The sequence below is a fragment of the Pelobates fuscus genome, chromosome 7, assembly GCF_036172605.1.
Source record: "Pelobates fuscus isolate aPelFus1 chromosome 7, aPelFus1.pri, whole genome shotgun sequence".
In the NCBI taxonomy this organism is placed as follows: Eukaryota; Metazoa; Chordata; class Amphibia; order Anura; family Pelobatidae; genus Pelobates; species Pelobates fuscus.
This window is the reverse complement of record NC_086323.1, coordinates 158,928,736-159,072,914: the sequence shown is the minus strand read 5'-3', so window position 1 is coordinate 159,072,914 and position 144,179 is coordinate 158,928,736.

Below are 144,179 nucleotides of genomic sequence, written 5' to 3'. Positions count from 1 at the left end.
CGTAGGACTGCCTTGTGGGCTTGCCAAATAGTTTCTATACTGATTTCTCCAGTGTCATTTAAACTAAAGTAAGTGTCTATTTCTTTGGTGATTTGTGTCACCAGTTTATGGTCGGTCAGGAGGGTATCATTCAGACGCCAGGTGCGGTTCCCACTAGTAGGGTGTTGTGTTGCAAATTTCAGTATGATAGGGGCATGATCTGTCCAGGTGATGGTGCCTATGTCTGCTGTAGCTATTTGTGGTGCGAGTGTGGGAGGAATGAGGAATCGGTCAATTCTGGAGTACGAGCTGTGAACTAAGGAGTGAAATGTATAGTCCCTAAGTAGAGGGTGTAGAATTCTCCAAATATCAATAAACCCGTGTGTTTGTAGAGTATTTTCCAGAAGGGAAATGGAGCGTGTCCTTTGTTTTGTGGTATTGCCTGAAATCTTGGAGGAGGAAGTCGTGTCTAGGTTTTGATCTAGGATGAAGTTTGTGTCGCCTCCAATTATGACATTTCCGAATTTATGGGCGTTTGCTAACGACAAAATTTGGTCTAGGAAGATGTGATGGTTGTCAGGCGGGCCATACATGTTAACCAGTGTGTATTGAACATTATTTATTATGCATTGCAATAGGAGATAACGACCTTTTCTATCGCTTATTTTCTTTATCAACTGAAATGCTATGTCCCTGCTGAGCAAAATAGAAACACCTCTTTTTTTTTTCTTGTATGTGCAGTGGTATCCTATTGGGAAATATCTGGAGGAGAATTTAGGGGATTTATAAGTTTGGAAGTGAGTCTCTTGGTAAAATGCTATGTGCGTTTTCTGTTTCTGTGCTTCCAACAGTGCCATACGGCGTTTGTGAGGTGAATTGAGCCCTTTGGCATTTATTGAGAGTAGGTTAAGTGTCATTTAGAATCGAATGGTGGGGTGATAGATTAATGCGACTGTCTGTGATAAGATAAGCTGGCTGGTGTACGTTAGTGTTATACACAGTTACAGGTGTAAAGTGATATACAATTGCCTTGGCGAGGGTAGGGGAGTCGGGGGGGGAGAATAACAAAAGGGAATTTAACCAACTATGTACATAACAAGGGTCCCTAGTGTAGGACCCGGTTTTCGAGATATTCATGGGCACTGAAGCCCTCACGTGGGGGTTGAGAAAGCCCGCTAGCCGGGGAGAGAGAGGATGCCCCTAATAGGCCGAGAGGTTACCATTGTCTCCCATCTTGGTTAAGGGTTCGTAATTTAGAGAGCAATTCGTTCATTTCCCCTAGGGGAGTACGACATTACAATAATGTTTGTGATGGCCGGCTACTCATAGGAAGCCCCATTTGTAGGAACTCCCATGCCCAGGCGGCCATCTTGGTAATACATGGGAAACTTCTGTTGCCCCCTCGGTAGGTAGTTTTATGGCTTGGTACATGAAATAATGAATTGTCTTGGTATGCAGTCGTTCATGAGTAAGCTAATAGCCTGGGGGTCAAATATACACCATGTGTAAAAGAAAAAGCGTAAAAATTAGGAGTAAAAGGGAACGTATAACATAAACAACTTAAAAAACAGTCTCCCAGAGTATTGTAACTGGTAGGTCCGTTAGGACTCTAGAAATGCAGCCGGAGCGGTGGGTGCCCGGTGCCTCTGTGACAGTATTGTCACCAGTTTGAGGTACGCCACAGCCCCTATACATTTACACATAAAACCCCTCTGATATTCTGGGGTGTATTGGAGAACTAGGTGCGGAGTCGCCATGTGCTAATGGCGGCTCCACATCCCCAACACCACACATCCCAGCGCCCCAGCGTAGAAGGGTCACATATAACAGGGGGAGGCATCAGTGTTTACATTAGAGTAGATAAAACATAGAAATTAGATGAAGTAAAGATAAGGATAAGCAGTAGGATATGCACCAGAAAGTAAGGCAAGTAACAAGGTACTTATCCACCGAGCCTGACTTTCTCGTTTCGCGGCTCTTTGCCGCCAAGACCGGCTTATACTGTCCCAGATTGCAAATGTGGCAAAAGTCATTTGATTTTCGTGCTTGTGGCCCAGTCGTGAGTGATTTTCATCGGCGAGGTTGTCACTGTGGTAGCGTGTTGTGGGGTAGATGATGGTGGCGTGGATTCCCCATTTTCAGTCATCGGTATGTTCCATTCAGCCAGAGCTTGTTTCCCCTCTTCTAAGTTGATAATGTGTCTCTCAACGCCATTCCGTTTGACGATAATTCTTGCAGGGAAACCCCATTTGTAAGGAATACTCGCCGTTCTTAATGCGCTGGTTACGGGAGCAAAGCTCCTCCGAGCATTCAACGTATGTGCAGATAGATCCGTGTATAACTGGATTTTGCTGTATTCCTCAGGGAGTGTGGGTCTTTTCCTGGCAGCCGCCATTATAATTTCTTTGGTAGTGTAATAATGTACACGGGTTATAGTGTCTCTCTGGACGGACTGAGGGAGATGTTTGGGTCGGGGTAGCCTATGCGTTCTGTCCAGTAGCAGTGCGGTGATCGGCAGGTCTGGCGCCAAGAGGTGAAAGATGCAGCATACATAATTGCCCAGTTCGCTGGGGCCTACACTGTCTGGAATACCTCGGATGCGTACGTTGTTCCGCCTGTCCCTGTCTTCATGGTCGGCTATTTTAGCATATATAGAAGTCAATTTAGCTTCCATGGTATCATATGCGGTTACCACGTTATTATGTGCGGTTATGATCTCTTCCGTCTTGGTTTCGATATAGTCCATTCTCTCCCCCAGCGCCCTGACATCATCTCTAATTTCTTTTGCGATTAGAGTGAAATCCGCCCTCAAGGATGTCTGGAGGCTATCCAGCATTCTCTGTATAGCGGATTCTGTGGCTGGTATCTCCCGGTGGGATATAGATGTGACATCGCTCCGTCCTGAACTCGAGGCCGGGGAGTTAGGCCTGTCTACGCCATCTTGTGTTCGGCGTGGCGGCGAGGCCCTGGTCGCACTTTGCAGCGATGGTGTCTCTCTGGGTTTAGTTTTTTTGGTCACACGTTGTGCCATAACGTCTAGGCTATGCAAGGCAGGTTCTGTTGGGTCTTTTTCTCAATAAACGTTAGTATAATTGCTGTATTGCGGGTATTTCTCACGGAGCCGATCGCTCACACGTCCATTCCCTTGAACGGTCCGGCCACGCCCCTCTTGTGCCAGCATATTTAACCATTCATTACCAAAAACTTGTATACACATGACCACTTACGTTTTTCTTTTCTTACATTCATTTATACTCCAAGAATGATTTTAACTTGGAAAAAAACATGTTTGCATTATGCAAGTTCTTGCATATGTTTTCCATACATCAATATTTGCATGACTTTATAAAATAATAGAAGGTGGAGGTCCTCCTACTTGGGTTTCACTATACAGGAGCTGCACATGTCTACTTCCTATATAGGGATCAATGAGTAGGATTGTATTCTTTAGAACCTATTTAATAAAACTCTTTGGGTATGATTATTATTAAAGAGGTTCTACAGATTGATATCCTAGTCATGGGTTCTTTATACAGGAAATAAACATACCAAGTCTCATAGTTGGGTGATTTAAATGAGAAGCAGAAATGTTGAAGCTGCAGTGGAGACATACTGGTATTTATCCTGGCTCTCAGTCATGTTTCAGTGGTGTAAAATGTTTATCATGGCTCCCTCGTGCAACATGTGTATTGCAGCTCCTTACTCACCATCCCAGAGAGAATGTATTAATTATGGCTCATCACTCATTCTCCCTGCGGCAATGTATATATTTTGCCTCATCACGTATCCCCTCCTCCCTTGTGAAAAAGTATTTATCATGGCACCTCAACCTCCAGCACTACGGCAGTGCACTATCCAAGCTCTATATTCATACTCTTTGCTGCAGCTCCTCACTCACCCTTTCTCTTGTAACATGTTTATCTCAAGCAAGACAATAACAAAGCAATTGCATTAGGGTTAAAAAAAAAAAAACATTCTGCTTTCGAATGATGGGGATATTTTAATGGGTCAGAGGCTAATGGACAAGTACAAGAGATCTTGGAGAGCAGTGGTCCTTCTACTTGTGCTTGTATTTGAATACAAAGGAATTACATACCTCCCAACTCTGGCATCCCACTTTGGTGGGAGGGGTGAAAAGAGGGTGGGTTAGTAATTTGCATCACTGACTCCACCTATAGTGGCAGACATATCTGAAAAGGGAGCGGGTCCACCTGTAGAATTGAGGAGCCAGCCTGGTGTGAATTCACACAGGATGCCTGCCAATCATGCAGGCTGGACCACTGTGGGCATGCTCTGTAAGGAACAATGTTTCAGTGCTGACTGCAGGGACTAAGTACTTAGAACATATGGGAAGCACCTCTAATGATGTACTCATACTATGCTTGTTTGGGATAGTTTACTGGTGTCCCTAAAAGTAACAACAGAGCAGGAATAATGCTACTGGTCCTGCTTAATTGGAATGGGATTGGAGGCCTGCTATAACATATCAGAGATTGTTTTGCCTATTCTGTACAAGAACTGCAGGAAGAAATCACTGTTGGAGTTTACTCTACAGGAAGTGCAGGAATAGAGTCTGACAATTTGTATTAAATATACCAGAAAAGCTGATGTTTGATTTGGTGTTTGTATTCCTCAATATTGGATGAACATATCTGGCAAGGGTATAGAGACCAGGGTAGGGGAGGCCGAGCTGGCGTGGTACTTGTATCATCACTGGTGACATTCCTGCCCATAGAGAAGAGTTTCTAATCGCAGAGCACATCTGGTCCACAATGACAGGATGGCCTGGGGAGATGATAAAGAAGTGCTGTGAAAATGCAGAAAACTATTGGAAGGTAAATATAATAATATATTTGAAATACAGCACACTCATTCACAAAGCAGGGATTTTAAATCTAAAATTCTCATTTTATTTTTAAACACCTAAACTAGGTTAAAATAATGGGGCTTTAGTTTATATTATACCAACACCAATATACTCCACTTTTAGAAGGTCCTAATGCCTGCTGTTATGAGATTAATCCACTTACTTAGGAAATCTTTCCTTGTGTCACTGCTTGCCTTTCTTCCATCTCTGACTGGATGTCCTCCCGCTTTCTGAAACTCAATCTCTCAAAAACTGAGCTCCTTGTCTTTCCTCCTCCTAATACTGATCCTCCTCTTTCGCTCTCCCTCCAAGTTTGTGGTACCAACATCAGTCCATCCTTGCAAGCGCGCTGTCTTGGCGTCATACTTGACTCTGGTCTCACCTTTGAGCCTCACATCCAGCATGTTGCCAAATCCTGTAGATTCCATCTTAAAAACATAGCCCGCATCCGCCCCTTTCTCGCACCAGATACTACCAAGGAGCTTGTCCATGCTCTAGTAATTTCCCGCATGGATTATTGTAACCCTCTCCTGATTGGTCTCCCCAATAGCCGTACTGCACCCTTACAGTCCGTAATGAATGCTGCTGCTAGATTGATTTTCCTCTCTAGTCGTTTCTCTCACACCTCACCCCTCTGCCAGTCCTTACATTGGCTTCCTGTATGCTATAGGAGTCAATTCAAGGTACTAACTCACACCTATAAAGCACTGAACAACTCTAGCCCCTCTTATATCTCCTCACAGATCCATAGGTATGTCCCTTCTCGGTCTCTCCGTTCTGCCCGTGACCACCTCCTGTCCGTTGTCCGCACTCGTACGGCCAACTCGCGCTTGCAGGACTTCTCACGGGCGGCTCCCTTCCTATGGAATAGCCTGCCCACCGCCATCAGACTCTCCCCTAGTCTTGCATCTTTTAAGAAGTGCCTTAAAACCCATCTCTTTAGGAAAGCTTATGGCCTCCAAGACTAACCCTTACCTCACATACCTGTCTCTTGCCCTCTCCTAAAGGGCAGCCCACCTTATTTGATTGTAAATTCCTGTCCTAATGTGTTTTACACCCCACCTCCTATAGAATGTAAGCTCGTTTGAGCAGGGTCCTCTTCAACCTATTGTTCCTGTAAGTTTATTTGTAATTGTCCTATTTATAGTTAAATCCCCCTCTCATAATATTGTAAAGCGCTACGGAATCTGTTGGCGCTATATAAATGGCAATAATAAATAAATAAATAAATAATTGTGGGGCTCTCTGCAGATCAAGGTTAAATGGGGGAATGAAGTACCTGTGACAGAAATGCGTGCAAAACTGGGGAGTTGGCCTATTTAAACAAACAATACTATCAGCCCAAATTTTTCAGTAATCTGATACATTTATATTTGAACATAAATCTATCAAGATTTTAGCATGTGTTGGGTCTGCGTTTAAAGCATTTCAAATCTCAGTACCCTATTTTGCAATATAAAAGCTAATTGTCAATAGTAGAGGTGACCAAGCAGTGAAACAATATGTGTAGCCATCTCTACTACTGACTACTACTGTACTGCTGCATATACAAGTTACTCAATCAACACACAGATCACAGGTGGTGATGATGGTAATGAGCATACAGTAAAGGCAGGTTGATGGGCAGCTCAGTAGAGCAGCCAACCCCAGTTGCCCCTGACCAAAGCACTGCAGAAGACCATGTGTGGAGCATTTACTGGGAAAAGCCTAGTGCAGCACTGTGCACCCTGGAGAAGAAAAAAAGGAATAAGGTCCAAAAGAAAATTGGGACTGTCCTAATATACTCAGGACTATTACTAACTATGCTTAATATGTAATTCCTTTTCAGTTGTCCATGGCTCATAGACAAGTATTTCCAACTAAAGAGAGGTTAATATAATACTGAAAAAAACAACCAGAATTTGTTAAATCATCATCATCATTGTTACTATAATTTATTCCCTAAACAGTCACTAAACAGTAATTTCAAGGACATATATTGATTGTATTTAAATGCTATTCAGTAAACAACCATGAAAGCAGCTTTTCAAAGTTAAATTAGAATCACTGTGTACATTATTACAGTAAACATGAAAAGGCAACTGGAGAGTTTATTGTGTCATTTCTATCATCACATAGCACAACTTATTATCATTAAAGTCAACAATGGCTTAGCATTATAATATCCACGTCTTTTAAAAAAAAAAAAAAAAAACTCTTTATTTTCTCCCAGGTTTTCAGTATATTTAGTTGAAAGTAGAAAATATTATAGCAACTGCGTTTTAAGCCCTGGCATTTGTATCTGTATTTCTGTTCTACACTTTACAGAATATTAACTGATCGACATCAGCATAGTTTCCAACAACTCAATAGCCTCTACGTTTGGTCTTACTCAATGTACGAACAATACATTTGACTTGTTTTTTTTCCAAGTTGTCTAAGATAAGATAGTTTTCCCTCTGTCTGATCACCATCTTTTAACTTGTACTGTCAATGTGCTCTTCACCATCTAAAATTTAGCATCATTTTGACCATCAGGAATCAAAGTATTCTTGATCATTCCTCTTTACAGAACTGTTTCAGTTCAAAAAATATTTTTAAATTTCTTTCCCCATCTCTAAAATTCTGCTATAATATAGACCCACTATTTACCCTCTTGATCCCATCTCTAACACATCCTTATTATTACCATTATTGATTACCCTCCTTGACCCTCCTCAGTCTGGCTCCTCTCCCTCCACTCTACTGAAGCTACAATTACTAAATTAACTGATGACTTAACCTATGCCACATTCAAAGGTTGTTACTCTCTCAAGTCTACTTGACCTCTATGCTACTTTTGAGATTGATGACCACTCTCTTCTACTTCATACCCTCTAAAATCTAGGCTGTCACTGTGATACCAATATTCTCGTTTTCAACCTATCTTTCCAAACTCTCATTTTGTGTCTCCTTCTCTGGTTCCACTACCCATCTCAGTTGGTTCTCTCCAAGGCTCAGTTTATGGTCCCCTTGTATTCTTTATTTGCACTGCTTCTCTTAGTAACCTTATTAATTATTTTGAATTTAAATAACACCACTGTGCTCACTATATTCACTTTTACCTCTCCTGCCCTAACCTATCTCCTGACTTCCTAGAATGTGTTACAAATTGTATCCCTTCTATCTCTATCTGGATATGTTCCTACTTTCTAAAACAAAATCTGAAATAATCTTTTCTGCTCAAATACTCCACCTCCAGACAAACCTACAGAATATTTTTTACTAATGCTGAACACCTTGGTAACTGACTATTGTATTCAATGCTATGCAAATAAATACATCTCTTTTATCTGGTTATACACTCATACCATAGCGCTCTACAAAATATAGATGAGGAAAGGGAATTTGGTTATACATGCTTTGTTTTTTTATATTTAAAGGGAAATCGTGACTTCTTTAGAAATTATACAATTGAATACAAAATCACCTATAAATTGTGTTAACCTTTTATACATGTGATGCTCTGTTTTCGTTTAATGTATATTAAACCCATCACATCCCTATTAAACCCATACGTAGCCTGAGCATTAATTGTAGGAAGAGTTACAGAAACATTGATTCTTTTCTCCATCTTCACATACTAAGTTCGATGACAGAAGATGGATGAATTTATAAATATGATTGACAGGTAGCCCAGATGAAGATGCTTAGATCCAGAATAGAGATGTATGGATTTCTGCATTTAATTTTATTTTTCAAGCTTCACATACACATATTTGTTATATGTCGGGGATAATCGAATGCAATGTTAAAAATCCTGGGATATAACAGTTCCCCTTTAGAGACCTTTTGGTAAGCTGTATCTTCTGTTTACTTGTGTAAAAGATGGTTTTGGATACTAACAATACAGAGAAACACTTAATTCTCACATTACTATTCTATGCTTGTAATTTCTTTTATCGAATGACCTGCTGCCCCTTTGCTGCTAATGGTTACAATAAATAAGAACACTTTATGCTTCTCGTCTCCAAGTTAAAATGGTAATATTTGTGGACCAAGGTTGGACTAGTTAGCTATATTATGCATTTGAAATATTTTTATATAATGAAGACTGTATTCATTAACAATAATACATTTAAAAAAACATAAATACATAAATATATAAATAATAGTAACCTCAAATGCAATGTAATTAATATAGCTTTACTAACATTGAGTACTAGATATGCTATCTACAGTTGCAAGAAAAAGTATGTGAACCCTTTGGAATGATATGGATTTCTGCACAAATTGGTCATAAAATGTGATCTGATCATCATCTAAGTCACAACAATAGACAATCACAGTCTGCTTAACCCCTTAATGACACATGACATGTGTGACATGTCATAATTCCCTTTTATTCCAGAAGTTTGGTCCTTAAGGGGTTAAACTAATAACACACAAATAATGAAATGTTGACATGTTTTTGTTGAACACAACATGTAAACATTCACAGTGCAGGTGGAAAACGTATGTGAACCCTTGGATGTAATAACTGGTTGAACCTCCTTTGGCAGCAATAACTTCAACCAAACATTTCCTGTAGTTGCAGATCAGACGTGCACAATAGTCAGGAGTAATTCTTGACCATTCCTCTTTACAGAACTGTTCAGCAAAATTCTTGGGATGTCTGGTGTGAATCGCTTTCTTGAAGTCATGCCACAGCATCTCAATCGGGTTGAGGTCAGGACTCTGACTGGGACACTTCAGAAGGCGTATTTTCTTCTGTTTGAGCCATTCTGTTGTTGATTTACTTCTATGCTTTGGGTCATAGTCCTGTTGCAACACCCATCTTCTGTTGAGCTTCAGCTGGTAGTCGTAGACAGATGGCCTTAAGTTCTCCTGCAAAATGTCTTGATAAACTTGGGAATTAATTTTTCCTTCGTTGATAGCAATCCGTCCAGGCCCTGACGCCGCAAAGCAGCCCCAAACTATGATGCCCCCACCACCATACTTCACAGTTGGGATGAGGTTTTGATGTTGGTGTGCTGTGCCTCTTTTTCACCACACATAGTGTTGTGTGTTTCTTCCAAAAAACTCAACTTTGGTTTCATCTGTCCACAGAATATTTTGCCAGTACTGCTGTGGAACATCCAGGTGCTCTTGTGCAAACTGTAAACGTGCAGCAATGTTTTGTTTGGACAGCAGTGGCTTCCTCTGTGGTATGCTCCCATGAAATCCATTCTTTTTTAGTGTTTTACTTATTGTAGATTCGCTAACAGGGATGTTAGCATTTACCAGTGACTTTTGTAAGTCTTTAGCTGACGCTCTAGGATTCTTCTTCACCTCATTGAGCAGTATGCACTGTGCTCTTGCAGTCATCTTTACAGGATGGCCCCTCCTATGGAGAGTAGCAGCAGTGCTGAACTGTCTCCATTTATAGACAATTTGTCTTACCGTGGACTGATGAACAGTAAGGCTTTTATAACTCTTTCCAGCTTTATGCAAGTCAACAATTCTTAATCGTAGGTCTTCTGAGAGCTCTTTTGTGCGAGGCATCATTCACATCAGGCAATGCTTCTTGTGAAAAGCAAACCCAGAACTGGTGTGTGTGTTTTTATAGGGCAGGGCAGCTGTAACCAACACCTCCAATCTCATCTCATTGATTGGACTCCAATTGGCTGACATCTCACTCCAATTAGCTCTTGGAGATGTCATTAGTCTAGGGATTCACATACTTTTTCCACCTGCACTGTGAATGTTTACATGGTGTGTTCAATAAAAACATGGCAACATTTCATTCTTTGTGTGTTATTAGTTTAAGCAGACTGTGATTGTCTATTGTTGTGACTTAGATGATGATCAGATCACATTTTATGATCAATTTGTGCAGAAATACATATCATTCCAAAGGGTTCACATACTTTTTATTGCAACTGTATATTATAGTCAGGATAATTTATAATGGTGTTGCTGTTTTTGCCTGTATTTCTTTTTTGGGGGTCATTTGGGAGTTATTTGTAATTTAAAATTTAAAATACATTTAAAAAAAAAAAAACTTTGACATTCACACTTGTCAACTCTATACAAATAATTATTGTCATTCTTTATTTATTAATATTATTATTATTATTTATTTATTTATTTATTTTGTTCTATGTTTAATATGGTATATACTTTCTTCTTCAGCTATACTGGCTCTTTTCTCAGCTTTTATTTTAGAATATTTTACACAGTAAGTATGCACAGATGCTAAATGTGTCCAACTTCCATCAATTTTGAAGCTTCGCCAAGTTTAATCATTTTCTAACTGATGAGTTACAGCTCTCTGCATTCTCATTTTCCTACCACCACCAATCCCATTCAATAAGCACCCGTTCCAAATCCCACTGCATTTCAAAGACTTTCTTTATCCTTTGGGAATTATTTATCATTGCTAAAATTGAATCATCATTATTATCACAATTTTTTTATGTAAAAGCAGCACAAAACATATGACAAGCCAATACAAATCAATTCATAGCAAGATGAGGATAGATGACACTAGGTAAATCTCTTTTATTACTATATAGATCCCCATGTAATTCTCACACATATGGATCATGTTATTAATGTTTGCTTCCTTATAAAGAGGATTTCTGTACGTAGATCATAACAGGATACATTTAACATACAGAAATGCTCCAGAATAGAATAATCAACCCTTTACTATTAAGCTATTTTTTTGTTATAAATATGATCGCAATCATTTATTTGAAACACTGGATGCGTAACACGTATAACAGAAATGTTGTTTGTAGATCGTTGAAACAAATTAAAATTATGTAAATTTGCACAATTTTATTTTTTAATGTATGCATTCATCTTCTACAGAATTACTTGGTGGTTACATGTTAGAGAGTTTATAGAATCTATTTAAAAACAAAAAACAACAAAATTTCAGTCTGAAATATTACCTCAATAGCAAAAAATACAGTTTCTGTAGATAAGACAATTTATATAAAGTCGTGTTTAAGGGTAATAGCATTAGCAGCAAAGAAGCTTTATATAAATGCCAAAAGAATGCTATAAATACTTGGGTTTCTGTATATAAAGTAAAAAAAAACAGAAAAGAGACATAAAGTGGAATACCCTTATTTCCCCGATCAATTAACAATATTAGAAGATATGGTATAAAATATACACCAACTAGTGGAGTGCTTATACAAATATAAAGTGATAAAAGGGGTCCACTTATCCCGTCAATTTAATGTGGTCTCACACTTTAAATTATGCTTGAGAACATATATAAAAGGGAAAAAAAGAGATATATAGTGTAGATGATCTTTAGCGGTGATGAGTGATATAGATAAATAACTAGAACCACACACATGGTGTGGCGCCTATATGGTATTGGCTCCGTAAAATGAACTTTTTTGCTCTTTGGCCAGCAACACAACACTTCCTCTATGATGTATCTCCAAAAGAATATGGAAAAGAGGAGAAACAAACCGAATGGGTAGTACTGTGCAAACTGGCGGTAAATGTGCTGGTAGTAAATTATTATGCTCACTTTTTTGAGAGCCTTAAATTCCTGGCTCTGAGGGTGTTCAGCAGTGTGTCAATATATAGCTGACTGAAGCTCACAGACGAGTGAAACGCGTATTGGCTGATTTGGACTTTTATTTGGACTTTTAACTATATTTTATTTTACTATATTCTTGGTTTTACTTATAACTTTCAGTTTGGAACCAATAAAATGTATTTTTATATCCATCCAGTCCTTGAAGCCTTCAGGAATTTCTGTTGGGATGTGCCATTCCTATATATTGGCACACTGCTGAACACCCTCAGAGCCAGGAATTTAAGGCGCTCAAAAAGGTGAGCATATTAATTAAATGGCTATGTCACCAAAAATACAACAATGGGAAAGCATATTATTTAATTGGGGATTTAGAATTAAGTTCCTGACACCCAGAAAAGGGGATGTAATAGAGAATACGCTTTGTTTTTTTTCGGGGGGAGGGCAAACAAGGAGCTTAGTTTACCATGATAGACATGAGGTCTGTTTAACTATGTTGGCTGTATCTTCTGTCTAATCAAGAGGTGGAAGAAATCTACTATATTTTCATGCAGGGCACTTTAACTTCAGCTATGAAAGGAGACAGAACAACAGACTGGAATTACATGGTTTTGCCCTTGATTTGTCAGGTTGTGACTAGGAACCTGTGTCATTGAGTGTGAGATTGGTTTGGTTCTGTTGTGTCTAGACACTGCCAGTGCACTTACACCAACTTTGAGGAAAAGCTATAGATGATGTGTTTAATCAAACCTAGTGTGAGACAGGTTAGGTTACTGTTGTGGCAAGCTACTTCCAGTGCCACTTGCACCAAATTTGATTTACTGATTTACAGTGTACCTGTTTGTATAAAGAAAATCCATTTTTAGTGAGATAAAAAAAAAATGCTACTCTTACCTTGCCACATCCAGGTGCATCCAGGAAAATTATCCTAGAGTGAGATTGCTTAGGCACTACTGTGCCTAGCCAAAGCCAGTGCTATGCATTCCAATGTATAGCCTGTTTAACCCCCTAAGGACCAAACTTCTAGACTAAAAGGGAATCATGACATGTCACACATGTAATGTGTCCTTAAGGGGTTAAGTAAACCTAGTATTACTTGTGAGAAACAGGTTATTTGATTTCCAGTGTTCTTCAGTGCCACTGCCTGTGTATTGCAAATTGCAATACAGATTGTGGCAGTTTACTTCACAAGTAAACACTGCACTGATTGTGGTATGTCTTTTTTAACTCTTTTTTAGAAAGAAAATTGGTGTTGTTTCAGAGAGTGTTGAGTCTAGTGTATGCTGTGCAAGTGTGTGAGCATTGTACAGTGCACTGTATCCTGTGTGAAGTGTAGTGTTTATTAAAACCAAACACAATAACCTTACAGTAGCAGAAAATCCACCAAGCATCAACGTATTTGTCAAGACAAACATATATTTCTGCTTAATACAGTTGTGTTCATTTACACAATACACATTCATATCCAATCTATTTAATAATAAAAGCAAACCCACATCATCAATAGTATTTCCTTCTATTCCAAAAAGGAAATTGAGGAATTGTATCCACTATTAGCAGTAGTGTAATGGCGTCTCAGTGTCTTAACACATTTTCCCTGGCCATGAAGACTTCTGACATCTTCGCCATCACCAGAAGCACCTCCACTATAAGTAGCCTCAGGATAGTAGGACTAGCATGTCTCTTCTCTCCAATTCACCACCCATGTTGCAAGTGCTTGCACTGGTACTGCAGCTCCTTCTATCACAGCTAGTTTGTGTTATACCATCTATTTTTTGGTTAAAGCAAGTGATCATTTAAACAAATTGCCTGGTTGCCATTCCCAATGTTACCCCCTAGACCTTTTACTCCTCCCTCACCTTTACCCCCTCCCCAGCAAAAAGCAACAATGGGAGAGCACAGCAGATTCGAGTTCATCGGTGCTATCAGAGACAAACTTTACTGAAGAAGTACATGAGAGTGCCAAAGTAGTGTCTGAGCTAGGTGGAAGTGATGAATCCAGTGATATTGCACTTTCTCCACCAGTCCAGTTGTAGTTTCATTATCGTTGTCCCAGAAGGAACCTGACTATGAGCCAGAGGAAGTTATTTTCTTCAGATAGTGTTTTCCTGGTTCTTCCGTTTCCTGGTTCTCCCGTTTTCTTGGTTCTCCCGTTTTCCTCATTCTTCTCCACTGTGACCAAGTACATCTATATCTGCTATCAAATTACCTTATGCAATATTGACAGTTATCATGTGCTACCAGTGCCATAAGTAACTCACCCGCTGTCATTGCTGTTACCATCAAATACCACCACCACAATTTCAAAACAGTTTATATTAGTATTAGTCAACCAAATGCTTGTGTAGAGGATAGTTTTACAGCTTTCTATGCAACTGATGCAAATCCACCAACACCTTTATTTGTCACAGGGGGAATGCTTGAGCCTAATGTATTACACTAATTCAAAGCTTGGGTTCACTTTGAGTGCCTCCAAGAAGGGAGATTTGCAAATTGTGCAGCAAGTAAGTGAGTACTAGGAATGAGAATGATTAGTCATCTCACTGGCACCTGTATAAACCTACATCTGCAAAGATACCACAAGTCTGCATTAGTGAGAGAAGAAGCAGAAAAAGAAAGTACTAATGCAGTCAGCATGTCCATTAAAACTGTATCTGGCTCTGCACAATCATCTATAACCATCCTTAGGAAGAGCATGGAGTATGTTGAGGATAGTGCCAGATTGTTAGACTTATCATCCCAGGGATGTGTCCACCAGCCCACTCTAAAACATGTTGTTGTGTTTCATTCCAGGGGCATGTAAAGAGAGCAGGCCAACAAAATCATTCACCTGGTTGCCCAGCTGATTGTTGTAGGGGGAGCTATTTTTCGATGATAGAAGAAGAGTCCTTTAAGCAGTTCATACTCAACAATATCCTATTCCTTAGCAACCTGCTTTCAGTATGACATCTATCACTATACCATCCCTGTATGGTAGTATTTAAGAAGCATTTAGCTCCTGGTAGCCTGCATGCCTTCCTCTCCTTGATGGCTCACTGGTGGCAGCCCACCGTTTGTGAAAATCATCTTGGTAGTGGAAAAGGTACAGTAGAATGGAAGGCTAGAAGTGGTACTGTAGGGCAATAGGGCTAGGAATATCTCCTGCACATGCTGAAATGATGGACAACAAAAAATATCAGATAAAGAGTTGCAAAATAGGGAGAGCATCTAATGTGCACATTGGTTTTGTGGTCAGAGCTCTACTAACAATGCTTACTCTGTGGGATGTGGAAAGAGTGGCCTGACATTAATTTCCCCTTATAGTTGTGTGTAGGCACATAATGAAGGAAGGCAAGTAAAGCTTTATATGATACATTTCATTTTACATTTTGCACCCTTTTTTATTGTAGTATTATATCTCAGAAACTTCTAAAGCATTTATTTTTCATCCACAGTGGAAGAAACTTTATTTATCTCTAAAGTGGCTCTTTTCCATCAACATTTCGGTAAAGTATAAATGAATAAATGAAACATTAAATCTGTGCAACCTGTCATCCCTAAACAACAATCTGTATGGTTTTGTGTATAAAAATGCTTTTTTGCCAAAAAAGAGCTGAATAGTATGGATGTTACTATTTTATTCTAATATTTGTATATAATTTGTGTTGCATATGTATAAGTAATACTTAATGTATTGCTTATATAATTAGTTAAATGTGATTAATGTTATCCAGGGGTGTATTTTTAACAAGAGATATCAAATTCAAATTTCACAATATAAATTCTATTACATTTTACACTTAGCAACAATCCCTCCTGTCTGCAATTTAATATTAATGAAATGCTTGTGTTAAAGAAATGTTTGTTTTTTTTTTTTTTTACTCAAAGTAATTCTTATGCATTATTCCTCTCATAATCTATAATTCAAGGCATTATTTTAAGAAACTGCTTGTTACATTGTAATGGAGATAAAGTGGTATTCTGCAAATAAGTACATTAACTGGTATTTATCCTGAAAAAGGACTAGAGCAGCATTTTTAAATTTTTTATTGCAATTATACAAAAGTCAAAGTCACTGTACAAGTAAGGGATTTAACTTTCTTATAACACTGTACATATTTTCACAGATACACTTTGTTCTACAATTCTACAAAAATAAGGCAGGATATTGAGAACAATGATTTTAGGTAAAAGAAAGCTAGAACAGCCTTTAAATGTATGCTTTTTGAGTAAACTGTTATGTAGGACTCTGTTAGGCAAGCTTTATCTGTCGGAAAGATGACCTTACATTTGACTCGGGAATACTTTGGTATACAGAGGAGTTCAAGGTCGACTCAATAACTGAAAGGTTTTTAGGTCCCGTGGCTGCAAAACAAGCCCAAATCATTATGCCTCCACAACCATGCTTGACAGTTGGTGAGGTGTTTGTGCCGATATGCTGTTTTTGCTTTAATGCCAAACGTGCCGCTGTGTATTATGGCCAAACACCCCACTTTGGTCTTGTCTGTCCAAAGGACATTTTTGTTTTAGAAGCAACTTTGCAAGCCTAAGCCTTGCTGCCATGCTCTTTTTAGAGAGAAGAGGCTTTCTCCAGGCAACCCTTTCAAACAATCCTTACTTGTTCGGTATTTTTCTAATTGTACTGTCATGAACTTTTAACATGCAAAGATAATTATTGCAGTTATTAATTAACCGCAATAATCACCTTTATGGGTTAACCCCACCTTTAGTGGCTGTCTACCAGACTTTTGGTCACGCTATGCATGAGGACATCCGGCATCATCCAAAACCCCACAGGGGAGCATTGTATAAAGCTTTCCTATAGGGGTAGTTCTAATGCGAGTGCAGCCATTGCCACGAATGTGCATTTGATCTCCCCAGCCAGCTGACATCTTCAAGGGAGGGGCGAAGGCAAAGTCGGATCCAGCTCCAAGGTACATCAGTGCTGGACTAGGGCAAGTGACAGAAAAGGTTTTTAACATGCGTTAGCGCCAGGAAAACAACTTTTCTTTCCTGGAAATATAGTTTCAGTTTAGATGTGTTTTATGTCATTTCACTGCATTGAACAACAAACTGAAGACTAATATATTTATTGATGTAATTCAGAAAGAATTGTCTCTTACATATAATATGACATGTCTTATGGAAAAGAAGCAGACCCAAAGAATGTTTGCCCTTTAACCTTTAAAAGAAGTAATTACTTAGCATATTTTTACAAAAAGTACATTTGTAGTAAATATATTTTTTAACTGTACTAAATCTAAATTATATGTGCTAGTTATTAGACGCTTTATATTTTAAACCATTACTTTTAATCCACTGATTTCTGTCTGCCAAAATGTGGGTAAAAATAAGTGAAAACATTTTACTCAGTTATCAATGTTGGGTGTCAAAGCAATTTACTTTTTAGAAAAAAACATTTGACATGTTTTTAGATACATTTTCATTGAGTGCAAAGATTATTCTCTGATTCCTCTAAAATATTAGCCAGTTGATAAGTGTATTTTAAAGTTTAAAAGGAACTCCATTCAGTTGGTGTACATTAAACATGACAGCCATTCAAAACAGTTGTGGTTTGCCTTTGAAAGGTATTTGCTTGATAGTGAAATTTCATGGCTACAGATTTTCACTTCTTTTGAATACATTACCATTTATATAACTCTTTCCATTTAACTTTTAAGAGATGCATAAAAGTGGCATTATTTCTAACACTAAACATTGGACCACAGGCTTATGATCATATGGTTTGCAGTTTCAATAAATATTACTGAAAAGGCCTTATGAATTTTTACAAAAAAGGCATGACTTATTATTCTGCCATAGTGAATGTCATTCACATTCTATCTATTCTGTTTCTATGTCTTTCTGTTTATAGCAGGATTTTACTGTAAAATATTACATTTGCTAACAGAGACGTTTTAAAATGTATTTTTAATGCAATGCTATGCTCAGTGTGACGAGTGAGTATTTAATGTGCTCTATATCAGGATCATTTCAGGATTTGTTATGACTGTATATATACACAGCTCGCAAGTTGTCACTCTTATTTTGACCCCTATCTTGCAATCCTGTTTTTTTTTTTCCCTGTGGTGTTCCAGAAGCAATACTCAATACTTTACTAGGAGAGCATTCCAAATATAGGCTTTAGTACTTAGGGCGTGCTATGCCATCCTACAAAATTACAAATGGTATGCCATGATAGGAGTAATTTTTATTCCTGGGATGTAGCATAGTCTCAAAGGCAAAATGGGCCCTGCAAACCAATCTGGTTTCAATGTGTAAAAACTGAAATGGTGCATGGGTGACATTGTTGTACTCGAGGGTATACCATAACATAATAACAGTATTATGAAATTCACAGTTAGAGTGCTATGCAGAACTTGGCAAAAAAAAAAACAGCATTTCTTGATTTCTCACACTTTTTTAGATTGTATTCAATTAAATTATGTTTCATATATAAATATTTTATGTGAACAAAATGTTACATAATAAGAGTGAAATAGGTAAATTAGGATTGAACAGGCACATAGCTCAAATTCTAGGCTTTGTTTTGGTTCAGAACTTGGACAATTTTTTCCATCCTTAAAGTGATCCTATAGTGCCAGGAAAACAAAGCAGTTTTCCTGGCACTATAACAAAGTAGTTTTCCTGGCACTATAGGGTTAATAGGACCCCCTCTCTCGCACCCCCTTCCCGCAGGGCTGAAGGGGTTAGGACTCCTTCAGCCACTTACCTGAATCCACCGCCGGTGTCCCTCAGCACTGGGTCAGGCTCTGCCCACGCTCCTCTAATGGCCGCGCGTGCGCATTGGACTTCCCCAAAGGAAAGCATTATTCAATAGTAGACAGCCACTGGAAGCAGACTTAGTGCTGCAATTTAAACATTGCAGTTCTCTGGAACTGCAATACTTTACATTGCAGCACTAAGTGCAATAGGGACTGTGACAAACACTCTTTCCCACATACATTTGCCACGGACTCCTGGAGGAGTGTGAAAGTAGGCCTCCTGCCCACTGAATATGGTCCAAGTCTGGGACACATTCGGGATATTACCCTGCCCAGCCGCCATTACCAGCTTTCCCTGGGTGCCCGTGGTTTGGCACTTTCCCTTCATGCGAATAGAACTGAATGCTGGCTCTCTGGGGGCCGTTCGCATGAACCAAACCCACGAATAGTCCCAGTGGTACTTAGCCTTGACTGCCATGGAACAAAATTTGGCATGATGACTTTGTGGGTTCCCGGAACTTAGCCGCAAATGTTATGGAACTGTTTTCGGCATGAGGTGACTGTGCGGTTCCCGGACAACTTGGCCTGCAATTTTGAACCTCTTTGAAATCCGCCAGGAGAGAGCTTTTTGGAGGGAAGGTGTCTGAGACTAAGGGGAACAAATGCTACCTAATAGCTAGGAGGAGCTCCCCGTATTGCGGCTGCAGGAGCTCCCGGAAGTTGACAGGCAAAGCACCAAATGTCCTGGAACTGTTTTTGGCATATGACCACGTGCGCGGTCAAAACTTTAACACGGTGGCGTTTCCCCTACACTGCATTAATCTAAGTGCTATTTGGAGAACTTGGGCGCTCCAATCAGGGCTATTAAAGATGTATTATTTTGTGGCTATTTTATGTTTTTATTATATTTTGGGTACTTTTTTGTTTGTCTCTCTGTTCCTTGGAGATAATTAGCTTACCGGTCTTTAACACAATTATCTCCCAGGCCCAGAGATTCCTTGGAGGGGCTTGTGCTGAATACAGTAGGGACCCCCTGCTGGGGTCTGTGCAAAAAAGACTGAGTTTAGCCCATTCAAATAAGTTGTACTCCCACAACTATGTGTAGTATTATTACTGGGAAGGGTTATAATCACTGCTTAGCACCTTGTTCCAGCTTGTGAAGGATTTGGCAGAGAAAGTCCTTGTAAGGACTAGAGCTCCCAGGACTGCAGGTCATCCAGTCCCTGGGAGGGAATACAGCTAGTCTCCTATCCTGTTCCAGGATGTAGAGGCTCCAGGAGGACCCCAGTTAAGCCACAGCGACTGGGGCAGAAGCGGTGAGATTTTACCCAGTTCCAGCTAGGAAGCGGTCCTTGACGGAGGTACCCAGCCAGGGTTCAAGGAGCTCCTCTACAGGGACACAGCACCCAGACCACTTCAATGAGCTGAAGTGGTATGGGTGCTTACAGTGTCCCTTTAAGGGGTTAACAAAACCATTTATGAGCAAGAGCCCATGGCATGAACTATATCACTGGCATGCCCTCTTATTGGTAGGTATAAGTTCACCATGCTCCTCATAAATAACAATAAATATGAATATTACTTTTACTGTGTGTAAATAGTATTTTACTGTAGCTTTATTACCCTGAATAGTAGTTCTGTAATAAATAACTTTACCACAAATGCATTATAGATAAGACAGTGGAAATGCTACCAATTCTTTGTTGGCACTATACATTGTGACCATTAATTAGAAACATCTATAAAAAAGTGGATCTTACAGTGATTTCTATTTCAGTTTTGCCATACATATAGTAGATGTACACGGGATAACTTAAAACCTCACAGCTGTATTTCTCGCAATCCAGATTTTTACATTAAGGTATGTAGATTGTAAAACAAAAGGTGTCAGGATTGAATGCTTAAAGCTTAACTTAAGTTTAGATTTAATTCAAATATGTAAAAATATTACTTAAAATAATAGAGAACTAATTTTTATACCACTAATTAAAGAGGGCAAAGTCACAATATGATTATGATCTTAAAAGAACCCTTACCTTTTTAATTACAAAATCAAAATAGGATGATATAATTAAATTCACATCAAATTTAAGAATACACTATTACTCTTTTCTCATCATTCCTAAATCTAGTACCACAAAAACTACTACGGGGTATGTCCACTAACCAAAAAATTTAGGCTAAAATAACCAAGCTCTGACTGTAGCTTACTTGGGGAATTTGACCAAATCAGACAATTTTACTCTCAAATTTGTAATTTAGATTTAATTTGCTAAAATTATGAGTCTAGTGAATAAACCCTTAAACTCTTAAAATGTTTTTCTTCAGAGAGACGCAAACATATTGCAGGGGTAAACAGAGGTAGCACTTAAATTAAAAAGGTTTAGGTAATAGGGCATTAAAGCTATAATGTGTACGTGAATGTTGTGAATTACAAGAAGAGAATTAAACTCTGGTTATAGCATTATTAGATCAATAGCAGGATGAACTATCATGGCAAGTGTTATGGTGCAAATCAAGAAACCTGCTGGAAATTTGTTATTACAGATGATAATAGATCAAATGCCTTAAAGAACTAGTGATAAGAAATTAAAGGATTACTCCAACCCTTTTTTAGCCTTAATGTTTTTCTTTATAGTGCCCTATTTAGCACTAGTCAATAGGTCCACCCACTTACTTCTTTTGAAAAGTAAAGTAAAACTTACATTAAATCCAACGTCGGACAATTATCTTCCATAATTCTTCTGTCATCACACCGCGTCACTCACTTCCTCGTCGTGATCCAATCTAATGCTTCTCATTTCTTTGGACCTTCTTACTGGCTCAGAGCACACGAGCCCCCTCTGAGCCAGGGATTGGATGCAGCGAGGGAATGTAAAACTCCAGGCTGCATCCAGGTTTATCTGTAACTTTATATATATATATATCATATCCCTTTATGAAAGAACTTAACGATTCATTCAATTGTGTTATGGACAATATTTTGAATAGGATAATGTCAGTTAAAGCAAACTGATCCAATTGGACTTTGTAATATCACATACACAGAGAAATACAAATATTACAAAATTTGCTATTTTTATAGGTGCTGCTTTCAAAGGCACTTTTCTGATGTCATTTTCTGCACAGTTTTATATAATACTCACTTTAGTTTGAAGCATGTAACGTGATATATTGCTTTCTAATTCAATCCCAAGATTTCAACTTTTCGAACCAGATCAAGTGTAAAGTGCATTTCCCTTGCAATGTTTCGATTCTTCATCTTTGAAGAACGTTCTATCCCTATAACTTTATCTTCTGATTTAATTTCAGAAACTTCAGAAAGCATATCTGACGATTCTATCAGAGAACAGGCAGGAACATCAAATTCTTAGCTCAGAGCACTACCATTTTTGCAGATAAATTTGAACATCTCTACTCAAAATAAAAAAAATCAGCCATAAAAATGGTAAAAAAAAAAAAAATGCTTTGAAAGCACCTTGAAACTGTTTAATATGTGGTGCATAGAGAGTCTTCTAAAATAAAAACCCCAAAATTGCCATTATCTAATTTTCTGCATTCATTCGTAAATATATTTTAGTATTTGCAGAACTTTTTAATCACTCTTGAGAACTTGATCAAACATCAGAATGTATTCTTCCCATAATGAAGTAATAGTAACTAAACAAGATATAATGCAGAGTGATTTGCATTGTTGTTTTATGTAAACATAATGAAATAAAGATTTAGTTTACAAATTAAGCATTTAAACATATCACAAAAATTGGTTTAAACAATTATGAATATTATTATTTTTATTATTAGCATTCAAATAGCACAGTCTTAACCTCCAGCGCTTTGAATTTCTACAGTGGGGACATACACTAGCAAATAATTGATACATAAAGTAAATGTTCACATACGAGTTGAGGAAGCCCTACTCAAATGATAGAAATAAAATAAATAAAAAACTGTGTGTACTCACAAGGTGCTTATTTTGTATTGTAGAACTTAGCAAGTGAATATATCAGCTGTAACACTTAGTGGGCACTCCTGATAACCCACAAAACCAAAATAAAAAGTAACCAAAATACAAATTTAAATGTTTAGGTTTCAAACCCCCACCTAATAAAACATTCAAGTGTATAAAGTGCAGTGCTTAGTATAAAATAACATGCAGATAGAATAGGCGCTTTATAAAATGGCATGCAGATAAAATAGGGGCTGCTCAAATGAGCTTGTAATCCAGGAGAAAGTGGGGTAACAGAAAACAAGAGAAAGACGAATGTGTTGGAGGGAGAAGAGCTTGATGGATATAACTCATGTGCCTAGTTCAGCTAGTAGAATTGTTGTGTGGAGGAATCGTGGATTGGAATATAAAAGAGTAAAGTAGACTGTGAGAACAAGAGCTCTATGTGAAGACGAGCAGAAGTAGCGTTGAAATGTTATCTAGAAATATGACAAACGTTTCTTAGACCTAGATTTAATGGAATTCTTAAAGTAATCCGGCTAAAAGAATGGCCTAAAGTATATTTGATCATTAGCCTTGTTGTGATCAATGGAATGGGAAAGTAGTCTAGTCCTGAACATATTGTTTTCATTAGTGTTGTCTCAATATGATAATGTAGGAAACTGTGCACTGTAGTTTTAAAATGAGTGCCAATTCTGTACCTCATCCAAAAGGAGCAATCAATACAATTAACTGTAGCAGTAGAAACAAAAAAGACTATGCTAGTCATGATGAAAAGAAACTGCTTCAGGAATTGTACCAGTTGATTGGAGGAAGGCAGAGGTCGTTTCTATATTTAAAAAGGGTTTAAAATCCTTGCTTGGATATTATAGACCTATGAGATTAACTTCTGTGACTGGGAAAGCATTTGAAGGGCTATACAGGGATAATATTCAGGAATTCATTGGGAAGAAATTTGTTATTAGCAATAATCTGCATGGTTTTATGAAACACAGGTCATGTCAAACTAACCTAATTGAATTCTACGAAGTAGTAAGTAGAAGTATAGATCAGGGTGTTGCAGTGGATGTGACCTACTTGGATTTTGCCAAGGCATTTGATACGGTTCCAATAGGTTAGTTTTTAAACTAAAAGAAATTGGTCTTGATGATTATTCTTCTTCTTGGGTAGAACATTGGCTTAAGGATAGAGTACAACCAGTTGTCATTAATGGAAATTTTTCAGGCTGGACAAAAGTGGTAAGTGGTGTCCCTCAGAGTTCTGTTTTGGGACCGCTTCTTTTTTTTTTTCATAATTGAAGTTTATTGATTCCAATAAAATACATACATCCACAATATGTCATATCATAAACATTTGTCGTATTTGATACATAACCATTCTATTGTTTAGTTGAACATTCAAGGTACAAAAGTTTTCATATCATAAACATTTGTCATATGTGATACATAACCATTCTATTATTTATTTTAACATTCAAGATACAAAAGTTTTCAGTTTTCCTACTCCCCTCTTCCTTTCATCCCTAGCACTCGGGTTCAGGTTCTGTTGCCTGCGTCTACAAATATGTTTTGGTGCGAGGTACCCCTGAAGAGGTTATTATACAACTCAGTCTAACTCATATGCGTTAGCCGCCTACTTCAAACTGGAGTTGGCTCTAGGGAGAGTCGGAAGTGTTGCATTCGACATAACTAGTGGTTACCCTAGCGGTAACAGTATTCCCTTGGTAAGCTAGTGTTGTAGTATTTCTGTTACCTTGTGGAAGTTAATCAACTTAAACAGAGAAAACAAAAGGAAAAAAATAAAAAGATAAAAAGAAAACAAAAGAATATACAATAAAGTAGCAAGCAATCAGTGAGTAGTAGGTTATTTTGGACTTGGCCGGCAAGGACATGTCATGATAGGGGAATTCCCTTAGTTGCTTGTTATTAGGGTCGCTGCCCCCTATATTTGAGGGGAAGACAGTTTCCCATGGATCCCATATCTTGGAAGTGGTACAATTAGCACTCTCAGAGAGGATCGCCATGCGTTCATATGCATAGTGGAGATTTATCCTGTCTATTAGTGCCTGTTTTGTCGGGCAGATGCTGGATTTCCAGTTAAGCGCTATCAGTGCCCTGGCTGCAAGAGCTATATGTGACACCAAGGCTCTCTGATGAAAAGTCACCCAAGGAGGGAACTGCAGCCAAAGATATATTTCTGGTTCTGTAGGCAACTCAAACAGCAGTGTCTCCACCATCTCCGCTACCACTTTCCAAAACAACTGAACTGCTCGGCAGGTCCACCATATATGGGTCATGGTGCCCCTCTCTAGGCCGCATCGCCAGCATATCGCCGACGCTCCTTCATACATCCGGCTCAGTCTATCAGGGGTAAGGTACCAGCGATAAATAAGTTTACTATGAGCCTCTATTAGTGAGTAGCACCTGGTGACCCCCCTCAGTGCATTTAGACGTTTTATCCACCGTTCCTGGGAAACTATTTTACCAGATTCTTTCTCCTATTTCGACTCTAGTGACATGGGATTTCTGGAGCCTGGGGTGGCAAGGGTTCTATAGCAGCAAGATAGGAGTTTGGGCTTCAGTGGTGCTGCCCAGCATGAAGTGAGCAATAGCCGTGCATCACTGTCAATGGGGTTGGTATCTTTTCTCCCATAATCAACATGTTCTAGTATTACCCCTTTAAGTTGCAAGTATGCGAATGTAAATTTTGTTGGCAGTTGATATGTTTCCTGTAAGGTTACGAATGGGAGCAGCCCCCCCCCTAGAAGTAGTTGTGATAGTTTTGTGATCCCGTTAATTTCCCACTGTCTAATTGAAAGCCATGGAGATATGGCCTTTAGGGCAGCCAAAGGTGCCAATTTGTGAAACTTAGAATGTGATTGTTTTTTGTAGAAGGTGGACCACACATCTAACAATGCTCTTGTAGTCGGATATAAGTGAGGGTGTGAGGGTCTCAGGTTGGAGGGTGTCCACATATGTGCTAACAATGCGTCTGCTACCATTTGTTTTCGTTCCATGTCTACCCAGCTTAGCAGGTCATTTGGTGCGTGGAGATTGATTGCCTGGGCCAATAAAGCCACTCTGCTATACTCCCATATCTGAGGCACCCCTATTCCCCCCTCCCGGAATGATCTCTGCAACACCTCCTTTGCTACTCGTGCCCTGCCTCTGGACCAGATAAAATCCATAAACATTTTTTGGGCCTTTGCACAATAGCTTTTCGGGATCTTTATGGGAAGCATCCTAAAAATATACAGCAATCATTTTAAGTGCATTTATGCGGCCCAGCCATGAGACTCGGACGTCTCTCCACCCCCCTAACTCCTGTCGTAGAGCTGCCAACATTGGAATATGGTTGTACTGCATCAATGTTTTGATGGACTTGGTTATTTTCACCCCTAGATAGGTTACATAGTCATCTCTCCAATCAAATTTGAAGAGTTTGGCCAGGGTCTCCTGTTTGCCTTTGGGTATATTAATGGGCAGCGCCTGTGTTTTGCCCGCATTGAGCTTATAATAGGACACTTGTCCAAATGCTTTTAATAGGTCTATTAGTTTGGGGAGGGATGTCTCTGGGCATGAAAGTGTAAGTATGATGTCATCCGCAAAGAGCGAAAGTTTATGTGTTTGATCCCCAATCGAGATGCCTCTAATGTTTTGTGAGTCCCTAATGATTTGGGCTAGTGGCTCTAGACATAAAATAAACAAAAGGGGGGACATGGGGCATCCCTGCCTAGTCCCATTGGTAATGGCAAATGGGGAGGAGATGAAGCCCGCATTGGAGACGCTCGCTGTAGGGTTTGTATATAGTGCCATTATGGCAGTGATAAGCGGAGGGGGGAGTCCAAATCGTCTCATCACCCCCTTCATGTATAGCCAGTTTAGCCTGTCGAAGGCCTTCTCCGCGTCCAGCGCTAAGAGAAGGCCCTCACTAGACGTCTCTCCAATGTGATGTATCACATTCAGTATATGTCTAGAGTTGTCTGAACCCTGTCTCCCTTTGGTGAAGCCCGATTGATTGTAATGTATGAGTTTGGGTAGAATTAAACTAAGTCTACTTGCTATAATTTTAGCATATAATTTAGTATCTATGTTAAGGAGTGATATTGGCCTGAAATTCGGGCATGCACTCGGTTTTTTACCCGGCTTTGGCAGCGTAGCTATGTGGGCCAGGAGCATTTCTTTAGGAAGGGTGCCTTTTTGGAAGCTATTATTCAGTAGGGCCAATAGGGAGGGACTTAGTTGGTCAAGGAATGTCTTATAATATATGGCCGGGAGGCCATCTGGGCCAGGGCTTTTCGCTACAGGTAGGGCTCTTATATGGGTTTGTAGTTCCTCTAGCGCAATAGGCGTTATAAGAGTCTGTGTGTCTTCTTCCTGTAATCTGGGCAGGCGAGCCTTATCTAACAACATATTGACCTCATCTAGGGTAGGGACATGGGTCGAGGGGTCCTCTTTGAGATTGTACAGTGAACTGTAATACTTGGCAAATTCCTGTACTATTGTATCTGGATTTAACAATGTGTCTCCCTGCGCTGTATGTATATATGCAATCTTAGTGGCTAATGCTTTTTTTTTCAGTTGTGAGGCTAAGAGGGCTCCCGCTCTGTTCCCCTGCTCAAAGAAACGCTGTTTAAACCTGCGAAGTATGAAGTTGGTTTTAGCCAGTTCTAATTCTTCTAGTTGGCACTGTATTTGTTTAAGATCCTTCGCCTGTTTGGGGGATGGGTCTCCTTTGTTTAGTGCGGACAATTCCGTCAATTGTTTAGTGAGTGACAAGTATGCTTGCAGTCTTTTGGCTTTGGCATAGCTAGCGTGTTTAATTAAAACCCCTCTGATATAGGCTTTGTGGGCCAGCCAGAGCAGATCTGGTTCCGTGCCCGGCATTTGGTTCGTATGGAAGTACAGATTCAACTCCTCTCGGATATCTGCAAGTGTATTTGGATTGGTAAGTAGGTGTTCATTCATGCGCCAGGAACCCCTACCTCTGTTGGGAAACTGTTCTCCCAATGTGAGCGTTACCGGCGCATGATCAGACCAAGAAATCAAACCCACCCCTGTCTCCTGAACTCGTAATATCATCGAGTTGTGGAGTAGAAATCGGTCGATCCTTGAATAGGAATTATGTGCAAGCGAGTGAAACGAGTAATCCCGTTCCAACGGATGCGTCACTCTCCACGAGTCAATATATCCATGAGTTAAGAGGATTTTATTCAGCTTCCTCGTTGTGGGGGCTCTATGTGTCGTGTTGGTTTGAACTGCAGTCCCTGAGGATCTAGCGTCTAAGTGGTCATCCAAAATAAAATTTGTGTCCCCACCCATGATCACCTCCCCTAGCTTTTTTCCCTCTATTTTTTGGAAAAGCATGTCTAAGAAAGCCGGTTGACCACTGTGTGGACCATAAATGTTCACTAGTGTGAAATGTGCGTTGTTAATTGTGCATTGAATTATCAGATATCTGCCATGCTTGTCCGTATGTTTTGCCACCAATGTGAAAGCAACATCCTTGCTAATAAGGATGGAGACTCCCCTTTTCTTTTTAGCATAACAGGAGTGGAAGTTAATCGGGAATTGTGGGGAACTGAATTGAGGTCTGTGACCCCATTTGAAATGCGTTTCCTGATAAAAAGCTATATGGGCTCGTGCCTTTTTCGCTTCCTGTAGTGCCAGGCGCCTCTTGTGTGGGGAGTTTAGCCCCTTCGTGTTAAGTGACAAAATAGTAAGCACCATCGTGGTGAAAGGTTCTAACAGCTAACATTAGGGCCCTAGGCTCCCTTACAGGATAGATCAGCATCCTTTTCCCACATTGCCATAACCTTCTAACCCTCTCATAAGACATATAAGCATACAGGTCATACCAGCCATCAATATACATTGTTCTCACTGAAAGGCAGATTAGTAATAGATGGAAACAAAAATAAAAAACAGTAAACCAAAAATTAACTATATACAGGTGTCCCCCAACTTTAGATAACCTCATCCGAGGCATCTGAGTGCCGATCAGGGACAAAACATATTGACAGTGTGGTCGCACCACACCGCATCGGCTCTCTAACGAGCCTGGTGGGGACGTGGGTAGGAGAATAACAAAGGTGTGCGTGCCAAAGCCTTGCACAAAGTTCTGCTCAGCTCGGCCTGCTAAAGAGTAGCAACAGCCTCGCGGTTATAAGGGCACTACTGCGTTTTCTCTTTTCCTCTTTTTTTCTTTTTTTTTTGGGGGGGGTTTTGTGATTTCCTTTTTTTTATATTCTTTTTTATTTTTTTTTTTTAATGCAGCGATAATGAGAAAAAAAAAGAAGACAAGAGTATCAGTTTGTCAGTATGTAATACTACACCCTTTCCGTGGATCTCGGCATAGCTTGGAATCGTCACTTGACAGCTCCAAAGTGATGGTTCACTTAGCGGGTGCCACCTTCTGCCAGTCCCCTGTGATTCTGGTAGTCGCCGGCTCCGGGTTCCTTGGCCGCTGGTACCTCTGCTTGAAGAGGAATATTCCACTGAGACAGTAGTTTTCTTCCTTCTTCTGGCGATGTAACAATCTTGTCTGAGCCGTTCTTGTGAATGATGAGACGAGTTGGGAAACCCCATTTATAAGGGACCTGCGCTTCTCTTAGTGCTTTAGTGATGGTGCCAAAGGATCTCCTTTTCGCGAGCGTAGCTGGCGATAGGTCTGCAAAGAGTTGAAGGCCTGCATATTTCCCTGTCAGGCGCGCTGGATCTCTGGCCACTTGCATCAGCCTCTCCTTAGTAGCGAAGAAGTGGACTCGGACTATAGCGTCCCTGGGTACCGCCGCAGGTATATTTCGTGGCTTCATGAGCCTATGAGCTCTGTCTAGCTCCAATTATTGATGGGAAGCCTCTGGCAGCAGGGTTTGAAATAGCTGTATCAAATATGGCTTTAAATCCTGGGCCCTGATCTCCTCTGGGATACCACGCAGGCGGATGTTATTCCTGCGGGCTCTGTCTTCCATATCTGTGATCTTAGTGTCCAGTGCATGTAATTTTGCAGAGAAGTTATCATAGGCATCAGCCAGATTATTGTGAGCCTCTATAATCTCCTCTGTCTTATCTTCTAAATGGGCTGTTCTTTCCCCAATAGCTTGGACATCTTTCCTTATGTCTGCAGCTAATTTCTGAAAATCTGACCTGATGGTGGTTTTTAGGTCTTCCAGCAGCTTAGGGATATTTGTTTCTTCAGCTTGCAGTGCCGTGGTCCGCGATATGGAGGTGATATCACTCCGGCCAGACTCACTGCGTTCCGATTCAGAGTGTGGGGAGCGCTCTCCTCCGGCGCCATCTTGGAAGCGCTTGTTTGGTGGGGAGAAGGCCGCGATCTGCAGAGAGGGCGTTTTGCCCTTAGATTTGCGAGCGGTTTTGCTCGCCATGTGGGCTCGAGGGTGCAGGCAGTCGGTAAGTGCTTTTTGGTGTTTTGTAGCCATTGCTACCTATTTGGAATAAGGCTGAGTTGCCGTTTGGCTAGCGGAGCTCTGCACTTATGCGTCCGTTTTCATCCCGGTCGTGGCCACGCCCCCCCGGGACCGCTTCTTTTTAACATATTTATAAATGATCTTGAAATAGGTATTGAAAGCCATGTTTTAGTGTTTGCAAATGACAGAAAACTTTGTAAAGTAATATAATGTGAACAGGATATTGCTTTGCTGCAGAGTGATTTAGATAGATTGGGGGACTGGGCACTAAAATGGCAGATTAAATTTAATGTAGAAAAATGCAAAGTTATGTACTTAGGGGTCAAGAATGCAAAAGCAACTTACACCCTATGGTAGTGAATTAGGAATTACAACACACGAGAAGGATTTGGATAATTGTTATAGACAACAAATTAGGCAACAAAATGCAATGTCAATCTGCAGTTGCGAAGGCCAGTAAGGTTTTGTCATGTATAAATAGGGGCATAAATTCTTGGAATGAAAATATAATTTTGCCTCTTTATAAATCAGTTGAATATGCTGTGCAATTTTCGGCACCTGTTCTAAAGAAGGATATCATGGCACTAGAAAAAGTGCAGAGACGAGCTACAAAATTCATCAAAGGAATGTAGCATTTTAGGTTAAAACATTTAAATTTCTTTAGTTTGGAAAAACGGTGCCTCAGAGGGGATATGATAACATTATACAAATATATTTTGGGCCAGAACAAACCATTATCTGGAAATCTGGAAATCTATTAATGAACAGGGCTATACATAGGACACAAGGTCACACATTTAGGCTGGAAGAAAGGAGATTTAGTCTAAGGCAAAGAAAAGAAAACTTTAAGGATGTGGGATTCTCTGCCTACAGATGTTTAATCAGCAATTGGAAAAATATGTGCAAAAACATTATACAGGGATATAATTTCTAATTAGTGGGGTAATAGCTGCTTGATCCAAGGAGATATCTGACTGCCATTTTGGGGTCAAGAAGGAATTTTTTCTTAGTTTGTTGCAAAATTTAAAGCACTTCAGACTGGGTTTTTTGCCTTCTTTTGGATCAACAGCAAAAACATATGTCAGGAAGGCTGAACTTGATGGACGCAAGTCTCTTTTTAATGTAATGCATGAGTAATATTGTGTAAGTCATTGACAAGTAAAAATTTAGCCCCGGCAAGTAGAAATTCACCCCTGCAGGGGCATGTACTCACAAATCATTTTAAAGGAGTAGCTAGAACGTCACTACTGAGAAGCATGTGTAGTATGTGTAGAATGATACAAATCTTTTTTTAAGACACACATCTATCTATCTACCTAAGATACAACATAAGTGGGAAAATCAGTCAGTTATTCATTCGTCAACAAGTCCCTGTTCATCCTTATGGACCAGTGGCTGCTGGTGAAGTTTTTATATGGCGGGGTCTTAGGCTTAACCCTTTGTCACGATCTCTTACCTCTTTCTAGCGTGCCCACATTGTGCAGCACCCGACATCAACTCCTCTTAAAGGCAGATCAGCATGTCCCACGCCAGACACTGGAATCACACACCTTCTTATGACAACGCATTTGCGCTGATGTCATTAAGACGATGACACGGGACCGGTTCATTTTTACCAGCCCAGAATGTTTTGGAGGCATAGCCCTAAATCAGGGATAGGCAACCTTCGGCACAGCAGATGTTTTGGACTACATCTCCCATGATGCTTTGCCAGCATTATGACTGTAAGAGCATTGTGGGAAATGTAGTCCACAACATCTGGAGTGCCGAAGGTTGCCTATACCTGCTCTGTGATTAATTGGCATATTTTGATTCAGTTTGGTTTTTGACTCTTCTGTTCTCTGGTTTCCTGACTTGGCTTGTATCTTGACTTCTCTCCTTTCTGGTACCCTGACCAGACTATTCCTGCATTGCTCCCCAGTTTTCTGGTATCCTGACCTTTTTGCTAGTCCCTGACCACTCTTTTCTAACCTACATTAAACCTGACCATTCTAAGGTTCGGTGATATGTTATTGGGTTTTCTGTGGGTTTACATACTGCTTGTTGGAGTTTTTATGCAATGGTTATACTCCTGGAATTTAAATGTACCCATTTGCCACTAACCTGTCAGATTTCCCCCACTTAATAACAACCCATGGTTTATACCATTCAATACTCTATTAAGGTTCTTACTTACAGTGTCACCTAGAGGCCATTTTAAAAAAAAATTATGTTTCATAAAAAAAAAAAAAAAAAAATTATGCTTCATGACTCTTATGCCTTACCAGTAACACTCAACACTTAGCAAGCTAAATAGCTCACTGAGTCTCATGGGAAAATATAGTAAGCAAGAACTGCAGTGTTAAAGGTAAGGCATTACTTATTCACTACTGAACAGTTTAGTTAAAATTCTATATGCAGAGTATCTACCTGACTGGAGGATAGTGCTTTTGGTTCCTGCCTGGATTAGACTGCAGTGAAGAGCTTTTGGCAGCATAGATAGTGAGGAGCAATAGACTCAAGGCATGGAGCTAGAGGAGGGCTATGAAAGTTTGCAGGGAAGAAAGTTCAGGGATGTCTTCAAAGCATCTGGGAGGAGCTGTCATACACGTTTCACTCGGTGGAGCAGAAGCACCAGGCTTAAACAATGCAGCAGGCGTGAATTTAAAATAGAGGCTGTATCAGGAGAAGCTGCCATCTCCACCCCTGGTGCAACAGCCTATGCCAGCTCAATAGACAGGCATGTATTTTAGGGCAGCATGTTTGCTGCCTGCAAAGGAGACATTGAGAGCTGCAGGTGGCTGTCAGACAACCAATAAGGATGATTCACACAACTTCACGTATGATTTGATCAGATTTTTGGTCAAATTATAATAAATCTGGTCATACTTTTTTAACTCTCCCTGGCAGCAATAAATGGACATAACAAGGGAGGTAGAAGTGCAATACTAATACGTGAAAGGACACAAACAACATGCTTGATCAACCAGACATATCTCCTAGTTGAACATGTAAAAAATAAAACAAATAGAAAACATGAACATAAAAAAATATGGTAAAAGTTTTTTTTTATTGCAACAAGAACTGGTGGGGCATTGCCCCAGCTTCCGCTGCAGACAAATCTCTGCTGACATGGACCATAGTATGATAATAGTAATAAGTATTACTATCTAAATATATAATTTTTTTTGTAAATTATTCCCTTGCTAGCTGGTCCTCAATGATATCCATACCTCCCTTAAGCATAAGGACTGCAGATGCTATAACCACCCTAAAAATGTATATGTCAAGTGTTCTCTGAGAAAACGTGCAGGTACCTTGATTTTATTTTATTTTATCACTGGAGAAAGAAAACATTTACAATCCTAAGAGCTTTATAGATCTTTATAAAGAATATATAGAGATACAGCCTGCTTAATTTATAGAGTGGTTGCATGAGATGAATAAATGTTATAGGTGCTGTATTTGTAGTCAAAGATGAAACATATTAAGTGCTGTAAATGCATACAAGACAATTGTTAAAAAGTAAAAAATAGACCTGATAAAAACTAAATAGTACACACATAGCCTGCAGCTCATGTTGTTTAGTACTGTCCTTCATCATATATAGATGAACAAATAAAAGGGAAGAATATATAATATATACAACAGTGCAATGTTCTGAGCAATCGTACACTATTAAAACTATTGATTATTGCCTGTAGGGCTTTATCACCTAAAGCTGAGGTTGTGTTCTTGTTTCATAATCCTCTGAAGGTGTGTGCCTCATTTGAAATATCAGGTGTTGTGTTCCATTAAATAATCTTCATCTCGTTCTTCTAAGTGATTTTCCTGCATTTATATGCCAAGGACATTCTAATTGCTTCTAAATGATGCTCATTACTAATGGTTTATGTTCTTATTGATATCCTCCCATTGCCCATTGAGTGTGTTGGAAAATCAGTTTGCTTTGACTAAGAAACAAAGATGCATCTTCTGTTAGGAGTCATTTTGTAATTGAAATAAATAAATAAAAGCAAACATAAATGTAAGTAAATTAAACCATGAGCGCATTGTATTACAAGCAATCCTGGAGAAAAAAAACCTCTAAAAATGCAGCAATAACTATGGACATGTTAGTATTTTCTATGGAAATTGCTCCACTCATGTAAATTGCTCTCTATCAATATTATTTTTATTACTTATCCCTACTATAAATAATAGTAAATAGAATTTGTATATATGTTGTGACGGACCGCCTGACACTCCGACCGAGTACCTCCATCAATCGCTGTTGGGGTTGGGGTCTCGCCGTCCTCCACCCACCTTGGACCCAAGACCAGGATCCAGCTTCCAGTGGGTAGGCCTCTCTTAGTCCTGAGAGCCCAGCAGTAACAGCTCTTACAAGAGCTTATACTAAGGGGAGTATAGTGATTATAGCAATTTCGCCACATATTTTTCGCCAACCTTGAAAAAGACCTGCAGAGGTCGAAACGTCGGTTTTTGGTTTGTACCTGGATTAAATAAAATTACAGATTTTTTCACAAAGTCCTGAGTGTGCATCCTACATTCTCTATTTTGCTATATATGGAACGCAACGTGGATTGTACCCAGGCAGGTATCCTATTAGATTATTAAGGAGAGTGCCAAGCTATTCTTATATTTTATATATATATATATATATATATATATATATATATATATATATATATATATATATATATAGAGAGAGAGAGAGAGAGAGAGAGAACGTATATATATATAAACAGATATTGTATATCTAAGAAAAAAAGTAACCTAAAGACAGAAATAAAGCATTTCCAATTATTTTCTTGCTTTATCTATTGTCGTATTTTCTATGGTCTTGTAGATAAACATGGTCACATTTTCTGTAGTTTTTTTACAATTTCTCAACATGTAATGAAGATCAGTGGTTCCAAAAATAACTATAAAAATAGAGCAGTAACGACTAGAAATCATGTTTGTAATGCCCTAAATACAGTTTATTTGATATACTGAGTTAATGGAAGACAACATTTCTCCAAGCTAATGTGAATGTGCTGGGATAAAGTACTTCTAAATCAAAGCTTACTATTGTATTGCAAACCGAGATATTCCTGAAATCAGATGTGCTGGATCTGTATGAGAACTAATTTAACATTACGCACATCCAGACTTTTAAAATAACAAGTAACAAATAAAATAAATAAATGTGTTCAAAAGTATAAGCAACATTTACATTACATACAATGAACAGAAAATACAAAAGAGTATCATAACATATGGGTTGAATGGTATGACACTGGCATTTATATAATTTTCTTTACAAATCAAGTTCAGAGGTCACTCAGTAGGCAGAACGCATTACGGGAAAGCAAAACAAAAATCTCAATGCATTACATATTCCAATCAAACATCTGTATGGTATGTGAAATCCAAAAGAGAAGGTTACTTAAAGGACCACTATACTGCCAGGAAAACAAACTTGTTTTCCTGGCACTGTAGTATTAATAGGTGCCCCCTACCCTCATGGCCCCCCTCCTGCTGGGCTCTAGGGGGAGGAAGGGGTTAAAGGCTTACCTTTCTCCAGCGCTGGGCTCCCTCAGCGCTGGGGACTCTCCTTCCTCTTCCGACGAATGTGCATGCTACAAATTCTCACCAGGTGTACAACCTTTTTGCTATTTTTTTGTAGCCTACTGCTATCAAGAGCTGCCACTCAACATATTAACCAGTAGCATATTAGGGTCTTGCTGGTGAAGCACAGAAGCACACATGTTGTGCATACACACTTCACCATGTGTGGCAAGTAGAAATAGACAAGTAGGGGCTGGTCAGTACAAAGTAGCAACAGGATTGGAACAAATATAAATTTCAATAGGCCTTATAATGGTATAGGGATTTAACTGTCATTAACTTCTTTCCAAAGATCAGGTTATGTTTTCATTCCAAATTCTGCTTTCATTTCATTATCTGATGTAACATTTACCACAACTCTGCCTGCAACAGATATTAAATAAAATCAATGTTTTGAAATAAAAAAGCTTAATCCCTTGTTCTATGAAAAAGTGCTAATGTATGAGCATCTGTAATATATTTTAGTTAACTGGTTACTTTAGAGAAAATAACCACCATAACTACCACTGCTGCTGTAGTGGTTATGATTCCTGGAGTGGTCCTTTAATCTGTCTCCTTCTGTAATACCAGTTAAATTCTATACCAAAGCTTAACAAAAAGAGTAATAATAATAATAATAATAATAATAATAATAATAATAATAATAATAAGAAGAAGAAGAAGAAGAAGAAGAAGAAGTAAAACAATAATTGTTGAAGAATAATGCAATGAGTAAAAAATTGCAGATACTTTCAACCCTGCATTGCAAGGACCAATAAAAAAACAAAACATAATGAAATACGTAATTGAAGATTAGAGGGTATATAAACATTATTCAACTTGCTTTAGGGATTGGTACATATGTTTTAGCAATGTATTATCGTTTTTGAAATTCTACCACCTACTGCCCTCGTGGAATTCACATTTTCATAGACACAGATGTTACGAACAGCTAATTCAAGAAGCTACCAAAGAATGAGAATGTGGCCGCTGTCTCACTGTGGGATACAATTAACAATAACGTGTGTGCTCTTGTTATTCAAATCAATGCTATCACACTCTCACCCTCACAGTTTCTCTTCCAACAAAATGACAATGAATATGTACTCTAATCATGTTCTGCATCAATTTAAATGTCTCCCAGTAGATAAAGTTTAGTTTTCCCTAAAAGTTTCTAGCCACTACTATCATGTCTTTTTAATTTACTTGAAAAATTGTTAATTATTAAGAAATGCACTTAACAAAACAGCATTATTCATGTTTGCATATATTGTATCTGTAAGTCTATGTATATGTATATATATATATATATATATATATATATGTACAAAAAAATTATAATTTAGGCACTCACCCCTGAAAGGTTCCAATGAATCTTGCCTGTGGTGCATCCAACGTCCCAAATATACAACAAGCGATAAATAGGAGCACTCAAAAAGGACTTCTCTGTAGTATATTTATTGTGCAAAATTTTTTACAACAAAGTGTAAAACATCTCAATCGACGTTTCGACCCCTCAGGGTCTTTTTCAAGATCTTGAAAAAGACCCTGAGGGGTCGAAACGTCGATTGAGATGTTTTACACTTTGTTGTAAAAAATTTTGCACAATAAATGCTACTGCGGTATGGGGATGTAGTGGGGGGATGGGCCCTCTAATAGGGGATAGGGACAGTTGTATGTGTGTGGGTTGTGCAATTTTTGTGTAAGGGGTGCAGTGTAGGTGTGTGAAGGGAGCTATGTGTGTTTGTGAGGGGAGATTGTATGTATGAGGAGTGCAATGTATCTGTGGGAGGGGTACAGTGTGTTTGAGGGGTACAAGGTGTGTGTCTGGGGTGTGTGTGAGGGGTGCAGTGTGTGTGTCTGGGGTGTGTGTGAGAGTACAATGTGTGTGTGTCTAATTGGTGCAGAGTGTGTACGTGTGAGGGATCCAGTGTGTGTTTGAGTGGTGCAGTGTGTGTGAGGGGTGCAGTGTGTGTGAAGTGTGTGTGTGTGAAGGGTGCTGTGTGTGAGGGGTGCCATTGCATAAAACCCAAGATAGCATGATGCAGACACAATAATCTTAATTAAACATCAATTTAGCTGGAGCTGACGTATTTACATTCCAGGATGTTCCCCACTTAATACCAAGTTCTTTTCCACATTCTTCTCCATACCAGACAAGGCGTTCATTGTACAAGATGATATATTTGCAGGCACGATAGTATATTTTCTGGTGATAATGTAAAGCCACAATATTTTGTTCTTCCTCATGTGTGGCCCAATTTACATACCTAAAATTATATCTCACATTAAGATACTTATAACTATAAATTAATTATACTATGTGGTTATCTTAGTTCAATAGTTAGTTCACCCACACAGTCTGTGTTGCATTAATAGAGAAACTTTGAGATCCAACTCCTAAATAAAATATGGATTCTCTAATTTATTATAAGAATTGTAAGTATCTAAAAAGTGGGAAAACCTGGTAAAACAATAAAATTGCAGATCGTTGCAGATCGTTCTCATATACTGTCTGTAACCATTTTACTATGTCTGTCATAAAACTGGAATAGCTCAGAAATCCCTGCCACTAGTGATGTCGCGAACATGAAATTTGCCATTCGCGAATGGCGAACGCGAACTTCCGCAAATGTTCGCGAACGGGCAAACCTGGCGAACCGCCATAGACTTCAATAGGCAGGCGAATTTTAAAACCCACCGGGACTCTTTATGGCCACAATAGTGATGGGCCCCCACCCACCTGAGCGGTGGGTGGGGGCCTGTGACAAAATGCCTTTTGTCACTGGGTTTATCGGTGACAAGATGCCCTTTACCCCTGGCTGTTGGAGGAGCCTGATTGCCAGCCTCTGACCTGTTGACTATGGTCCCTGGGAGATTTGGCCCTTCAGGTGCAACATTTGGGCATATTGGATTTGTAATAAAAACTAGACTGGGTGTGCCAGCACCTCAGATCATCTTGTACCTTCATGAAGTTTTGGCTCATGTTTGGGGGATTGGAGAACTACACTCTGGGGATTGCTATAATCACTATACTCCCCAGGAAATAATCACTGAGCTCTGCTAAGAGCTTGTTCCTGTTCCTGCTCTCTGGAATTAGGAGAGGTCCACCTACTGGAAGCTGGACCCTGGTCTTGGGTCCAGAGTGGGTGGAGTCGGCGAGACCCCAACCAAGCTGCAGCGGTTCGTGGGGTCTGCAGTGGTTATGGTGTCAGGCAGAGTGCTTGGAGACCTCGGAAAGCACTAGGAGCATCCGTCAGCGGAGGGTACCCGCCGCTCAGGGGTGGGGGGCCGGGGGGAGGACAATAGGTCCCCCCATATTGGTATTTAGGGCCCCCACCCGCCGCTCAGGGGTAGGGGCCGGGGGGGGAGGAAAATAGGTCCCCCTATTGGTATTTAGGGCCCCCACCCGCCGCTCAGGGGTGGGGGCCGGGGGGGAGGACAATAGGTCCCCCCATTTGTATTTAGGGCCCCCACCCGCCGCTCAGGGTTTGGGGCCGGGGGGGAGGACAATAGGTCCCCCCTATTGGTATTTAGGGCCCCCACCCGCCGCTCAGGGGTGGGGGCCAGGGGGGAGGACAATAGGTCCCCCCCTATTGGTATTTAGGGCCCCCACCCACTGCTCAGGATTTTTTTTTACTTAGTATTAGTAAATCTGGCTGAAAGACCACAAAAAAAAAATAGGCGGCGGACCGAACATTGCATATGTTCGCCATCCATGGCAAACGCGAACACGCTATGCTCGCCAGGAACTATTCACAAGCGAACCGTCACCCGTGACCACCCGTGACTGCTTTACAGTGAATAAAGTAATGAGTACCCGGATATGAGGGGCAGTGGTGTATCCTGGTTTTGTGCTGCCCTAGTCCGCCACCCGCACCCAACCCTTCCCCCCTGCCCAGCATTCTAAATACACACACACATTCACTGACAGAAACACATACTCACTAACAGACACTCACTCACTAACAGGCAAACGCACTCACACTCACTAACAGACACACACACACTAACAGACAGGCACTAAGAGACAGACACACACACTAACAGACAGACACTAACAGACATACATTAACATACACACTCACACACTTACAGACAGACACTAACAGACAGACACACACACTAACAGACAGACACACACACTAACCGACAGACACTAACCAACAGACACTAAGAAACAGACACTAAGAGACAGACACTAACAGACAGACACTAACAGACACACACTAAGAGACACACACTAACAGACACACACTAAGAGACACACACTAACAGACACACACACACTAGCAGACAAACACACTCACTCACATTAACACTCACTTTTTTATTTTATTTATTTAACCCCCCAGCCTCCTTACCTTTAGTAATGCTGGGGGGGTTCTCCCTCTCCCTCTCCCTGGGGCTGCCGGTCGGGCTGCTGGGCTGGCTTCTAGGCGCGGGCGGGCAGGCAGCGCTGGCGAGGGAGCACTTTCCCCTGAGCTCTCTGCTCAGCTCCCTCGCACACCGCCCGCAGAGTGAGGCTTGGAGGCGGAGCCAGAATATGACGTCATATTCCGGCTCCCAGCCTCACTCTGCGGGCGGCACGAGAGGGAGCTGAGCAGAGAGCTCAGGGGAAAGTGCTCCCTCGCCAGCGCCGCCCGCCCACGCCTAGCAGCCAGCCCATCCGGCATGTCAGTTAGCCGCAAGGCTAACAAGACATTTGCCCTGGGCGTTTGGGGGCGGCTTTTCTGCCGCCCCCTGGAAAATGCCGTCCAAGGCAAATGCCTTGTTTGCTTTGCGGCTAATATGTCCCTGATGAGGGGATTTATGTTAATGTAAGTACCTGCTTTCTTGATTTGAGCTTTGTCTGCCTATTATTGACACTCACTATGCAAGTGTCAGTAGCATTAAAAAAAAAAGAATTCTATAATATTTTTAATTTAAAAAAAAATATATATTTTTTTTTAATTCTTTATTTTTTGCAGTGCAGGTAGTGACAACCAAGTTTGCTTTGCCACGACAGCATCAGCAGACAATCATTATCATACAGATTGATACATAGACATGGCATGAAAATACGTTGCACTATTTTTTAGGGAAAATTAAGTAATATAAAACAAGATAACATAGATTACGCGTTAGCTTTTCCCTGAGTTGTTTTAGATTCAATACTGACATGCTTGCATTAGAGAGAGCAGGTGACGGTCACTTAACTGAATTAAAACATTGCAAAGTAGTAGAACTTAAAGAGTTAGAGTCTAGTATTAACCTGCTAGCCTGTGTAACCGCCATGTACAGTAAAAGTAAAACAGTAAAAGTTAAACCGCTTGTGGAACATGCTTGTGGTGTATTGAGTCTGATTCGGAACAGGCTAATATAAGTTTTTAGCGACATGTGTGGTCCTTCTGCAGTGTGAACAGGCTATTACATATTAAACATCATGGTCTGCTGGCTAGTAAGCACGGAGTGTGTACATAGTGTGCTCTGGGGAGGACCGTTTATGTGAGCCTGTATAGCTTTGCCAATGTATTTAACCCCTGGAGCGCCTCTGTGTGGTTTAGCGTGTGCTCCGCATCATAGCTTAAGCCCTAACTGGAAACGATAAAAAATTATACACTGTACAATGACATAACATAATGACGTTGCCTCTCAGGTGTGGAAGGGCATAACGGGGCAGCTTGGGGCTGATTGCAGGATAGGGGACTACATCCTTGAGGCATGCGGGTGATGTGTTGGGATGGCATGTCTATGTCAGCCGATGCCTCTTCTCAGCATAGCTAACAAGTCTATGAATTTTGCAGCTTGCAGGAGGTGCGTCGATGTGTCTGCATGGTTTCTGCAGGCTTGAGAGCAGGTGTGCTTCTGTGTTCCAGAGTCCCAGATTCTGTGAGGTGCCAAGTCCCTTTGTGCCAGGAGATTGTGGGGGCTTCGTGTTTGCCGCCTACCACAGAATTTCCGTCGTCACTGTCTGTTCCGTGCAGCGGCGGTTAAGGCAGTTTTCTTCTCTGACCTGTTTGAGGCAGGTTTCTTGCATGTTTTCAGGGGTGCTTTGCTCTTCTTCCCTTCTTTGCACTGGTCCTCTTCTTGTTGGGGCTGTAAATGTAGCATTCAGACTTCAAACTTGTCCAAGAATCTTTTGAGTACGTTCTCCAGGTCCAGGCGTTGTAGCATTTTGTCTATTGAGCCTGGTAAGGTCGTCTCTGGCCTGTGAAGTTTGCACTCCTGTACAGGGGGCTCGTCCGCCATCTGTCAGGATCGGGACAGGGATCCAACACGCAGAGTACAAAGTGTAGTAGGTACGTATACCGGACCTTAGAATGGCCGGACTTAACGTAAGGAGTAAGTAGAGAATGGTCAGAGGCAAGCCGAGGTCGAGGGAACGAGAAGACAGGTAAGCGAGAGACAAGCCGGGTCAAAGGATAACAGAGATAAGCAGAGTGATACAAACAAGCCGGGTCAGAACCAAAGAGACAATAGACATACAAGAGCACTGAGTGACTAGACTGGCTAGAACCACGACAGGGCAATGAGCAAATGCGGCAAGCTCTATTAAATACCCCGGTTCTAGGAGGTAATCACACCCCCGACGAGTCCTGGTTTGTGTTCAGGGTTTGAGTGACAGGTCGAGCCGGCTTGGCGTCATGACGTCGGCTACTGAGCGTCACGTCATAAAAGGGCGTGGATCCCTCGCGGCCGGCGTGTAACCGACCGCAGGGACCGCGAGGAACGGAGGAAACAGCCCTTCTGAACGGGAAAACGTCTAAGTCTCTCCTCTTATCAGAGGTAGAGACTACAGGTACCCTGACAGTACCCCCCCTCAGAAACGCCCACCGGGCGGAAGCATCCGGGACGAGATGGAAAGCGGGAGTGAAAAGCCCTGCGGAGGCGAGGAGCATGAACATCCTCCTGAGGTACCCAAGTCCTCTCCTCAGGACCATATCCCTTCCAGTCCACAAGATACTGTATCCTCCCTCGAGAAATTCGAGAATCGATGATGGAGTTGATCTCGTACTCTTCCTGGCCCTCAACCTGAACAGGGCGGGGAGAGGAAACAGTGGAGGAAAATCTGTTGCAAATTAACGGTTTCAGCAAGGAAACATGAAAAGAGTTAGGGATGCGTAAGGCAGATGGAAGTACTAGACGATACGCAACCGGGTTAATACGAGCCAGGACCCTGTAAGGGCCAATGTAACGAGGCGCGAACTTCATAGAAGGAACCTTTAAACGAATGTTTTTTGTACTCAACCATACCCTATCACCAGGAACAAAAACAGGAGCCGCCCTTCTGCGTTTATCAGCGTGTTTCTTGAACAACATGGAATTATGTAGGAGAATTTGTCGAGTCTGATCCCACAACTTCCTCAGATTGGCAACATGAACATCAACCGACGGTACCCCTTGGGAAGGAGAGACCGAGGGAAGAATGGAAGGATGAAAGCCATAATTCATGAAAAAGGGGCTAGAACGAGTGGAATCACAAACAAGATTATTGTGTGCGAACTCTGCCCAAGGAATCAAACCGACCCAATCGTCCTGATGTTCGGAGACAAAACAACGCAAATATGCAATGAAATCCTTAATATCCTTTCGTAAAGAGGGCCACCAGAAATCTTTAGAGATTAAGGAATATGTCTTGCGAATACCAGGATGCCCCGCCACCTTACTCTCGTGGAAACACTGTAAGAGCTCCCTTTGGAGTTCAGGGGGAACGAAGTGTCTTGCCACAGGAGTCTGCCTAGGTGCCAGATGTTGCAACTTCATGATACGGTCAAGCAGTGGAGAATGAATTTTAAGACTTGTGTTGGCTATAATATTGCACTTGGGGACTATAGAAGACAACACTGGCTCAGACACAGTAGAAGGTTCATATTGGCGAGACAAAGCATCGGCTTTAGAATTCTTAGAACCAGGTCTGTAAGTGAGTACGTAATTGAAATGGGTGAGAAATAAAGACCAACGAGCTTGCCTGGAGGACAATCGCTTGGCCTCCCCAATATAGGACAAGTTCTTGTGGTCCGTCAAAATAGTAACAGGATGTAAGGTCCCTTCCAATAAATGTCTCCATTCCTTTAAAGCCATGATAACTGCTAGTAGTTCCCTGTCACCAATGTCATATCTGCTCTCCGGGCCAGATAGCTTTTTGGAAAAAAAAACACATGGATGTAATGGTTTATCCACACCTAACCTTTGGGACAGGATAGGGCCTACACCTGTCTCTGAAGCGTCTACTTCGAGTAGGAAAGGCAGAGTAGTATCAGGGTGAACTAAAATTGGTGCGGAAGCAAAAAGTTCTTTGAGGGTTTTGAAAGCAAGAAGTGCTTCAGTAGACCAATTCTTAGTGTCAGCCCCCTGTCTGGTCATATTGGTGATAGGAGCAATAATTGACGAGTAACCCTTAATGAAGCGCCTATAATAATTGGAGAATCCAATAAACCTCTGAATGGCCTTGAGACCCTTAGGTAAGGGCCAGTCTAAAATGGACTGGAGTTTATCCGGATCCATCTTAAACCCTTCCCCAGAAATCACATAACCAAGAAAGTTTGTCTGGGACTGATCAAAACTACATTTCTCCAGTTTGCAGTACAAGCCATGTTGAAGAAGTTTGCGCAAAACCCTTCTGACTTGTCTGTGGTGAGTCTCAATGTCCCTAGAATGTATAAGAATATCATCCAGGTATACAATAACGCAGTCCTGTTGAAACTCCCTAAGAACTTCATTGATCAAGTCCTGAAATACTGCCGGCGCATTGCAGAGACCAAAAGGCATTACGGTATACTCGTAGTGCCCATATCGAGTGTTGAACGCCGTCATCCACTCGTGACCCTGCTGAATCCTCACCAAGTTATATGCCCCTCTGAGATCTAACTTGGTGAAAATCTTGGAACCCTTTAAACGATCAAAGAGCTCGGTAATCAAAGGAATCGGGTAGGCATTTCTAACGGTTATTTTGTTCAAACCTCGGTAGTCAATGCAAGGTCTCAGTGTACCATCCTTCTTTTTAACAAAAAAAAAACCAGCCCCGGCAGGGGAGGAAGATCTCCTAATAAATCCTTTGTCTAGATTTTCACGAATATACTCCTCTAGGACTAAGTTCTCTTTAGTAGACAAAGGGTATACATTGCCCCTGAGAGGCATGGTACCAGGGAGTAGATTAATCTTACAATCAAAGGACCTGTGTGGGGGTAAAGTATCGGCCTTCTTTTTGTCAAATACCGCCTTTAAGTCCAGATACAGTGGAGGTATTTGTACTTCTGTAGGGTCGGTAGACTGAGTGGATGCATTAACTATGCAAAGCGGTGAGACTTTCTGTAAACACTTCTCCTGACAATTCTGACCCCATGAGATTATCTCACCTAATTCCCAATCAATAATAGGGTTATGTCTCTTTAACCAAGAATACCCCAGGACTATGGGAACAGAAGGAGATGAAATGAGTAACAGAGATATGTCTTCCTCGTGTAAAATACCAACAGTTAAGTTAACGGGTATGGTTTCACGAAAAATCACAGGCTCAACTAAAGGTCTACCATCTATGGCCTCAACGGCCAAGGGCGTCTCCCTTAACTGAGATGGAATAGTGTGTTTAGTGACAAAAACTTGGTCGATAAAGCTCTCAGCAGCTCCGGAATCTATCAATGCCACAGTCTCTACTACTCCCCTTTCCCAAGTTAAGGAAACGGGTAGCACAAGCCTATGATCTTTATAATTATGAGTAGAGGACAAAATAGAAACACCCAAGGCCTGTCCTCTAGAGAAACTTAGGTGCGAGCGTTTCCCGATCGATTAGGACAATTTAGGCGTAAGTGACCTCTGACTCCACAGTACATACACAGCCCCTCCCTTCTCCTGTACTGTCTCTCCTCTTCTGAGAGATGAGTATTGCCTATCTGCATAGGTTCTGGAAAAGGTAAGGTTTTGATCTCAGGACTTAGAAATGAGGGAGCTAGTTTGAAGGAAGGTCTACAGGTTCTATCTCGAGTGTTCTGTCTCTCTCTTAAGCGTTCATCAATGCGAGAGATAAAATAAATTAAATCCTCCAAATTCTCAGGAAGCTCTCTAGTAGCAACCTCATCAAGTATTACATCTGATAATCAGTTTAAAAATACGTCTATATAAGCCTGTTCATTCCACTTAACTTCTGCCGCCAAGGACCTGAACTCTAGTGCATACTCCACAAGAGTTTGGTTATCTTGTCTAAGGCGCAACAGTAATCTGGCTGCATTGACCTTTCTACCAGGAGGGTCAAAAGTTCTTCTAAAAGCAGCTACAAAGGCATTATAATTATATACTAACGGATTATCGTTTTCCCACAACGGATTGGCCCATCTCAGAGCTTTCTCAACGAGTAAGGTGATAATAAATCCGACCTTCGCCCTATCTGTAGGATAGGAACGGGGTTGTAATTCGAAGTGGATACTGATTTGGTTTAAAAAACCTCGACACTTCTCAGGAGAACCACCATAACGTACAGGTGGGGTAATATGAGAGGAGGCACCTACAGTGGCTACCTCTAAACCTGAACATACAGGGGAGATAGAATTATTATGCATCTCTTCTGGTGGGTTATTAGGACGAGATAATAACGCCTGTAGTGCTAAGGCCATCTGATCCATTCTATGTTCCATGGCGTCAAACCTAGGATCGGAAGGACCAAGCTGACTACTTGTACCTGCAGGATCCATTGGCCCTGTCGTAATGTCAGGATCGGGACAGGGATCCAACACGCAGAGTACAAAGTGTAGTAGGTACGTATACCGGACCTTAGAATGGCCGGACTTAACGTAAGGAGTAAGTAGAGAATGGTCAGAGGCAAGCCGAGGTCGAGGGAACGAGAAGACAGGTAAGCGAGAGACAAGCCGGGTCAAAGGATAACAGAGATAAGCAGAGTGATACAAACAAGCCGGGTCAGAACCAAAGAGACAATAGACATACAAGAGCACTGAGTGACTAGACTGGCTAGAACCACGACAGGGCAATGAGCAAATGCGGCAAGCTCTATTAAATACCCCGGTTCTAGGAGGTAATCACACCCCGACGAGTCCTGGTTCGTGTTCAGGGTTTGAGTGACAGGTCGAGCCGGCTTGGCGTCATGACGTCGGCTACTGAGCGTCACGTCATAAAAGGGCGTGGATCCCTCGCGGCCGGCGTGTAACCGACCGGAGGGACCGCGAGGAATGGAGGAAACAGCCCTTCTGAACAGGAAAACGTCTAAGTCTCTCCTCTTATCAGAGGTAGAGACTACAGGTACCCTGACACCATCTTGGGTGTTGCAGCCGGATCTGCCATGGGGCATGTGTCGGTCATCTGAGTGCGGTGTGAGTATGGATGTAGGAGACTAGCCAGGGGGGACCGGGATGACTCTGGCCAGTCCATGGGGAGGGGGGGAGAGCAACGCTTGGTGGGTATCTCACCACCAAGCAGAGCAGTAGGAGAGTGGCAGTCTCTCCCCCCGCTCGGTCGCTGGTAGTCCGCAAAGCCTCGAGTCAGAGTTTTCCATATCGGAGAGGTCCGTGATAGGTATCCCCCGCACCACCGTCGTGTCTGGAACAGGCTTAGACAAACTGTGCTTCCAGGTAAGTGTTTTGCTTAGAATTATCGTCGCGTTTAAGGTGCCAGGCACTGGAGCCCCTTCAACACACGTCTGGTCGGCTCAGTAGCCAGGCCCCGCCCCCCACATTTTAAAATATTTTTGTAATACATTATCTTTAAAATGTATTAATATAGTGAGTTATATTTACCCAATAGTTTCCCTATGAAAAACATTCACTTGTCAATTTTTGGTGAAGTTCTTCGAGTCAGCAGAGGAATATTAAATCTCTTGCTGCTTGTGGATTAATTAATTGAAGATCCCTACAGCCAAAATAGAGGAGTCTGGATTACATTTTTTTTAATATAGCTTTTACAATTGTGTCATATTATGTTGGATTTCTATTTTGGCCATCTGTTTTATATTGTTATTGACTTTCACTGGTAAGTTTGAAAATACATTTTTTATTACTACCGTATATACTCGAGTATAAGTCGAGTTTTTCAGCACATTTTTGTACTGAAAAACCCCAACTCGGCTTATATTCGAGTCACTGTCTGTATTATGGCAACCGGTCAGCTCCCAGTGTATTATCCGCACCGGTCCGGTCAGCTCCCCTGTCAGCTCCCAGTGTAAGTCTCGCGAGAGCCGCGGGGTCATAGTGCGGCTCTCGTGAGACTTACAGTGTGAGCTGACAGGGGAGCTGACCGGACCGGCGCGGAGGAGGAGGAAGCTGACAGGAGCTGCAGGAAAGGTAAGTGCTTCCTGCCAGCCCTCTCCACTGAACTGCCAATGACACTGGACCACCAGGGAGTGAGAGCCTCCCTGCCATGTATCAAGCAGGGAGGGGGGATGAAAAAAATAAAAATAAAAATAAAAATAAAATAATAATAAAACTCATACACACACACTGCATTCATATACACACACTGCATTCATACACACACACTGCACTCATACACACACTGCATTCATACACACACACTGCATTCATTATATACACACACTGTAAATAAATATTCAATTAATATAATTTTTTTAGGATCTAATTTTATTTAGAAATTTACCAGTAGCTTCTGCATTTCCCACCCTAGTCTTATACCCGAGTCAATATGTTTTCCCAGGTTTTTGGGGTTAAATTAGGGGCCTCGGCTTATATTTGGGTCGGCTTATACTCGAATATATATGGTAATTGGTATTGGTCCTCTATTACTTATTAGTATGAAGAGGAAATGCAGGGTACATGCATTTTTTAAGGGTTAGAGGCTAGGGAATCAGGGATAAACAAGTTAATGTTTTGAAATAGGTGACCCCAGTACACTCTAAACCCATAGCTATGAGAACTAATGGATCCCCAATTACATTTTAATCTATTACCCTCCACTCCACCACTCAGGTGTGGAGGAAAGAGGAGTGAGCCATCTGCTGTGCCCCAACTCAGTTATATATTAAACTTCAACTCAATATACACAGAAGGAGGAAGAGTTATAGTCCATTCAACAAGCCCACACCTTATTACCGCTTTACCTTGCAAACAAGAGGAAGGAACACGTAAGCACAGACTTTATGCTTTTGTTATTTTTTTGGAAACAAAAATAGCTGACCCTAGTTAATTAATTTATTAATGCTGACTAGGGGCCAAGTACACCTGAACCTTACATGGAATTTGTACAATACCAGAAACCTCATATGCAGCCCATAAAACCATAAACTGGCTAAACTTACACATTTACATTAATCTACAGGGTGTCACGGCACTGCTGTGTACTCACCTGTCCCTGGGCGCCCACGACGCCCTTGTGTCAGAGTCGTGGTACTCACCACTCCTGGAGACCCCTCACCCGGTGTTCTGCACAAAGAGGAGGAGGAGAGCTGCAGATCCATGAGGGAGGAACAGGTCAGGGACTATGGTGTAAAGCAAGATGGCGCCAAGCCCCTGACCTCTTTATACAGATCCTGTGTGCTCCACCCACTGGTGGGAGGTGGATTGCCCTGATTTTCAACCTATGTTCCTGGTTCCTGATCCTTGATTCTCCGGTTGATTATTCCTGCCTGCTTCCTGACCTGACTCCAGATTGATCGGCTACTTCTGCTTGCTGCCTGACTGTGGTTTTCTTTCTACGTCCCCTGCTCCTGTTTCCTTGGATTCTTCATTTGGCTTCTTCCCATTAAAGGGCTCCACCCCACCACAAACCCTTTGGGACCCTGTCTCCACTTCCAGGTGCTCCTGAGGGTTGTGATAGTAAGGGAGTGCTGTTCCAACTGGGTTCCATCATCTCTGCAAATTCCCCAGGTGGGTGTGACACAGGGTGAACAAAAAGTTAGGAATCTAATCTGATGAAAATAAAATAGCAATTCTCAAAGTGGAGAGGTACAGGTATCATATGTCTTAGGTACACCCAACTGCATGATAGTATGATGAGATTCATTTATAATTACCTCATCTAGTTAGACATCTCATCCACTGCATCAATGTGCACATGTTGATATTTACCTTTAGTGATCTGTGGGAAAAAAATCATTGATTTTTTTTTATTTAAAATGTAGCTGAAACCTTGTATTCAAGACCATACTGTCTTGGACATTGCTACGTATGTGAAAAACATAAATAAGTGTGAATAATGAAAAATTAATAGCAAAGCTTTTTTTTAAAAAAAAAAAACAGTACAGTTGGTCTGGTTAAAAGTCAAAAACTTAAATATTACTTGTGGCATCAAAAGAGAAGACAAATCAATCTGTACAGAAATCAGCTAATTAGCAAATATTAATACAAACTAAGATACTTCAATAATTTTAGCTCAGTTTCATAATAGCGGTTGTGATTACATCTTGACACACAGATGTCACTAAGGATATGACCTAGATAATAAAAGCCAAGGGCATTTATAAACTCTTAAATTCAAAATAATTCCTTAAATAATGTTCAGTTTGGTCCATAAACATCATTATGTCTCAGCAGCTTTTTTTCCCTTCAAGGACGAGATAAGTGACTGCATTGCTTTTCTCTATCCTTCACGGTTGTCTCCAGTTTTCTTGGTCTATTTTATTTGTACTTAATTATTATTTATTGTCTATAAATGTATCATATTCTAATCAACATAAATTCTACATCCAAAATGGATTTAATATACATTGAACAGTATGTATTATGAGCAATTATGAATTGCCCCGAAGACGTTTGATTGGGTTATGTACTGTATGTTAATGTTTATGTTTATTAGGCATGTGCATGGGGAAAATATTCGGCTCGGATCGGCATTCCGAAATTAGGGACTTCATCAATTCGGGACTTCGGCAATTCGGCACTTCGGAACTTCGCCACTTCGGAACTTCGGCAACTTTGGAACTTTGGATCTTAGACACATCGGAACTTCGGCACTTCGGCACTTCGGAACTTTGGCAAATTCGGAACACTGGCATTTCGGGACTTTTGTTGCAGCCGCTTGGTAGATAACTCCCTAATTCCCACGGTATTAGGGAGTTATCTACCAAAAGGCTGAAAGACCTAAATTGGTCTTTCAAACAAATTTATAAATACTAAGTAAAAATTACTTAGTATTAGGAAATTGTGCCCCTACTCGCAATACCGCGAGTAGGGGCATGTCTATTAAACAGTGAGCAGCCTGTGGTAACCAAAAAGAAAAAACAAGAAAAATTCTGCTAACTAAGACTTTAGCAGGTAAACATGAAATCTTTATTCTTGCATGTGCTTTATTTAATTTTTTTTGTATATAATACCCCACTAATATATATGAGATGTAGGGTGAAGTTATAACTTGCAATCACTAAGGGGCTTTAGGAAACCTAATCACTTATATATAGTTACTTAGCTATCTAGGTTGAAAAAAATCCATCAAGTGCAACATTTAAAACATATTTTTAATGTTGATCGAAACAAAGGCATAAATCCTAATTTAAAGAAATGGCAAATTATGCCACTAAAAGGAAAAAATAAATTCTCCTTGGATCAACACACTTTTCAAATACATGATAAATATAGCTATAAATATTGTAAAAAAAAGAAAAACACTACTGGCCTTTTTAAAAAGTATCTATATAATCTGCCAAGGCCCAAGACTGTAATCAGCCACAGACACCAGCAGCAGAGTCACAAGCAAGCCATCCTCATGCACTCAAGTCCACTTTGGGTTTCAGCAAGACGCGTTTCACCTAAGTCCTAGGCTTCCTCAGTTGCTGTGGTATCTTTTCATTGCTGGTCTTTTATATACCTTCCAAGTTCTGTTCATATCAGCCTTTTTCCCGCGATGTTTCTGTTTCCGGTCGCACGCTGATGACGTACTTCCGGTTTTCGGGCACCTAATTCGATCGTAGGTGGAACGCATATGCGTTCCATTCGTTAAAAAAACTTTATAGATCATATTATCCGTCAGTGTGGGGAATTCTTCCAAAATGTATCAGGGCATATGCGTTCCAAACTTTCAAAAAACTTTATTGTTCATGCTCAGAGTTCAACAGTATATATGCCCATAAAATCGAAGAGAAAAGAGTCATAATCACATAATTGGGTATTTGTATACACCAAAAAGCCCATAATTTAAAAAAGATATTAAATATCATGAAAATCATGCATAATATATAGTACATAAAATCCAAATAAACAAAATAAGGAAAAGATGAATACATGATAAACGTTCTTAAAGAGATACTGTCAAAAGGGTAATCCATCCTCAAAAATACTTTATAAAGGGAATTTAAAATATTTAAAACATATTTTGAGAATTACTACAAGTTGAAAATATATTATGATAAAAAACGTATAAAAAAATGAATATCATGTATACATTTCATGTTACATAAATAAAAAACAACTATAGTGAGATTTATGTTTTAAGAAAATGACAGATTTCAAAGTCAGAATTCAAACCGTTTGGTATGAGAGTATTAAAATTAAATATAAACTCCATCTCCTCCTTCCCTAACTTCTTTATGTAGTCTCCTCCCCCCCCCATCCTTTTTGACCAATTTTTGACCAAGCCATTGTCTTGCTTTTATTTTATCTTATTTCATTTTATTTTATATGGTTTGCATTTTATTCTTGCATATATTTTTATTAAAAGGAATACAGTCCTCACCTGTGTGGACATTTCTTTGTGGGAGCTCCAAAGAACCATCTACTCAACTTAAGGGAGTGGGATCCCTTCAAACTATCCCACAGGCGTCCAGATTGAGCCATATTTCTCTGGCTCTCTCTTTGTGAGTACTAAATTACACATTTTGCACTTTATTACCTATGTATTATACATTATTGCACTAGGTGCTTGTTTTATTACTTTTATCTTCACAGTTATTCCATCTGTGTTTTTAAGTACCATCTTTTACCGTGAACCAAGACACTCCATCCTATATGTATGTATTTTATTCTGTGTATCTGTGTGTCAGAGTGTTTGTATATGTCAGTATGTGCATGTGTCAGTGTGTGTATCTTTCAATACCCCAGTTGTGGGGTAAGGACGGGGTGGCAAGTGCCCATGTTATTGAGACGGTTGGCAAGGATCCAGTGATGAAAAGTTACAGTTATTTGATATATAATATTAATATGTTATGTTAATGATGTTTATTGTTTTAAATAAAGCTGTGGCCTGTTGTCACCACTTACGTCGAGTTACAATGGGTAAGTGTGGCAGACAGGCAGATAATGATTTTATAATCACGCCACGTTATTATTTTTTATTTTACACTGTTTGGGGTGTTTCATTAGGGTAAGAGGAGCTGGGGCCTGTATGGAGAAATTTGGAGGGAATAAGGGAGCAGTACTATGACTACGATTAGCTGATGAATAACTACTAGAACAGACCGAGTGTGACATGCTGAAATACTAGTCCTATTTTGACCAGTCAGTGTATACAGCACTGGGGCTAGATTAAAGCAGTATCTTCTGGTAGAACTAACAGTGGGACCTTCTGGTCTCCTAATTCTCAAACTGTTATTCCTTAACCGGAGGTCTCTTTTTTTGCACTACTTGTCAGTGTCTGAGTGTCTCTGTAGGACCAGCTCTATATTGTCAATGCTGTCCGCCCTCTATTGGGAGACTATCCTACTGGCACTTAGCAACTTAATTTGAGTCAATATGAGTTTATATGTAACACTGTTTGTTGCAATACCCTCTAGTGTAGCCGTTCTCCGAAGCTTAAATGTCTCTATACTTCCAAGTGACTGCACGGCTTGAGGCTTTGTTCTGCATATATTAGCCAGTGTGACATACAAGTATACTCTACTCCAACCCGGTTTAAGGTTTAAGAGTCTGTTCATACACCAGCTGCTAACACTAGTAGACACTGGTCTCTCCCATTTATATTTCCTGGTAGCAAGGTATATACTCATACAGATACTTACCGATGCTTATACCTTTCCAATAGCTCCCTGAGCCTCTTTAATATCTCCTCTCTCACCTTTTGGGTGTGTTTTTCTATTAATTTATATTTCTTTTTTCATTATCTTACTTTTTTGTTCATGATTTTGTATACCTAATTAAAGATTATTAATTTTAACAGACAACTGAGATCTGTATCTCACCAGTGCTTCCTAGACTTTTTGTCCATGGTTTACACTATCATTTTTTCTGGTGACATTCACATATAAACTATGGTCTGTTTACTTTAACAAATATTTATTCAGAGACAAAACAACAACAACATACAAATAATGACACACAATCTAACTAACTCAACATCAGCAACAACAACAGAAACAACAATCTAACTAAATAACAATAACAACTAAATCACCAGATCTCACTCACAGTTCACCATGAGAAAAATTAGCCCATGTCTGCTCAAGGGTCTGCTCAGTAGCATAGTCAAGAAGGAACAGGGAGGAATGGAGATAGGGGGAAGTGGTTATCTCTTTCCTGACTTGTAAAGGTATTGAATTACCCAATTACCATGTCAAAGGGTAAAGCTTATCCCCCTGTAAGAAAAACCTACATGAGCTTGGTCACATGACCCCTGGTCACCATATTAATTTGATGACCGAATGTCACCACACCCACTACCTTCACACATGTGTAGTGTTGGCGATTTAATGCAGGTGTGCATTTGTGTGTAGTGTTGGCATTTAAATGCAGGGGTGTACTTGTGTATTGTGTGGATGTATTGACAAATACACATACACTGCCACACACATATACACAAATATGCTGACATAAATACACATACTGACACTGGTATGCATTTAGACTGAGACACATAGATACACACCTATACTGACACACACATACACACACACACACACACAGATACACACATTGACACATGTAGAGATATACATACACACAAAGATACACTCACATACTGACAAAGATGCACATACACACTGAGATACGCAGATACACACACTGATACACACATACTGACACAGATACACACTCACAGAGGCACAGAGGCATACACTCAATGACCCATACACACACAAGGTGACTCATACATAATGACCCATACACACACACACACACACACACACGCACGCACACTCAGCTGCCCCCAACACACACACAGTGCCCCCCCACACACACATTATTGGGCACAGATTCCTTTGGTGTTACCCAGCTAACATCGGCCAGGACCTATGGATTTTGAGTGTGTCTTGATGGTCCTTAGGGCTGAAGCCTTCCAGGATGGTGCGCCTGCAGTCTGCTGCTGTGTTGGGCGGCGTTGGCCTCGCCCCCCCCCAAAGCCACTTCAGCCCCTCTCCTTGAAGCTGGGCTTCCCCTGCTTTGCAGCCCAGATGATCTGCAGCTGCAAGGTCTGGGCACCCTTCCCTGGTGGCATCTGCTCCCTCCCAAACTGCGGGGCATTTAGACGCAGCCTGAGTACCGCCCGACATCCCATTATGTTCCCGCCGGTCAGCTGCCAGTGATAGGAGCCGCAGTCCAGCCTCGTAGGTTTGCTGGTCTGTGGGTGGAAGGATGGGCTTGGCTCCTGCTTCCCCCTCTCCAGCACCTCAGGCTGCTCTGAGGTCTCCAGCAGCCCAAGCAGCGTACCTGTACACCCAGCATGCTTTACGCTCATTGGAAAGTCAGAGCTCTGGGAGGGTGAGTAGGCCACAGGGGACTTTGAGCTCACCTCTTTGTGTGGGGGGCTGTGCTTGGGGATTTGACGGTTTCGGCACTGCATTTTGTTTAGCAAAATGCAGCTATTATATCCGGAGTGACGGGGTCCACCTCAGAGAGGTGGGTCTTGATCTGTTCAACATGGCGTGGCAAGTTGCTTTGGAGGAGGCCATGGCGGTGGAAGTGCCCCACTGACTTATATAACATACAAGATCTAGTGCACTCACTAATGTTTGCCTAGGTGAGGTGTTTATAAATAAAACTATTACATTCTGTGAGCCTTAAAATTGATGTTTAGTGAATGAGCAAATGCGCTGCCAGCCCTGTTGATTTTATATAAATCACTTTGAAAAGCCCCAGATTGCATCAACAAGGCCAGATTGTATCTGCCACAGCATCAGATTGTATACAAAGGGGTATTAGGGGCCCCACCCGCCGCTCAGGGGTGGAATCAGGCCACACTTCTTAAAAAAGGAACCTGTGATGGACCGCTTGGAACCCCAACCGGGTACCTCCATCAATTGGGTACATTGACATTGTGGCAGGCTTATGAAATGTATGATCATATACTGTAACTAAATTCCCATTATTTTTGCATAGGTGAGGTGTTTTTAAATAAAACTGTTTCATTCTCTGAGTCTTGAAATTTCTATTTAGTGAATGAGTGAGTGCCCTGGATCTTCTATGTTGTATGAATTGGCCCCAGCAACACATATATATAAATGTTCAGGTGAGTGCAGCCATCTTAAATTTATATAAAATTAATTTATGTGAATGCATTTCAAAATAAATACATTTGTCATATATATATATATATATTTTTTCATTTTTTTATTTTTGCAGTGCATATTAAGATAACATACAGGCATGTGGTGCCCCAAAGGCAGTCCACTTGCACAATTCGAAACATAGGTTACAATGGGGTATATTGGTACAATGCACAATTTTATATATATATTTAGATACCAGAGGATAGGTCACGAGTTTATACATAGGAAACATGCTATTCAGATTAAGAGGTCACGAGTTTATACATAGTAAACATGCTATTCAAATTAAGAGGTCACGAGTTTATATATAATAAACATGCTATTCAATTTAAGAGGTCACGAGTTTATATATAGTAAACATGCTATGCAACTTAAGGGGTCACGAGTTTATATATAGTAAACATGCTATGCAACTTAAGAGGTCACGAGTTTATATATAGTAAACATGCTATTCAAGTTAAGAGGTCACGAGTTTATACATAGTAAACATGCTATTCAAGTTAAGAGTAAGTAGTTATTATATAGTAATTCAGCGTGTAACGTTCAACATATAGCTTAGTAAACTGGCTATGAGGCTTTAAAACACAGCTATGAATAAGTCCCAGAGGCTAGGGCTAGAGGTCATTTTGCGAGGTTCACGTGGGGAGACCTGTACTTGTTGGGGAGTCCCTGTGGTATTGCAGTCCTGCAGTGCCATCTGTGTTTGTGCCGGGAGACTGTCCAGGGTCTTTGCTGAATCAGCCGATGCCCCGTCTGTCATGTGGACAATGGTCGCTCTGTGCTAGGCTTGTGTCCCGCCGGTGAGCACCTTCAGCTCGGACGTGGGGTAGTATTGTGCCTGGGCACCTCGTGGCGCCTCCAAGCGCAACTCCGCCATCTTGTGGGGTTGCTTGTGTCTGTGACCCGGTGGTTTCGCACTTGCCTTTGCTGATGTAGGTGTGAGTACCTTTTTCTGCGTGGTCTGTTTCCCCTCTTCTCTTGTGCCTAGTCGGAGGTGGTTTGGCAGCTGCTCTGAGGGCCACCAGCGGAGCTCCATAGTGGCGACGGCGGGTCACCGGGCGGATCCACGTGGCCACCGTCCGCGCCGCCTGAGGGTAGGGTAGTCCCCTAGAGTGTAGTATCTCACAGAAGGCCGAGTAGAGAAAGTCCAGGGCCACCAAGGTGTGGGGGTGTCCCGGTTGCCCCTCATACTTTCTGTGCGGTTGTCGTTGAGCGGCCATCTTAGGTATGGTTGTCTCGCTATCTGGCCGTTAGACAGTCGTTGTATTTGCTTTCTGCCTCAGCTTGCCCATCTAGTAGGGACTGGGATGTCCCCCCCGGTCCAGAGGGGGGGGGGTAGGAGGCCTGCAGCGCTTTTCAGGGGCTCAGGTGTCGAGGAGAGCGGACGCCTCTCCCCGGCTCCAACTCCCGTAGGCCTCAGAATGTGTTTCGCTGTCTATATACCCCGATGTGCACAGAAAGGGTATCCACCAGTTCTCCATCGCACACCCGACGTGGGTGTTGCACCCTGGATGGGTTCTGGGCAATATAGCCGCTGATTTTGCCGTGCTTAGTGCTCGCCCGGTTGGTGCTCTGTCCCCGTGCGTCCAGTCGGCTTGGCGGTCAGGCTCCGCCCCCACATTTGTCATATATTTTAATTGTCATTTGCTTGTGCATGTTAACACCACATGCACATTCTAATTTTTTTTTTTTTTTTTATAACTCAGTTGTAGTGTCTTGATCATGGGTGTATGAATAATGTGGTTGTTACGGTCTCTTTAATAGTTCTTCAGAAATTCAGCTCTACCCCTTTAAGAGGACCTCTGACCCTCACGTATTTAAATGTTCAACATCAGTGCCTCTGTGCACAATTAAAGTGTTTGAACTTCAGAGCGGTTCAATCTTTTTTCCTCCTAATTAGGTCCCATTCCATCCTAATCTGTCCAAGTGACACTTCAGCTCTCCCTTGATTTATTTCCAACTAATTGAAGGACCTCCTGTTGCTGAACTAGGACTGTCTTATCGCTATACTCAAGGATCCCCCTTAATGTTTATGACTACATTCTTGTTGCTGAACCCGGATTGTCTACTAAACTCCTCTTGTGCATTACTCCTCTTAACAACCTGGGCCGGACTAAAACTTTTCTATTGCATTTCCCCTTAAGGATTGCTCATTTGTTGCTGAACCGGATTATCACCTAAATGACACTCTTGGATTTCCCTAAAATGAAACTTTCTTCAAAGGTGCAGTTCTTGCTGCCTTTCCTGTACAAAAATCAACTACTTGACCTGGTAAGTGGTCCTTATTTTTAAATTGTTTGACAAATGTTGTTTAAGGTTATTACAGCAGTACATTGAATAGTGTTAAAGGGACACTATAGTCACCAGAACAACTATAGCTTAAAGGATCACTATAAGGTCAGGAACACAAACATGTATTCCTGACCTATAGTGAAAACCCACCATTTAGGTGGCTTGACCCCCCTTAGCACCCTCAGAATCGGTTAAAACTCTCCTTATTTTCAGCTCTCCACGTCTGCCGGTGTGGGCCCTGCCCCCTTGGTGACATTCATCAATGCTTTCCCCGTGGAAATATATAGATTGAAAATAATAAAATAATAATCACTAAATAGAAAAACACACACAGCAGAAATAACATGGTATGTAAAATATAATGAAATAACTGTCCTCCAGAAGGCTACCTGTTGTTTAGAGCAGTAGAACAGCTGATTTTTTTTCTATAAACTTTTTACAAAAGAACTGGCTCCATATCTGGTAGATGCTTTCAACGATTTTGCCGATAAAGGAACCATACCTGAAGAAATGCTGCAAGAAAATATAGTACCTATTCTTAAGCCAGGTAAAAACCCAGAAGAAATCACCAGTTACCGACCAATCTCTCTTCTTAATTCAGATGTAAAAATGTATGCAGCCATAATAGCAAAGAGATTCAAAGCAATATTAGATACAGTGATTCATAATAACCAAGTTTGATTGGTCCCTAGAAGATCTCCAACTGGACTCATGAGATCACTCATAAATATATAAATTGATCCCGACTAAATGGTGTATCCCAGCTGACTCTGTCATTGGATGCTGAAAAGGCATTTAACAGGGTTGGCTGGGGATATATGGCAGAATCGTTTAAGGCATATGGATTAAGGGCAAGACTATTTCAAGCAATAATGGCATTATACACTAAACCAAGAGGTTGAGTAATAGGATCTGGTATTGTATCATCATGGTTTTACTTAACGAATGGAACACGACAGGCGTGTCCTTTATCACCTTTGTTGTATGTCCTCACATTAGAACCTTTATCCAGGAAAATTAGAACCCATCCTAAAATTCAAGGATTTAATAAAATGAATACACAGATAATTAAATTATATGCAGATGACATCCTATTGACTGGTGAAGATCTTTGTAAATCAATAGACGGAATTGTGGATTGCATAAAAGAATATTCTTTATTATCAAACTATAAATTAAATTAAACAATCTATAATGATCCCCTTAAATATGTCTAGAACTCAAATAAATTATCTGAAAGATAAATATAATTTTAAAAGGGAAAACAATCAATTTTCATATTTGGGTATCAAGATATCAACTAAACGGTATCAACTAAACCTAGTGAATGGATGGAAATAAATGTACTCCCTCTAATAAAGGATATGAATAGATCATTTAAAGAATAGAAATTTCCTGGTGGGGGAAAATAAACACTGTGAAGGCATATATACTCCCCAAGCTTACATATATATTCAGAATGGTTCCTCTAAAAATCCCAACTCCATGGCTAAATATGATTCAGACCGCATTTTCTAGATTTATATGGGCTGGTAAGAAACCCAGATTAAATGTTAAACTACTATCTTAAAAAAAAACATATAAAAGGACTAGGAATACCAATTATTCAAGAATATGTAGACGCATATTTATTAGCATATGCGATGATATCACAAATAAATAGAGCTTCATCTGAGAGTTTGTTTCTAATAGAGATGAAAAATTTTAAACCTCAAAACTTGTTGAACCAATTCTGGAAATCCTAGATTTTTTTGAAAATCAAAAAATGAAAAAAATCAAAATATATCATCATAGAAGGGAGCATAGCTTTAAATCATATTCTGATGAATTGGTATATATTTAAAAATAAAGCTAAGATAAAAGATAAAGTTTTACCTTGTCTAACTTTAAAAATTATACGTGGAGTAAAGGAAAATATAGACATTCAACCATGGATTAATAAAGGAATCATAGAAATTCATTATTTAGTAGAGAGAAATAAAATAATTTGCTGCACTCCAAACAGAATTCAATCTTGGTGATCAAGAAATATTTAAATATCTCAGAAGTAAAGGTTTTCTAAATGATAAATTGTATATTAATGATAATTCTCAAATGGTCGACTTTTTTAATAAAATGTTTAAACAAAAGGATTATAAACATTTAATAACAAAATATCTTGAAATCATTAAAATGTGTAAAAAAGATGTGCTAATTAATGCTATAATAAGATAGGAGGAGGATTTACAGATTCAAATTAATGGAGAAGAATGGAATAAGGTATTAAATCTATGTTATAGATTGATACACTGTCTGAACCTTAATGAAATACAGTATAAATTGGTAAATCATTGGTATAGAGTCCCCAAAAATATTAATAGAATATACCCAAATGCTCTACATAATTGCTGGAGATGTGGGGATCAATATGCTGAATATATGCATGTATGGTGGTCATGCACAAAGAATCAGACAATGTGTTTTTTTTATTTTATTTATTTTTTATTCTTTATTTTGCGTGCAACAAGATGTACAAAACACGCCTGTGGTACCACGACGGCATGCACAGGTACAGTAAAGCAAAACTTCATCATGACAAAGTACAGTCGCACATTTTGGTAATACAGGGTGTAAGCTTATGGTCATTAACAATAGGTATAGTAAATCGGCAATCGTGGTATGCTTGTCACTGAGTAATAAGGTAAAATAAGAATACAAAATAAAAAGAATATTGTTGCGTTTCATCCTAATATGCGCAGTGATATATGGGGTGGTCTGAGGGGACACATTTGTGCCATGCTATGGGTTTTTTGTTATCTTGCTTTTCTGCTTAATTGCTCAATTATCCGTCCTACCTGTTATTATTCACATGCCCAAGCAGGCTGACCCCCTTATGAGAGTATCATCAGATATGCCATATTAACTTAACAGAGTGTCAGCACAGCATGTGGTTCAAAGGTTCGTTTTTATATAAGAGATGGGTATGTCATGTAAGGTAATCGTGCTTGTACGAGCCTGTCATCAATGGTACATGCCAAATAGAACGTCGTGGGTACAACAGATAGTTTTTGAGATAACTCGGCTCGTGCCATGCTATTTAACTCGGGGAAAACCACACGCTGTGCGCCGGTGCCACTTCGCTGATGAACACACTTAATGGTTATAATTAACAGTAAAATTAAATAATACAAATATTATTATCGACATCAACAAACATGTTCATTACTTATGGACTAGGGCATCGCATTGTAAAATTTGGCAGGTCGAGATTCATCAATGAAAGTTATGTCGTGTCCGGGGGTAATATGTCAGTGGTCGGAATGATAGTTTATATTGTAGCCTGACGTCAATTCTTATAGGGTAATTATGAAATGATTTGTCTGTTCGGGCCCAATTATAAGTCTGTGATGTGTGCTAAGCGCCACTCAGTGTATACAATTTGTTAACATGTGCTATGTGTCAGCAGCGTGTTTCGTTGTTCTGCCTAAGGTGAGGCATTGTGAGGCTAGGGCTGAGTGACCCCTCATCATGTTTGAAACTCTATGTCTCTGAAATTAAGCCATATATATGCATGTGGGTTACCTCGTGCGTTCCCCGTGACGGAGCTAGGGGATTGGGGTCGTAGCGGACTGTCTAATAAACTGCTACATCCCTCTTTAGTGATGTAAGCTCTCGGACTAGGTAGTCATGTGTGTGTAATAGTTACTGACATGGAGGGGAACACTATAAGCTGTGGGTCCCACGTGCCCTAACCTGTGTTGCGTCTAGTATATATTTCTCTGCGAAATGCCTCTGTCCTATGCTGCAGTGCCACCGGCCCCTAAGATATCCCAATAGCTGACAGTAATGTAGAAATACCAAAGAATAAACATTTTGAAAAAATATAATAAAAGAGAGAAGAAAAATAAAAGTTAGTAAATTAATGAACTGTGGAGATATATCCAAACATGTAATTTAGCAGTTTGTCTCTTGTTAGCTTATGGGGATTGTCAGCTGGAGTAGTAAAAACAGAGAACCGAGAGTTACCACAGTGGCCACAGGGTAAGCTTTTTAGGGCCCCCTGTGGGCGAGAGGTCACTGCAGTCCCGGTAAGGTGTCAGCGGTTTCAGAGGTGGGGAGTCTCAAGGGTTGTTAGTGGCACCAGCTGGTCTCTGGCTTGTTGGGTCTATGGTGGGTTCAACAGCCTTGAATTTATTTTTTATGCGCTGTTCCTGTTTCTGTGGTCAGTCTCCTCACCAGGTTGGCCCCCTCGGATGTGGACGTCGTGCTTGCCGTCTGTGTGGTGCAGGCCTGTCGCGGTAAGTGTAGTGCCTTCAGGAATCCCGCTCAAGGCTCTCGCTGGTGTAATACTGTCGTCTTCTGCCGAATCTTCAGAGGAGCTAGAGTTTCTAGGCCCCATAGACACCATCTTGGGCCGTGCTTGCTGCTGCGGCCTTTCAAAGGACGCTCGGATTTCTGACTGCTTATAGCTCTCAGAGTCGGTCATCTTGCGATTTTTCCGTCCCATGTTTCTCCAGGGGGGTTCTAGAGTGCCCAGGTATTAATATTGGGGTCAAACAGGTTTTGCTCAGTGGCTATTTAATCTATATCTTTGTGCGGCCTGTAGGAGCTCCACACCAACACGTCTTGCTCTTTGCTCGGCTAGCCACGCCCCCGTAAAACTTTTTTTAATTGCAAGAAATTGGAAATCCCTCAAAATATCCAACTTGGCACGAAATTAAGAATCAAACAATTATACAATTAGAAATGGAGAAAGGTATATCTTACCAAATAAATTGGAACAAAGAAGAGCAAGAGTTATGGAGGTATTGGTTAAATATTTTTCAAAAAGATGAATTCTGAGACAAAGGGGTTAGAGGGATCAAAAAGAAGATTTATTAGAAGGATAAAATGTATGGAAATTGGGACACATATAAAAACCCTGTACAACAAAATAAAAAGAATATAGAGGGGTAAGGGAAATGAATAGGAAACAGGTAAAGGGATATTTAGCATTAATATGCAGTTTTTAATTCCTAGCATCTACCAATAAATCATAGCAAGCCTCAATATCTGCCATTGTAATTATGTGTATATATATATTCTTTTGGATTGATGTTAATGTCGATTATATGTTTTAAATTGTCTGGTAAAATATGATAATATTGAAAATGTCCTTATTCATATATGAGATATAGTGCAATTTTTGTTATATGAAGATTATGTATGGGATTATTTTTTGACACATAAGAATCAAAAAATTAAAAATAGAAGAATATAAAATATGTCAGAAAGGGGATTTAGGGAGGGTATGTGTGGCTACTATATATCATATGTACATATTTACTATTCATTTTCTTATTGTATAATTTTGTTAACTTATTATACACAGATTCAAATTGTTGAGGCACTTGGAAAAAACAATATATGGGCATGAGCTGGCTAAAGTGACTTTTAACATAATGGACAAGACATAAAGGTGATACAATATGCAATGTGCCAGGGATATGCAAAGTATGACTAGCACAGGCTGTAGTTACGAAGTCATCGAAATATATACATTGAAATAAAATAATAATCACTAAATATAAAAACACACACAACAGAAATAACAGGGTATGTAACATATAATTAAATAACTGTCCCCCAGAAGGCTCCCTATTGCATAGAACAGTAGAACAGCTGATGGAGCTCTGTGTTGCTTGTAAGTCTGGGGCAGGATATGTTTTAAATCTGGCTGAGAGAGAGATATATATTAGGTTCAGATGGGTCTGCAATAAAGCTAAGGAATGAGGAAGATGCATCTATGGATATTTGAGGTAAGGTCATTCAAGCAAAAACAAAGAGAATATAAAAAAAATCACAGTGATAAGACAGAGGTATCCATGTAGGGAAATAAAACCATTAAACAAAGCCATATTTGTCCTTTGAAAAATTTGTGTTTTTGTACTTTTAAAAAATGTGTTCATGCTATAAATGAGAAAGGTGAAAACTGTGGCTGAACACACACACACACACACCAAAAATGGCAAAATTGCTTAAGTACAACATAAGCAACCTGGAGCTGTGAACTTAAGGGGCTAAACATAATACACAACACATATAATACTCACATCCTTTCAAAAGCCTTCAACTCCATCAACCAGAACCTTGTAGGCAACCCAAGTTGTAGAGCCACTGAAAAGGGTCATGTGTTCTACTGCTTACCATTCCTTACATTCCAAATGATGCTTAGCAAGTTAGTTATTATTATTATTATTATTATTATTATGATATTTATATAGCGCCGTCAAACTCCGCAGTGCTTTACAATGGGTGGACGAACAGACATGTAGTTGTAACCAGACAAGTTGGACACACAGGAACAGAGGGGTTGAGGGCCCTGCTCAATGAGCTTACATGCTAGAGGGAGTGGGGTAAAATGACACAAAAAGGTAAGGATAGTATAAGACTAGTGACAGTTGCAGAAGAGGAATCCGTCAGGAGCTATTAACAGTTTAATTGATACGCTTTTATGAAGAAGTGAGTTTTTAACGATTTTTTGAAGGAGTGGAGACTAGGTGAGCATCTAACGGAGGAGGGAAGTTATGATAGAATCCCCATTGGAGAGAGAAATGACCAGCAGCTAACAGAATTCAGTATTCAGTTCTGTAATCTATAAATTATGCAATTCACAAACAGGGCTTTTGTTTAACATACCTTGGACTGAAAAAGAAAAACAGTCACCCTTAAAATAAATAATGTTTACCGGGTATTGTATATAGAAATTGCATATAGAAAATAAAACCCAGGGCTGCCCTTATTCTAATGATCAATAAGTCTGACTCGCTTACTTAGTGCTGGTAACTTGTGATAGAAAGGCATTTTACTGCAAAGTAGAATGTTAAAATATACAGCCCCATTTCTTGAATAAAAAATGCCATGTTCATCTTTGTCCATTTGTTATTAAATTGGCACAATAGGCACCAAAACAACCTAAGCTTAATTAAGCAGTTGTGGTGTTTGCATCATACCCCTGCAGTCTTGCTGCTCAGTTCTCTGCCATTTAGGAGTTAAATCACTTTCTTTATGCAGTTTTAGTCCACCCCTGCATGTGACTTGCACAACCTTCCTAAACACTTCCTGTAAAGAGAGATCTAATGTTTAAACTTTATTGCACATTTTGCTTAATTTAGAAATCCATAGCTCTTAGGCATGGGCCTCAGGGCAGTAGAAAGCACAGAGTCCTGATCTACCTTTCAAACACTCATAGTCACAAACAGTAGTGGACACAAGTCATGAATTAGACACAGATTGAATAGGGAATGGGACTCTGTCATTAAGCCATGCCAAATTGCTTTTCTCGCATGCTCTCCTAAAAAGTGAGCCTAACAGGAAGTATGATCCTAATTGCACCACCCTCTGGCATTCAGTTCTAAAATTCAGTAGCTTTCAAACCACAATTGTTGATAAGCATGGCAAATATTTATGACCGAAAAAGAATGAGGTAGAAGTTGACAAGTGACCAGTCAGCTCACTGGCAAGGCACAGGCTTTAGGGCATTAGCACTGGTCCTCAAAGTCTCAGTACATATACCCAAAGGAAAAATCAGTGTACTAAGCTGCAGTTTATGAAGGAGCTTGTGGCACACTCACGTGGGAAGGGGAGTTTGTCACAAGTAATATTGAAGGAGCAGCTTCCTAGGGCGTTACATCATATATATATATATATATATATATATATATCATCACAGATTTATGGAGTGCTCCTACTGGCCAACATGCCTTTCTCTCCGTTCGACACAATCTTCTCACATCAATGTCAATGCAGGCGATCTGTACATCCAAGATGTGAGTGAATCACTTTGCACCTGCATCACACCATTTATGTATCACTTAAAACTCAGCTCACTTAAATCCCCTATTTGTTGTAAGTTCTATTATTTTTTTCATTTAGGGACATGATAGAAAATTTCACAGTATCACCGTAATTCCAATTTGGGACAGGACATCTCCTTGTACCCCCATTTTATAAACCTGATGGATGACTTCCCAGAACACAGGGAATTCATTTCTGCTGGCACATTCCACACTGTTGTATCAATGGTCAGGAAGCTGAAAATTTTACTTAATGTTCATCTGAGTGAATGAGTTTCTAATTGCCCTAAATGCAAGCTTCCCTGTTTAATCCTAGAAATAAGTGAAACTGGCATCCTGATCCAGATGCCCAACACACTAGATTGTATTGGTTTTGACTTATTGACAGAGTCTATCATTGTCTGATACTTCAAGCAGTAGAAGCATTCCCAACACCGTAGTGTGGAGCATCTGCAGATACTTTTGACAGTTTGGTGTGGGAAAGTGAAGCACCAAGCAGGTAAAATGAGACTAGTACCTCTGAAATGGTGAGAGCTTACCTGTATGGACCTTCCTTGCCTCCTCCTACTGACCCTCTGAGCTACTGACTTGACAAGAGTGTGTAGCCTGCTCTTTTTCTGGATGTTCAGCACCTATTGTCATGTTTAATGACAACTGTTGTGATACAATCCAATTAACTAATTAAGCATGATTGATTGATCACTAATGAGCAAATTAATCTATTATAGATAGTTAAGATGGCACTTGGCTTAAACTGTGTCGCACTAAGAAATTCAACTAAGATAACATTGCATAAAATATTCCATAGCATATCTGGCCAATATTTAAAAAGGCCCACGTGCTGAAAAGAGGGATTTGGTGCCATCAATGTGTAGAAAGATAAGAGTAGGGACATAGATAGAATAAGAAACTGCATGTGTTTGGCATGGGCCTTGGGTGGTCATGACTGGCCTGATCAACCATACTGATTATTTAATACGCATGACAAGATACATGCAGGGCTGCACTGATAAGAAATCTTGGAAAAGTTACAAACTTGGTAAAAGGTATAAAAGACAGAGAAACTTGGCACTCACCTGGAGAACTAACCACCTGTAATGCGGACGCGTGTTGCTGGTCTCTGCTGTTCCCAGAGAGGGTCCCTCCAAGCCTGACTGACAAAGTTCCCCCAGTCGTGTGCAGTGAGGACACAACCAAGCCCCTCTAATGGTGATGTATACTTAAGCTGATATATATAGATACTAAGCTGTTTTGAAGTGAATGCATGCAACTACTTAATGAGAGTTAAGCTTACTCTGTATTGGGTCCCCTTCTGGACGATAAAGTGTGGTGTGAATTCTAATCTGCAACTTGATCTCTGTGTGGTTTCTTTTTCCTATAGCCCAAGATACTCATCCCGAACTGGGTTGTGTGCCCGCCAATATTGCTATAAACCTTATTAGGTAATTGATTATTACTTTTTGGATATTGGTGCTTCATGAATTTAATGATTAGGCACAACAACTGTCCAAAGTGAGTGAGGGTTTTCTGTTACAGGGAACCTTTTGGACCCACAGTGCTCTTAAAAGTCCAGGCAACTAAAGAAGAAAATAGCTTTTGTCAAATTCAATCTCCATAACATGGGTTACCCTGTTCTTCACTTTGATGCATGAGGTGCTATCATCTGCTAGCAGAGATAAAATAGGCCACTGACCTCTCCCTTCAAGGTTATTTCAAGATTTGTTAAATTATTCTAAACTCTGATGGGAAATTAAAAAATGAAAGTAGTCCAGCTGATGCTGCTCCCACTGTTGTTTTGAAAATCCCTTACATTGTAATGGTTTTGTCCTGTTTCCCTGAGTCTTGCAGTGTGCCTATGCCTGCTAACACCACTGTAACAAAGTGCCTTGAAACATATTTTTTTTTAATTTCTAAAATGTGTTAGCGTGGGTTGTAATGTTTTCAAATGCATTGCAACTACCCTTTTTTTTAGTGGTTTCACCCTGCCTTGCTGAGTCTTGTGGTGTGGCTATGCCTGCTACCAATCCAATGAATAACTTTCGGACCGTGAAAAGGGAAAAAAAAAAAAAATAGTTTGTACCGGTTTTTGTTTTACCATGCTCAAGTTTAATACATATGTTTTTTCAAATTATTGCAAATGGATATGATTTAGAATTGTTAAACTACATCTAATTACTGTAAAGTCCGATATTGTAAAGATCTTTCACATCACTGTATTGAATCTTATACAAATCTCACAAGAATCATGACCTTTATACATTGTACCTCTCCAGATCTTACATTGAAATACACAGCTTTTCTAAACATTTACAGTGAAAGAACTCAAATGTCAATTATAATACTTCATTTGTATAAGAACAATTACTTTGTCCCTCTTATCGCACATAGTTCAAGGGACAAATAATGTTATGCCCCATGGCTGTATATGAAATGTGTATTTTAGCAGTTAGATGTTTGTAATTTGTTTCCCATTAAAACATCCACATGTAAACATTATTTAAGACAAAGTCTTCCACTGCGACCTGACAACACACAGCGAGGTAGATTTATAAAGTAGCAGTCTGGATTATGTCACTCGGAACGTACTAAGGTATGCATAATACATAGGGAAGATTTATGTGTACATTGGCCTGCATGCGAGGAGTGCAATAAACAACAAGAAATGGGAATAAGGTACAGTGGAGGAGAACGGTATTCTGTATAAGTCACATTTTATTTCATAAGTGTTTGTGAGCAAAATAATGAAAACATACCGAGATTATTGTATTGCAGCAGTGCATGGCTCTCTAGTATATTGCGTTCTTTTAATATGTTATATGTCATTAGAAGGATGCTGTTTGTCAATCTTATTTATAGGACTTTTTATTTTCGGACCAAACTGCATCTGTAATGTAAAAACACACTCTAACTAATTAAATGGACCACATCAAAGTATGAAATAACGTCAACATGCCTGTTTACGAAGAAAAACAAATATCAAAATTATATTTACTAGGAATGACTGTTTGCCATTCTTTAATATTAGACAACAAATGTTTATCCACATGGGAGATTAAGCTGTTGTTGGTAAAGCAAGTATTTTTTTATTTTTTTTAAGTACTGTGCAGAAACTGCCTTTTCTGACAATAATCTTTTCACTGAGCTCTAAATACTGTACTCTACTACCAACAATAAATGAAAGAAAATTACACACAATCAAAATACTAATTGAACTTGGATAACCACATCCATCTAATTTAACTCTTATATTGTTAAGTGACAGTGCACAACTCAACTGCAGCACTAAAAGGAAATTCATACAGCACCTACATAAAAAAACGTGAAATTCTATTGTAATAAAATGAATAAACATAAAAAAATCAAGCAGGCATAATAAAAATGAACAAACACCACAGCTTCTTTACAGCCCTGATATATAAAGAGTTATCTGTATATCTATTAAGTGTGAAATCAACAATTCCTACTAAAGTCTATAAAAAGGGAATAAATGGGCACTCAACATCAGTTGATACTCTATTTATACAAGGGTTCTCATGCCCCTGAGATTTCCCCTTGTTCTCTTATTATACAATTTGCAAATACACTCACAGAAAGTTCTTTATATAAGCGCCTTTTACAAAATCGTGGTAGTATGGAAATCCTCAGATAGGCGTAACACATATAGAGGTCTTACATGATCACTGTTCTGCAGTAATGAGTTCTTCTGATATAGCTCCCCAAATGGATACACTAGTTAAAACGTAAAAAAAAATGTCCTCCGTATTGCCATACAAAAAACTAATGGAGTAAGGAATACAACTAAAAACTAAAGAGGGAATAAGGAATTCCCCTCACTTATTTAACAAACAGGAAAATGTGATACATTGTATTTGTACAACACAAAAATATAACCTTGATGCTCCACTAAGTTTGATTTATGGACACATGATGAGATCCATTCTATTATTGGGGAACAAATACATTTTATATATATATATATAATGTGTGTGTGTGTGTTAAGGCTTTGCCTGCAGTTGTGTAGAGGGGCTTTATTTACCTATTTAAAGACACTACTCACCCACCGTACGCGGTCTGGCGGTTTGCATGTCGCCACTTCCGGTCACAGCAACTATACAATTCTCCATCTTGCTTTCTCAGCTGCACGTGGACTCTATCCTGGGTTTCATGTTCCTTCATCTGCTGGCTTTCCTCTACTGGGTCCCCTTGGTCTTGCTGGAACTCGCCTTTCCACCGTCTCTTTGGTCTTAGCTCATGGTCGCTTCCCGGCTCACTTTCCGCCATCGTGAGTACCTGCAGCTGTTGTGCTGCAGGCACAGGCGTACAGCATCAGCCTGGTTTGGCTCTACACTTTTTGCTTTGGTTTGGCACAAACACGTTTCAAGTCACTTCGTTGCTTTTTCTGTTTTGCTTTTTTAATTGCACGAAGGATCGCTTATTGCTACGTTCGGTATTTTGATTCATTTGTTATACTTATCATTCTTTTATTTTCCTTTGCTTTAAACTTTCATGAATCGGGGCTTTCAGGCATGTGCAATGTTTCGTATGCCTAATACAGTTCGGTAGTTGTAGGGTTTTCCTCCCTTACAGTCAAATGCTCCATTTATCGTTGTATTCTGTTCTGTATACGCTAAGAATTTGGCTACGTAACGTTCGTGTAATTTTCCTATGAATGCTCCCTTTAGGTTGTTTAATTCAATTCTCATGACCATCTACACAAATTGTATTGTACTACACGCACCAGATTTGTCAGTTTTTCTGAGACAAGCAGTGGAGGACCTCTAGTGGTCTTTGTTCATATTGCATCTTGCTCATAGATTTGGATCTATTCTCAATTATGTCTTACTTACGTTCGTTTACTCATATTGGTTGTTTATTACTTGTATGTTGTTGTCAATTGTTGTATGACAGATTTGTATTATGCTCGAATGTCTTTTTGTTATTTGGTCAGGTACTTGTACAGATTGTGGGTATTCCTTCCTTGTGTCTGCTGCCCTGTATATAATGGGCTGGTATCATTTAGGTTCTATTATTTGGCATGCTGTATTATGTTGCATCTACTTTTAGGTGGGACCCAGCTTAGAGGGTTATTAGTCAGGTTCATTGATCAATTTTGTATCTGGTGTTTCAATTTCAGGTTTCAGGGAGCTCATGCCTCCTTCCATGATGTTTTTTCTGGGTTGCTCACAATATCATTTAACATCATGGGTCCACGATCTGGCCCTTGCTACTCATACATACTCTGATACTTACATACGTTTCCGTTCAGGTGTTTGGGTCCACGATCTGGCCCTTGCTACTCATAAATACTCTGATACGTACATACGATTCCGTTTAGGTGTTTGGGTCCACGTTCTGGCCCTTGCTACTCATACATACTCTGATACATACATATGTTTTCCTTTTCAATTCTAGGCCTCATCACCTACACCTAGGTCAGTTGCTTAGGCCCGTTTCTACACTGTTCAGCACGAACCTGGTAGGTATTCATGCATACATATATACTCTCAACAAGTTTCACTTCAATCCATCCTACAACAGTATCGTTGCCTTTCATGGTTCTCACACTCACGAACTCTACTCATAACATGCTACATACCTGATTGTACATATCCAGGTATTTCATGCTATGGCAACTCTACCTTACGTCCTTCTACCCCCCTATATGGGTCTGCTTTTCGAGACTTACTCGTTCTGATCTGTACAATGCACTTCCTGTATTTGCTACCCCCTCTTAGTTAGCTGTTACTGGCTGTCAGGGTCCTTGGAGTCCAGTAGTTGTAATTTCCCAGGCCTCTACTCCTTAGGTTAGTGGTCCCACCAGGCCAACACCCATCCTCGTACTATGCCCCTCAGGCCAAATCATAATTAGTCGCCTCACATAGAGATGGCCTCATCTGTCACTCCAATTCTATCTTATGTTTAAAAGTCACCAAGAGGCCAACACACTGCGACAACATTTCTGTGGTCACGAAATCTCCTTATGCCTATGCATAGATAGAGGCTCTAAAGCCACTTGCCAACTAGCAGGGCCCCACCTGTCACCAACCTAGCATTATTGTTTTGCCACTTGGCATTAGCTAGTAAGCCAGGAAAATGTGTCGAAAGTAGCCTTGCCCACTGGTTCTTGGAGGGGCCTGTTTGCCAGCCTCCTACCCTGTGACTATGGCCCCTGCAATAGACCTGGCTGAAATACTTTAAACATACTCTGTTCGTGGAATTGGGACTATATGGTTCGTTTACCGAAAAACAGCATGAACCAGAGATCACCCTGGAGCTTGTTAACACCTATTAACAACTTTTTTTTAAATAAATAAAAATAAATAAATAAATAAAATAGAAAAAAAAGTGTATGCAGCTTCCAAATGAATCTAAAATGGGTGCTGTCCAGGAGGTGGGAGGGTCTGCTAGGGAGGGTGTGCTGCTGATTGGCTGGAATGTGTATGCTGACTGTGAGGTACAGGGTAAAAGTTTACTCAATGATGACGAATAGGGGGCAGATCGAACCGCGCATGTGTTCGCCGGCCGTGGCGAACGCGAACACGCTATGTTCGCCAGGAACTATTCGCCAGCGAACCGTTCGGTACATCACTATTTATGACCTCTCTTACCTCTTGTATTGAGATCGGCTGATTTAATACTTCTAGGTCTACCTCGTTAATCTGTGGCAAATTCAATTTAGAAAGAAAGGAAATAATTTGATGATTTGGGATAGTATTTTTTTTAAATTAGATAAATGGCAATAATAATCTCTAAAGACCTTTTTACAAATATTTTTTGATAATTTCAGCTTTCTGTTTGTATTTCAATTTATTTATTAAAGATTTACCTATTCTAATATTATTGTAGTACAAATTCTGTTTTAATCTTAAAATGTTTCTATTAATATTTTCAAATAATTTATCATTAATCTGTTGTCTCTATAAGTGTTTTATCATCCATATTATTTTTAGGTTTATTCTCTAGATTTGACAATTTTATATAAAGGTGTTGAAGATTCTCAGTTTTTTTTTTATTTTTTACTATAGGCTCCTATTTAAAAAAACACATGCCTTACATTATCCATTTAAACGGTGCCCAAAGTATTCCGTTCGATACTTTTCCATTTCTATGCCTTTTTGAGCCTCCTCGTATAAAACTTCGAAATGTGTTTGAGTTTTTATTAAATTTTAATTTAGTCGCCGTTTAGATCTAGATTTATATTCAATTTAGTTTTTTTTTTTATCTCCATAATAAAAGGAACATGGTCTGACCTTTCTTCTGGGCCAATATTCACATATTTTTTATTAGAGGCAATGACTGGTTTCTAGTCAAAAATAGATTTACACAGGAATGGGATTGGTGAGGGATTGAATAGCAGGTGTATTCCCTTTTTGATTAATTAAAAACTCTCCAACAATCAAATAACACATTTTGCCATAGAAAACTCTGGAGTTTAGTAGAGTTAGTACCTAGAAATATATTGTTTTTCCTTGTGTTATTTTTGCCCAACTTAGGATCAACAATACTATTAAAGTCTCATCCTATTATCAAAGTGCCCACAACAAACCTTTCCAATTTAGAATATAAGTTATTAATAAATGTAAAGGTTGTTTGATTTGGAGCATATAAGTTAATCAGGGTGTATGTTATGTCATTAATAGTTACTACAACTATCTGGTAATATCCATTTAGATCATTATCTTGGTACAATAATTCAACTTATAGTTTACCAGAAACAAATATTGAAACCCCTCTTTTTTTCTTTTGTTCTTTTAAGTTTGCGGAGATAATCATTGGAAACCTAGTAAATTTCCACAACTTTTTGGAATCCTCAATCCATGTGTCTCCTGGATGAAGGCAACATCTATATTCTGCTCTTGTATTAAATTGAACAAACATTGCCTTTTGTATGTAGAATTCAGACCCTTTGTGTTAATGGAAATAAATCTCAAAGACATGAGTATCTAATTTGATTATTCCATTTCTGACACTCTTGTGTTTCTCTCCAATACTTTCCCTGCAACCATTCATACTTTGTTTCATCTTGATCTCTCAGACAATCAGTCAGAGCCAACCAAGATAAAACATCATTCATTTGACATTCACACCAAATCAGTGCAAAATGTGTAACCATCTTGCCTGATTTTTCCAGTGACTACCATAGGATTGGGAGTCCTTTTCGGGAGAGGGAGAGAAAGAAGAGGTTAATTGAAAACCTTCAGCACTCTGAGACTCGTCTGGTATTAGTATCTCTCCTCACTTGTTAGTCTGAATATTTGAAGAGTTTATCAGAGAGGAGGAGGAAAAAACAAACCAAAAAAACTCTCCTTAATTATTACCCCTTTAACTCATAATCTTCAAATATATGGATTTATCTTGATTTCTTTTGGTTCTATTGAATTTCTCCCAAATATTATATATGGTTCCCTTTTAGACTCTCTCTAATTCAACTGTGTTTTGTTCATCCTTTTTTTCTCATTACAATACATTTGCTTAAGACCTGCATACATTTCCTTTTTTTTTTCTCTGCACTCTTTCCTCTTATCCTCTCCATTATCTAGAGACCTTTCAAGATTTACAAAAAAATAAAAACATAAAAGATATGTGCTACTAGTCTTAACCAATCTTTTTTTTCCTATCGTCTATTTCCACTCGGATATAATCTCAGTCGTATCTTTTTTCTATACGCCCAATTAAACTGTACTACTAATAGTGTTCTCCCCCCCCTGTCACGACTAGTAATGTGGTCCAGCACGCAGAATCTATGTAAACATATACATAAGTCAGAAAAGGAAAAATAACAGGACAGAGCGTAAACCGGACCTTAGAATGGCCGGACTAATACGCTAGAGACAGAGAATGGTCAAAGGGAAAGCCGAGGTCAAGGAAGCCAGAAAATACTCAATACCGATAAGACAAGCCAAGTCAGGGAAACCAGAGATCAGAATAACCAGGGAAACGCCAAGGATCAGGATACCAGGAAATCAGAAACACGAAACTAGCACTTTCAGGAAACCAGGAAACTGAAACCACGACATGGCAAAGTACTAGGGTGAATTAGGGGTTTAAATACCCCTCTCTAAGCTATGATTGGTCAGAGGGCGACCTCTGACCCCAGAACGTACGTGTGCGTTGACGTCGTGACGTCACGCACACGTTAGTATAATTCTCGGGGGCGGGGCTATCCATAGACGCGACCACGTGGTCGGCGCCATATTGGATTCGGGCGTGATGCCCGGAAGAACTACACGCGCGGTTCCCGGCTCGCCGACGAGCAGGTAAGCTCGTGTAGTCGGAGCGGTCGTGCCGGTCGGGCACGACCGTGAGGCTCGGCGGGCCGGTGACCGCAACAGTACCCCCCACTCGAAGACCGCGCACCGAGCGGGAAGGACCCGGCTTAAGAGGAAAGCGGTTGTGAAATGACCGGATAAGACGGGGCGCATGGACCCGGTCAGCAGGAACCCAACAACGTTCCTCGGGACCATAACCCTTCCAGTCAACGAGATAGGACAAGACACCTCTGGATAATTTGGAGTCCATGATAGAACGGACTTCGTATTCCTCTTGATCACCCACTACCAAGGGCGGAGGAGGAGTGGATACCCTTGTGTAGCGATTGCAAGTAAGGGGCTTGAGCAGAGACACATGGAAAGTATTCGCTATTCTCATATGAGCCGGTAGTGCCAAAGTATAGGTCACTGGATTAATACGTTGGGTAACTCGAAAGGGACCAATGTACCGAGGGGCAAATTTCATGGACGGGACCTTAAGCTTGATATGTCTTGTGGAGAGCCACACCCTGTCACCTGGAATATAGACAGGATTAGCGCCCCGTTTCTTGTCAGCTTGGACCTTCGCTCGTAATGAGGCTTTTTGCAGAGCTGAATGGACGGAATCCCAAGTATCATGAATCGAATCTAAACGGGTGTTCAAAGCGGGGATTTCTGTGTCTGAGAATGCAGAAGGAAAAACAGTGGGGTGATAACCCTGATTAACAAAGAATGGACTGTGATTAGAAGATTCATGAGTGGCGTTGTTTCTGGCGAACTCAGCCATGGGTAAGAGCTCGTACCAGTTAGATTGATTGGCATTTATAAAGCAACGTAAATAGGCTTCTAAAGACTGATTCGCCCTCTCTGCTGCTCCATCTGTTTGAGGGTGATATGCTGACGAAAAGGAGAGTTCGATGCCCAATTGTTTGCAAAAGGAACGCCAAAACCTAGAAACAAACTGGGTACCTCTGTCAGATACTATGCTTTTGGGTACACCGTGCAACCGAAAGATCTCTCTCAAGAATATTTGAACTAGATCTTGAGCAGATGGTAATTTTTTAAGTGGGACGAAATGTGCCATCTTCGTGAATCTATCAATGACCATAAGGACTGTATTAAACCCGTTTGAACTGGGTAGATCCACAATGAAATCCATGGCCAAGTGGGTCCATGGAGCATTAGGTATGGGCAGTGGTTGTAATAGTCCAGGAGGTGACCTGGGAGGAACTTTAGAAACAGCACATATTTGACATGCCCCAACATAATCTTTGACATCGTTTCTAAGAGCAGGCCACCAAAATCTCCTGGAGATGGCAGAGAGAGTTTTATGGACTCCAGGATGGCCCGCTGTGAGGCTGTCATGGAACAAATCTAGTACCTTCTTTTGAAACTGAGGTGACACATACAGTTTGTCCGGAGGTTTTCCCACAGGTGCCTGAGTTTGATCTGCTATTATGGCACAGAAGAGTGGAGAAGACACTTCGGAAACTGTAGTGGCAATGAGGCATTCAGGAGGTACAATAGGATATATCACCTGTTCCGGAACTTCATCTGTCTCAAACTGCCGAGAAAGTGCATCTGCCTTGGTGTTTTTAGTACCAGGTCTGTATGTAATTACGAAATTGAATCGGGAGAGGAACAATGACCACCTAGCCTGACGAGAGGACAGTCTCTTAGCGTCCCCAATATAAGCCAAATTCTTATGATCAGTAAAGATCAAAAGTGGCTCTTTGGAACCTTCCAAGAGATGCCTCCATTCCTTAAGGGCAAGTACAATGGCCAAAAGTTCCCTATTCCCTATGTCGTAATTCCTCTCTGCAGGTGTGAGTTTGCGAGAGTAAAATCCACAGGGATGTAAAGGCGTATCAGGACTCTCTCTTTGAGACAGAATGGCTCCAACTCCTGTCTCTGATGCATCCACCTCTAGGATAAATGGTTTGGATGGATCAGGATGGGTCAGGACAGGTGCTGAGGAAAATAAAGATTTTAATTGTTCAAATGCCTCTCTTGCTTCTTTGGGCCAAGATATACAATTTGCTCCTTTTTTTGTTAAATTGGTTATAGGGGAAATCACGGAGGAAAATCCCCTTATGAATTTGCGGTAGTAATTCGCAAAACCTATAAAGCGTTGAGTAGCTTTAAGGCCCTTGGGTAATGGCCACTGTAAGACTGCCTCCAGTTTACGAGGATCCATCTGGAAACCAGACGGAGATATAACGTATCCAAGGAATTGTATCTCCGTTTGGTCAAACTGGCATTTCTCCAGTTTACAGTAAAGGCCGTTCTGTAACAGGGTTTTCAGTACAATTCTCACATGTTCGTGATGTGTCTCTAGGTCTGGGGAATAGGTGAGAATGTCGTCCAAATAAACTAGAACGAACATGTGAAGGTACTCTCTTAGGACATCGTTGATAAAATCCTGGAATACCGCTGGAGCGTTACATAATCCAAACGGCATAACCAGGTATTCGTAATGTCCCATTCTGGTGTAAAATGCGGTCTTCCATTCGTGACCGTCCTTAATTCTGACTAGATTGTAGGCACTTCGGAGATCGAGCTTGGTAAAGACTCGAGCTCCCTTTAATCTGTCGAATAGCTCTGATATAAGGGGAATAGGGTAGGCATTTTTTATGGTAATCCTATTCAAACCCCTATAATCAATACAAGGGCGTAGGTCTCCTTCTTTTTTAGAGACAAAGAAGAATCCAGCCCCGGCTGGTGAGGAGGACCTACGGATATGACCCTTTCTGAGAGCATCCTTAATATATTCCTCCAAACAAAGATTTTCCTGGGGGGACAAGGCATAGACTCCTCCCTTGGGAGGCATAGTCCCTGGTAATAAGTTTATAGTACAGTCATAAGGTCTATGAGGAGGTAACCCTTCTGACTGGACCTTGTTAAATACCTCTTTCAAATCCATATACTGCTGAGGAATTTGTGTGGTCAAGGGAGGTGTAACAGGAACATTAATGGTGCCAATAGGTTGTGGGATTTGCTTAAAGCAAACACCTTTGCATCTCTCACCCCAACTCACAATCTCTCCTTCAATCCAATCTAAACGTGGATTGTGTTTCAGGAGCCAAGGGAAACCGAGTATTATCGGAACTGTAGGTGAAGATATGATTTGAAAGGTAATTTCTTCAGAGTGGAGAATACCCACTGAAACAGTGATTGGCAGAGTTTCGTGTGTGATGAAAGGCTGGGTAAGAGGCCTTCCATCAATGGCCTCGACTGCTATAGGTTTCTCTTTATGTCTTAAGGGCAGGAGATGTTTAGCAGAGAACTCTTTGTCTAGGAAATTCTCCGCTGCCCCAGAGTCAATCATAGCCTCACACTGAACAGTAGTGTTCTCGAAAGATAAGGTTACTTTGACCAGGAAACGGTTCTTAGTCAATTTAGGGGACATATACATCACACCTAAGGTCGGTCCCCGTACGTGCCTTAGGTGTGCAAGTTTTCCGGCCGAACCGGGCATGACGATCTTAGATGTCCCTTCTTGCCACAATACATACATAACCCCTCGTTACGTCTGTGTTGTCTCTCTGCCTCAGTGAGTTTAGCACTACCCAATTGCATGGGTTCAGGTTCTGGAAGAGGCGTTTGGCTACTCACCACTGGGTTAGAGAAACGAGGAGCTATGGACAAATTAGAACGTCTGTTACGTTGTTTGTTTTTCTCTCTCTCTCTGAGCCGGTTATCAATGTTTATCATGTAGGCAATAAACTCATTAAGACTAACCGGAAGGTCTCTAGCTGCAGTTTCATCTTGTATATTCTCAGCTAAACCTTCAGAGAAAGCAGCCACCAGACCGCTATTGGTCCAATCAACCTCAGACGCTAATGTCCTGAACTCTATTGCATAATCGGCTACAGAACGATTGCCTTGCCTGATTCTCATAAGGGCTTTGGCAGCGTTCTTCTCCCTGCCTTTAGGTTCAAATGTAGCCTTAAAGGCCGTAAGAAAGGTACTGTAATCACGGGCTATTGCGTCACCACTTTCCCATAAGGGGTTAGCCCAAGTCAAGGCTTTTCCAGTTAATTGGTTCATCAGATAGCCTATTTTAGATCTATCTGTTGGGAATGAACCTGGGGAGGCCTCAAAGTGGTATTCTATTTGGTTTAAAAAACCTCTAAATTCCTTAGAATCACCTCCATAACGAGGGGGCGGTGACAAAGTTATGGACGGTGGTTTATGTGGTACGGGAACCACTACAGGTGGCGGAACCACAGGTGGTACAGGAGGGACCTCTAAATAGGCAGTCCTCTGGAGCAAGGTCTGAAATGCCTGAGCAAATTGGTCTAACCTGTGGTCCATATCCTCCACCCTATTTTCACAGGCGATCATATGTTTGCATAGTTCTGCAGGATCCATGGCCATGTCGTAATGTCACGACTAGTAATGTGGTCCAGCACGCAGAATCTATGTAAACATATACATAAGTCAGAAAAGGAAAAATAACAGGACAGAGCGTAAACCGGACCTTAGAATGGCCGGACTAATACGCTAGAGACAGAGAATGGTCAAAGGGAAAGCCGAGGTCAAGGAAGCCAGAAAATACTCAATACCGATAAGACAAGCCAAGTCAGGGAAACCAGAGATCAGAATAACCAGGGAAACGCCAAGGATCAGGATACCAGGAAATCAGAAACACGAAACTAGCACTTTCAGGAAACCAGGAAACTGAAACCACGACATGGCAAAGTACTAGGGTGAATTAGGGGTTTAAATACCCCTCTCTAAGCTATGATTGGTCAGAGGGCGACCTCTGACCCCAGAACGTACGTGTGCGTTGACGTCGTGACGTCACGCACACGTTAGTATAATTCTCGGGGGCGGGGCTATCCATAGACGCGACCACGTGGTCGGCGCCATATTGGATTCGGGCGTGATGCCCGGAAGAACTACACGCGCGGTTCCCGGCTCGCCGACGAGCAGGTAAGCTCGTGTAGTCGGAGCGGTCGTGCCGGTCGGGCACGACCGTGAGGCTCGGCGGGCCGGTGACCGCAACAGTACCCCCCACTCGAAGACCGCGCACCGAGCGGGAAGGACCCGGCTTAAGAGGAAAGCGGTTGTGAAATGACCGGATAAGACGGGGCGCATGGACCCGGTCAGCAGGAACCCAACAACGTTCCTCGGGACCATAACCCTTCCAGTCAACGAGATAGGACAAGACACCTCTGGATAATTTGGAGTCCATGATAGAACGGACTTCGTATTCCTCTTGATCACCCACTACCAAGGGCGGAGGAGGAGTGGATACCCTTGTGTAGCGATTGCAAGTAAGGGGCTTGAGCAGAGACACATGGAAAGTATTCGCTATTCTCATATGAGCCGGTAGTGCCAAAGTATAGGTCACTGGATTAATACGTTGGGTAACTCGAAAGGGACCAATGTACCGAGGGGCAAATTTCATGGACGGGACCTTAAGCTTGATATGTCTTGTGGAGAGCCACACCCTGTCACCTGGAATATAGACAGGATAAGCGCCCCGTTTCTTGTCAGCTTGGACCTTCGCTCGTAATGAGGCTTTTTGCAGAGCTGAATGGACGGAATCCCAAGTATCATGAATCGAATCTAAACGGGTGTTCAAAGCGGGGATTTCTGTGTCTGAGAATGCAGAAGGAAAAACAGTGGGGTGATAACCCTGATTAACAAAGAATGGACTGTGATTAGAAGATTCATGAGTGGCGTTGTTTCTGGCGAACTCAGCCATGGGTAAGAGCTCGTACCAGTTAGATTGATTGGCATTTATAAAGCAACGTAAATAGGCTTCTAAAGACTGATTCGCCCTCTCTGCTGCTCCATTTGTTTGAGGGTGATATGCTGACGAAAAGGAGAGTTCGATGCCCAATTGTTTGCAAAAGGAACGCCAAAACCTAGAAACAAACTGGGTACCTCTGTCAGATACTATGCTTTTGGGTACACCGTGCAACCGAAAGATCTCTCTCAAGAATATTTGAACTAGATCTTGAGCAGATGGTAATTTTTTAAGTGGGACGAAATGTGCCATCTTCGTGAATCTATCAATGACCATAAGGACTGTATTAAACCCGTTTGAACTGGGTAGATCCACAATGAAATCCATGGCCAAGTGGGTCCATGGAGCATTAGGTATGGGCAGTGGTTGTAATAGTCCAGGAGGTGACCTGGGAGGAACTTTAGAAACAGCACATATTTGACATGCCCCAACATAATCTTTGACATCGTTTCTAAGAGCAGGCCACCAAAATCTCCTGGAGATGGCAGAGAGAGTTTTATGGACTCCAGGATGGCCCGCTGTGAGGCTGTCATGGAACAAATCTAGTACCTTCTTTTGAAACTGAGGTGACACATACAGTTTGTCCGGAGGTTTTCCCACAGGTGCCTGAGTTTGATCTGCTATTATGGCACAGAAGAGTGGAGAAGACACTTCGGAAACTGTAGTGGCAATGAGGCATTCAGGAGGTACAATAGGATATATCACCTGTTCCGGAACTTCATCTGTCTCAAACTGCCGAGAAAGTGCATCTGCCTTGGTGTTTTTAGTACCAGGTCTGTATGTAATTACGAAATTGAATCGGGAGAGGAACAATGACCACCTAGCCTGACGAGAGGACAGTCTCTTAGCGTCCCCAATATAAGCCAAATTCTTATGATCAGTAAAGATCAAAAGTGGCTCTTTGGAACCTTCCAAGAGATGCCTCCATTCCTTAAGGGCAAGTACAATGGCCAAAAGTTCCCTATTCCCTATGTCGTAATTCCTCTCTGCAGGTGTGAGTTTGCGAGAGTAAAATCCACAGGGATGTAAAGGCGTATCAGGACTCTCTCTTTGAGACAGAATGGCTCCAACTCCTGTCTCTGATGCATCCACCTCTAGGATAAATGGTTTGGATGGATCAGGATGGGTCAGGACAGGTGCTGAGGAAAATAAAGATTTTAATTGTTCAAATGCCTCTCTTGCTTCTTTGGGCCAAGATATACAATTTGCTCCTTTTTTGTTAAATTGGTTATAGGGGAAATCACGGAGGAAAATCCCCTTATGAATTTGCGGTAGTAATTCGCAAAACCTATAAAGCGTTGAGTAGCTTTAAGGCCCTTGGGTAATGGCCACTGTAAGACTGCCTCCAGTTTACGAGGATCCATCTGGAAACCAGACGGAGATATAACGTATACAAGGAATTGTATCTCCGTTTGGTCAAACTGGCATTTCTCCAGTTTACAGTAAAGGCCGTTCTGTAACAGGGTTTTCAGTACAATTCTCACATGTTCGTGATGTGTCTCTAGGTCTGGGGAATAGATGAGAATGTCGTCCAAATAAACTAGAACGAACATGTGAAGGTACTCTCTTAGGACATCGTTGATAAAATCCTGGAATACCGCTGGAGCGTTACATAATCCAAACGGCATAACCAGGTATTCGTAATGTCCCATTCTGGTGTAAAATGCGGTCTTCCATTCGTGACCGTCCTTAATTCTGACTAGATTGTAGGCACTTCGGAGATCGAGCTTGGTAAAGACTCGAGCTCCCTTTAATCTGTCGAATAGCTCTGATATAAGGGGAATAGGGTAGGCATTTTTTATGGTAATCCTATTCAAACCCCTATAATCAATACAAGGGCGTAGGTCTCCTTCTTTTTTAGAGACAAAGAAGAATCCAGCCCCGGCTGGTGAGGAGGACCTACGGATATGACCCTTTCTGAGAGCATCCTTAATATATTCCTCCAAACAAAGATTTTCCTGGGGGGACAAGGCATAGACTCCTCCCTTGGGAGGCATAGTCCCTGGTAATAAGTTTATAGTACAGTCATAAGGTCTATGAGGAGGTAACCCTTCTGACTGGACCTTGTTAAATACCTCTTTCAAATCCATATACTGCTGAGGAATTTGTGTGGTCAAGGGAGGTGTAACAGGAACATTAATGGTGCCAATAGGTTGTGGGATTTGCTTAAAGCAAACACCTTTGCATCTCTCACCCCAACTCACAATCTCTCCTTCAATCCAATCTAAACGTGGATTGTGTTTCAGGAGCCAAGGGAAACCGAGTATTATCGGAACTGTAGGTGAAGATATGATTTGAAAGGTAATTTCTTCAGAGTGGAGAATACCCACTGAAACAGTGATTGGCAGAGTTTCGTGTGTGATGAAAGGCTGGGTAAGAGGCCTTCCATCAATGGCCTCGACTGCTATAGGTTTCTCTTTATGTCTTAAGGGCAGGAGATGTTTAGCAGAGAACTCTTTGTCTAGGAAATTCTCCGCTGCCCCAGAGTCAATCATAGCCTCACACTGAACAGTAGTGTTCTCGAAAGATAAGGTTACTTTGACCAGGAAACGGTTCTTAGTCAATTTAGGGGACATATACATCACACCTAAGGTCGGTCCCCGTACGTGCCTTAGGTGTGCAAGTTTTCCGGCCGAACCGGGCATGACGATCTTAGATGTCCCTTCTTGCCACAATACATACATAACCCCTCGTTACGTCTGTGTTGTCTCTCTGCCTCAGTGAGTTTAGCACTACCCAATTGCATGGGTTCAGGTTCTGGAAGAGGCGTTTGGCTACTCACCACTGGGTTAGAGAAACGAGGAGCTATGGACAAATTAGAACGTCTGTTACGTTGTTTGTTTTTCTCTCTCTCTCTGAGCCGGTTATCAATGTTTATCATGTAGGCAATAAACTCATTAAGACTAACCGGAAGGTCTCTAGCTGCAGTTTCATCTTGTATATTCTCAGCTAAACCTTCAGAGAAAGCAGCCACCAGACCGCTATTGGTCCAATCAACCTCAGACGCTAATGTCCTGAACTCTATTGCATAATCGGCTACAGAACGATTGCCTTGCCTGATTCTCATAAGGGCTTTGGCAGCGTTCTTCTCCCTGCCTTTAGGTTCAAATGTAGCCTTAAAGGCCGTAAGAAAGGTACTGTAATCACGGGCTATTGCGTCACCACTTTCCCATAAGGGGTTAGCCCAAGTCAAGGCTTTTCCAGTTAATTGGTTCATCAGATAGCCTATTTTAGATCTATCTGTTGGGAATGAACCTGGGGAGGCCTCAAAGTGGTATTCTATTTGGTTTAAAAAACCTCTAAATTCCTTAGAATCACCTCCATAACGAGGGGGCGGTGACAAAGTTATGGACGGTGGTTTATGTGGTACGGGAACCACTACAGGTGGCGGAACCACAGGTGGTACAGGAGGGACCTCTAAATAGGCAGTCCTCTGGAGCAAGGTCTGAAATGCCTGAGCAAATTGGTCTAACCTGTGGTCCATATCCTCCACCCTATTTTCACAGGCGATCATATGTTTGCATAGTTCTGCAGGATCCATGGCCATGTCGTAATGTCACGACTAGTAATGTGGTCCAGCACGCAGAATCTATGTAAACATATACATAAGTCAGAAAAGGAAAAATAACAGGACAGAGCGTAAACCGGACCTTAGAATGGCCGGACTAATACGCTAGAGACAGAGAATGGTCAAAGGGAAAGCCGAGGTCAAGGAAGCCAGAAAATACTCAATACCGATAAGACAAGCCAAGTCAGGGAAACCAGAGATCAGAATAACCAGGGAAACGCCAAGGATCAGGATACCAGGAAATCAGAAACACGAAACTAGCACTTTCAGGAAACCAGGAAACTGAAACCACGACATGGCAAAGTACTAGGGTGAATTAGGGGTTTAAATACCCCTCTCTAAGCTATGATTGGTCAGAGGGCGACCTCTGACCCCAGAACGTACGTGTGCGTTGACGTCGTGACGTCACGCACACGTTAGTATAATTCTCGGGGGCGGGGCTATCCATAGACGCGACCACGTGGTCGGCGCCATATTGGATTCGGGCGTGATGCCCGGAAGAACTACACGCGCGGTTCCCGGCTCGCCGACGAGCAGGTAAGCTTGTGTAGTCGGAGCGGTCGTGCCGGTCGGGCACGACCGTGAGGCTCGGCGGGCCGGTGACCGCAACACCCCCCCAAAAAAAAGATACGACTTATTTTCCCCTTTCTCCCCTCCTCCCTCTTTTCCCCTTAAATATTCTAGGCATTTTCCTTTCTTTTTCACTCTTATGCTTAGAAGATAGACATAATTAGTTATTTTCTCTCTCTATCTTCGTTTGTAACTCACCTCATAGTGTCTAATATCTCTTATTTATAGATTGAATTTATTATTTCCCATCTGTAATATTCTTCTGTATTAATGCTAATCAATTTTTCACTCGTATTAATACCTCTGTGTATTAGTGCAAAAAAAAAAGACAAATACAATCACTGTATCTTTAGTTGCATCTTATCCACCCTTAAGTGTATATTATTTCTCAATATCAATTCTCCTTCTTTCTTTCCTTCTTTCTTTCCCTTTCCCCCTTCCCTCTTTTTTGTTCACTCTAAATAATCTATTGTGATAATACTAAGAATTATCTTAATCTTAAGTAGTTACTTCCATGAACTAGTGAGACGTGTTTATATCCCTTATCCACTTAATTTCTCTTAAGTATCTCTTCCATGTGTGTTTTTGTGCAATGGAGAGAAATGGAAAAACTGAATAATAAATAAATAAGAAAAACAAAATAATGATAAACTTATTATTGTTATTACTATGTGCTCCTTAACACTCAATCTTCCTGCTAATTTTGCTTATAAAGCATAATCTAACTTAAATAAAGCAATATGTTTTTTATTCATAAAGATACAACTTAAATTGCATAACATATTCCTCTCTTCTCTTCCTCACCTTCCTCCCTTTACAGAGGGTGGAGGAGAGGAGAGAGAGAGAAATAAAAAAGAACATTTTTTAAAAGGTCTATCGGTCTCTTCTTCTTCCTCCTGCTGGTGATCTTCTCGCTACTCATTTCCTGAGTGTTGGATTATGTTTACTGGATTTACCTGTATTTACTTTAGTTACATTTTCTTTTATTTTTTTGGGGGGGCTTGCAATGGTTCTTTAAAGACAATTGAAGAGTTGGAATAATGAATGAGTAGGGAGGTTGGAAATCCCCATCTATAATTTATATGATTTTTTTTGTACATTCCTGATAACGTCTCTTGGCTTGTCTTGTTGCAAAAGGAGATATCAGCACATATCTTTATATCTTTATATGGTTCTATTTTCTGTGGTATCTTTCTTTCTGCTTGAGTTATGAGAGTTTTGGTGAAATAGGAAGCAAATTGAATTATAACGTCATTTGGACTTGAGTCTCTTTAGCTTTAGGGAGACGATGAACCCTCTCAAATGGTGTTTGACCCAGAATTTGTGGAAAGACAAATGTTGATATGAATTCCATTAACAAATTTCAAATTTGTCATTAGTAATTTCTTCAGAAATCCTGCTTATGCTTATATTTTTTTCTTCTTGCTCTGTCTTCCAAGTCTGTTGTTTTAAGCTCAAGCGTTTCAATTCTGTTTTCTAGAATCTCATTCTTGGTTTGTAGGCGTTTATAGTTTTCTTGAAGATTTTTTAGTAGATTCTGACTCTATAGATATGCTTTGAAGAACATGAAAATGTTCCACTTTAAAGGTATACATGTGGTGTGTCATATCTTGTTTTATTTTTATATGGAGACTCCATTAAATCTATTATACACTCCTCAGTTGCAACTTGGTAAGAAGTTGATTCAAGTCTAGTTCATCCGATTCCATCATAATTGTTTGTACTAGATTTGTTTCTTTGTTTTCCAAGGAACTTCTGGGCTCCATTTGTTTCCCTGTATTCTTGGGAGAATAATGTGTTGATAGATCTACTTTTATAAGAGTTAGTTGGCTTCTCTTTTTTGGGAGCCATATTAGTGATTGTGCAACTTCCTTCCGAATTTAGGTTATATGTTTGAGGCAGAACATTCAGTTCTCTTTTCGAGATCTTAGCAGAAGAAAAAAATAAAAAATATTTTGTTTCCAACCTGGTTTGTCCTCTCGCTTTACTTTTTCTTTCCTTTGTTACAACCAACTTTACTTTACTTTCAGATTCCAATAATCAATGGTTCGCGTTCAACTTTTCACCTTTCTACTGTTATAATAGGACCTTGATATTAAATTGTTTAAATTTTTCTCTACTCTCTTTCTCTCCATTTTCATTGCCTCTTTTTTCAATTATCTATAAATATCTGGAACTCAATAGTCAAATAGAGAGCTCTGATAGTGCAGTGAATTGTTTGTGAATGTAGTTTTCCTCAAGGGTGGTAGATTTGCTTAATTATCCTTTCTACTTGCCCTTTCCCTTACTTTATTCCTTTTTTTTCTCCTTCTTCTTTCCTTCCTGCATTACTTAATAAATTGTGTTCCTTTAGAGATTACTCCCAATTGTTACTGTCTCTTATCTCAATTATCTCCAGGACTCTGTTTTCCACAGTACCCAAAATAAATCTGATTTATACAAATGGATATTACTTTCTCACTTTGAATATTGAGCGTCCTTTATATTTCAGTCTGACCTTTTCAAAATTATTTACTACTTTCTGTGCCCCTTTTTACTTTACTTTCCTCTTCTGTTCCATCCTCCCTTCCTAGCCCTTTTAAGGGTTTTAAATACAATAGAAGAGTCTTAAATTTCCTCTTTATCTTTTCTTCCTAATTTCTGCTGATTTTCATAACCTTCCTGTGCAGAGTCCCCCCAACCTTCCTGTGCAGTATTACCAGACTTAAGTAAATCTCGTAATGTTTGAGTGTCTACTCACGGTTGAGCGCTAGCAATGCTCTGTGCTTCCTGCTGTTCTGCACAGCTACAGATTTCGGTTGCAACTGAAATACATAATAAAATATATTTCAATTCCAGGCTTTAACACTAGATAATGTGTAAATGTTCAAGGGGGCATAAATGCTTATGTAAGGCATTGTAACATAAAACAAATACGCTACGCTTGGTAGATGAGTAATAGTAAAATAAAATGGAAATAATATTTGATGGTGCATGTGAGTATGGTTGGTATATAATGTCTCTGTGTGCCAAACTTACCTTCACCATTAGAAAATCTGGCCTTAACCACATAAAGTACTGAAAGCATATTCCATATCGATGTAAAAGTTTACCAGGAAAGATACATAAATGCATCTCTTGTTTTGTTTTCAAGTTTGTCCAAAAGAGCATGTAAAATGCAATAGAACATTAGCTATGTAAAAGACAGCTACGTATTAATAACTGCAGTTGTATTGCCCTCTTGAAAATCTGCAATGAAATTAAGAATGACATGTGATGGAATAGATTAAAAATATGAAATTCAAGGAGGTATTTATCTAAATTTTGCAAATCATTGTCCATAATAATAAAAATAAGCTCATATACCTATTTATAGGCGATCACTCATTAATTCATTTTTACTTCTCACATAGTACCAAATATTTGTCCAGTTGACAACACTGTACCTCACCCACTCGTATCTATACTCTGTCCTAAATTAGATTTAAAAATATATGGGTCTCTCAAACAACACTTTTGTATCAATGTTCTCTTTATTAAAAGTACATTTATACTACAACTCACTGGCAAAGGAATTGCCAAAACTAAACCAGTGTCAATGTGTTGGTAGGCCTACTCAGCAGTTCTCAGACAGTGATATATCCCTGACAACTAAAAGTCTAAGTAACATGGATTAGTCAGGAGAAACCTTTTTAATTCTTATTGGCCCCAGGTCCTATAGAGTGTTGCCTTGTGCAGGTGAATACATTTTAGCATTTTTAGAACAACTCAACTATATGTCTTGTTACCCAGCAGCTAAGAGGTGTCAGCTAGCTAATACAGATGTTATAAATCTCAAGGTCAACAACTACCAGCCCAGTGATAGGGGCTTAAAATGTCAATGACATAGACAGGTTGCCATGCGGAATGTAGACTTAACTGTCTCTGATGTTTTAGAGATTTAGCTTTTTTTTTTTTTTTTTACAAATTTTAATATCCTAATATATTTTAACACTTTGTATGCAGAGTATGTAACTCATCCTTTATTTTTTTGCAATGTTACAGTGAGGGAAAATAATTATTTGACTCCCTGCTGATTTTGATCAGTCTATTATTTTAATGGTAGGTGTATTTTAACCGTGAGAGACTGAATAACAAAAAAAATAAAAATAAAAATGCATGCCGAAAAAGTTATAAATTGATTTGCATGTCAATGAGTGAACAAAAGTATTTGACCCCTACGACTTAGTACTTGGTGTAAAAACCCTTGTTGGCAATCACAGAGGTCAGACATTTCTTGTAGTTGGCCACCAGGTTTGCACACATCTCAGGAGTGATTTTGTACCACTCCTCTTTGCAGATACTCTCCAAGTCATTAAGGTTTTGAGGTTTGGCAACTTGAACTTTCAGCTCCCTCCACAGATTTTCTATGGGTTTAAGGTCTGGAGACTGGCTAGGCCACTCCAGGACCTTAATGTGCTTCTTCTTGAGCCACTCCTTTGTTGCCTTGGCTGTGTGTTTTGGGTCATTTTCAATGAGGGAAGGAGGTTCTCACCTAAGATTTAAAGGTACATGTGTCAGGCAAGGGATTGGGGACATGCCAAACAGTTCCCAGCTACTTTTCATGCCGACCACGGTAGATCCGCCCCACTTTATGACAGGGCGCATGTGTGCCAACAGCCACCCAGAATGTTCGAATTCGAACATATTGGGGGCATGACTACAGATCAAGGAACATAGTATTTAAGGGTAGCTCAGGGAAATACTTATTGCCCTGTTGTGGTTTTTCTATGTCCCAATAGTGCATTTCTTTGTATGGCTCTCTTGGATTTTTACTTTTGGCTGTGTTTGATGATTCCACCTTTTGTATTCCTTTGACCTTGGCTCTTGTACTCTTGCTGTTCCTGATTTCTGGCATCCCTACCCATGGCAAGTTTATCATTACTCTCTGTTCTTGTGACGTTAGCCTGGCCATTCTAAGGTCCGGTATACGTTACTATTCTGTTACAGTCTGTGTGTAGGATCTTCTTTTATTCCTGACAACATGGCCCCATCCATCGTCCCATTGATGTGGTGCATTTGTCATGTCCCTTAGCAGAAAAACACCCCCAAAGCATAATGTTTTCACCTCCATGTTTGACGATGGGGATGGTGTTCTTGTGGTCATAGGCAGTGTGAAGAAAATAGACGTGATTTTGAGATTTTCTTCTGTCATTCATTATTTTAAGTTGTATTGGTTTGGTAGATTAAACTACCGAATGCAGACCACCCTCCTGGCTCATTATCTATGAAGGGAACCGTCAATTAAGTGCTCTCTGGGCGGCCGCCGTTCGCATAGTCAAATGCCACATAGAAGAGAAAATGGCGGCCATCTTGTTTGCACAAAAGGGAGCAGCGAGATTTGGTCATCGAGTGTCTGGAACTAAAATCGGACACTCGACTTCCCGAACACCGCTGAAAACATTTGAACGCCTGCTTCCTTTTGTTGAAGAACCGTTAGGAGAGCGCCTTTCGGTAGTTTGGTTCCCACGAATAAGGGGAACAATCGCTCCTATGAGCCAGGAGGCTCCATTCGTGGTTTTATTCATTTTTATGCCCTTTTCGAAATTGACCGACCGCACACACTGAATTCATGGAACTGTTTTGGGGACATGTCATTTGTGGGTATACCTTGTGTGCAAAGGGGTGTTCCAAGTTTTGGGGAAATTGTGTGTCCTTTGCCTGGAGATAATTGGGTTATCCTTTAACTTATCTACTTATCTCTCAGGCAGAGGAAGGGAGGGTTTTACTGTAAATCTGTATTATGATTAGTTGTCACTTTTCTTTACTGTGGGAGGTCCTCTTGCAGGAGGATTTCCATAAAAGCCAGTGTGGCATCAATAAAACATGATTCCTGTTGTACCCTTCATGAAGTCTAGGCTCATGCTTGGGTAACCTTTATTTGCTGGGGAGATTTGTCTTGGAAACTGCATTCATCTTTACTATTCCTCTACACCCTAGCTGCAGCTATAATCACTTATGCTCAGCAATTAGAAAGGGAATAGGCGAATTCAGTACTGTAACCACTGATGTTCATAACAGGCAACATTCCTCCTCCTCCAAACACACCGAGTTGAGTTGATACCCAAGAGTTCAATTTTGGTCTCATCTGACCACAACACTTTCACCCAGTTCTCCTCTGAATCATTCAGATGTTCATTGGCAAACTACAGACGGGCCTGTACATGTGGTTTCTTAAGCAGGGGGACCTTGCGGCTGCTGCATGATTTCAGTCCTTCACGACGTAGTGTGTTACCCAGGGGCGGACTGACAGGTCGGGCAGATCGGTCATGGACCGAGGGCCCGAGTCAGTCAGGGGGCCCGGCAGCACAGCTATGCTTCTGCTGTGGAAATCAGAGATCTCCACAACAGAAGGAAGTTGTGCAAAAAAAAGTGCTGTAAGAAGGTTGCAGGGGCCCATAATGACTCCAAGGGCCCCTGCAACACATCAATCCCCCCACTCCACTCCGTGAGAGACCTGGCAGCATTATACCAGCTCTCACTGCCAGGTCTCCTCTCTCTGTCTCTCCATGCTCAGCGCTCCGTGCTCTGTGTAAGGATGGGAGGCGGGGCAGGAAGTGACATCACACCCCTGCTTCCCTCTCACACGGAGCACACTGACAGCATGGATGGAGGGTGAGAAGAGGAGAGACTGGCCTGACAAGTGCTGATGGAAGAAGATGGAGGGAGAAAACATCAGATTGTACAGGTAAGCAGGCCCCTCTATACACATACACTGACCCCCATATACACATACTGCCCACCCATATACATACACTGCCCACCTATATACATACACTTCCCACCTATATACACACACTGCCCCCATATACACACACTGCCCACCTATATACATACACTGCCCACCTATATACATACACTGCCCACCTATATACACACACTGCCCCCCATATACACACACTGCCCACCCATATACACACACTGCCCCCATATACACATACTGCCCACCTATATACATACACTGCCCACCTATATACATACACTGCCCCCCATATACAAACACTGCCCACCTATATACATACACTGCCCACCTATATACATACACTGCCCACCTATATACACACACTGCCTGCCCATATACACATACTGCCCACCCATATACACATACTGCCCACCCATATACACACACTGCCCCCATATACACATACTGCCCACCTATATACATACACTGCCCACCCATATACATACACTGCCCACCCATATACATACACTGCCCACCCATATACATACACTGCCCACCCATATGCATACACTGCCCCCCATATACACACACTGCCCACCCATATACATACACTGCCCACCTATATACATACACTGCCCACCTATATACACACACTGCCCACCCATATATACACACACTGCCCACCCATTTATATATACACTGCCCACCCATTTATATATACACTGCCCACCCATTTATATATACACTGCCCACCCATATATACACACTGCCCCCCCATATATACACTGCCCCCCATATACATACACTGCCCACCCATATACACACACTGCCCACCCATATACATACACTGCCCACCCATATATACACACTGCCCACCTATATACATACACTGCCCACCTATATACATACACTGCCCACCCATATATACACACACACTGCCCCATATACATACACTGCCCACCCATATACACCTACTGCCCACCCATATATACACAGCCCACCCATATACATACACTGCCTACCCATATACACACACTGCCCACCCATATACACACACTGCCCACCCATATACACACACTGCCCACCCATATACACACACTGCCCACCCATATACACACACTGCCCACCCATATACACACACTGCCCACCCATATATATATATATACATATACATATACATATATATATATATACATATATATATACATATACACACACACACACGGCCCACCCATATATACACACACTGCATACACTGCCCACCCATATACACACATACACTGGTCACCCATATATACACTGCCCACCCATATACACACATACACTGGTCACCCATATATACACTGCGCACCCCACACACACACATTGCCCCCCATACACATATACTGCCCCCCCACACACCATACACATACACACATTGCCCCCCACACACACACACTGCTCCCCATACTCACATTGCCCCCACACAAACTGCCCTCCCCACACACACATTGCCCCCACACACACTGCCCTCCCCACACACACATTGCCCAACACACACATACACTGCCCCCCCCACACACCATACACATACACACATTGCCCCACACACACATACACTGCCAACACACACACACATTGCCCCACACACACAGCCACACACACATTGCCCCACACACCCTACACATTCACTCACTGCACCCTCCCCCCCCCCCCCCCCACACACACTGAACCTTTCACACATACTGCACCAATCAAACACACCACTGCTCCTATGCCCTTCTACAGCCTCATATCCCAGCAGACCCCAGGTAAGTTGTCAAACTGTTCTTAAACAGTTTAACCACTTCAACCCAGCAGGTGGGGGGAACCTAATGACCCTATTGTGCCAGGAAAACGAGTTTGTTTTCCTGGCACTATAGTGCTCCTTTAATATTTTGTCTTCGTAGGGCCCTGGATCTAATTTTGTCCGGGGGCCCAGAAGGCTGTCAGTCCATCCCTGGTGTTACCAATTGTTTTCTCGGTGACTATGGTCTCAGCTGCCTTGAGATCATTAACAAGATCCTCCAGCGTAGTTCTGGGCTGATTCCTCACCGTTCTCATGATCATTGAAACTCCACGTGGTGAGATCTTGCAAGAAGCACCAGACTGAGGGAGACTGACAGTTATTTTGTGTTTCTTCCATTTGCGAATAATCGCACCAACTGTTGTCACCTTTTCACCAAGCTGCTTGGTGATGGTCTTGTAGCCCATTCCAGCCTTGTGTAGGTCTACAATCTTGTCCCTGACATCCTTGGACAGCTCTTTGATCTTGGCCATGGTGGAGAGTTTGGAATCTGATTGATTGATTGCTTCTGTGGACAGGTGTCTTTTATACAGGTAACAAGCTGAGATTAGGAGCACTCCCTTGTAATGAGCTAAGATTAGGAGCACTCCCTTTAAGAGACCATTAAAATTATAGACTGATCATTTCTTTGTCAGTGGGCAAAAGTTTAAAATCAGCAGGGGATCGAATACTTTGTTTCCCTCATTGTATTTAATATTTTTAATATTTTATATTCCCTCCATTCATTTTATCCTTAAACATCTATAATATATGTTATTTATTCTTATACCTGAATACTTTATTAAAAAGGTTTAAATTTTATTTTAATAAAACACAAGCTATAAAGAAAAGGGATATGTGTTTAAAGCTTTGTTTTATCTACATTTCAGTAAAAAACTCTAGTAGCAAAGCGGTACAAAATCTTGCAAAAAAAAGTTCATTTTGTACGGTTTCTAGTGTGAAAATGAGATCTTACTTTGGGGTGAAACGAACAAGGCAAGAGATATGAGTGAACCAATTATATTCTGCGGTTCATAAGTCACATATGTGAAAATAAAGATCTCATTCAGTGCTGTCAGAGGTGAGATGGCTAATAATTAAATTTTAATATTTCACAATATATTTTATTTATGAAGGTGGCACATTCCATGCATTGTAGTAATATGCATGATAATCGTATAATAGGTCAGGAATCTTTAGTGAAAGAAAAAAAAATTGTGCAGAGCTTTATCTGAAAAGTATTTTCTCGTGCTTTTTCTTCTTTAGCTAGAAAAGTTTTCCTATGAAAGTTTTGAAATAATACATAAAAAGGGTAAAAAGATTTCAGTTTATAAATCTATATAAAGTCCGCTGCTAACACAGTTTTGTTCCAAATAGTATGTATAATACTAATACATTCAATGTTTTCAAAATATTTTGCAGACCTAACATATCATTTTTGACTTCTCTGTTTCAAAGGATATGATTATGTGGTATCTCCTATTTCTGTTGTGCTTGATTTGTTTTACATCCTTCAGTTTTGTGTTTTTATGTTTGTTTTTTTTACATTTATGCTGAACAAATTCTCTTTTATTTAAGAGAACGAAAACAAACTTTGTATGAGTCATCTTAAATGAATATTCTGAAACAAGTCAGTTTATGCAGCATAAATGTGGAGGAGCTTTATTGCTCAATCCCACATGATGTTACAATTACACATGTCTGGTATTTTTTGGAAATAAGGTCCACAATACTCGGTTTACAGCAATATTCTCATTAACTTTTGAAATTCATATTGACAAAAAATATTTTGTGTATAGCAATTCTTTCTACCACCAGATGTCCTGGGGTGGTTGGAGAAACAAGTGTTTGTTTTATTTCTTATTGGCAAACTATCAAATTTCACAAAGTATGTCCAACCTTAGAGACGTTTTATTGATAAATTTTTTATTTTATGGACAGGAACAATGTATTTTTTTTAGCAGGATTATTGGAATTTAGTTATAGAGTTACCTTATAAGAAGTCAACAGAGTATTTTAGGAATTTTACGTCAGTGGACAGATTATAGGTTAAGAGTAGGACAACAGATTAAAAGTTCACACAATATATTTAAGGTTGTGAGGTGTGATAATATCTCAGAATCATCTTGGAAAAGTTTTAGCTGCAAAATAATATAAATGCATTAATTCTGTTAGTTCACCTTTGACATATCTAGATTGGAAGGAAGAGAAGGAACAATGTGATATCCATGGTAGCAAGATGCTACCCAAGCAAAGGATTTATTTAAAGAGAAACCCACATTTTATTATTGTTTGTGAAATGTCTAAATATTGATGATGAGCAAAAAAGATTTACAGCTGTGATAGGACAACAGTCAGTACATTCTCTAGATGTCACCCTTACATTGATTTTAGAAGGGTAGATCTCTACCACTTCATTTAGGAAGCCAACAGCTTGCTCACATGGTTTAGCTATCATTCACTTTCACAAAAAAAGGAAATCCTGGTTGGGCAATATTTGAGACTGAGTTGTAAAATTGCTCATCTTTGGAAAAATGTTAAACAGGGCAGGAGAGTTACACCCAAGTTTAAAAGAAAAGGGATACGCAAACTGATGATTAAAACAAGTCAATAAACGAATTCTAACGGCATGCAGTGACCTTGTTCAAAAAGCACATAGATTAATATCAAATAAGGAATCTTTGATTAGATTAATTGGAACATACAGTATAATGCTGGCTGAGATACAATGAAAAGTGTGGTGGAATGAAAGCTGACCCTACTGACAAGTGACAAACATCTTAAAGATGTTATGTTTTGACCCCTCATGTGTCAATCACAGAGCTTAGAGGTAAAGACCTATGTGACAGCCTGGTCCCCAGTTATTTTCAACTAGAAAAGATTGCATATATGGCTCCACAGTTTAATAGTGGGGACATGACAGAATATGTGTTGTATACAAATATATACAACATGGTATAAAAAGTGACAAGTATGGACAACCGGGACACATTTCCAGTTAAATATATTTTTTTAACTTTTGAACGAGTAATATAATTTCTAACTTGTACTTTTTGTCAATCTTAACTTAGGATAATGTAGCGTGAACTCTGTAAAAGGAGTAATATATGCTCAAAGCTATTATGAAGGGCAATCAGCAAGTCTAAAGTTTGCAGGTTTTTGACCCTATAAAATTAGAACAAAAAAAGAGATACAATTTTATGGCAAAGGGGGAGTGTTGGGATTTATTATTTGGAAACCTTAAGTTCAGCAGGCCAGAATGCAGGATTTTTTTAAATGCACCTTTCGTTGCAGACTCAATGTGGTTTCATTTTTTCATGATATTGATGTTTATTTGTGTGAAGAAAAGAGACCCCAGCTACCTTTTTCTTCTATGTTTTGTGTTTAATTCCCTTTTTCGGCCAACAATAGCTTCTCCGTTCGGCAGTTTGCATCACCGACAATTAAGTGTTCCCTGGGTGGCCGTTGTTTGTATAGCCGCACGCCACGAGGAAAAGAAAACGGCGGCCATCTTGTCCGCACGAGGCGAGTCAGCGGGACTTGGTCGTCGAGTGTCCGGAACTAAAATCGGACACTCGACCGTGCGAAGTACCGCTGAAAACTACCGGACGGCCGGTTCTCCAACTTGCCGAACACCCAGAAGAGCGGCATTCGGTAGTTATCCCCGTATGGACCAGGGGAACAATCGCTCCTATGAGCCAGGAGAGTATTTTCGGGACTTTTGACAGTTTGCGCCCTTTTTCCCAAGCGACCGACCCCACACACGGAATTCGTGGAACTATTTTGGGCAGGAGCCTCGTGTGTGGTCGGTAAACTAAGACTTCCACACTTTTTAAAAACCCCTGAACCGATCTGGGCGAAATTTGGATATGTTTGCCTCCCAGATCGGGGCTATCCGGGGATATGTATTTTGTGGGGATACCTTGTGGGGAAAGGGGTGTTCCAATGTTGGGGTAAAATGTGTGCCCTCTGCCTGGAGATAATTGATTTAACCTTTAACTTATCTCACTATCTTCCAGGCAGAGGAAGGGGCGTGTAGTAAGAAAATACTGTACAGTGATTGGTAATATGTTTGTTTGTTTTGGGAGGTCCTCTTGCATGAGGACCCCCATAAAAGCCAGCCTGTTTCAATAAAGCTTTAGTTCTGTTACACCCTTCATGAAGTCTTGGCTCATGTTTGGGGAAAGGATACTCTAACTACTGGGAAGGATTGTCGTGAAGCTGTATTCATCTCTACCCCCTGCTGGAGCTATGGTCACTTATACTCAGCAGCTGGAAAAGGAACAAGGAACTGCAGTAACATCTCCTCTGCAGGTCTTAACAACTGGTGGCAAGCGACGGGATTGAATGGAACGCAGAAAGACAACTGATGAATGGCCCAGCAGTACGAGAAACTAAAAAAGACGACGCTACAAGATCTACTGGAAGCCCGAGGCCAGGTGGCAAGCAACAAAAGAAAAGCTACCCTCATAGCCGAACTAATGGAGGGCGACCAAACCAGCAGCGTGACAGACGTCAGCCGAGAGGAAGCGGAGTTCCAGCGGAAGGTGATGTGGAGGCTAAATTTATATGGGCCGAACCCACCACCGGAGGCGATAACGCAAATCCTGGCACAGGTGAATGCAGAACGCAGTGCCCTACAGGCCAGCTTGATCCAAGCAGACAACGCATCACTAACAGGATCTATAAACGGAGGACAGCGAAAGAAAATTAACTATGCGGCATTTAAAAGCTTTGCGGACGGAGAAACAGAGATTGACGCATATCTGCAGGATTTCGAACGTCAATGCGCTTTGGAGGGTCTGGAATCAGAGCAATGGGCATCGATCCTAAGCAGCAAGCTCACGGGCCGTGCAGCCGAGGCCTACAGAGCAGTTCCTGACACAGCCATACATGACTATGCCAAGGTAAAGGAAATTCTGCTTGCTAGATATGCTGTGACCCCAGAGACTTACAGAAAGAAATTTCGGGCCTTACGGAAAGGTGGCCGAGACTCCTACACTGAGTGGGCTTTTAGGCTATATCGAGCGGCCCAAAACTGGATACAAGGCTGCCTAGCCACCACATTGGAAGAGGTACTACAGCTCTTCCTACTGGAACATTTTTTTGAGCACACCCCGGCAGACACCAGGGATTGGGTCAGAGACCGAAAGCCGGCTACCATCGAAGCCGCAGCCAAGCTGGCGGACGAGCATCACGAAGGCCGAAAGGGGGAAGCTAGTGGGAACCGTCCTCTGGTAAAGTCCAGTGCTCCACCACCAGGACCTGTGACCAACCCCAGACCACCCACACCCCAACCTGGTTTTGTACGGAAACCTCCACCGGTATGTCACCAGTGCAATCAGCCCGGGCACTTCAAGATCCACTGTCCTCAGCGGAGCCGAACCAGCTGGGAACGGCCCCCACAAACTCCGAGGGCGGCAGCTCACCACTATCAGCACACCCCGGTGGGCGAGCCAACACCCGACTCCGAACAGTGGGCTGTCCTACATGAGGTAGACCTAGCCCAAGCTGAAATAGACAATCGAGTCCACCACCGACAGTTGGTCACCGTAGACGGTCAAGAAGCCGAGGGGCTCCGAGACACGGGCGCCACCCTTACGCTGGTACAGCCGCATACCGTAGCTGCCAAGGCTCGCACCAACAAGACTGTAGCAGTACGGGTGGCCGGGGGTGCCATCCACAAGATACCCACTGCTCGGGTACAGCTGAATTGGGGCCATGGTGACAGGCCGATGGAAGTAGGCATCATGGCGGGACTACCAGCCGACGTTTTGTTGGGGAATGATTTAGGGTGCCTAACTTCAAAGCTGATACAATCCGAACCTGCCGGAGCCTGCGCAGTGACCACTAGGGCGCAAGCCCGCCGAGCTGGACCAACACACTCCGAGGAACCACAGGTAGGAACTGAAAACCCCCTAGTCGCCCCTAACCCTATCCCCTTCTGGGGTACCCCCCAAGATTTTGGCCAAACCCAACAAACAGACCCCACCTTAGCCGGTTACAGGAAGGCAGTAGGGACACCCAGAGAAGGGAATAACCACGAGGGATTCCAATGGGATAAGGGGTTGCTGTACAGGGTTACCGGGGGAGTGGGGAGGGGGGCAGCACAAGTGATAAAGAGGCAGCTGGTAGTACCCCGGAAATACAGGGCGGAGCTTCTAAGGCTCAGCCATGATATCCCGCTAGCCGGACATCTGGGTATCAAGAAAACTAAGGACCGCCTTACCCAGACGTTCTTCTGGCCAGGAATATCCACCGATGTGCAGTCTTACTGTAGAACCTGTGATACCTGTCAACGAGTAGGAAAAAGGGGGGATCACCCTAGGGCCAAATTAAGACCCCTACCTATCATTGACGAGCCATTCTACCGGGTAGCAGTAGACCTGGTGGGGCCTCTCAACAAACCCAGCTCCTCCGGAAAACGCTACATACTCACGGTGGTGGACTATGCCACCAGATACCCTGAGGCGGTGGCGCTCTCCAACATTGAGGCGGAGACGGTGGCAGAGGCCCTAGTTAAGATCTTTTCCCGAGTAGGGTTTCCCCGGGAAATACTTTCCGACCAAGGGACCCAGTTCACGGCAACTGTAACGCAACAGTTGTGGCAGAGCTGCGGGGTTAAACCTTTATTCAGCTCCCCCTATCACCCACAGACCAATGGCCTCTGTGAACGATTTAACGGCACGCTTAAGCAAATGCTCACGGCGTTCACAGAGTCCTACGGTCAATGGGAGAAGTTTCTACCTCACCTCCTGTTTGCCTACCGGGAAGTGCCTCAGGCGTCCACTGGGTTCTCCCCCTTCGAACTCCTCTACGGGAGAAAAGTCCGGGGACCCCTGAACCTCATACGAGAGCACTGGGAGGGCAACACAGGAGAGGAGGGAGTCCCAGTCCTGCCATACGTGCTGGAGTTTCGGGACCGCCTACAAGCTCTCACCGAGTCCGTTCGGGAGAACTTGCGGGCGGCCCAGAAGCGCCAGAAACAATGGTATGACCACGGGGCCAGAGATAGAAACCTGGACATAGGGCAAAGGGTGTTAGCCCTCAGACCATCCAAAAAGAACAAGCTCCAGGCAGCCTGGCAAGGGCTATTTAAAATAGTCGAGCGGATTAGTGACACCACGTATATCGTGGCCAAATGTTCAGATGAAAGAGTAAGACGGGCCTTTCATGTCAACATGTTGAAGCCCTATCACGGACGCTCGGAAGATGTGGCTGCCATATGCGCCCCATCTACAGACGATAGTGAGGGACTCCCCTTACCAGACCTACTAGCGGCTAACCCCGGGACGGTAGAACAAGTGGGATTAGGAGACAAGCTCGACCCCCCTCAACAGGCCGACGCTAAGCACCTGCTCCAGGAATACGGTGGGCTGTTCTCCTCTCTACCCGGATACACGTCCGCCGCAGTACACCGAGTAGAGACCCAGGGGGAAAACCCCTTGAGACAACAGCCCTATCGTATACCAGCAGCAGTACGCACGAGCATGTGGAAGGAACTCCAGGAAATGCTCGAACTAGGGGTTATTGAGGCTTCCCAGAGTCCCTGGGCGTCTCCGGTAGTGTTAGTACCGAAGCGAGACGGCACCACTCGCTTCTGTATTGACTATCGGAAACTAAATGACAGGACAATCACAGATGCCTACCCTATGCCGCGGATCGACGAATTGCTCGATCGCATGGCTAGTGGACACTTCCTGACTACTTTAGATCTATGTAAAGGCTATTGGCAAATTCCCCTAGACCCGGCTGCCATCCCTAAGTCAGCCTTCGTCACCCCATTCGGGCTATACCAATTTAAGGTTATGCCGTTTGGGATGAAGAATGCCCCGGCTACATTTCAGCGGATGGCGGACCGACTTCTGGAAGGAATGCAGGACTTCGCATGTGCTTACTTGGATGACATCGCCATCTACAGCGGCACATGGGAAGCTCACCTGGGGCACTTGGCTTTGGTATTCCACAAATTACAGGAAGCCGGCCTTACCCTGAAACCCGAGAAGTGCCATGTGGGCATGGCAGAAGTCCAGTATTTGGGGCATCGGGTAGGTTCGGGTAAACAGAGGCCCGAGCCCGCCAAAATAGAGGCCATAGCAAATTGGCCCCAACCCCGCACTAAGACTCAGGTCCTAGCTTTCTTAGGCACAGCAGGGTACTATCGCAAGTTTGTCCCCGAGTATAGCACCCTAGCAAAGCCCCTCACCGATCTAACCAAAAAAGCCCTACCCAAGCAGGTATCGTGGTCCCCGGAGTGTGCAGCAGCGTTTCAAAGTCTCAAAGCAGCTCTGAGCAAAGCTCCAGTATTGGCGGCCCCAGACCCTAATAAGACCTTTCTCGTTCACACAGATGCCTCCATGTTTGGGCTGGGAGCCGTGCTGAGCCAGGTGGGGGAAGATGGCATGGAACACCCGGTGGCATACCTCAGTCGGAAGTTACTCCCTCGGGAGGTTAGCTATGCCACCGTAGAAAAGGAATGCTTGGCGTTGGTATGGGCCTTAAAGAAGCTTCAACCCTACCTCTACGGCCGAGCTTTTACGCTACTAACTGATCACAACCCTCTTATTTGGCTCAACCGAGTCTCGGGAGACAATCCCCGGTTGTTACGCTGGAGTTTAGCGTTGCAACCATACAATTTTACACTGCAGTACCGTCCGGGCAAACAGAACGGTAATGCGGATGGACTTTCCCGTCAGACAGACTCGGACTCTTAATGCTACCACCCGGACATCCCCTAGCCAACCCGGCAGGGTCTAGGCGGGTATGCCGATCCATGGAACTAAGGGGGAGTAATGTGAAGAAAAGAGACCCCAGCTACCTTTTTCTTCTATGTTTTGTGTTTAATTCCCTTTTTCGGCCAACAATAGCTTCTCCGTTCGGCAGTTTGCATCACCGACAATTAAGTGTTCCCTGGGTGGCCGTTGTTTGTATAGCCGCACGCCACGAGGAAAAGAAAACGGCGGCCATCTTGTCCGCACGAGGCGAGTCAGCGGGACTTGGTCGTCGAGTGTCCGGAACTAAAATCGGACACTCGACCGTGCGAAGTACCGCTGAAAACTACCGGACGGCCGGTTCTCCAACTTGCCGAACACCCAGAAGAGCGGCATTCGGTAGTTATCCCCGTATGGACCAGGGGAACAATCGCTCCTATGAGCCAGGAGAGTATTTTCGGGACTTTTGACAGTTTGCGCCCTTTTTCCCAAGCGACCGACCCCACACACGGAATTCGTGGAACTATTTTGGGCAGGAGCCTCGTGTGTGGTCGGTAAACTAAGACTTCCACACTTTTTAAAAACCCCTGAACCGATCTGGGCGAAATTTGGATATGTTTGCCTCCCAGATCGGGGCTATCCGGGGATATGTATTTTGTGGGGATACCTTGTGGGGAAAGGGGTGTTCCAATGTTGGGGTAAAATGTGTGCCCTCTGCCTGGAGATAATTGATTTAACCTTTAACTTATCTCACTATCTTCCAGGCAGAGGAAGGGGCGTGTAGTAAGAAAATACTGTACAGTGATTGGTAATATGTTTGTTTGTTTTGGGAGGTCCTCTTGCATGAGGACCCCCATAAAAGCCAGCCTGTTTCAATAAAGCTTTAGTTCTGTTACACCCTTCATGAAGTCTTGGCTCATGTTTGGGGAAAGGATACTCTAACTACTGGGAAGGATTGTCGTGAAGCTGTATTCATCTCTACCCCCTGCTGGAGCTATGGTCACTTATACTCAGCAGCTGGAAAAGGAACAAGGAACTGCAGTAACATCTCCTCTGCAGGTCTTAACAATTTGTATCTGTATACATATTAAATAAGTGTAAAGATTGTGAAATTACACGCCTAGGGAGACATGAGACCAGCCATCTTCCTTTAAGAATTAGTAGGAAAGCATGCTATATTCCTTAACTTGAGATGAAGATACATAAAATATTAATAGTAATACTGTGACCAATGATAGTTAATAGAGCCAAACATTAATACATGAACTCAATTTTGTTGACCCCTAATTTGTTATGCCAAAGTGTCTCGTAAGAAACATTTTCCTTTTTGTCTTGTTGGCATTTTACCTCTCTCACATTGGTATATTAACACACCAATTCCTCTAGCTAGCTCCATCAGTGGGCAATCCCAAGGCAGCCACTCTTGTTGGTTTCTTTGTGGTACTCTAAGATGTGATTATTGTGAGAGGAGGAATGATGTGATGTTAAGACTCAGTAACCCTGTTTACAGCCTGTTGTATATTTGTAATGAACACAAGTCAATACCACTGTGAGAAGATTAATTGGTGGGTATGGCTATTTTGACAAAAATTGGGCTTAGTAGTGTTGTAGAAGGAAATAAGTTTGGAGAAATTACAGTAAGAAAATTAACTGAGGGAATATGGCTGGTGGATAAAAATTGTAGGGAATATGATTTGTGTATATGAATTGTTGAAATACGTCTGGAGAATGTGTATTGTGGAAATATGGCTGGAGAAATTTAATAGGGATTGATAGAAACATAATGTGACGGCAGATAAGAACCATTTGGCCCATCTAGTCTGCCCAATTTTCTAAATACTTTCATTAGTCCCTGGCCTTAACTTATAGTTAAGATAACCTCATGCCTATCCCACGCATGCTTAAACTCCTTTAATGTGTTAACCTCTACCACTTCAGCTGGAAGGCTATTCCATGCATCCACTACCCTCTCAGTAAAGTATAAGTTCCTGATATTATTTTTAAACCTTTGTCTAATTTAATGTCCTCTTGTTTAATGTCGTCTCGTTGTGGTAATTTTTCTTCTTTTAAATATAGTCTCCTCCTTTACTGTGTTGATTCCCTTTATGTATTTAAATGTTTCTATCATATCCCCCTTGTCTCATCTTTCCTCCAAGCTATACATGTTAAGATCCTTTAACCTTTCCTTGTAAGTTTTATCCTGCAATCCATGAACCAGTTTAGACAAATACATGACTGTGGAGTGCAAATTGCAGGACTGTGGCTCACTCTGTAGTGAGATGGATTAGGGACTGCAATTAGAGACTGCATTGGGAGAATTTTCAAATGGGGTTTAATCATGGTAATTGTACTGGGGATGCAAGGTAAGACTATTTATCATATATCAGCATTGTATAATTGTAAAGTGCTGCAGAATATGATGGCGCTATATAAATAACAATAATAATAGTAATAATAATATAGAGCAACTGTGAGTCAGCAGTAGATACTAACTGGAAGATGAAGAAGAATGGTAAGTATGTATATCAATACAAATACAAGAACATATTTCCGTGATAATATTGCAAATGATGGCTTGGAAAGAAGATAATGTTTTGGTAGAAGTCTGTCTCAATATGTTATCATCACTTCGAGCATGCATAATGGTTATAAGACAGTCTGTGTTTAAAGAATGACAAGACATTTGGCGTGTTGTACCCTTCTTCGGTTACAACCAGAACCTGTCACTCTGTATCTGATCTGCCACTAATGGCATACTTACAGGTTAAAAGCATTATAATTACCAGCAATTGAGTTATACTCAGGAAGGAACATTATAATGCTCTGGGAATTGGCATTTTTTGTTAATTACAAAGCTGTTAATGAGCAGAATGGAAGCAAAGATAAATTAAATACAACATACAGGGGGTTGGTTTTATGAAAAACTATGTGTAGATATTATAATTTGATTTACTAAACACAGATTTATAAAGAATAATGCAAACTGCTAAATTTAGGAAAACCTAGCTGATCCTGAAAAAAAGTAACTACATTAGTTTGTATTTGAAGATTTGGATTATAACTCAATATAATTAGTTTAGTGAATAAATCCCTGTGATACACATACCGTATATACTCGAGTATAAGCCGAGTTTTTCAGCACATTTTTTGTGCTGAAAAACCCCAACTCGGCTTATACTCGAGTCAATAGTCTGTATTATGGCAATTTGCATTGCCATAATACAGACTGGGGCTGTGGGGGCTGCAGAGAGCGTTACTTACCTGTCCTGCAGCTCCTGTCAGCTCTCTCCTCCTCCGCGCGGTCCGTTCAGCACCTCGGTCAGCTCCCAGTGTAAGTCTCGCGAGAGCCGCGGCTCTCGCGAGACTTACACTGGGAGCTGACAGAGGGAGCTGCACGGACGGCGCGGAGGAGGAGAGAGCTGACAGGAGCTGCAGGACAGGTAAGTAACGCTCTCTGCAGCCCCCACAGCCCCCACTGAACTACCAATGCTGGACCACCAGGGAGTAAGAGCCCCCCTCCCTGGCCAGCTAGCAAGCAGGGAGGGGGGACGAAAAATATAATAAAAAAAATAATAATAATATTTAAAAATAAAATAATAATGAATAAAATTAATAATAGAACAATCAAAATGCCCACCCCACCAACACATACACACACACACTGCATCACACACACTGCATCACACACACTCACACTTCATTCATATACACACACTGCACTCACACACTGCATTCATACACACTGCATTCATACACACTGCATTCATACACACACTGCATTCATACACACACTGCATTCATACACACTGCATTCATACACACACTGCATCACACACACACTGCATCACACACACTCACACGTCATTCATATACACACACTGCACTCACACACTGCATTCATACACACTGCATTCATACACACACTGCATTCATACACACTGCATTCATACACACTGCATTCATACACACTGCACTCATACACACTGCACTCATACACACACTGCACTCATACACACACTGCACTCATACACACACTGCACTCATACACACAGTGCATTCATACACACACTGCACTCATACATACACTGCACTCATACATACACACACACTACACACACACACACTGCACACACACTGCACTCATACACACACACACACTGCACTCATACACACTGCACTCATACACACTGCACTCATACGCACTGCACTCATACGCACACACTGCATTCATTATATACACACACTGTAAATAAATATTCAATTAATATATACACACACACAATGCACTCATACACACACACTGCACTCATACACACCCACTGCACTCACACTGCACTCATACACACACACTGCATTCATTATATACACACACTGTAAATACATGTTCAATTAATATAATTTTTTTAGGATCTAATTTTATTTAGAAATTTACCAATAGCTGCTGCATTTCCCACCCTAGTCTTATACTCGAGTCAATAAGTTTTCCCAGTTTTTTGGGGTAAAATTAGGGGCCTCGGCTTATATTCGGGTCGGCTTATACTCGAGTATATACGGTACATTTCTATATTACTAATTTGCATGGACATATATATATATATATATATATATATATATATATATATATATCCCTACTAGACTTAATTCTTATCAACAATATTCAAAGAAACACATATGATCACATGGCTCAGGTAGCTAAAGGAGAAGAAGGAAATTAGATAAAATATAGGAGTTATTAGTAAAGAAAAAATATGACAATTTCTTTGTCATAAAATTATAAAATACAGAGGGGTGAAGCCTGACCGGCAAGCAATGCAGACATGTGCTGAGTGATAACACAGTACAGTTACTATATATAAACACGTGGAATAGGTGTAAACCACCCTTGAAAGTGTGGTTTACACCTCACAAACACACACCAAAAAATGAACCAACATAAGAGTTATACAGGAAGTATATGAAGGGGATTATGAAATACATATAAGGATATAGAAGAAAAACACAACCTGGGGATCAAGATGGATGTAGGAATAATATAGAATCTAGAGTGAGCTCCTGAACTTGGCATGATAATCCTTGGAATTAATGCAGTCAGATTTACATTTTCTACACAAAATAATTAAGCCCGTAAAGGGAAAGCCTGAACAAGATTATCAAGACTGGACTTGGAGCTCTCCTTGACCAGATCATCTAATTATACCTTTCTGCGGTCTTCACGCAGGGACAGCGCGTGAGGGGCGGCGCTCTCCAGACACTGAAACCGGCTAGCCTACTTTGGTTTTTCTGCTCCATCCACCCCTTTGGGACAAGTGGGTGTTATCCTGGTCCCAGGAGAACACCCTACGGTACTCACCGCAGCTCCTGCAGCCCAGCGTTGAAACCACACACGAACCGTAAAATGGCAACTTCTGCGACTGGTGGCTCAGCAGCATCCTATGTTGCGTCGTCCATAGTTACGCTTGACCTCAGCTTTGTGAGATTCCTAGCTCGCATAACGTCTTGACAGCAGCGCTCGAGGCTCACTAGCTCGGACAGCTACACAGCTCAGCAGCCTACATTTAGTCAAAAGCAAAACCAGAAGTGTCGGCCTTTCACTTAAACAGATCATTTCAACTTTGAGACCCTGACAACATCGGCCGGGTCGTCATGGCCCCTCTACTAAATGGCATAGGCCCAGCGTAAGTGACCACTCACCATAGGTATACTGTCCACAATCCCAGCGGAGGCCCATGGTTCATGCAGTGAAGAGGAAAAGGAAGGGATGGAGGAGCAGGCACTATTTCCTACATACAGGCAACAATCTATAGCCAAAACCCACTGTGGCTAAACCCCAACACGGGAGATTAATTATCCTACCAGGATCTCCCTATCTGCTATGGCCCAAATCAGGATCCCCCTGGAGAGCACCAGAGGAAAATCTGTTGATGACACAGCTCCTGCACTGTATGCAAGTACCTACACTGTGGGGTCTGAAGTATATCTCCACAACGCTGGACTGTGCTCTGCCCCTTGAGGGCATAGGTTGAGCTGGAATATCTAGTGGGACTCTATGGGACTCACAACCAATTATTGTTCCCTCATAGGCTTCAGACAGACCAAGAATTTGTATTTTTTATTATTATTTCTGTGGTCCTGATAGCTTACATACCGTTTTGTTGGCCCTTGATTGTGGGTGTCTGCTCCGACTCCCATGGGGCCACCTAGGAGGATACTGCTGAAAGCTCAGATACATCTTATGACACCTACTTATGCAGCCTGTCATCTCACACTTTCCAAGTAGCACAGTGCTTTACTTCGCCTATAGCCTGTTGCACTTCATGCTCAATTATAGTCAGATGTCACAGGAAGGAGAGTCAGCGCTAAATAACAGGATGGGGGGGGGGGGGGGGGAGGGCAGCAAAGTCTCATAACAGTAAATATACAAATAAAAAAAACTGATCAAATGATCTAAATAATACAATGATAAAAAGGAGGCTATGTCAATAAAATAAAAATGGTGAAAATAAAATCTCACTAAAATAGTGGTGCAATCCTCAGGAGTTGATCCGTCTGGATGATAAAATATGTTAAAACGTCTCAGTAATATAACAGGATAGAGTAGGGGTGCAATCCTGTCAGGATCGGGACAGGGATCCAACACGCAGAGTACAAAGAGTGGAAAGGTACGTATACCGGGCCTTAGAATGGCCGGACTAACGTACCGAGAGTAAAGAATAGTCAGAGGCAAGCCGAGGTCGAGGGAACGAGAAGACAGATAAGCGAGAGACAAGCCGGGTCAAGGGATAACAGAGAAACAGGGAAGTACAACGAGCCGAGTCAAAACCAATAGAGCAAACTAGAATACCAGAGCACTGAGTGACTAGACAAGCTAGAACCACGACAGGGCAATGAGCTGAAGTAAGGAGTAAGCTTAAATACCCTGGTTCTGGATGGAAATCACGCCTCTGAAAAGTACCGATTGGATATCGGACACTTGAGTGACAGATAGCTCGTGCTAGCGTCATGACGTCACGTATTGAGCGTCCTGCTAGAAAAGGACGTGGATTCCTCGCGGCCGGTGTTTAAGTGACTGGATGAACCGCGAGGAACGGAGGAGACAGCTCGCCTAGACGGATACACCACCAAGTCTCTACCTCCCTTAGAGGTAGAGGCCTCAGGTACCCTGACAGTACCCCCCCTCTCAGATACGCCCACCGGGCGGAATGAACCGGGGCGAGATGGGAAGCGAAGGTGAAATGCTCTGCGAAGGCGAGAAGCATGGACGTCCTCCTGAGGTACCCAACTCCTCTCCTCAGGACCATATCCCCTCCAGTTGACCAGATATTGCAATTTTCCTCTTGAAATTCTGGAGTCAATGATGGAGCTGACCTCGTACTCCTCCCGACCCTCCACCTGAACAGGACGAGGCGAGGAGACCTTAGAGGAGAATTTGTTGCAAATGAGGGGTTTCAACAAGGAGACATGAAAAGAGTCAGGAATGCGTAAGGCAGGTGGCAGAGCAAGGCGATACGCAACCGGATTGATACGAGTGAGAATCCTGTAAGGACCTATGTAACGAGGAGCAAATTTCATGGACGGAACTTTTAGGCGAATATTCTTAGTACTCAACCATACCCTATCCCCAGGAACAAAAACAGGAGCCGCTCTTCTATGTTTGTCAGCGTGTTTCTTGAACAGCGAGGAACTATGTAATAGAATTTGTCGAGTTTGATCCCATAATTTCTTCAGGTTGGCGACATGATCATCAACCGACGGTATCCCCTGAGAAGAGGAAACCGAAGGAAAAATCGAAGGATGAAAGCCATAGTTCATGAAGAAAGGGCTAGAGCGAGTTGAATCGCAAACAAGGTTATTGTGTGCGAACTCCGCCCAAGGAATCAGACCGACCCAATCGTCCTGGTGTTCGGAAACAAAGCAACGCAGATACTGTTCGATCTTTTGATTAGTACGTTCAGCAGCTCCGTTAGACTGAGGGTGATAGGCCGAGGAAAAGTTCAATTTGATGCCCATTTGAGAACAAAAGGATCTCCAGAAACGTGAGACAAATTGAGAACCTCTATCAGAAACAATCTCCGAAGGGATCCCATGTAGGCGAAAAACTTCTCTCGCAAAAATCTCCGCCAATTCAGGGGAAGTCGGAAGTTTAGATAATGGCACGAAATGAGCCATCTTGGTAAATCTATCCACCACCGTGAGAATAACAGTCTGTCTTTTGGAAGCAGGCAAATCAACGATAAAGTCAATGGACAAACAGGACCAAGGTTTCTCAGGAATGTCCAAGGGGTGTAACAGGCCACATGGGGATGCATGAGACAGTTTAGTCTTGGCACAAGTCTCACAAGCTGCGACGAACTCCTCAATATCCTTACGAAGTGAAGGCCACCAGAAATCTTTGGATATCAGAGAGTACGTCTTGCGAATACCAGGATGACCAGCTATTTTACTTTCATGAAAACATTGTAAGAGCTCCAGTTGAAGTTCAGGAGGAACAAAGTTTCTTCCCTCAGGAGTGTTTCCGGGAGCTAGATGTTGTGACTTCAAGATCTGGTCAAGTAGCGGGGAATGAATTTTGAGACTGGTATTAGCAATAATATTGCATTTGGGTACAATGGAAGACAAAAGTGGTTCAACTGAAGCAGAGGGTTCATATTGGCGAGATAGCGCATCGGCTTTAGAGTTCTTTGACCCAGGTCTGTAAGTCAGAACGTAATTGAAATGGGTAAGAAACAACGACCAACGAGCCTGCCTGGAGGACAGACGCTTGGCCTCTCCGATATAAGACAAGTTTTTGTGGTCTGTCAGGATGGTAACAGGATGTAATGTACCCTCCAATAAATGTCTCCATTCTTTCAAAGCCTTGATAACCGCTAGTAATTCTCTGTCACCAATGTCATACCTGCTTTCAGTACCGGTCAATTTTTTAGAGAAAAATCCACATGGATGTAATGGTTTATCAACACCCAACCTTTGAGATAGAACAGCACCTAAACCAGTCTCTGATGCGTCTACCTCGAGCAAAAATGGCAGAGAAGTGTCAGGGTGAACTAAAATTGGAGCGGAAGCGAAAAGCTCCTTGAGAGTCTTGAACGCAAGGAGAGCTTCAGTAGTCCAATTCTTAGTGTCAGCCCCCTGTTTGGTCATGTTAGTGATAGGTGCAATAATGGAAGAATAGCCCTTAATAAAGCGCCTATAATAATTGGAAAAACCAATAAATCTCTGTATGGCTTTAAGACCTGTGGGTAAAGGCCACTCTAGAATGGATTGGAGCTTATCCGGATCCATCTTAAATCCCTCCCCAGAGATCACATAGCCGAGAAAGGTTACCTGGGTTTGATCAAAGCTACATTTCTCCAACTTGCAGTACAAGCCATGCTGGAGAAGCTTGTGCAAAACCCTCCTGACTTGTTTGTGATGAATCTCAATGTCACTAGAATGAATGAGTATATCATCTAGGTATACAATGACGCACTCTTGCTGAAATTCCCTAAGAACCTCATTAATCAGATCTTGGAATACTGCTGGTGCATTGCATAACCCAAAAGGCATGACGGTATATTCATAGTGGCCATATCGAGTATTGAATGCCGTCATCCACTCATGTCCCTGCTGGATTCTCACCAAGTTATATGCCCCTCTGAGGTCTAACTTGGTGAAAATTGTAGAGCCCTTCAAACGATCGAAGAGTTCGGTGATCAAGGGAATCGGGTAGGCATTTTTAATGGTTATCTTATTCAGGCCTCGATAATCAATACAAGGTCTCAAAGAACCATCTTTCTTTTTAACAAAAAAAAATCCAGCCCCGGCAGGGGAGGAGGACCTCCTGATGAATCCCTTGTCTAAATTCTCGTGAATATATTCCTCTAGGACTGAGTTCTCCTTTATAGATAATGGGTATACATGACCTCTGGGAGGCATGGTACCAGGGAGTAGGTTAATTTTGCAATCGAAGGACCTGTGTGGGGGTAAGGTATCGGCTTTCTTTTTGTCAAATACTGCCTTTAAATCTAGATACTGAGGAGGAATTTGTGTCTCTGTAGGATTGTCAGAGGTATTCGATGTATTAGTTAATCCAAGAGGTAAGACCTTCCGCAAGCATTTTTCTTGACAATTCTCTCCCCATGAAACTATCTCCCCTGATTCCCAATTAATAATAGGGTTGTGTCTCCTCAGCCAGGAGTACCCCAGAACTATGGGAATAGACGGAGAAGAAATGAGCATCAAGGATATATCCTCTTTATGCAGGATGCCAACAGTCAAGTTAATCGGTATGGTCTCATGAAAAATAACAGGCTCAAGTAACGGTCTACCATCGATGGCCTCAACAGCCAGAGGTGTCTCTTTTAACTGGGATGGAATAGCATGCTTGGCAGCAAAACCCTGATCTATAAAGCTCTCAGCAGCTCCAGAATCAATTAGTGCCATAGTCTTAACTACTCCCTTCTCCCACTTTAAAGAAACGGGTAACACAAGCCTGAGCTCCTTGTAGTTGTGAATAGAGGACAAAGTAGAAACACCCAAGGCCTGTCCTCTAGAGGAACTTAGGTGCGAGCGTTTCCCGAACGATTGGGACAATTTAGGCGTAAATGACCCCTGACTCCACAATACATACATAAACCCTCCCTTCTCCTGTACTGTCTCTCCCTTTCAGTGAGATGAGTACTGCCTATCTGCATAGGTTCAGGAATACGTAAGTCTTCGAACTCAGAGATTTGAAAGGTAGGCGCTAGTTTAAAGGAGGGTCTACGGGTCCTATCTCGAGTGTTCTGCCTCTCTCTTAAGCGTTCATCAATACGAGATATAAAAGAAATTAAATCCTCCAAATTTTCAGGGAGTTCTCTAGTAGCGACCTCGTCAAGAATTACATCTGATAACCCATTCAGAAACACATCTATATAAGCCTGTTCGTTCCACTTAACTTCTGCCGCCAAGGATCTGAACTCTAGTGCATAATCCACAAGTGTTCGATTTTCCTGTTTAAGGCGCAACATTAATCTAGCTGCATTGACCTTTCTGCCAGGAGGGTCAAAAGTTCTTCTAAACGCAGCTACAAAGGCATTATAATTATAGACGAGTGGATTATCATTCTCCCATAAAGGATTGGCCCATCTCAAAGCTTTTTCAATGAGCAGAGTAATAATAAATCCAACCTTTGCTCTATCTGTAGGATAAGAGCGGGGTTGTAGTTCGAAATGGATGCTAATCTGGTTTAGAAAGCCACGACACTTCTCCGGTGACCCGCCATAACGTACTGGTGGGGTAATACGGGAAGAAGCACCTACAGTGGCTACCTCTAGACCTGAGACTGCAGGGGAGATAGAAGGAGTACGTGTCTCCTCAGGTGGATTACTAGCACGAGACAAAAGTGCCTGTAGTGCCAAAGCCATCTGATCCATCCTATGTTCCATGGCGTCAAACCTGGGATCCGAAGAACCAAGCTGACTGTTTGTACCTGCAGGATCCATTGGCCCTGTCGTAATGTCAGGATCGGGACAGGGATCCAACACGCAGAGTACAAAGAGTGGAAAGGTACGTATACCGGGCCTTAGAATGGCCGGACTAACGTACCGAGAGTAAAGAATAGTCAGAGGCAAGCCGAGGTCGAGGGAACGAGAAGACAGATAAGCGAGAGACAAGCCGGGTCAAGGGATAACAGAGAAACAGGGAAGTACAACGAGCCGAGTCAAAACCAATAGAGCAAACTAGAATACCAGAGCACTGAGTGACTAGACAAGCTAGAACCACGACAGGGCAATGAGCTGAAGTAAGGAGTAAGCTTAAATACCCTGGTTCTGGATGGAAATCACGCCTCTGAAAAGTACCGATTGGATATCGGACACTTGAGTGACAGATAGCTCGTGCTAGCGTCATGACGTCACGTATTGAGCGTCCTGCTAGAAAAGGACGTGGATTCCTCGCGGCCGGTGTTTAAGTGACTGGATGAACCGCGAGGAACGGAGGAGACAGCTCGCCTAGACGGATACACCACCAAGTCTCTACCTCCCTTAGAGGTAGAGGCCTCAGGTACCCTGACAAATCCTCAGGAATTGATCCGTCCGGATGATAAAATGTCCGTATATGCGGAGAAACATGTGGGAGATACGACAGACAGCCGATAGCGTGATATGTCAGAGATCCAAAGATAAAATAGATAAAATGAAGGTAATAGACTCACATTTAAAAGAGCTTAAACCAGCTCTGGAGTGGAGGGCGTCTAGCGGAACAATCCCTGCTATGGGATACAATGGAGAGGTGTTTCCGTCAATATGGTTTGGGTATCCACGGTATATATAAAAAAATAATAGTGCTCTCAATTGGAAAGGAAAATGGTATATAAAATTTATAAAATATACTCACAAATATATCGCAATGCAAAGCCAGTTTCCCCAGGATACATTGCACCTGGGAGGTTTATAGCACTGCCCTCTGCATGCTGGAGCCTGTGGGTAGCACGTGGCGTTGAGTGTGGAGGTGTTGGAGGTGTTGGAGCGGCTTTTGCATCGAGTTTTGGAGCTATTCTGGAAATTGTTTGCAGTTGTTTTGGGACTTTTTGGTGCATTTCTCAAGCTGTGGAAAGGTAGGGAGCTGAGCTTTGTCATTTGCATGCCTTTTATTGTGTGTTCTGCATTGTGGGTTGGTTTCCATGCCAGCTCATTTTGGCTTTTTTCTGACCTCCAAAACGGATTAATTGGTTTTCAATGCATTTCTATGGGAAACTGCGTTTTGGTTTACAAATTTTTCACAATAAGAAACGTCCCGGAGAACACATTAAATTTGTAAACCGAGGTCCCACTGTACTTACTCTTTTAAAAATATATAAATACATTATAAAATACGCATAAAATGGGCACTTTAAGCACCAACACCACGTTACGAACCGTGCAAGTGCAGCACTGAAATATAAAGCTAAGACTTACTTGTCTCAGAGATATATGGTAAATGTACATGAAACAGAAATGAATAAATAAACATTTACTATTACTGTGAAGGAATAGTGAATATATTATACTAAGTAAGAGGAAATAAACTCAGATGGAGTAGAGCCTTTTTTATGGATATAGGCTCTAAACTCAAGAACGTGTGTGCCTTCATGTGGCATACACAACCTTTCTTGTGCAGATGCAAACAGCTCCCAATAGGATGTAAATGGGGAGATGAAGCAGATATGAAAAAAAAAGAACTTCTAGGTGTAGTATTATATATACCAAATCTCTTACCTGGTATGGAGCCTATAGAATTGGCTCCAAGTTGTATAGCTTGGTGTCTTTTTAGGGTGACACTCCCCTGTTGGAACCCAGATGGAGATTGAGGATACTCAGAGGTAAGTATTTGATAAAAAAAATACCTTTTATTACCAAAAAATAAAAACAAAAATAATGCTGATTAATCCTTTTGATGTCTCCAATTCCCGAGACGCATTTTGCCTGTAGATCGGCCTTTTCAATCGGTGAGGGTACATATCCAGGTTCCTGTTTATAAATTACCGCTCATCCCGCCTTCCATTCATGTTGTCCAATAGGATTTCTGATTATCCGATGAGATGTAGCTGCGGGTAATTTCTTGCCGTCTTCTCTGAGTGTTTGTGTTAAGTTCGATATTCAGGAAAAATTCTAATTTGAACTGAATAAATAAAGTTAAAAATACTTAAAAATTACTGTATTGAAAAGGGAATGTATACATTAAAAGGAATTATGTAAATAAAGAACATATATGTTTATGCATATACAGGTACATTAATAATAAATGATAAATATGTAATATGAATAAATATATAAATGTATATTATATATGTTCGGCATGCACAATATATATATATATATATATATATATATATATGTGTGTGTGGAGAGAAAGAAAGGAAGGTTATAAAAAGTGGCACAATTCAAAGTCTATATTAAGACCAAAGGGACTCAGGGTGTTTAAATTAAAGATCCACCTCATCTCTGCCTTTTCTAAATTTTTAAGAATATCATCACTCCAATTGGCTTCAATTTTTTGTATTGCTTAAAAGTTAAGTTGTTTTGGATCACAATCGTGTACTTGTTTAAAGTGCATCGAAACGTTATGTTGTTCGTAACCTTTTTTGATATTTCGTACGTGTTCATTAATTGCGATATGTGGAATATGTTGGTATTTTTTCATTCTATTAACATACCATAAGTTACAAGTGCATGATACAACAAATTCTATTCTTAGTGAAGCAGGTAATTAGATTTGTATTTGATATTTATTATTTTTTTGAGTGTATATAAAATTTTCAAAATGCCTTTTTATAGTCCCTGTATTTTTGCACGCTGAACATAGCCCATCACCAAAAAAAAATCTTTATGTTGTGAAGGGATTATCACCTAAATGACTGAGTGAAGGGATTATCACCTAAATGACTGAGTGAAGGGATTATCACCTAAACGATTGAGTTATTTTTTCTGAATTTTACAATGTTGGTGGGCTATTTGGAGTGCTTACAAAGTGTTTTTTCAGCTGCTATAGATTTGACAGTATTTAAAACACTAAGTGCCTACTGTGCTTTTTGTTTGTATTCAATGTTACTAACAGATTGCTCAGAATTATTTAATGCCAGGAAATGAGGAGCAGATTCTAAAAGCTCCAAACCAACGACAATCATGATTTATAATTATCTAGCAGATTCTCACTTTAATTGATATTAAGATGTTCTCCTAAACTAGGCGGATGTGCTTGCAGGTAACTCCCCATACCTACTGGTGGTTGGTTTGGGAAATACACCATAAACTGTCAATTTTTTTTTTACATATTTGGCATTGCTATGGCTAAATGCTTCGACCATAACTGACATAAGCAATGTTTAGGAATTACTTTAAATATATTAAGCAGTTATGATTGCAGTGCAGATCAACACTGAAACCAATTTCTTTTTATCGTATCTGCACATCTCTAAATCTTCAGTTCCAATTTTTTTGTGGCCACTGACACATTAAAGGTTTTTATGGAGTTAACTCACATTCTTGAATATTTCATTATGAAAATGAATGCTTTAGTGTAAGCAATTATAATGCAAAATAATATGGTGAAGCACTCAGTTAAGTGTCTGTTGTACAACAATTAATTAGTAATCTGTATCCATAATATAAAATTCTTTAACGTTTCTCAAAATGGAAACGCAAATAACTTTCTTGTTACCAGAAGATGATTAGTATAGCCTTAATTAAGAAGACTTGCGGCTCTCTTTAATTTCTTCACCCCGTAGGGATTTAGAGATCTATTATTATTATTATTAGTAGTATTATTATTATTATTATGAAGGAGGAATATGTGTGTTCAATGGTACTTTTCTACTGACTATCATTACAGACAGTGGGAAATATATTAACTAAAAGGTGTGAATGGCTTCCCAAAATTTGCTATGGAAGCTACAGGACACGAAAAAGAGATGAGATTTAGGTATTGTATTCTGTTTGTGTGATCAGTCTAGCTGCATGCAGTGCGCTGAAACCAAATGAGACGAACAGGTCTAGTGACCCTTCTGTGACGATATTAGGCATTAATACACATTCATATTTTTAGGTGTACATTTTGTTTTGCAAAATCAGAATAATTTAGTAACATACATTATAAATGATATGAACAATTAGCAAACTATATCAATAACAATAAGAAATAAAAGAGAGGACAAATAAATAAAATCACATTTTGACCATAAAGATTTTTTTTAAATGCAAGAATTACTGTGAAGTAGAATTCTATATTATCATATTTTGACATTTTTGATATCTTGATTTTTTTTGTACATATTTAACATTTTTAATGTTGTGAAAAAAATGATTTAAAAAAAATGTATTCAAAACTATTAACTCTTTTGTAAAGCTTATCTTAAACTATACAATCAGTGCCCACTGAACGCCAGTGAACCGGGTGCCACCAAGGCGCTGCTACCCTTCCACAACTCAGAATTGGTATTGAAAATGCCTGATATTGTGTAGCCATTTAGCTAGGCAAATTATAGCCATTTTTTGCATTGCAGCAATCCTTTTTTCCCTCTGAATATTTTGCATGAATGATGTTTGTTTGAGCGGAGCCACCACAAGGATATAGATTGTACTGCAACTTTAAATGGTAGGCCGCCTGGGTCATTGAACCTAGTGTGAGATTGTTTATGTTGCTGTTGTGCCTAGCCATTACAAGTGCCAACTACACCAACTGGTTAGGCTACTACTGTGTCACTTACACCAACTTTGAGTGGATGAATGCTTGTGTCATTGATCCTAGTATAAAACTGACTAGGTAATTGCTATGTTTTATGGGAAACATACTTGAACCAGACAAGAAAGTTCTTGTATATTTGCTTGTCTTTATTTGGCTGTGCTTCTCCTTTCCTCTCGCCCCACCACTTGCCCGCTCGATCCCGTCATATCTCACCTCATCAGATCTCTCTCCCCTCGTCTTTTGCCTTTCTTAACACACATCTTCAACTGCTCACTCTCTTCTGGCATTGTCCCTGCAGATCTTAAACATGCCACTGTAGTACCTATCCTGAAAAAAACATCTCTTGACCCGTCCTCTCCCTCTAACCATCGTCCCATATACCTGCTCCCTTTTTCCTCAAAGCTTCTGGAAAGACTTGTCTTTGCCCGTGTGTCTCGCTTCCTCAATTCCAACTCTCTCCTTGACCCTCTTCAGTCTGGCTTCCACCCTCTCCACTCTACTGAGACGGTTTTTATCAAAGTTACTAATGACCTAATCACAGCTAAATCCAAAGGCCACTACTCCATACTAATTTTTTTTGACCTCTCTGCTGCCTTTGACACTATTGCTCATGCTCTCCTTCTTCAAACTCTTCAATCACTCGGTCTCTTTGACTCTGTCCTCTCGTGGTTTTCCTCTTATCTCTCCCAACGCTCATTCAGTGTCTCCTTTTCTAATGATACCTCCTCCCCTCATCTTTTCTCAGTTGGAGTCCTCCAAGGCTCTATCCTTGGACCCCTTCTATTTTCTCTTACACTGCCTCTCTTGGCAAACGTATTGCCTCATTTGGATTCCACTACCACCTGTACGCTGTTGACACCCAGATATATCTTGTAACGGCACCCCCAGGCATAAAAGGGGTTAAAAGCCATTTAGGAGATATCCCCTTCCTGATATACAGGCAGCTACTGTAGACACCAATCCACCGAACTGGAGAAGCATACGAATGCTCTCAAACATACGAATGCTGTAAATGGCCGAATAGGAAAAACCATACAAAAGGTTTACACTCCTAGCAGTCGAACTGGAACAGCATACAATAAATCCCCCCCAAGAACGAGACAAGGCTCTGTGTTGAGGGTCAAGCAGGAACAGCCTGAGCTGTGTCTTTATTGGCCTTATATACACAGACAAAGTCCCACCCACAGGGTTTTGTGGAACATCCAATCAAAACATACAACACAGATAAACACAACGACATCACAATCCCTCCTCTCTATCCTGGAGATCATTGGGAAGTAATCCAATTATGTCCAAGGACAGAGGGAAAACTCCATTAAGCACATGGCAGTAAAAATACAGTAAAATACAATAAAATACACATGGTTACATTTATTACATAAAATACAGACATGCAACATATCCCCAGATAGCTTAGGTCTGAGCGCACATTATTACTGAATGGCGCTCAGACTACACACATACAGTTCAATTGCCATGGAGCCAAAGTCTTTTATTACACGAATAGGCTCCATGGCATAGCTATCTGGATTAAATGAGTTCATTCAGTAAATCTGTGAATGAACCGGCTGCGTGTGAACTGCAGACTGCTGCCATCCAGTGTTTAGGATGCGTAGTGGCGGCCACCCGGTATAGTCAATTAAGCTGTGGTTAACCGCAGCTACTGGGTGGTCAATTGGCGGCGCTCGCCGGCTTCTGGGCGGCCAATTAACGGCGCCTGCCAGCTAACCGCGGCTCCTGGGAGGCCAATAGATGACTGTTTGTTTGGTAGATAGAATCTACCGAACGCCCGGGCAGAAATACATGAATAGACCTTTCTGCACAGGAAAATAAAGTATTTAAATGCCGGTCCATAGTCAAAAGGAAGCAGGCAGGCAACCAGGCTTCTCCAATGCACAGTGGTGAGATTGGTCTTGTCACATATCTCTCCTCCCCGGACCTCTCCCATGCTGTCCTGCAACATATCACTGCTTGCCTTTCTTCCATCTCTGACTGGATGTCCTCCTGCTTTCTAAAACTCAATCTCTCTAAAACTGAACTCATTGTCTTTTCTCCTCCTAATACTGATCCTCCTCTCTCGCTCTCCCTTTAAGTCAGCGGTATCCACATAAGTCCATATTTGCAAGCGCGCTGTCTTGGCGTCATACTTGACACTGGCCTCACCTTTGAGCCTCACATCCAGTATGTTGTCAAATCCGGTAGATTCCATCTTAAAAACATAGCCCGCATCTGCCCCTTTCTTACAAAAGATGCTACTAAGGAGCTTGTCCATGCTCTAGTAATTTCCCGCATGGATTATTGTAACCCTCTCCTGATTGGTCTTCCCAAAAGCCGTATTGCCCCACTACAGTCTGTAATGAATGCTGTCGCCAGACTGATTTTCCTCTCAAGTCGGTCCTCCCACATCTCACCCCTCTGTCAGTCCTTATATTGGCTTGCTGTATCCTATAGGAGTCAATTCAAAGTGCTTACACATACATATAAAGCACTGAACAATTCTAGCCCCTCTTATATCTCATTAAAGATCCATATTGTAAAGCGCTACAGAATCTGTTATCGCTATATAAATGGCGATAATAATAATAATTTGTTCCACAAGCAGATCAGCGAATGAGGAAATTAAAATTACATGGGAATTATTGAAGAGCAAAGCAAGATCTACTCTTATGTATTTTTTTTTTATTTCTAATATACTCTTTAAACATTTATATAAGTGTCAAAAGATTGCCACGATTACACAATTACGAGACCAGTGACATGAGTTACACTTGTTTTTACCAAGATTATAAGGATGCCGAACATCCAGATATGACATCAAGTTCATTAACAATGAACCGTGTACTTTGTACCTTATTAAGTTATCCGGTACATTGTTTGAAATCACTGATGATTAAATGTACTTTGTCAAACTCTGCAGTACATTGTTTGAAGTCACTAACGATGAAGTACTGGCATACAACTCTTTTCTCTGAATCTTTTGAAATACCTTAGAACACCTGTTTTCTATCAACCCTCACATTAACTCATAAAGAACCAAATGCATGCTTATTATATAAATGAAAGTGAGTAGAACAAAAAAAAGTGTGGCAGGTCTTTTATTAACTCTTTCTAGAAAGATTTAGTTTTGCCTGATTATGTTAAGTCCAATGTGCTGCAGCATCAGGAGTGTTACATGCTGGGTGCTGTCTCATTTAAGAGTCAGTTACTTTTAAAGCATCTTTCTATCTGTACCTCTGTGCTGTGCAGAGGCAGACTGGGATGGGGGGCAGGGGGGCAATTGCTCCCCAGGCCGCCCTAAATCCAGGGCCATCCACATCCAGCAAAAAAAGGAAAAATCTGAATCCCCTGCCTCTGGACCGCTGGAGAGTCTGGGAGAAGAGCACAGAAAGTCATGCCCCCTCCTCCTGACATCATCAGGAGAGGCCGTCCAGCTCCACTGACTGCTGGATGGCTCCTGGCTCCTGCCTCCCTGCCTCCTGCCCACCCCTCCCTGGCCTAAGGTAAGCACCCTTTCTTCTGATTTGGCTGTGAAACCCCTCACCTCCCCATGCACCGATTGGTGTAATCGAGTTTCACACCCTCTCACCTGATAGGGCGGCAAAACTCAGGTGAGGTTTCGCACCTTTCAGCTGGTTGGTTGTTGCTTGGTTTGAGCGTGAAGTTTAAATTCACCGGACTAAACCAAGCAACTTAGTTTTTTGTGTGTGTTTTTTCCCTCAGTCCCCGTCCCCCTTCCTCAGCTCCTGTCCCCCCTTACTTAGCTCCCTCCTCCCGGTACTCAACAGTTCCTCTTCCCCAATTGCAACCCATATTACCCACACCACAGCCCCTTTTCCAAATTGTAGCCATCAACCTTCTTCTACCCCTCTCCCCCCACTACATTTCCTAAACCCCCAATTACAGCTTATACCCTCACTGCAGCCCCTAGCCCCCTACTACAGCTCTGTCCCCTTACTCAGCCCCTGTCTGCTCACTTTAAAAGTGTGTGTGTTTGTGTGTGTGTCAGTATGTCTGTGTCTGTGTCTGTGTGTGTGTCAGTATGTCTGTCTGTGCGTGTGTGTGTGTATATTTGTGTGTCAGTATGCCTGTAACAGTGTGTGTGTGTGTGTGTGCTTGCTTGTCAATGAGTGTGTGTTTGTTAGTGTGTCAAATTGCCTGTCAGTAAGTGTGTCTGTTTAGTTGACTGCTCCCCCCCCCTTCAATCACATGGGAAATGTGTTTTTACTCTCCTCTTGGTACAATGGGCCACTAGGAAGGCTGAACTTGATGGACGCAAGTCTCTTTTCAGCTATGTAACTATGTAACTATGACTGGATCTGCCCCCCAGGCCTAAGGCTGCCAGCCCTCCCCTGGTGCTGTGCATATATGCAAGCAATGTGCAGTCGACTTGATGGTGTGTGCAGGCTGCATTGGACTGTGTGCATCAAGCTGAAACCCATTTTTCACAAAAATATCGATTACAGCTTCATGTAAGTTTAAGAAATACACATTAATTTTGCAACACAAAAAACAAACAAAAAAACTCATCCATCATAAATGGTACATCATTGTAAAACAAAGAAGTAATTGAGAAAGGGTAGGAAAAAAATCCACCATCAACTGTAGTGCTGTGGTCTCTCAGCATCTTAACACCTCTTTCTAGGCCATAAGTACAACAGATACTACTACCACCACTACTACCAGAAGTCAGAAGTACCAATGCTAAAGTAGTAGTATTCTGCCTCACATTAGTGGTACTAGCATGTTGATTACATCTGATTCACCACCCAGGAGGCAAATGTTTTTTTTTTTTATTCAACTTAATATGTTGAACTGATTACACACGGTCTAAATTACAAACACAAACTAATGCAGGCACCAAATTACCCTGAACCTGTACACCAGTTAGACACTCCAGGGGTGTCTCAGGGCCTCACCCTAATTATAAAATTAGAAAAAAAAGGCACTTTTCCATTTCACAATGATAGGTGCGACCTAAAATTATCAAAAGTATCCTATGCTGTGTGGAACGTAGCAAAGACTCTAATATAACTCAGACTGGAGAGAATCTCCATCAGAATAAATCAAATTAATATTATTTACTGTGAGACTAGCCTTATAAGATGCACATAGATCCACATACACACATAGATTGGAACACACAGAGAGAGCCAGGAAACACAAGTATAAGGATTTTTGCTGCCCTAGGCAAAAAATATTTGACACTCCACCCACTCCACACTGACAGACCTTGATTCATTCGGACTGACAAACACTGACCCAAGCAGACCTACATACTGACCCAAGCAGACAGACACACACACACTGACCCATGCGGACTGACTCACACATACACACTGACCTATGCAGACTGAAACACATGAACTGACCCATGCAGACTGACACACATACACAAACACACACACTGACCTGTCTTGTAGCCTATCACTCCAAGTCTCAACCCGACTTCCTGCTATCCTATCGCTCACTTGTCCCCACGTACAGGGCAGGGGGTAGGAATATATGATGCATCCTTGCACTGATGCAGTTGATGTCTGGGAGCGGGAGCCTAGACTTTGCGAGCTGAGGTGGATGTCAGTGTTCTACCAGATGCTAGTCAGCAACCAAGTAAGTGCTCCCTAGCACCCTGTAACATGGCCAGCGACATGCATTACATAATTAGCCCAACTTGAGGGGCAGCCCAAACAAGCAATAAAGCCACTGCTCACAGGAATACACAGACACACACACATAGGTACACACAGTCACAAACAGGTACACACCGGCACATACAGACACAATAGGCACAAAGTTGTACATATAGATACAGACAGTACACATACACATATAGGCAGAAAGAGGTAAACACATATACAGAAAGGCACACCCTGATATACAGGCATACAAAGGCATATGTACATACAATGAAATGGATATTGGCACCCTTCACTGTTCCTTGAAGGTTGCAGGGGGTGGGAAGAAGGCAGGAGGCCCATTGGCAACTGCTTCAGGTCTGGCAGCAGCAAGCTTCCTTTTGGGAGACCATTCAGTGGTCCGCAGACCCATCTCTTTATTGTGCAGCTCCCCTGTTCCCTCTGTCAAGCTACTGTTCTCTCAGTTCCCTCAGTTAGTTTTAGCTAGGACGGGAAGTAGTACAGTAATAGGGACACTGCATTTCTATCACTGCACTGCTTTCGCTCCCAGCTAACCCACCTAAGGATAGGCAAAGAAAGCAGTGGAAGCTGTAAGTGGAGAAAAAAAGATTTGGAGCGTCAGAGCCCTTTAGTCCCCCAGTCTCCATCCACCCCTTAGCAACATTGTTCTGGTGTTTTTTGTTTACCACTCTGAAAGACAGTCTCTAACTTTACAGGTTGGAGGTGTGCTAAATGTTTATTCTTCTCAGTGAAGCACAAGTCTAATGTACAGTCTGCTAGTAGAAGGGAAATTTGATATGTCACCAATTAACTTTTTATTGGGATGTCTGAGACTGGGCATCCAATAAGAGATGAATACACATTGATTTTTCTGAAAGGGCTCTGTAGCAGGCCACCGCCACTAGGTACCATGCCCAATGAATATTCACATTTTGCATTGTATTTGTGTTCCCAATGTTTATTCTCATAATTTTCCCTTGTACTCTGTGTTTCCCCATGTATCTATATGTAATTGTGTTGTATTCGTGTATTTTATCTGCTCCCCGTTCATAAGAACAGGTTCTGTTTGGCTCCCGAACAGGGACCACCCCAACAACTCATTTAGAATGTCTATTTATAACATTCACACCTCGTAACAAGGTGTGAAAACCACAAACCGCAAGGGAAAAAAGCGGCGCGTGCTTCCCCTGGGTGTCCGCTGGTTCATATAACTGAACACCAACCAGGGGCAGCATTCATATCCCAAACCGGCATATGCACACTGTCTCAAGTCCGCTTGTTGTGGATAACCCTACCTGCACTAACGGGGCTATAAACACTGGGTTCCACAGTGGCTGCCCAAGAGAGCGCTCTCTCTGGTTGTACCTGCGTGGAGGTAACCACTGGAGAGAGACGTGCGAGCCAGCAGGGAATCTCTGGAGCTGTGAGTTAGTCTCACAGCCACAGAGTCCCCGCTGGACACCAGAAAGTACGTGCCAAACAATGGGAGAAGGAGCGCCCATTCAAACTGGGTTCACAACATTCTCCTGGTTGGTCGGCACGAGTGAGCGCTGATTAGTCGCTGCGGGCGCAGGTGACCAATCAGAGAAGGAGCGTCCATTCAAATCGAGTTTAGCACCCTTTCTTCTGATTTGGCTGTGAAACCCCTCACCTCCCCATGCACCGATTGGTGTAATCGAGTTTCACACCCTCTGACCTGATAGGGCGGCAAAACTCAGGTGAGGTTTCGCACCTTTCAGCTGGTTGGTTGTTGCTTGGTTTGAGCGTGAAGTTTAAATTCACCGGACTAAACCAAGCAACTTAATGGAACTAATTTCAGGGATATTCAGAGCCTTGAGTCCCAGACTTTAGACAATGATTTCTCGTGCTCTGTTCATCCGATAGCCCCGCTGTTTGCAGGGATCCCAGATGGGACCTGGTACTCTATAGCGATATAGCTTTTATCTATGTGATCCCTTCCTAGGGCACCGAACCCCAAAGGTTACCCCCCTGTAAGGAATATGTTTCAATGTGTGTCCCTGTGTACTGTTGGTATCTCCACGAGTGGGAGATGACTATCTGTAACCCAACCCCCTCCTGCCTGGGATTGTGTTGTCCTGAATGGAGATCGTGCATAAAAGAAGCCTGTTTTCAATATAGATTGTCAGTGTTTTACCTCCAGAACTGAGTCTTGTTTGGTTAGTGGAGGGAAGGAAGATTTAACCCCTGTGTCTTCTGTTCCAGCTTGCAGAGGATTCAGCAAGGGGAAGTCCTTGTAAGGACTAAGAGAGCTAGTTCCTGAATGGCTGAAGGAAAGGAGCAAGCGGAGGTGACTGGTCGGGTTACCCATGGTCCGCTACAGGCTCTTACTAGTAAACATTAGGTAAGTGTTTGAGGATGTGATGCACAGTCTTGTTTAGTTCTCTCTTTCTGATACAGTGCAGACTTAAAACGCATAACATCTCTCTATTGCCGGTGGGAAACATTGGAACTGGCACATCAGTTTAAATAGTAATTAATGATTCCTACAGTTATTCACTAACATTCAAAATAATTCAAAATTAATTTCAAATTTAAGGCCATTTGGTAGACACACCCCTTACATAAACTCAAATGCATTTAATTACGTATTTTTGATGGCATTTAAAAGCAGCTTTAAGGCCTGCAATGTTCTTGTCTGCTGCCTTTGCAAGCCCTCCTCTTCTAACCCCGCCTAGACTTTCTATGGCTGTCCAATTACAGATTTCCCAATGCAGCTCAATGAGAAGTCTTTGCAAGGCAGGCATTCTGAGACATTACTGCCTCTTGAGGTAAGCTCCACAGAGCTAACCATACCAGGAAGTAACAATTTATGTTGTCTGCTTGAAAGCCAAAGGGGTGTAACAATTTTAATATATAAAAGTGCCCTTTTCTATTGAAATTTGCACTTTTTGCAAAATGAGTTTTTCAGCAAGATGAAGTGCTTTAGGGGTTTTGTCTTTTGGTTTTTCAAATGGCAGAAGTGTAAAGTCCTAAAAAGCTATTTTTCTAGTTATATAAAGAGATATTCTTTTCCAACTGGTAAGATGTCTCATTGAAACAGAAGTACAGTACATGTAGTTAAATGGTAAGAAGCAAACACGTGGCAGGGCAAGTTATTACAGCATTAAAGGCTGAAAAAGATATGATTGCCTCCTGGGACCCACTACTAATCCCACTATTCTGAGGCTGAATACTACTAACAGTGGTAATAGCGTGGTGGTGGTGGTGGTGGAAGCAGAAGTGAAGTCAGCATTCCTAATGGCATACATTAGGGATAATGATTGTGTAGACAAAGCTACTGCCACAAGTCCTTAAACAAGGCACATGACCAAAAAAATAAGGCAGGTATTTATTAGGTATTAGGTATATGAATGATTTTATATTGTGTAAACAACAACATCTTTAGATAGATATTTGCATCGCAAAATGTATTGATGCTTGGTGGTTAAGAAACATTGCACAATGCTCCCATACTTGCACAGTACAAACTGGACTAAAAAAAATACAAAAATAAAAGGATCTTCTTTCTCCTGTTAACAAAAAAAAAAAAAAAACTTTTACCTGTATGCTATTGGCAGTAGATACAGCCGCAAGATAAGCCTAGTCATAAACAAAAATCATTAATCCAGGCTAGAGAAGAAGAAAAAAAAATCTTTGATGTTGAACACCACAGTCCCCATAATTATTTTCTTTCTCCAAATAGTTCTAGAGGTGATATGAATTCATTTTTACTTTCCTTTGTTTTATTTCTATAATTATAAAAAAAAACTATCATGGTTAATTATTATATTGGACCTTTTTTTTTATTTTTGCATTTTAACATACTTTCCTTCTGAGAATCGCATTTCCCTAACATCCTTGGTGGGGAGTGTACCACTTATGCTGTTACTTTTGAGAGGTTTCACAGCTCTAATAAATGTGAGTGCATTTCTTATTTTTCTAACATATTGCTCCTTCTCATTTCATATACCTCTTTGCTGGTGAATACACTGTGCATTTGATATATTCCGAGTTGGGGATGGTACCACCTCATGTCAGAAATTTGTAAGCTTTAAATTAGCATATTTTCAATTATTTCTGCATGTACTCCACTTTATATTATGTTACTTCACCACTGAAGTTCCCTTTGTTTATTTTGTTTTGTTTTTTTCATATTTTTCATACTCTGTACTGACAATTATTGGAGTCTCTTAGACAACACTGATATCCATTAGTGGGAATTATTCCACTATATGGTGTCACTATCAGAGCTTGTATGAAGCTCTATATTAAGTGAATGAGTACTTGTACATCTTGTCGTTGTGTAATCACAACATTAAAACCACTAACAGGAGTGAATAACATAGACCTTACAATAGCACTTGTCATGAGGTAGCAAGTAACAAGTGCATTCTTAAATTTATTGTGTTTGAAGCAGGAAAAATGGGCAAGCAAAAATATCTGAGTGATGTTCAAAAAGGCAAAATAGTGAATAGCTGAAACACTGCAGATATAGACTGCGACCACCATGACTACTTCTAAAAGCAAGTTCTCATGATAATTGAAGAAATGCTTTAATTCTTGGTACATGCAAACAAGGTTATTGATCCTTACCAATTGATTGGGGCATACTTTATTCATGACGAAGGAGATCCAGCAATCCATTTAAGTTTATACTGGATATCTTCAATGATACTAGTCTAACGATTCTGTTTTACAATGCCAAATAGGATACATTGTATGTAATGGCAACCAGGGACCCCTAACATGCAAAACCCATACCGAAGAAAAAAAAACAAGAGAGTATCAATGGAATAGTTTATTTACTGCTCCCGAAATGGCCAGCTACGACTAAAAACCTTAGTCATAGAATAGTCCTATACAAAAGCTAGGATCAAGGAATGAAGAGAATCAGGATAATTGATAAAAGTAGTCAATGTCATTTAATGGAGTAATCCGAGAAGTAAAAAAAATAAGCCAAGGTCAATACCAAAATATCAGTAAACAAGGAATGCATTATTATTGGATTAGGGAGAACAACAACAGAGTGCCAGGCTACTGTAGAGAGAGGTTTGGATATCCTCTGGTGTTTTTAACTGGTTTGTGTCATTCCTGTGTGCCAAAATGTGCGTGAAGAACAAGACGTGTGAGTCTTTGCGATCTGGCACAGAAATGAGTTGACCAGACATTAGTATTATGTTTTGAGTGGTTGTGGTATTGAAAGTGATGCCAGAAGGAAGCATGATCATGCGTGTAATGCAAACACTGTCAAAGTGAGTTTTTAATCAGAAAAGTATGAGCCTTCTGTTACAAGGATTTCTATACTCCTTAAATAAAATAAACTGTTGCGTTCTTTTGACCAGTATAAGCAAACTGTGTTATTTTATACAGTTTAGCTATAACAAAAGTATACACAGGTTGAACATATTTTTTTTATTTTAAAATTGTGCGAAAAAAGTGAAAACAGGAAAAAAATGAGTTATTGTATCAAGTTGCTAGCCTTAAAAAGATGATGATAAAAAAAACGCCAGAATGGTTGAATGGCAGGTAGAAGGTTATTTGAGTGGAACAGGCATTGACCATAATGGAAGTACTTTACAAAGCTAAATGTTATGTTAGGAAACTTAGAAATGTCATCATAAGAGTTGCTTGGTAACAGTCTCTGAAAAGGCAAGGCAGCCAAGGAACATAAAAAGGTAGTCTGTTATTGTATATCCTACATTCCAGACTTGCCCTCTACTTGAACGGGTCATATTTGCAATAATAGAAAATGGTGCATTTTGATGGAGTTTTGTTTCTGTTTATTTGTACATTCATTGTCAGGCTGCCATTTTCCTAAATATAATGAGTAAAGTATTAAAATGACTTATTGATATCAGATGTTAAACCATTACTAATGCTCTAGACAAGCCCATAAAGTGTAGATAATTGGATGGGAACAAAATAAGGTTTAACCCCTTAAGGACCAAACTTCTGGAATAAAAGGGAATCATGACATGTCACACATGTCATGTGTCCTTAAGGGGTTAAAGGTTTTCAAAATCGGTTCAGGTTGTGTTGACTTTTTTTTCACTATTTTAATTCCATGGCACTCATTTTTTTAGAATACATGCATAGATATCCTAATCAAGAAAAAAAATCCACAATATAATATAAAAAATAAATCTGTAGAAGCAAAAACAAAAAAACCCTAGTTGTGGCACCCAGACCACTTCAGCTCAATGAAGTGCTCTGGGTGCCAGGTCCATCTAGGGTTAACCCTGCAGCTGTATGTTTACAATAGGGTTAATCCAGCCTCTAGTGGCTGTCTCATTGACAGCCGCTATAGGCGCTTCCATGCTTCTCACCGTGATTTTCACAGTGAGAAGACGCTGCCGTCCATAGGAAATCATTGAAAAATGCTTTCCTATGGACTGATTGAATGCACGCACAGCTCTTGCCACGCATGCGCATTCGGCGGATGACGTCGGAAGAGGGAGGAGAGTTCCCAGCGCTGAGGGACCCCGGCGCTGGAGAAAGGTAAGAATGTAACCCCTTGGCCCCACTTGATCCCGGCGAGAGGGTGGGGACCTATTAACATTATAGTGCCAGGAAAACGAGTTTGTTTTCCTGGCACTATAGTGGTCCTTTAAGGTTTGAATCGCGGAATGCCCCTTTACACTGAATTGCATTTTCCCTTTGCACCTAAAGAGACAAACGAGTACACTCGCACCTTATCTAGAGAAGAAGCCTATATTGGGAGTTGATATAAGCACAGCACTCAGGGATGGGCAGCCACATTTTAAACTCTTAGTTATTCTGGAACTACAACTTCTGATACACTTAACAAATCTCATGACAGGCAATGACAAAGTGTTTGAACACTTTTGCTCTAGAATAGACCAATCAATTTTAATGATGTAGCATAGTCAATCTTTGATATGCTCGTCCCATCCGGAAGCCTCACTCTAGTTAGGTACCCGTGATTAACAACACATTATTTTATGAATATTCATCAGTTACAAATTAACAACATGTTTAAAACACTTAATCTCTAAGTCAATAAAGCCTTAGAGCAACTGTTAGTTCTGTCACAAATTTGTATTTAAATTTCAGACACCTATAATTTTGCTTTTCACAAACAGTCCTATGAATTGTGGACCTAAACCCTCTACGAAATGTAAAACATATATTAGTCAACACGAGACAAAAACATTAATTAGCAGTGCTTTAATTGTTACACTTAATTAAATGTATATATTTTTACATTGTAGCTAAAAAAGGTTAATTAGTGATTAAATGTCAAGAACAAGAACATGCATGTTTACCAAAATGTTTATGCTAGATTTTAACTAAATGTTATAAGTATTTTTTAAATTTTCAACTTATTTGACTTTTTTAGATATTTTAGTAAACTCACATTTTTCTCAGTTGGGTACAATAAAGACAGAATGTGTATTGTGTACTGTATTATCTGGCAATGCTGGAAATTAACCCATTAACGCCGTTATGACGTACCATGCCGTCCCGCTTTAAGTGGGCTTTAAAGCTGTTGCGGCAGCATGGTACGCCGTAACGGCTTTCTATCCCTGGAGGTGAGATTTACTTACCTCCGCCGCGATCCTCTTCTGGGGGGGCTGACTGACAGCCCAGGCAGCCCCCCTCCGGCAAATGAGGCCCCCGTGGGCCATGTGATCGCTCTCAAAGAGTGATCACATGGCCCCTTATAGCTGGCTATGGATCTGCCAGCAGGGGGACTGTTTGAAATATCAGACAGTCCCCCTGCTGGTGGGAAAGTAAAAAAAAAAAATTAAACAATATATATATATATATATATATATATATATATATAATATATATACATATTATTATATATATGTAACGTCATACAAAGTGTATTTTAATATTAATATAAGTATATATATTAATATTAAAATACACTTAGAATGAAGTTACATATATATAATATGTATATATATATATATATATATATATATATTATCTATATATATATATATATATATATATATAATAGATGTACATATGTATATTATATATAAATACGTCTAATTAAAATAAATAAATAAAATAATAAAATAAATAAATAAAATATTTAAACAAAATTTAATATAAATTATATATGCTTATGTAATTTCATTCTAACTGTATTTTGTTATTAATATATATATATATCGGTAACAAAATACACTTAGAATGACATTCTATATATATCTATCTATATATAAAATACAAATAACCGCAAATATATATATATATATATATATATATATATATATATACATATAATTACATAAAAGATTACATTAGTATAAATGCATATATATTAAAATTCTATGTGTATATTTAAATAATCTTTTAACGTAATTATGTGATTTGATTATTTAAAATTTGATTGACATGCCTGACAACACAGGGAGAAAGTGCAGAGAATTTAATTTGCAAGCACTATATTTGACCCTGTAACTCTCCAAGACACCATAAAACCTGTACATGGGGGGTACTGTTTTACTCGGGAGACTTCGCTGAACTAAAATATTAGTGTTTTAAACTGGTAAATTGTATTACAATGATGATGATATTTTAAGTAAAAGTGCCGTTTTTCGCATTTTTTACAAGCGAACGGCACTTTTATGGTCTATATTATTGTTGCAATATGTTTTACTGTTTTAAAACACTAATATTTGTATTTAGTGAAGTCTCCCGAAAATAACAGTACCCCCCCATGTACAGGTTTTATGGTGTTTTGGAAAGTTAGAGAGTCACATATAAGGCTTGCATTTCATTTTTTTCACACTGAAATTTGCCAGATTGGTTATGTTGCCTTTGAGAGCGTATGGTAGCCCAGGAATGAGAATTACCCCCATGATGGCATACCATTTGCAAAAGTAGACAACCCAAGGTATTGCAAGTATGGTATGTCCAGTCTTTCTTAGTAGCCACTTACTGGCCAAACACTGGCCAAATATTCGTTTTTTGCTTTTTTCACACAAAAACAAATATGAACGCTAACTTTGGCCAGTGTTTGTGACTAAGTGGCTACTAAAAATTACTAAACATACCCCACTTTCAATACCTTGGCTTGTCTACTTTTTCAAATGCTATGCCATTATGGGGGTAATTCTCATTCCTGGGATACCACGCCGTCTCGAAGGTAACATTACTAATCTGGAAAATTTCAATTTGAAAATGGAATGTTCTATATTTGACCCTGTAACTTTCCAAAACAACATAAAACCTGTTAATGGGGGGTACTGTTGTACTCGTGACACATCGCTGATTACAAATATGTGCATTTTTTTGCAGTATTATGACATTCACAGTTAAAATGTCAGACAGAAATGCTAATTTTTAAATAAATCTTATTTTCTCACATTTTTTTTACATTTTATTCAAAATAAATTATGTTCTATGTATGAATAGTTAATGATAAATTAAAGCCCTGTTTCTCCTGAACAAAATGATATATAATAAGTGTGGGTGCACTTACTGTGACAGCGGGGAATTACGGTTGAACAGACATATAGCGCAAATTCCAGTTTTTGTTTACATTTTGTTTTGATCAGAACGTGCACTATTGACTCCGTCCTGAAGGGGTTAAGAGTTTATAAGCATTGTATTCAGCTCTCAGCTTTAAATTTTGCAAAGTTGATTGGGTGCTCTCAAAAGAAAGACAGCATGAAAAGCAATCAGTTTGAAGAGGTGTTTATGGTATGCATGGACTTAGAAAACTTTGGCAACATCATAATTGGAGTGCTGCTTTTTTCAAATAACTCTTATGCATGTGAAACAAACACAGGGACGTGAAAGCTGAACTTATTTTATCAAAATTATTTGATTTTATAATGGATTAGCTATATAAAAAGTAGTAAAAAAAAAAAGGATTGATTGCAACTTCAAGTATCACCTCTAAATTCAATATGTGTAACCATCTTCTATAGAAATTATATTCGTGCACATAATTAAAAAAAATATAAAAGAAATACTAAAATTCAAGCTAAAACACAGTGATACAGTAATTTAGCAAATTATCTTACCTTGGATGTCTGTGTCATTGTTACACTTAATAAAAAAAAAGTACTACAGATCAGTTTCCATGCTTTGTTATGAGTAATTATCACTTAATTCTGTTTTACAATGTTCCGTTGTTTTAATGGCAAAATAAAGAAAATTCTAACTAAATTATCTGGAAACAAAGAACTGAATATTTCTAACATGTTTTAAACAAATCTCGCCTACTAAGGAACTGCAAGTAGTTATGTTATAGTTTAATAACAAAACAAAAAAAACATTGTTGAAAGTTGCAAGTTGGATAAATAGCATTTGCATAAAAGAACTCTAAAACAGTAAATATGTCCAGTTCCTAGTTGGAAATACAAAAATTCTGTCCTTACATCAAACCAAAACATGATTCATTAGTTGGCCAATCGGAGTAACCTTGAAAAAAAAAAAGGAAAAATGGTACAGACGAAGGCAAGCAGACTCTTTTGAAATCATCAAATCAGTGAAGATAGTGACCATTGTAAATGCACATTATTTAACTTATAGATAGAAATATGGTGTACACCCTTATTCTCAATTAAACAATTTGTACTGGAAAATAAAATGAAAAATAGAAGAGTGGTTTATCTTCTTCTATTCCAGTCATGTAACACTGTCTGGACTTCTTGTTTCTCTGTTGACTTTCAGGATACTATAACCTAGCACGTAATGTCTAAATAAGACACAGGTTAAAGATAACTCTTGTGAAATAAATTGTTGAGGATGACTATAATGTTTCCTGTGTGAAATGATGAGACAACAGACCTGCTAATTTGTACCTGTAGCAAATAATCAGTCATATTTGTAGGCATGTGTCCTGTCATTGCTCATCTAATTATTCATAGTGTCTTAACATAGTTTTCCATGTTACTTGCCATTGTATGCTTCCATATATTATTGTTTACAAAATCCCAACACCAATCTTCACAGGGTCAGTGAAATATGGGGAAATTGAGTGTAAAATGACAGAGCACCCTACCTCTAGGAGGAATTTTAGAGATTCTGGTAACCAAAGTGATATCAGGCAAAGTTTGGGTAGGTAAAGTTTAATTCAAGGTTAACCTGACAACTAGACTTGCTTCATATATGTCAAATTATTATAGCAAGTCGAGAAGTTGGGGAGGACCAGAACACAATTTGGGGAGTTACTATATCTGTAAGGTTATTTAATGATGTCAATTTTAACTAAAGTGTTACTCTGACCACCCTGACCACTTTTGCTGTTAGAGAGATCATGGTTGTAGAAGTCTGAATTTGCAGTGCTTCTACTTGAAATGTTGCACATCATGAGCTATTTGTCACACCACACAGCTGCCAATGAGAAAGCCAGGATAGTCTCCTGTATCATTAGCTTTGAGCTATAGTTCAAAGCAAATGTAAATGGTTCTTATGTAAAAGTACTGGATTCAAAGCTTCTCTATGAGAAGGATTGTATTGGCAGATCAAGAAAATCGCTGCACGTTGTATGACTCCTGTGCTTCTCAATGAAAATCATTGGACCGGGCAAAGATCCCCAGTATTTTTTTACATTGGGAAGCAGGCAAAATATAATATATAATGCGTAGTTCAATTTAATATAATTACATTACAGTACCTTTAAGGTTTACATATACTTTATAAAAATAAAAGCTGCTTTTAGAAGGCATTTCAGAAAATCAAAATGACTGCTTCATGTGGTAAATGTGCTTATACAAACAGTTATGAAATATTGTACATCAAATGTACACAATCGATTAATCTAGAGATTAAGCAAATCTGTGGACAATGTTTTCTGCTTCCTGAAAGGAAGTTAATTTGCAGTCAGTAAAAACAGTCAAAATCGGTGGAGTGGCAAAGTTCCAGTGTGAGCGGACGCATGGTGGCACACCGAACTTTACAAACCCGATTAGCAACATTTAACTTACCTAATCTACAAGAATTCATACCACATGCTACCTCCAACACATGTTAAGTACCATGTCACCCTCGAAGCAAATAAAATTAACGGAATCGGTAAAACAAAAGAAAAAGACAGCTGGAAAGACTTCCAAGATGGCGACGACCAGGCCGCAATGTCAACGGCCTCCGAAGGTCTCCCAGTCCAGGATTCTGTATACTCCAAATACTCTGAAACACCGGCAATAGAACACAGGTTACATAAATAGTTGCAGGAGCTATGCACTACAATCACTGTTGACTTTCACAGGATTGACGGTGATATAAGAAGCAAAATATCCAGCCTGGGGGATAGAATGAGCCACTTGGAGAACCGCACTGAAGGACTGTGTGTTGCCCAAACAAAGTAGTCGATAAGGTACACAATCTTGCTGAGGAAAATGTTTTATTAAGAAATAAAATGGCGGACATAGTGGACAGATCGAGGAGGCAAAATATTCACTTCCGCGGCATTTTAAACGACGTCTCGTATGATGCACTCCCTGCTCACATTCTATCAATTCGCAAGGCCTTGGCACCAGAACTACCTGACTCCGCAATGGCCTTTGACTGCATGCACAGACTCCCTCGCCCCGCAAGGCTCACGGGAGACACACTAAAAGATGTCACAGTAAGATTTCACTACTATGCACACAAGGACACTTTGCTGAAAGCTGCCAGGAAACTTTCCACACTCCCAGCTCCACACCAACACCTCTCATTGTTCGCGGATTTTTCAGCAGCCACGATGGCGAAATACAGAGAATTTATTAATGTTACCAAAACCCTCCACAACCACAATATCTCATGCAAATAGGGATACCCAACTAAGCTGCTGATTTGGAAACAAGGCAAGACGTATGTGATCAACGATTCCGACGAAGGACTCAAGAAGCTTACTGACTGGGGTATGTGGAACACTGCTTCATCCCCAAAGCCAAACTCCTTCCTCCCCGAGAAGGGTTTAAAGTGATTAACAAATGGTGGGATCAACGCCGAAACATTTGTTAACACTGGACATTACTCTCTTACTAATCATCTAAAATCAATTAGGATTAGTTTCGTGGAACATATCCTTTTGACACGTACTGCTTTAAAATGTTATCTCTTCTTCCTCATATTACTGTAAGACAAGCACAATGCTAATGTAAAGTAGATAGTCAAATATGATTGATTACCTGTTGTACAATTTAGTACATAATTCTCAATTGACACAAATTCGTTCTCTCATGGGTATAAACTGGGCCATAAGTGTCCTACTCGATTGGAAAGTCAATATGCCACACATCATAAGTTTACGTAATTTTGGCTTATTGCGCAATAACTTTGCATATTCAAGTACCTATATGTATACACAGCTGATATAGGTCAGTTGAATTATGTGGTTACTTAGGGAAACCAGTTTCTTGTTGTAAGGTCTAATTCATGGTCTAATAAGTCCTCTCAAGAGTAGCTCTGTAATCTGCATAAGGGAATTGGGCAAGCCCTCAGCCGGATGAGAATGACGTAGGACTGTATATTCCTTTGATGAAGTGTCTTGACTGGTTCGCATAGATCTGGGTGCTTTAAATCTAACTATGACTCGAAGGTTAGCTTACCGTATATACTCGAGTATAAGCCAAGTTTTTCAGCACATTTTTTGTGCTGAAAAACCCCAACTCGGCTTATACTCGAGTCAGAGTCTGTATTATGGCAATTTGCATTGCCATAATACAGACTGGGGGAGAGGGGTGCTGGCAGAGCTGTACTTACCTTTCCTGCAGCTCCTGTCAGCTATCTCCTCCTCCGCGCCATCCGTTCAGCACCTCGGTCAGCTCCCAGTGTAAGTCTCGCGAGAGCCGCGGCTCTCGCGAGACTTGCACTGGGAGCAGACAGAGGGAGCTGCACAGACCGCACGGAGGAGGAGAGAGCTGACAGGAGCTGCAGGAAAGGTAAGTACAGCTCTGCCAGCACCCCTCTCCCCCCACTGAACTACCAATGACACTGGACCACCAGGGAAGGAGCCCCCCTCCCTGGCCAGCTAACAAGCAGGGAGGGGGGATGAAAAAAAAAAGATAATTTAAAAAAAAAATTAATAATAATTAAATAATAAATAATAATACAAAAAAAATAATAATATAAAAAAAAAATAAAAAAAAAAATTAATAATATATCAAATGCCCACCCCACCAACACATACACAAACACACACTGCATCACACACTCACACTTCATTCATATACACACACTGCACTCACACACACTGCACTCACACACACTGCATTCACACACACTGCATTCATACACACACTGCACTCACACACACACACACTGCACTCACACACACACTGCACTCACACACACTGCACTCACACACTGCACTCACACACTGCACTCACACACACTGCACTCACACACACTGCACTCATACACACTGCACTCATACACACACACTGCACTCATACACACACACTGCACTCATACACACACACTGCACTCATACACACACTGCACTCATACACACACTGCACTCATACACACACACTGCATTCATTATATACACACACTGGAAATAAATATTCAATTAATATATACGCACACACACTGCACTCACACTGCACTCATATACACACACACTGCACTCATACACACACACTGCACTCACGCACTGCACTCATACATGCACTGCACTCATACACGCACTGCACTCATACGCACACTGCACTCATACGCACACTGCACTCATACACACACACTGCACTCATACACGCACTACACTCGTACACACTGCATTCATTATATACACACACTGAAAATAAATATTCAATTAATATATACGCACACACTGCACTCATACACACACACACTGCACTCATACACACACACACACTGCACTCATACACACACACTGCACTCACACACTGCATTCATACACGCACTGCACTCATACACGCACTGCACTCACACACTGCACTCATACACGCACTGCACTCATACACGCACTGCACACACACACTGCACTCATACACACACACACTGCACTCACGCACTGCACTCATACACGCACTGCACTCATACTCATACGCACACTGCACTCATACGCACACTGCATTCATACGCACACACTGCATTCATACGCACACACTGCATTCATTATATACACACACTGTAAATAAATATTCAATTAATATAATTTTTTTAGGATCTAATTTTATTTAGAAATTTACCAGTAGCTGCTGCATTTCCCACCCTAGTCTTATACTCGAGTCAATAAGTTTTCCCAGTTTTTGGGGGTAACATTAGGGGCCTCGGCTTATATTCGGGTCGGCTTATACTCGAGTATATATGGTAATTTAATATAATGTAATATAAATGATTATCATTATCGGGTTAATTGTCTGCTTATCCTCGTGTGCGATCTCAATGGTATACAAATCACTATAGCATCCCTGTACGCACCCAACAAAAATCAGTATTCCTTTTTGAACACGGCTTTTAAGAAAATATTGTCACTTAAACTTGGTCATTACGTCATATGAGGCTCCTGACGACGGCGTTTTGAACACGCCAAAGTCTACGTCAAGCGTTTTTGGTTTTTTTTAATCTCTGCACTTGGTAGCACTTTTCTATTTTTGTTACCACTATTGTTATTGATTTTTAGGTGTTTATTTATTTATAACTTTAGTAGGGAGAGCTGGTTCAGGTAGACACTAGTGGTCAGACTACGGTGTCGAGGTAACTCTTAGGGTGAATTGAGAGATTTTTTTTTTTTTTTTTTTGTGTGAGGCTTTTCATCTGCATTTAGACTAAATTACCTGGTCCCTTGTTCTCTGGGGACCCTGTGCCTTTTCTCTCTTTCTAACCTCGTTAACACTACATTCCCGTCGGTCGGACACTAGGGGAACTGGAACTTAGATGCTAGTTAGTACTCCAGACAATTGATCCCCTGGGCACCGTTTAGTAGATCTCCATTTTTTCTCAAGTTATACTTTTTGTTTGCATTTCCCTTTTTATCCTTAGATTTATTCCCCCTGTAAGGAAACCAAGTTTATTTAAACCTCCTTCGGTAGTTTCCTCCCGAACCGCCAGAGCCTAGTATATATAGCTCTCCGTTCGGTAGTTGCAATAAACGAAATCCATATGAAATAGCAATAGCAAATAATAAAGCATACGAATTCCAAATAACAGCCGAAGTCAAGAATCAGGATACAAGATGAACTGGCTTTAATTCACACACACAGACTTTTATGCAAGTCCCCATGCAAAGGGACATCCCACAGGGAGGGACAACATGTAACCAATCCCATACAGTAAAAACATAAAGCACACCCAGCACAAACACATAATTCCCTCCCCTAGCCCTGGAGATAATCAAGTCTGATAAAGTAATGACTTGATTATCTCCAGGCAGAAAAATCACTGTTTTCCCCAATATCTGGAACACCCCTTTATACATGGAGTATCCCCACAAATAATATGTCCCCTGATAGCCCCAATCTGGGTGACCAACATATAAAAATTTCACCCAGATCGGTTCAGGGGTTCTCAAAAACCATGGAAGTCCTTTGTGAACGGTTCACCGTGGGTGGGCTGCCCAACACAGTTCCACAAGTTTGGGTGGTTTTGCCGGTCACTTTAGAAAAAGGAGAAAATGAACAAAAGTACCGAATAGATTTCCCTGGCTTCTAGCAGCGATTGTTCCCCTCATTCGTATGCACAACCGTACCGAATAGCGCTCTTCTAGCTAATCGGTACATATAGTTCCAGCGTTTGTGTGTTTGAGACCGGTGTTTGGGAAGTCGAGTGTCCGATTTTAGTTCCAGACACTCGACGCCCAAGCCCCGCTGCCTTTGTTCGTATGAAAAAAGATGGCCGCGGTTTTCTCAGCCACGTGGCGTTCGGCAGTACGAACGCTGTCCGCACACGTAGAGGGTTTAATTGATTCCGGTTTGGAAGTTAAATGAGCCAGGGGGTGGTCTTTGTTCGGCAGTTTCATTTACCGAATGGAAACATGAAGAAATAGAAGGGAAACATGCAGAAATACCGAATACAAGGGTAATTTCTTCACACCCCCCTTCCTCATTTCTTATACAGTGGAGCTCTCCTTGTTAGTTTCTATATATCACCTACTCCTATTTCCTACATATTTTGGAGGGTTACCTCCTCATTGGAGCTCCCTATTATGTGGTTACAGTGGTGCAGCTCATGAGCCCTTGTCTTGTATCTGGACTCCTGACCTGCACTCTGTTTACTTTATTTCTCCATACAAATCACTATAGCATCCCTGTACGCACCCAAAAAAAAATCAGTATTTATTTTTGAACATGGCTTTTAAGAAAATATTGTCACTTAAACATGGTCATACCATCATATGTAGCAACTTTAATTGTACATTGGGCCTGAATTTGGACATACAATGTGCACATGGTAGAACACCTAACAAATCCTCCATCACGCCAGCAAACTCTTTGCGAATCTTCTACATTCTCAAGTGCTATATGACACTTGGAGACACATGAATCTTTCGGGTATAGATTATACATATTTCTCTCCAGTTCACATGACTTATTCATGAATAGATTTATGTCTGGTAGACAAAACTATGCTTTACCACTAAGAAAATCAAAACATTGTACAGAGAACGTGGTCAGACTACGCTCCAACATTGACTACCATCAGAGTTCCCTATCCAACAAGGGGAAGAGGTAAATGGAGACTAAACAAATCCATTCTTGACTGTCCACTCCACACAAAACAAATAGCAGACACTTTACAAACAATAATTCTACTGATACCACAGTAGAAACCCAATGGTTGGCCCATAAGGCTGTGATGAGCGGAGAATTTATTAAAATAGGATCATCCACAAAGAAAAAATATCCTAATGATAAGGCAAAACTACTCCAGGATCTAATCCCCCTAGAGCTAACAAACAAAAAATCTCCCTCAAAAACAGCTACCAAACAAATAGCTAAAATTCAAAATTAACTATAAGCTGCAAATTCAAGAAACTACTAGACATTTACAAGCAGAAATTGTATACATTAGGCAATAAAGCAGGGAAACTATAAGCAAACAAACTAAAATCCAAATACCTTTAAACAAAAATTCTGTATATACTACTATCTAAGACCAATGTAAAACTTTACAATCCCATTAAAATAGTGGATGAGCTAGCATCCTATTACGAAGAATTATATAACCTTAAAAAAGGTTACTGAAATAGAAATTTCTCACTACCTAGACAAAATTAATCTACCCACGGTGACACCACAACATAACATACTCCTAGATGCTCCTTTCACCAAAGATGAGGTAAGGAAAGCCATCCAATCTTTACCCAAACATAAAGCCCCAGGCCCGGATGGTCTTTTGAACTACTACAATATTAAAGTAGAACCAAACATTTCACCACATATCACAAAATTATTCAACAAAGTTAAAAAAGCAGGTACATTTCCCTCAGAAATGCTGGAAGCCCACATAATAACTTTACCCAAGCCAAATAAATCTCCAACAGTTTGCAGTAACTTACGACCTATATCCCTGCTAAATGCAGATGTGAAACTTTACACCAAACTTATAGGATCACACATAAAACCTCTCCTGTTAGAACTCATCTCGGTTAGAACTCATCTTTGTTCCCGGTAGACAGGTTGAGGATAACACCAGATACTTTATAGACATTATAGATTGGGCAAACCAAAGTGCACAAAGCGGAGTAATTATAGCGCTATACACAGAAAAAGTGTTTGCTTGAATTGGAACTACGTGTCAGCTACGTTCTTTGCCTTTGGGATGTCACAATCATTTCTCTCCAGCATAATGGCCCTTTACGTGGCACCCTCACCCAAGGTATTTAATACAGGCTTTATGTCCAGGTCATTCACAATAACGAATGGCTCACACCCCTTTAATTTTCATGCATACCATAAAATCTAATCCCTTGCTTCCAGGGCTGACCTCTCCCACAGGAGAAAGAAAGCTAGTTTTATTTGCTGATATCTTACTTTTTTCTTACTAACTCAACAAATTCAATTCCATATTTATTGTCTATTGTATCGGAATATGGGCTAGTATCATTTTATAAAAACAATAAATCTAAAACTAAAATTCTCCTAATTAGAATCACAGCGGCTCTAATCAATTGATTACAATCCCTATACCCGTTTGAATGGCGCAAAAAATCTTTAGCATATCTAGGAGTCAAATTGACAAAGTCCAGTAAACCTATTATACAGGAAAATCATGAGGAGGTGATTAAGAATATATCCAAACAACTGGACACCAAGGCTATATTAGAGGCGTCCTGGATAGGTAGAATAAACACACTGAAGATGATGACTCTGCCACATATACTTTACTAGTTCCGTACATTACCCATTGAATTTTCCAACTCCTTACTTAAAAATTCCAGTCTACCATTAACGCCCACATAAGGAGGGAAAATAAAGAGTAGCCTTTCGTCTGTTATGGTTGCCTTTCAAAAAAGGTGGTCTTGGTATACCGAATATTTAAAATTATTACAAGGCTTCATCTTTGGCACAAAGCTTGGATATACTGTTGCGCAGAACTCGACCAGTATGGCTCCACTTTCAATCAAGGTGCACTCATTTAGTTCCACTCTCTAATTCACTTTGGT